This window comes from Temnothorax nylanderi, unplaced genomic scaffold (assembly GCF_030848795.1).
Source record: "Temnothorax nylanderi isolate EJ_2023f unplaced genomic scaffold, tnyl_v1.0 TNYL_tig0366_pilon, whole genome shotgun sequence".
In the NCBI taxonomy this organism is placed as follows: domain Eukaryota; kingdom Metazoa; phylum Arthropoda; class Insecta; order Hymenoptera; family Formicidae; genus Temnothorax; species Temnothorax nylanderi.
In genome coordinates this window covers 6062-150240 of record NW_027249428.1, presented here as the reverse complement: position 1 = coordinate 150240, position 144179 = coordinate 6062, and the positions used below count along the sequence as shown (strand labels likewise).

General features: G+C 36.0%; 7 protein-coding genes and 3 long non-coding RNA genes across 13 annotated transcripts; 4 read left to right on the top strand and 6 right to left on the bottom strand.

The window, feature by feature from the left end:
• Nucleotides 1–5783: 5783 nt before the first annotated feature.
• Nucleotides 5784–6851, bottom strand: LOC139781827 (uncharacterized). Its single transcript, XM_071720720.1, has 2 exons — nucleotides 6728–6851; nucleotides 5784–6549 (listed from the first exon to the last, which is right to left on the bottom strand). The coding sequence occupies exons 1-2, from the start codon at nucleotides 6849–6851 to the stop codon at nucleotides 6053–6055; spliced, it is 621 nt and encodes a 206-aa protein (XP_071576821.1). The 3' UTR covers nucleotides 5784–6052.
• A 10952-nt stretch (nucleotides 6852–17803) lies between these two features.
• Nucleotides 17804–18373, bottom strand: LOC139781820 (leukotriene A-4 hydrolase-like). The gene has a single exon (XM_071720718.1). It carries the CDS (start codon nucleotides 18371–18373, stop codon nucleotides 17804–17806), a length of 570 nt encoding a protein of 189 aa, XP_071576819.1.
• Nucleotides 18374–27826: 9453 nt separating this feature from the next.
• Nucleotides 27827–28345, bottom strand: LOC139781828 (leukotriene A-4 hydrolase-like). The gene has a single exon (XM_071720721.1). The coding sequence runs from the start codon at nucleotides 28343–28345 to the stop codon at nucleotides 27827–27829; it is 519 nt and encodes a 172-aa protein (XP_071576822.1).
• Nucleotides 28346–31907: 3562 nt separating this feature from the next.
• Nucleotides 31908–42992, bottom strand: LOC139781826 (uncharacterized). Its single transcript, XR_011720694.1, has 3 exons — nucleotides 42678–42992; nucleotides 33016–33182; nucleotides 31908–32828 (listed from the first exon to the last, which is right to left on the bottom strand). It is a non-coding gene; the product is annotated as an uncharacterized lncRNA (long non-coding RNA).
• Nucleotides 42993–43957: 965 nt separating this feature from the next.
• On the bottom strand, nucleotides 43958–45134 carry LOC139781823 (uncharacterized). Its single transcript, XR_011720691.1, has 2 exons — nucleotides 44832–45134; nucleotides 43958–44757 (listed from the first exon to the last, which is right to left on the bottom strand). It is a non-coding gene; the product is annotated as an uncharacterized lncRNA (long non-coding RNA).
• Nucleotides 45135–61151: 16017 nt separating this feature from the next.
• Nucleotides 61152–63243, top strand: LOC139781831 (TNF receptor-associated factor 6). The gene is made up of 6 exons (XM_071720725.1): nucleotides 61152–61309; nucleotides 61470–61529; nucleotides 61959–62089; nucleotides 62162–62367; nucleotides 62441–62558; nucleotides 62637–63243. The coding sequence occupies exons 2-6, from the start codon at nucleotides 61473–61475 to the stop codon at nucleotides 63196–63198; spliced, it is 1074 nt and encodes a 357-aa protein (XP_071576826.1). The 5' UTR covers nucleotides 61152–61309; nucleotides 61470–61472; the 3' UTR covers nucleotides 63199–63243.
• A 297-nt stretch (nucleotides 63244–63540) lies between these two features.
• LOC139781829 (uncharacterized) lies at nucleotides 63541–86778 on the top strand. 3 transcript variants are annotated; one of them, XM_071720724.1, is made up of 15 exons: nucleotides 63541–64974; nucleotides 79991–80160; nucleotides 81175–81459; nucleotides 81549–81773; nucleotides 81861–82334; nucleotides 83074–83256; nucleotides 83390–83590; nucleotides 83890–84084; nucleotides 84160–84293; nucleotides 84386–84758; nucleotides 84872–85093; nucleotides 85181–85249; nucleotides 85332–85438; nucleotides 85508–85661; nucleotides 86149–86778. In XM_071720724.1, the coding sequence occupies exons 1-15, from the start codon at nucleotides 64968–64970 to the stop codon at nucleotides 86320–86322; spliced, it is 2973 nt and encodes a 990-aa protein (XP_071576825.1). In that variant the 5' UTR covers nucleotides 63541–64967; the 3' UTR covers nucleotides 86323–86778. The 3 variants fall into 3 exon arrangements, with proteins under 3 accessions (XP_071576825.1, XP_071576824.1, XP_071576823.1); XM_071720723.1 differs by lacking the exon at nucleotides 63541–64974 and adding an exon at nucleotides 76423–76850 and having other exon boundaries at nucleotides 83390–83557; XM_071720722.1 differs by lacking the exon at nucleotides 63541–64974 and adding an exon at nucleotides 76423–76850.
• On the top strand, nucleotides 64858–73094 carry LOC139781833 (polyprenal reductase-like). 2 transcript variants are annotated; one of them, XM_071720728.1, is made up of 6 exons: nucleotides 64858–64999; nucleotides 71428–71800; nucleotides 71963–72111; nucleotides 72213–72401; nucleotides 72502–72797; nucleotides 72888–73094. In XM_071720728.1, exons 2-6 carry the CDS (start codon nucleotides 71619–71621, stop codon nucleotides 72978–72980), a joined length of 909 nt encoding a protein of 302 aa, XP_071576829.1. In that variant the 5' UTR covers nucleotides 64858–64999; nucleotides 71428–71618; the 3' UTR covers nucleotides 72981–73094. The 2 variants fall into 2 exon arrangements, with proteins under 2 accessions (XP_071576829.1, XP_071576830.1); XM_071720729.1 differs by lacking the exon at nucleotides 64858–64999 and adding an exon at nucleotides 69059–70419.
• Nucleotides 73127–75907, bottom strand: Ostgamma (oligosaccharide transferase gamma subunit). The gene is made up of 8 exons (XM_071720726.1): nucleotides 75488–75907; nucleotides 75209–75387; nucleotides 74918–75035; nucleotides 74707–74847; nucleotides 74439–74579; nucleotides 74221–74371; nucleotides 73528–73693; nucleotides 73127–73354 (listed from the first exon to the last, which is right to left on the bottom strand). Exons 1-8 carry the CDS (start codon nucleotides 75563–75565, stop codon nucleotides 73339–73341), a joined length of 990 nt encoding a protein of 329 aa, XP_071576827.1. The 5' UTR covers nucleotides 75566–75907; the 3' UTR covers nucleotides 73127–73338.
• Nucleotides 86779–141192: 54414 nt separating the features above from the next.
• Nucleotides 141193–143177, top strand: LOC139781822 (uncharacterized). The gene is made up of 2 exons (XR_011720690.1): nucleotides 141193–142685; nucleotides 142990–143177. It is a non-coding gene; the product is annotated as an uncharacterized lncRNA (long non-coding RNA).
• Nucleotides 143178–144179: the final 1002 nt, after the last annotated feature.

Sequence of the window (144179 nt, the reverse complement as noted above, 5' to 3'; positions counted from 1 at the left end):
TCATACATATGTCACATAATAATATAATAAAATATACAAAGATACAAATACATACATTACATAATATCATTACAGACCCAACCATTCACGCAATATAAAAATGTAAACAAGTGCAAAACATACATATGCACAATAATACATACAATTACATATCATACATGTTACATAATAATAAAATATACAAAGGTACAAATACACACATACATTACATAATAATACATACATATATAATATATATACATACATACATAATAATACATATCATACATAATACATAATCATACATACATAATATATACATACGTACATACTTAATACTACATATCATACATGTTACATAATAATATAATAAAATATGCAAAGGTACATACAAATAATACACACACACATCACAGGATAAATTGTTCTTTGTAATTATTACATTAACTTTTGTATTTTTTTCTTTTTTACTTGATGTCTATAATTACTTAGCAGCTGTTTTCTTTTACCTTTTCCAAGTTTATACGCTTTACGCTCTTTTCTGATTTTTTTAATGTTCTCAACATGAAGTAAGTCATCACTAAAATCGTCATTTGCACTATGTATTAAATTGTTCTTTTGCTTGCACCACCATGTTAAAATATTTACAGCAATCACACGTACTATTGTTTTAAAAATGTTGTTATGATGTTCCATGCACTCATGCCAGTCTACGTTAATGTTCCAATTTTCAAAATGTTCTAACAGTATTTTGAGAATGTTTCGCCGATGGGATCGCGTCTCTAAAAATTTATTTATCCTACATACTATTTGCCTCGCAACAATTGGAAATTCACTATTTCTTAAACTCTCATGACATTCTTCGCAATCGTTAAATTTTTTTGTTATGGCAACAATAATTTCACTTAAATGTTCCGAGAAATATGCTAAACTAGATTCTTCGCAAACAACTATATCACTAAACATTTCATGCGGTTCGTCATCACCACTGTTGTTGTGAACAACATCACACACCTCAGCATTTACAAGATCTCCCTTTAAACACTTTTCTAAGGAAAACATGAAAGAGCCTTCCGCGGTTTCACAATTACCGTGAATTTGACACTGATTTCATGTTGCTTAGTAGTAAAGTTATGAATGAATCTTGAAATTGTCGAGGTGTTGGATTAATATTACGAACCGCATGACTTCTAATCTGTCCAAAAAAATTTTTAATCGGATCTTGATTACAATACCGCGTTTTTAGAATGTTAAAACCGAACACTGAATGTACTATTTTCCAAATTTTTTCGAACCCGTCGATAGTGAACGACCAATTTTTCAAAGATGGCACTGACATACTTTCGTGTGTTACCTTATGTACGTAGCTCATTTTCCGAAGTCGATTTTTTGCGTCCGTCCAGAATGCGTGATGGGCACTGTCTTCTGTCACTGGGGAACGTAGATCATTCTCACTCACTTCACTACCGTTCACTGAATCGAACAGATCATTAAAAAAAAGCACTGTTTCTGCTGTGGTAATTCCTTCTTCAGTATCTATCTTCAGCTGTGAGTCCTTCATTTCCACGATACCTGTAACAGAAAATATGAATAATACAAAACATTTTTATATTAAAGTGATGTATCTTTTCTCTGTGTAATTATTACAATACTTACATTTAGATCTTGTAAACGTCTCAATACAGCTTGCCATCGTTCCACTCAGTAATGCTCACTTGCGTGGCATGTTTTACACGCATTTTCTTAATTTTATCCTCCAGAATATGTTCTTTCGTTATTTTTTTTAATTGTGGACGTATCGTATTCAGATTCTTATCCATTATCCACGCTGTTTTAATCACATCCCACGATGTTATGCGTTTTTCTTTTTCGTCACAGTTTATCGTGAGATCCTTTGTCAAAAGGTTGTTCCTTATACCTTTAATAAGGTGCGGAGGATCGAATAACGGAACAACCTCAACGTTTCCCACTTCAAAAGTTTGAGCTGTTAATAACACCAATTAATTTTGTTAACACATCATGTATTAAGGATGTGTCTGCTATACTATTACAAAAAATATTGTATAATAATTTACCTTGCTTTCTTTTTTCAAAGTTTCGTTTCATATCCGTCCGTAACAATAATTCCTTAATAGCGGCTACGTTGGGTGAACCTTGGTCACAGACGGTGGCAACGATGGCAAAGCCTGCTTTTGTAATTTTATGAATATGCTCTTTTATGCATCTCATTAGTTGCGCTGTGTTCGTAGCTTTCGCGCAAAAGTTGTAAGAAACAGGCATCTTCCAGCCTGTGTGTAATCCACGTAGCATAAACACTAAAACGTGGTCCGCAACTTTACTTGTGCGATTGTTGCCCCAATCCTCAAGGCCACATATGATATCCCTTCGGCTATCATAGGTGACACTGGATTGTATGGATACCTCGTCCCACATTAGGATGCACACTTTGTCCTTAGCAGACATTTCAAGAGAAATATTCTCCAAATGTCGCAGGATGAAAGGGTTTAATCCAGCGGTCAGAGGTATCTTTTCAAGCGCCAATTGCAAAGTTTGTCTCGATGGGATTTGCGGAAAAACATCCCGCAAACGCGAATAAGCACGCTTTCCCATCGTCTTATATAAAGTTAAGGCTAAAGCTTTCTGCTTTGCCTCATATCGATGTCCCTAAAAATGTCAAAAAATGCAAATGACATTGATATCTAAAAAAAATATCAAGAAAGTAACATGACATAGCAGTGCGGTGGTACAATTTAGACTGATGAACCTGACAATTATAAACAGACTGGTGCCGTAAACAATAAAAGGCAAGAACATAGAGAGGGAAGCAGCGGAGAGGAGAGACCAGCTATATTTCTTTTATGATATGTTCGTAGAGAACGTTAAGATTCTCCGTGTCCTTTTGCAAATTGATGGTGTCGTCAAATTTTTAATAAAAAACATCTCCGCTATTTCTCTCTTTCTGGTCTGTCCTTCCTTATGTAATATTTCAGGTTTCCCCAGTCAAAATCATGCCCATAGGATATTCGGTGTTCACTCACTACAGAAAGATTGCTAGCGTGTTTTCTAATATCGCTCTGGTGTTCCCTGAGACGCGTACACAGATGCCTTTTAAATTAACTGCAGGGATTGTAGGGCCACATATATAGGGCAGACTAAAAGGCATCTGTGTACGCGTCTCAGGGAACACCAGAGCGATATTAGAAAACACGCTAGCAATCTTTCTGTAGTGAGTGAACACCGAATATCCTATGGGCATGATTTTGACTGGGGAAAACCTGAAATATTACATAAGGAAGGACAGACCAGAAAGAGAGAAATAGCGGAGATGTTTTTTATTAAAAAATTTGACGACACCATCAATTTGCAAAAGGACACGGAGAATCTTAACGTTCTCTACGAAAACAAACTGACATAGTGTACAAAATTAACTGCAGGGATTGTAGCTCTTCCGATCTGGCCACATATATAGGGCAGACTAAAAGGCATCTGTGTACGCGTCTCAGGGAACACCAGAGCGATATTAGAAAACACGCTAGCAATCTTTCTGTAGTGAGTGAACACCGAATATCCTATGGGCATGATTTTGACTGGGGAAAACCTGAAATATTACATAAGGAAGGACAGACCAGAAAGAGAGAAATAGCGGAGATGTTTTTTATTAAAAAATTTGACGACACCATCAATTTGCAAAAGGACACGGAGAATCTTAACGTTCTCTACGAACATATCATAAAAGAAATATAGCTGGTCTCTCCTCTCCGCTGCTTCCCTCTCTATGTTCTTGCCTTTTATTGTTTACGGCACCAGTCTGTTTATAATTGTCAGGTTCATCAGTCTAAATTGTACCACCGCACTGCTATGTCATGTTACAAACATTTCACGAAATATACCGTTTAACAAATTTGTTATTACTTAGATTCCGACGCACAAATATGTAAGTTTCTGTTTCGTATAATATTGATATAATTTTCACTTAATTGCAAATTAATTTTGTGTCGTTTAGCTTTTAGATTCGGTGTAGTTAGGGCATTATGCTTGACTAATCAACATTTGTGAGTTTTGTATACACGCTTGAAAAGGACCGGATCCTCGGTCGAAACGTAGCGTTTTTCGATTAATAAATTTGGCCAGTTGGGTCGATTACAACATCTTTAGTAATTTTTAATTATCTACTGGCGACTCAAACTTCTTGTTCTGTTTATATATAAATACATAACTATATTTATTACTACTTGTTAAAATATAATTAATGTAAATAGAAATAACTTTTCTACCACATGCAACATATAAGCAACATAGGAACATGCATCTTTATGTAAAGCAAACCCTTTTTATAACTGTAAAACTATTTCAAGAAACGAAATTATATACACGAAACAAATTAAGACGACAACTAGATAACATGTCATGTAAAAGAATAAAAAATGGTACAGACAAATACGAGCAATAATAACATTTCATCACATAAACAATATAATGATAAAAATACAAGGAGTCCAGCTTCCAGTAGAACATCCTTAAATTTAAAAATAAAAGTATAAATGAGGATAGTATAAAGTACATAAATGAGAAATACCATCGCCACTCAGATGTAGTTTCTTAAAAAAAAAAAAGAAAAAAAAATGTTTCTTCACTCACTTCGTTTCGTAAATTTAATATTTTAATATTGTTCGTCATGTGGACTCTCTGCATTTCTTCTCCTGTATTATTGTGTCCTTCGCCGTATGATGTATCCTTCAATGGCTCCAATGATGGCAGCGTTGGAAGAAATGCTGCATCGAAAACTCCATTTTCCTATGAATGCTGTAGTATTATGTACACATAGTAACATATATGTGCCTAAACACTTGAATTATTAAAACTCTCTCACATTGTCGCAATATCCGTCATAAGGAAAAAACCTCGTCATAAGAATCGGCTGCCTATATGAATCGATTATTAAAAGCATTATACAAAAACGTCCGATTAGCTATAACAAAACCATACGAACGAACATCATAAAAGTAACGTTCAATAATTAATAATGTTTTTCTTGTGTTCCGCTACGAAGATGTCTTATAATGGCTGCGTTCAGCAGAAAAAGCTGCTTTGCAACTGTTGTACAAATCGTGAATCTTAATCTTGGTTGAATCTAAGAGCATATACCAATCAGATTCACAAATTTTACAACAGTTGCAAAGTAGCTTTCTCTGCTGAACGCAGTCAATGACATCTCTAATATATGACATATACATATATGCAAAATATATATCTACCACATATATCTACCTACAACATATACAGGACAGTGAAAATATTTTAGGACGATGTAATATGTCGTAAACAACACATTTCTGAAAAAAATTTCTTTTAACAGTTGTATGTACAGTTTCAATCCAGTGGATATACTCCAAAGAGAGCAGATACGCTACAATAATATTATTAAATAAATCTCTTGAATCTATACAACTTTTATAACAAATACATTTTCCAAAAATGTATTTTTTACGAGTTAATTCTATCATTCTGAAACATTTTCACAACCCTGTACAATAACTGTTCAAATAAAACATTTCTATAACATATAACATGCATAATCTACAAAATCTTGATACATTACTTTGTAAATTATATAATACAAAAATTGCTTAATAAATTATATAACACAAAAATATAATTAACATTGAATATGTAAGAATACACTTCTTACAATATGTTGTATTACTTCCTGATTTCTGAAATATTTATAACACATGTACAATGTATCATTAATATATAGATATATAATAAATAATAAAAAATAATAAAAAATTAATCTGCTATAATACTTGCTATGAATTTATTGCGTAGTGGACAATTCAATATAGGTACAGCGAATAAGGTACTTACAGAAAACACTTGAGTATCTCCGTTATATTGTAATGTTCATGAAAAAAATTACAAAAAAAAATTAAAATTTCTAAAAGGGAAAACGTAATGAGAAAATCGTTCTTTTCCAAATCATTATTTTAACTTTTCCAGTGTTTTTATTATTCATCTTAACTATTCATCTTGTATGCGAGATATTTAGTACATACAAAATAAAAATATTAAACTACAAACATACCTGTGGTGCGTGACGGAAGTTCTGAAATATCATCTCCATGAAAGTCTTCTGGATTCCGGATATCTCCGTAGTAATGCTGTCCCAAGTGTTGATGCTTCCTGCATGACGTTTCTTCTCTCTATTTTTGCGGATGACCAAATTTCTTTTATACAGCATTTTGCGATAACGTTGTACTTTCTGACGAAGATGACGAACATTTACTGTATTGACGTTTATCTTGACTGGCTGTACCTCTCTTGATGTCTGTGGCTCAAAATCAGATTCGCTTGTAACATTATGTGAAGTATGCAATGCAGCGATAGTGTCAATAGCAGCAGAACAGGTGCTAGCTACTGCACTATCAACCGCAATATTTGCATGTGATAAGTGCAATGTTGGCATTGCGTTGTCTTTAAGACGCCGCTTCTGCCCATAAGACACAATCATATCTTCACAAAAATGTAAGCCACAAATTCTTAATTTGGCCTTTACTTCCTGTGGTGCATCTGTAACATAATAACATATTACTTTTATATTAACAATTTTGATAAAGAATAAAAGAATTATATATCCTATTTACATTTATATATATTACTTCTCATTTAATTTACGCGACAAATGTGTTTTTATATTAATTTAATATACAAATAGTATTTAAAAGTTATCAGCTTCTTTGAAACTTACCGATCATGTTGTTTAAACCAACTGCCTTCAACCAAGCTTGCGTTTTGAGATCTTGTGCAGGCAGCCTATGACTCGGAACCTTTGCAGAGGATGTGCATCCTGGCACACAGCATCTCCTCACCATTTTTCCTGAAAATTTTGACTAGTCTTAAACTAAGTATTTAACATTTATAAATATTATACATGCAAGATATGTCATTGTATATAAAAATACTTTTTATTTTATATATATGTGTGTGTGTGTGTGTGTGTTTAAATAGTGTCACTAAGAATTCTGTTTAAAAATATTAATAGTATTAAGCTACTCTATCTATAGATTAGTATATTTCTTCTACGAGGTTAGTTTTGTTATATGTATACTACACTGCTACTATTACTACTACTGCTAATAATAATAGAAATGTAATAAAATATAGTATATTATCCTTAATACCTGCTTGCTCGTTGTTGCTTGCTGTTGCTCTAACACTCCAAGTCGCTCTGGTCGCTCACTATCGTTATTGCTGCTTTTGCTGCGTTTTGCAGGTTACTTCAATTCGCGCGTATCCCCACTCTTCATCACGTGACCGATTTTAGTTCGCTTATTTCCGGGTACAAGGGCAGACGGCGCCACGGTATATCTGTCCCCCTGTTCAAGGTGGGAGTTTGTACCCCCTGAGTTGTATCCAACAAATTATCAAAAATTGCTTCGAAGACCCCTGCTATATGATACCAGAGGTATCACTTCAGATAATCTGCAGCAAAGAATTATCGCAGTCAGGCCTCTCACAGGCTCGCCTCTTATACTAGCGCGTGATGTTTTTTTATTACGAGAAAGTACTCGCGCATGGTAGCCGCGTCGCGGCAGTGCGGGTTACTAACGCTCGCGGTTATATGTTTATAAAAGACGTCTAATGGACGTCCATATTATATCTATCCATATAACATCCAGCATGGACGTCCACTGGACATCTTAAATAGACTTCTAGTGTACAGTCATAAAAACTCCATGTAATGTCCACAAAAATTCCAAGAAACATCCATATGAGCTCCAAAAAGTGTCCATCGAAGAGCTCCATTATATGTTTATAAAAGACGTCTAATGGACGTCCATATTATATCCATCAATTAATAGAGGCAAATTAGACCAAAAAAGTGCGTTATCTCGGAACCGGTTAAAACTACTCGGATTTGAACGTTTTTTTTTAAATGTAGGTAATTAAAAACACTACAATGTTTATGGGTTAAAAATTGACGCTTTTTTTATAATTAAAATAAACCTAAAAATTTATTAAATAAACAATTAGCGTAAATTTTTAACCCATAAACATTGTAGTGTTTTTAATTACTGTCATATACCGACCGTAGTCGAGATCGGGAGCTAACGATAGGTGGCGTGATGTACGTGACCGGTAGGGAGAGTTAGGGAGCGTGCGTGAAAGCAGCGACTGCGAGTTTTAGACATGTACACGGTCTGTAGTATCTGAGCGGCACTGAGATATAGAATAAACTAATGATACCGAACAAGGCATCATTTACTTGGCTACCCAATACACCACAATTGGCGACGAGGTTAATGTGGAAAAGATATCCAACGAGGATAGTAAGAAAGGACATTTTCCGACAAGAAGATTCTGACGAGCACGAGAAATCGGGAAGACTCTAGAAAATGGCGATGGCTCAAGGCGGGACAATGGCAATGGTCGGAGGCATAGAGGAATTCCAGCCAGGGAGAGATGCATCCTGGACACAATATATCGAACGATTGGAATTTTATTTCATCGCAAACGGAATAATCGACCAGGTTAAGAAACGAGCTATCCTTCTCAGTGCATGCGGCAAGGCAACATACGCTCTCATACGCTCAGTAGTTATGCCGAAAGCACCGGGTGAGTTACCGTATGAGGAAATTATACAAAAAGTAGGGGAACATTTTACTCCCAAACCATCCGAAATTATTCAAAGATTTAAATTCAATAAAAGAAGTCAAATTGCTTCAGAATCTGTCGCGGAATATGTTGCAGATTTACGTAAACTATCAGAACACTGTAATTTCGGGACCACGTTAGACAGTATGCTGCGAGACAGGGTAGTCTGTGGCATAGCGGATGAAGAAGTGCAACGACGGCTATTAGCGGAGACAGACTTAACATTCCAGAAAGCACTGGACATCGCAATTGCAGCCGAGACAGCCAGAAGAAACGCACTGGACTTAAGATCACTGCCCACATCCGGAAATACGCACAAGATTGGGAAGAACGATAGAAATAAGAACACGAAATATGAAAAACCGGTAAAATGGTCGGTAGCGAAAAAGTCTTGTTTTAGATGCGGTGAAACACATGCATATAGCGAATGCCGATTCGTAAACGTTGAATGTCGGTACTGTAAAAAGAAAGGTCATATCGAACGCGTTTGCTTTGCAAAAAAGAAATTGTTAACGAATAGTAGTTTAAATACAAAAAAGTCAAGTGAGGGTAATACACACGCAGTATCAGACGCTCCGCAAAATGCGATTGAATATAGTTTAAATACGGTTAGAGAAACAACATACGAAAAAACATTTACGTTAGAATTAAAGATAAATAAAAAACCACTTTTGTTTGAAGTAGATTCAGGGGCTACGTGTACTATTATAAGCAAGGAAACTTTTAATAAGCTATGGCCGACGCATAAACCGAAAATGTTGAAAGAAGATATTACATTGCGTACATGGACATGTCAGCAATTAGAAGTAAGGGGAATGTTTATAGCGCAAGTAGAATATAAGAAACGTATACACAAATTACCGTTAATTATTATAAAAGGAAAAGGAACTAATTTACTAGGTAGGAATTGGTTTAACGCGTTAGGGATATCACTGTCAGGAATACAGCAGATTCAAGCGAAACAAGAAATATATGAAGCGGTATTTGCGGAGGAGCTAGGTACTTATACGGGAGCGCCAGTTAGTATAGAAGTAGATCCAAAGGTAAAACCTATATTTTTGAAAAGCAGACCCATACCATATGCACTCCGAGATAAAGTAGATGAAGAACTACGTAGGTTAGAAGCAGCAGGTGTTCTCGAACCGGTCGAACATTCAGAATGGGCCACACCAATCGTAGTAGTTGTAAAGAAAGACGGAAGTATACGTTTATGTGGAGATTATCGAGCTACGATAAATAAAGCTATCAAGAAGAATCCATATCCATTACCCACAACAGAGGAATTATTGGCACAACACGCAGGAGCGAAGCGATTTACAAAATTGGATTTATTCGAGGCGTATTTACAATTACCCGTTGATGAAGCAACATCGAGGTTACTTACAATAAACACTCCAAGAGGATTAAGGCGAGTTTTAAGAGTACCTTATGGGATCACCTCAGCACCAGGTATTTTTCAACAAGAAATGGATACGGTTCTGGAAGGACTGGAAGGAGTAGAGAAGTTTTTAGACGACGTAATCATATCAGCGGATTCAGAACAAGAATTAGAAAAAAGAGAAAAGGCAGTACTGGAAAGGTTATACAATGCAGGATTACGACTTAAGAAGAGTAAATGTATTCGAAACACTGACGCAGTGGAATATTTAGGGTTTAGAATAGATGCAGAAGGAATACATCCAGTTGCAGGAAAGGTCGAGGCAATTACAAAGGCCCGTGCTCCTGAAAACAAGGAAGAGCTCCAAGCTTTTCTGGGATTGTTGAATTTTTATTCATGTTTTTTGCCACATAAAGCAACAGTACTTGAACCTTTACACAGACTTTTGGACGCTCGAAAGAAATGGTTTTGGACTACAACGCACGAGAAAGCATTCCGCACTGCAAAAGAAATGCTAATATCAGTTACAGCGTTAACACATTACGATCCGAAGAAACCTCTCATTTTAGCATGCGACGCATCATCATATGGATTAGGAGCCGTACTTTCACACGCGGATTTAGATGGCAAGGAAAGACCTATAGCGTTCGCATCTAGAACGTTATCCAAGGCGGAAAGAAATTATTCGCAGTTACAAAAAGAAGCATTATCGATCATTTTCGGAGTAAAAAAGTTTCATCGATATGTGTATGGCCGGGAGGTAACAATTATAACGGATCATAAGCTTTTGTTGGGCTTGCTGAGTTCAGATAAAGCAACACCACAAGTCATATCACCACAGTTATTGAGGTGGAGTCTAATCTTAGCAGCTTATTCCTACAAACTAATATACAGGCAAGGTAAAAAACACGCGAATGCAGATGGTTTGAGCAGATTACCGTTGGAAACGCCAGAATTCGATATTCCACCGCCGGGCGAGATTCAGATGTTGGAATCTATACAGGACATACCAATAAATATGAACGACATAGGGAAATGGACTCAAGCGGACCCAGTATTATCCAGAGTTCATTGTTGGCTGTTGCATGGTTTTCCAGAAGATCGACAAGAAGAGCAGTTTACACCATTTCTGTCACGTCAAACCGAATTATCAGCACACAAAAATTGCATATTATGGGGATCACGTGTTGTGATACCAGAGCGAGCCAGGAAATCTGTTCTACAAATGTTACACAATGCACACCCAGGAGTGGTTAGAATGAAGGCATTGGCTCGTAGTTACATATGGTGGCCAGGAATGGACAAAGCCATTGAGATATACGTTAGCAAATGTGACCAATGTCAATTGACCAGAAATAATATGGCACCAGTGCAAGGAACGACATGGTTATCCCCGGGAAGGCCATGGACGCGTCTGCACATAGATTTCGCTGGACCGTTGCAAGGGAAGACATTTATGCTAGTTATAGATGCATACACTAAGTGGTTGGAAATGTTTCAAATGAAGAATTGCACTTCAATGGCAGTCATCACTAAACTAAGAAATCTATTTGCGACACATGGGTTACCGCAAACCATTGTGTCAGACAACGCAACGGTATTCACTTCAAGTGAGTATCGGTCTTTTTTACAAAGAAATGGGATAACAGCAATGTATAGCGCCCCATATCATCCATCTTCAAATGGACAAATCGAAAGGTACGTGCAAACAATGAAGGCAGCTTTGAAGAAGATACCGAATGAAGAGTGGGACGTAGGACTAGCACGGTTCCTATTCACGCAACACATTACACCTAGCACAACGACAGGTGTCTCACCAGCAGAGTTACTCATGGGACGTCGATTGCGTACAGCATTAGATGGCCTACACCCTGATAATACGAAGGAAATACCAGTAACCAAAACATCCAAGATCCGAGTATTTGAAGCACAGGATCCAGTGTTTGTAAGAAATTACCTTACATCAGATAAATGGATAGCAGCATGGATAGTAAAACCCACGGGACGAGTAACATACGAAATTCGTACGGTAGATGGACAGACTTGGATCAGGCATATTGATCAAATTCGCCCCCGGAGGGAAACAGGGGAGAATGGCAGAAGAACAGAGGACGAAGGGAGTTGGGAGGAGTTTCCAAATATTACTGAACAAGCACAACCGGCAGAAGCTGCGGGAGCACAACCAGAAGACATCCCAGAACCCGAAAGAGAACCCGAAGCAGCTCCAGAACCGGAGAGGGAACCACGAAGATCGACTCGAAAAATAAGAGCACCACAACGATATGGAGACTATCAAACTTATAAATTAGAGGGGGAGGAGATGTCATATACCGACCGTAGTCGAGATCGGGAGCTAACGATAGGTGGCGTGATGTACGTGACCGGTAGGGAGAGTTAGGGAGCGTGCGTGAAAGCAGCGACTGCGAGTCTTAGACATGTACACGGTCTGTAGTATCTGAGCGGCACTGAGATATAGAATAAACTAATGATACCGAACAAGGCATCATTTACTTGGCTACCCAATACACCACAATTACCTACATTTAAAAAAAAACGTTTAAATCCGAGTAGTTTTAACCGGTTCCAAGATAAAAACCTAATTTGCCTCCACTAGTGATTCTATTTGATGGTGTATCTTGACATGGAAATATACTTCTGGCATATGTAAGCGTGCTGTTAGTTATTATTAGGGGATGTTTTCCATCGGAAGTTTGTTCCGGTTTCAGCCAATATAGTGCAGGTGATTCTGGATGTGTTCTATATTTAATTTGAATTTTATATTAATTTATTTTATGATCAACTTTTGGTAGAGTAATGGCGAATTTACTACCAAAAATATTATCATGATTTACAATAGTTTTAGTTAATTCTTTTCTGATAGCTAAGTCACTTACACTATCTATTTTAAGTTTATAATTATCTAAAACTAATTCGTTACACGTCGGCATTTTCTTCTCTATTGTTAATATTGCCTTGCCCTCAAGAACATGACGTTTAAAATCCACGGATAATTCTAAGCGAGTATGAGTCACAGCAACGTGGTCTAGTCTCGAGTGAGAATGTGGATCTCCAGGTGAGAGATCCATTTGTGATTCTATTTGATGGTGTATCTTGACATGGAAATATACTTCTGGCATATGTAAGCTTGCTGTTAGCTATTAATAGGGGATGTTTTCCATCGGAAGTTTGTTCCGGTTTCAGCCAATATAGTGCAGGTGATTCTGGATCTGTTCTATATTTAATTTGAATTTTATATTCATTTATTTTATGATCAACTTTTGGTAGAGTAATGGCGAATTTACTACCAAAAATATTATCATGATTTACAATAGTTTTAGTTAATTCTTTTCTGGTAGCTAAGTCACTTACACTATCTATTTTAAGTTTATAATTATCTAAAACTAATTCGTTACACGTCGGCATTTTCTTCTCTATTGTTAATATTGCCTTGCCCTCAAGAACATGACGTTTAAAATCCACGGATAATTCTAAGCGAGTATGAGTCACAGCAACGTGGTCTAGTCTCGAGTGAGAATGTGGATCTCCAGGTGAGAGATCCATTTGTGATTCTATTTGATGGTGTATCTTGACATGGAAATATACTTCTGGCATATGTAAGCGTGCTGTTAGCTATTATTAGGGGATGTTTTCCATCGGAAGTTTGTTCCGGTTTCAGCCAATATAGTGCAGGTGATTCTGGATCTGTTCTATATTTAATTTGAATTTTATATTCATTTATTTTATGATCAACTTTTGCTAGAGTAATGGCGAATTTACTACCAAAAATATTATCATGATTTACAATAGTTTTAGTTAATTCTTTTCTGGTAGCTAAGTCACTTACACTATCTATTTTAAGTTTATAATTATCTAAAACTAATTCGTTACACGTCGGCATTTTCTTCTCTATTGTTAATATTGCCTTGCCCTCAAGAACATGACGTTTAAAATCCACGGATAATTCTAAGCGAGTATGAGTCACAGCAACGTGGTCTAGTCTCGAGTGAGAATGTGGATCTCCAAATGAGAGAACCATTTGTGATTCTATTTGATGGTGTATCTTGACATGGAAATATATTTCTGGCATATGTAAGCTTGCTGTTAGCTATTAATAGGGGATGTTTTCCATCGGAAATTTGTTCCGGTTTCAGCCAATATAGTGCAGGTGATTCTGGATCTGTTCTATATTTAATTTGAATTTTATATTCATTTATTTTATGATCAACTTTTGGTAGAGTAATGGCGAATTTCCTACCAAAAATATTATCATGATTAACAATAGTTTTAGTTAATTCTTTTCTGGTAGCTAAGTCTCTTACACTATCTATTTTAAGTTTATAATTATCTAAAACTAATTCGTTACACGTCGGCATTTTCTTCTCTATTGTTAATATTGCCTTGCCCTCAAGAACATGACGTTTAAAATCCACGGATAATTCTAAGCGAGTATGAGTCACAGCAACGTGGTCTAGTCTCGAGTGAGAATGTGGATCTCCAGGTGAGAGATCCATTTGTGATTCTATTTGATGGTGTATCTTGACATGGAAATATACTTCTGGCATATGTAAGCTTGCTGTCAGCTATTAATAGGGGATGTTTTCCATCGGAAGTTTGTTCCGGTTTCAGCCAATATAGTGCAGGTGATTCTGGATCTGTTCTATATTTAATTTGAATTTTATATTCATTTATTTTATGATCAACTTTTGGTAGAGTAATGGCGAATTTACTACCAAAAATATTATCATGATTTACAATAGTTTTAGTTAATTCTTTTCTGGTAGCTAAGTCACTTACACTATCTATTTTAAGTTTATAATTATCTAAAACTAATTCGTTACACGTCGGCATTTTCTTCTCTATTGTTAATATTGCCTTGCCCTCAAGAACATGACGTTTAAAATCCACGGATAATTCTAAGCGAGTATGAGTCACAGCAACGTGGTCTAGTCTCGAGTGAGAATGTGGATCTCCAGGTGAGAGATCCATTTGTGATTCTATTTGATGGTGTATCTTGACATGGAAATATACTTCTGGCATATGTAAGCTTGCTGTCAGCTATTAATAGGGGATGTTTTCCATCGGAAGTTTGTTCCGGTTTCAGCCAATATATTGCAGGTGATTCTGGATCTGTTCTATATTTAATTTAAATTTTATATTCATTTATTTTATGATCAACGTTTGGTAGAGTAATGGCGAATTTACTACCAAAAATATTATCATGATTAACAATAGTTTTAGTTAATTCTTTTCTGGTAGCTAAGTCTCTTACACTATCTATTTTAAGTTTATAATTATCTAAAACTAATTCGTTACACGTCGGCATTTTCTTCTCTATTGTTAATATTGCCTTGCCCTCAAGAACATGACGTTTAAAATCCACGGATAATTCTAAGCGAGTATGAGTCACAGCAACGTGGTCTAGTCTCGAGTGAGAATGTGGATCTCCAGGTGAGAGATCCATTTGTGATTCTATTTGATGGTGTATCTTGACATGGAAATATACTTCTGGCATATGTAAGCTTGCTGTCAGCTATTAATAGGGGATGTTTTCCATCGGAAGTTTGTTCCGGTTTCAGCCAATATAGTGCAGGTGATTCTGGATCTGTTCTATATTTAATTTGAATTTTATATTCATTTATTTTATGATCAACTTTTGGTAGAGTAATGGCGAATTTACTACCAAAAATATTATCATGATTTACAATAGTTTTAGTTAATTCTTTTCTGGTAGCTAAGTCACTTACACTATCTATTTTAAGTTTATAATTATCTAAAACTAATTCGTTACACGTCGGCATTTTCTTCTCTATTGTTAATATTGCCTTGCCCTCAAGAACATGACGTTTAAAATCCACGGATAATTCTAAGCGAGTATGAGTCACAGCAACGTGGTCTAGTCTCGAGTGAGAATGTGGATCTCCAGGTGAGAGATCCATTTGTGATTCTATTTGATGGTGTATCTTGACATGGAAATATACTTCTGGCATATGTAAGCTTGCTGTTAGCTATTAATAGGGGATGTTTTCCATCGGAAGTTTGTTCCGGTTTCAGCCAATATAGTACAGGTGATTCTGGATCTGTTCTATATTTAATTTGAATTTTGTATTCATTTATTTTATGATCAACTTTTGGTAGAGTAATGGCGAATTTCCTACCAAAAATATTATCATGATTACAATAGTTTTAGTTAATTCTTTTCTGGTAGCTAAGTCACTTACACTATCTATTTTAAGTTTATAATTATCTAAAACTAATTCGTTACACGTCGGCATTTTCTTCTCTATTGTTAATATTGCCTTGCCCTCAAGAACATGACGTTTAAAATCCACGGATAATTCTAAGCGAGTATGAGTCACAGCAACGTGGTCTAGTCTCGAGTGAGAATGTGGATCTCCAGGTGAGAGATCCATTTGTGATTCTATTTGATGGTGTATCTTGACATGGAAATATACTTCTGGCATATGTAAGCTTGCTGTCAGCTATTAATAGGGGATGTTTTCCATCGGAAGTTTGTTCCGGTTTCAGCCAATATAGTGCAGGTGATTCTGGATCTGTTCTATATTTAATTTGAATTTTATATTCATTTATTTTATGATCAACTTTTGGTAGAGTAATGGCGAATTTACTACCAAAAATATTATCATGATTTACAATAGTTTTAGTTAATTCTTTTCTGGTAGCTAAGTCACTTACACTATCTATTTTAAGTTTATAATTATCTAAAACTAATTCGTTACACGTCGGCATTTTCTTCTCTATTGTTAATATTGCCTTGCCCTCAAGAACATGACGTTTAAAATCCACGGATAATTCTAAGCGAGTATGAGTCACAGCAACGTGGTCTAGTCTCGAGTGAGAATGTGGATCTCCAGGTGAGAGATCCATTTGTGATTCTATTTGATGGTGTATCTTGACATGGAAATATACTTCTGGCATATGTAAGCTTGCTGTCAGCTATTAATAGGGGATGTTTTCCATCGGAAGTTTGTTCCGGTTTCAGCCAATATAGTGCAGGTGATTCTGGATCTGTTCTATATTTAATTTAATTTTATATTCATTTATTTTATGATCAACGTTTGGTAGAGTAATGGCGAATTTACTACCAAAAATATTATCATGATTAACAATAGTTTTAGTTAATTCTTTTCTGGTAGCTAAGTCTCTTACACTATCTATTTTAAGTTTATAATTATCTAAAACTAATTCGTTACACGTCGGCATTTTCTTCTCTATTGTTAATATTGCCTTGCCCTCAAGAACATGACGTTTAAAATCCACGGATAATTCTAAGCGAGTATGAGTCACAGCAACGTGGTCTAGTCTCGAGTGAGAATGTGGATCTCCAGGTGAGAGATCCATTTGTGATTCTATTTGATGGTGTATCTTGACATGGAAATATACTTCTGGCATATGTAAGCTTGCTGTCAGCTATTAATAGGGGATGTTTTCCATCGGAAGTTTGTTCCGGTTTCAGCCAATATAGTGCAGGTGATTCTGGATCTGTTCTATATTTAATTTGAATTTTATATTCATTTATTTTATGATCAACTTTTGGTAGAGTAATGGCGAATTTACTACCAAAAATATTATCATGATTACAATAGTTTTAGTTAATTCTTTTCTGGTAGCTAAGTCATCTTACACTATCTATTTTAAGTTTATAATTATCTAAAACTAATTCGTTACACGTCGGCATTTTCTTCTCTATTGTTAATATTGCCTTGCCCTCAAGAACATGACGTTTAAAATCCACGGATAATTCTAAGCGAGTATGAGTCACAGCAACGTGGTCTAGTCTCGAGTGAGAATGTGGATCTCCAGGTGAGAGAATCCATTTGTGATTCTATTTGATGGTGTATCTTGACATGGAAATATACTTCTGGCATATGTAAGCTTGCTGTCAGCTATTAATAGGGGATGTTTTCCATCGGAAGTTTGTTCCGGTTTCAGCCAATATAGTGCAGGTGATTCTGGATCTGTTCTATATTTAATTTGAATTTTATATTCATTTATTTTATGATCAACTTTTGGTAGAGTAATGGCGAATTTACTACCAAAAATATTATCATGATTTACAATAGTTTTAGTTAATTCTTTTCTGGTAGCTAAGTCACTTACACTATCTATTTTAAGTTTATAATTATCTAAAACTAATTCGTTACACGTCGGCATTTTCTTCTCTATTGTTAATATTGCCTTGCCCTCAAGAACATGACGTTTAAAATCCACGGATAATTCTAAGCGAGTATGAGTCACAGCAACGTGGTCTAGTCTCGAGTGAGAATGTGGATCTCCAGGTGAGAGATCCATTTGTGATTCTATTTGATGGTGTATCTTGACATGGAAATATACTTCTGGCATATGTAAGCTTGCTGTCAGCTATTAATAGGGGATGTTTTCCATCGGAAGTTTGTTCCGGTTTCAGCCAATATAGTGCAGGTGATTCTGGATCTGTTCTATATTTAATTTGAATTTTATATTCATTTATTTTATGATCAACTTTTGGTAGAGTAATGGCGAATTTACTACCAAAAATATTATCATGATTTAACAATAGTTTTAGTTAATTCTTTTCTGGTAGCTAAGTCTCTTACACTATCTATTTTAAGTTTATAATTATCTAAAACTAATTCGTTACACGTCGGCATTTTCTTCTCTATTGTTAATATTGCCTTGCCTCAAGAACATGACGTTTAAAATCCACGGATAATTCTAAGCGAGTATGAGTCACAGCAACGTGGTCTAGTCTCGAGTGAGAATGTGGATCTCCAGGTGAGAGATCCATTTGTGATTCTATTTGATGGTGTATCTTGACATGGAAATATACTTCTGGCATATGTAAGCTTGCTGTCAGCTATTAATAGGGGATGTTTTCCATCGGAAGTTTGTTCCGGTTTCAGCCAATATAGTGCAGGTGATTCTGGATCTGTTCTATATTTAATTTGAATTTTATATTCATTTATTTTATGATCAACTTTTGGTAGAGTAATGGCGAATTTACTACCAAAAATATTATCATGATTTACAATAGTTTTAGTTAATTCTTTTCTGGTAGCTAAGTCTCTTACACTATCTATTTTAAGTTTATAATTATCTAAAACTAATTCGTTACACGTCGGCATTTTCTTCTCTATTGTTAATATTGCCTTGCCCTCAAGAACATGACGTTTAAAATCCACGGATAATTCTAAGCGAGTATGAGTCACAGCAACGTGGTCTAGTCTCGAGTGAGAATGTGGATCTCCAGGTGAGAGATCCATTTGTGATTCTATTTGATGGTGTATCTTGACATGGAAATATACTTCTGGCATATGTAAGCTTGCTGTCAGCTATTAATAGGGGATGTTTTCCATCGGAAGTTTGTTCCGGTTTCAGCCAATATAGTGCAGGTGATTCTGGATCTGTTCTATATTTAATTTGAATTTTATATTCATTTATTTTATGATCAACTTTTGGTAGAGTAATGGCGAATTTCCTACCAAAAATATTATCATGATTAACAATAGTTTTAGTTAATTCTTTTCTGGTAGCTAAGTCTCTTACACTATCTATTTTAAGTTTATAATTATCTAAAACTAATTCGTTACACGTCGGCATTTTCTTCTCTATTGTTAATATTGCCTTGCCCTCAAGAACATGACGTTTAAAATCCACGGATAATTCTAAGCGAGTATGAGTCACAGCAACGTGGTCTAGTCTCGAGTGAGAATGTGGATCTCCAGGTGAGAGATCCATTTGTGATTCTATTTGATGGTGTATCTTGACATGGAAATATACTTCTGGCATATGTAAGCTTGCTGTCAGCTATTAATAGGGGATGTTTTCCATCGGAAGTTTGTTCCGGTTTCAGCCAATATAGTGCAGGTGATTCTGGATCTGTTCTATATTTAATTTGAATTTTATATTCATTTATTTTATGATCAACGTTTGGTAGAGTAATGGCGAATTTACTACCAAAAATATTATCATGATTACAATAGTTTTAGTTAATTCTTTTCTGGTAGCTAAGTCTCTTACACTATCTATTTTAAGTTTATAATTATCTAAAACTAATTCGTTACACGTCGGCATTTTCTTCTCTATTGTTAATATTGCCTTGCCCTCAAGAACATGACGTTTAAAATCCACGGATAATTCTAAGCGAGTATGAGTCACAGCAACGTGGTCTAGTCTCGAGTGAGAATGTGGATCTCCAGGTGAGAGATCCATTTGTGATTCTATTTGATGGTGTATCTTGACATGGAAATATACTTCTGGCATATGTAAGCTTGCTGTCAGCTATTAATAGGGGATGTTTTCCATCGGAAGTTTGTTCCGGTTTCAGCCAATATAGTGCAGGTGATTCTGGATCTGTTCTATATTTAATTTGAATTTTATATTCATTTATTTTATGATCAACTTTTGGTAGAGTAATGGCGAATTTACTACCAAAAATATTATCATGATTTACAATAGTTTTAGTTAATTCTTTTCTGGTAGCTAAGTCTCTTACACTATCTATTTTAAGTTTATAATTATCTAAAACTAATTCGTTACACGTCGGCATTTTCTTCTCTATTGTTAATATTGCCTTGCCCTCAAGAACATGACGTTTAAAATCCACGGATAATTCTAAGCGAGTATGAGTCACAGCAACGTGGTCTAGTCTCGAGTGAGAATGTGGATCTCCAGGTGAGAGATCCATTTGTGATTCTATTTGATGGTGTATCTTGACATGGAAATATACTTCTGGCATATGTAAGCTTGCTGTCAGCTATTAATAGGGGATGTTTTCCATCGGAAGTTTGTTCCGGTTTCAGCCAATATAGTGCAGGTGATTCTGGATCTGTTCTATATTTAATTTGAATTTTATATTCATTTATTTTATGATCAACTTTTGGTAGAGTAATGGCGAATTTACTACCAAAAATATTATCATGATTACAATAGTTTTAGTTAATTCTTTTCTGGTAGCTAAGTCTCTTACACTATCTATTTTAAGTTTATAATTATCTAAAACTAATTCGTTACACGTCGGCATTTTCTTCTCTATTGTTAATATTGCCTTGCCCTCAAGAACATGACGTTTAAAATCCACGGATAATTCTAAGCGAGTATGAGTCACAGCAACGTGGTCTAGTCTCGAGTGAGAATGTGGATCTCCAGGTGAGAGATCCATTTGTGATTCTATTTGATGGTGTATCTTGACATGGAAATATACTTCTGGCATATGTAAGCTTGCTGTCAGCTATTAATAGGGGATGTTTTCCATCGGAAGTTTGTTCCGGTTTCAGCCAATATAGTGCAGGTGATTCTGGATCTGTTCTATATTTAATTTGAATTTTATATTCATTTATTTTATGATCAACTTTTGGTAGAGTAATGGCGAATTTACTACCAAAAATATTATCATGATTTACAATAGTTTTAGTTAATTCTTTTCTGGTAGCTAAGTCTCTTACACTATCTATTTTAAGTTTATAATTATCTAAAACTAATTCGTTACACGTCGGCATTTTCTTCTCTATTGTTAATATTGCCTTGCCCTCAAGAACATGACGTTTAAAATCCACGGATAATTCTAAGCGAGTATGAGTCACAGCAACGTGGTCTAGTCTCGAGTGAGAATGTGGATCTCCAGGTGAGAGATCCATTTGTGATTCTATTTGATGGTGTATCTTGACATGGAAATATACTTCTGGCATATGTAAGCTTGCTGTCAGCTATTAATAGGGGATGTTTTCCATCGGAAGTTTGTTCCGGTTTCAGCCAATATAGTGCAGGTGATTCTGGATCTGTTCTATATTTAATTTGAATTTTATATTCATTTATTTTATGATCAACTTTTGGTAGAGTAATGGCGAATTTACTACCAAAAATATTATCATGATTACAATAGTTTTAGTTAATTCTTTTCTGGTAGCTAAGTCTCTTACACTATCTATTTTAAGTTTATAATTATCTAAAACTAATTCGTTACACGTCGGCATTTTCTTCTCTATTGTTAATATTGCCTTGCCCTCAAGAACATGACGTTTAAAATCCACGGATAATTCTAAGCGAGTATGAGTCACAGCAACGTGGTCTAGTCTCGAGTGAGAATGTGGATCTCCAGGTGAGAGATCCATTTGTGATTCTATTTGATGGTGTATCTTGACATGGAAATATACTTCTGGCATATGTAAGCTTGCTGTCAGCTATTAATAGGGGATGTTTTCCATCGGAAGTTTGTTCCGGTTTCAGCCAATATAGTGCAGGTGATTCTGGATCTGTTCTATATTTAATTTGAATTTTATATTCATTTATTTTATGATCAACTTTTGGTAGAGTAATGGCGAATTTACTACCAAAAATATTATCATGATTTACAATAGTTTTAGTTAATTCTTTTCTGGTAGCTAAGTCTCTTACACTATCTATTTTAAGTTTATAATTATCTAAAACTAATTCGTTACACGTCGGCATTTTCTTCTCTATTGTTAATATTGCCTTGCCCTCAAGAACATGACGTTTAAAATCCACGGATAATTCTAAGCGAGTATGAGTCACAGCAACGTGGTCTAGTCTCGAGTGAGAATGTGGATCTCCAGGTGAGAGATCCATTTGTGATTCTATTTGATGGTGTATCTTGACATGGAAATATACTTCTGGCATATGTAAGCTTGCTGTAGCTATTAATAGGGGATGTTTTCCATCGGAAGTTTGTTCCGGTTTCAGCCAATATAGTGCAGGTGATTCTGGATCTGTTCTATATTTAATTTGAATTTTATATTCATTTATTTTATGATCAACTTTTGGTAGAGTAATGGCGAATTTACTACCAAAAATATTATCATGATTTACAATAGTTTTAGTTAATTCTTTTCTGGTAGCTAAGTCATCTTACACTATCTATTTTAAGTTTATAATTATCTAAAACTAATTCGTTACACGTCGGCATTTTCTTCTCTATTGTTAATATTGCCTTGCCCTCAAGAACATGACGTTTAAAATCCACGGATAATTCTAAGCGAGTATGAGTCACAGCAACGTGGTCTAGTCTCGAGTGAGAATGTGGATCTCCAGGTGAGAGATCCATTTGTGATTCTATTTGATGGTGTATCTTGACATGGAAATATACTTCTGGCATATGTAAGCTTGCTGTCAGCTATTAATAGGGGATGTTTTCCATCGGAAGTTTGTTCCGGTTTCAGCCAATATAGTGCAGGTGATTCTGGATCTGTTCTATATTTAATTTGAATTTTATATTCATTTATTTTATGATCAACTTTTGGTAGAGTAATGGCGAATTTACTACCAAAAATATTATCATGATTTACAATAGTTTTAGTTAATTCTTTTCTGGTAGCTAAGTCTCTTACACTATCTATTTTAAGTTTATAATTATCTAAAACTAATTCGTTACACGTCGGCATTTTCTTCTCTATTGTTAATATTGCCTTGCCCTCAAGAACATGACGTTTAAAATCCACGGATAATTCTAAGCGAGTATGAGTCACAGCAACGTGGTCTAGTCTCGAGTGAGAATGTGGATCTCCAGGTGAGAGATCCATTTGTGATTCTATTTGATGGTGTATCTTGACATGGAAATATACTTCTGGCATATGTAAGCTTGCTGTCAGCTATTAATAGGGGATGTTTTCCATCGGAAGTTTGTTCCGGTTTCAGCCAATATAGTGCAGGTGATTCTGGATCTGTTCTATATTTAATTTGAATTTTATATTCATTTATTTTATGATCAACTTTTGGTAGAGTAATGGCGAATTTACTACCAAAAATATTATCATGATTTACAATAGTTTTAGTTAATTCTTTTCTGGTAGCTAAGTCTCTTACACTATCTATTTTAAGTTTATAATTATCTAAAACTAATTCGTTACACGTCGGCATTTTCTTCTCTATTGTTAATATTGCCTTGCCCTCAAGAACATGACGTTTAAAATCCACGGATAATTCTAAGCGAGTATGAGTCACAGCAACGTGGTCTAGTCTCGAGTGAGAATGTGGATCTCCAGGTGAGAGATCCATTTGTGATTCTATTTGATGGTGTATCTTGACATGGAAATATACTTCTGGCATATGTAAGCTTGCTGTCAGCTATTAATAGGGGATGTTTTCCATCGGAAGTTTGTTCCGGTTTCAGCCAATATAGTGCAGGTGATTCTGGATCTGTTCTATATTTAATTTGAATTTTATATTCATTTATTTTATGATCAACTTTTGGTAGAGTAATGGCGAATTTACTACCAAAAATATTATCATGATTACAATAGTTTTAGTTAATTCTTTTCTGGTAGCTAAGTCACTTACACTATCTATTTTAAGTTTATAATTATCTAAAACTAATTCGTTACACGTCGGCATTTTCTTCTCTATTGTTAATATTGCCTTGCCCTCAAGAACATGACGTTTAAAATCCACGGATAATTCTAAGCGAGTATGAGTCACAGCAACGTGGTCTAGTCTCGAGTGAGAATGTGGATCTCCAGGTGAGAGAATCCATTTGTGATTCTATTTGATGGTGTATCTTGACATGGAAATATACTTCTGGCATATGTAAGCTTGCTGTAGCTATTAATAGGGGATGTTTTCCATCGGAAGTTTGTTCCGGTTTCAGCCAATATAGTGCAGGTGATTCTGGATCTGTTCTATATTTAATTTGAATTTTATATTCATTTATTTTATGATCAACTTTTGGTAGAGTAATGGCGAATTTACTACCAAAAATATTATCATGATTACAATAGTTTTAGTTAATTCTTTTCTGGTAGCTAAGTCTCTTACACTATCTATTTTAAGTTTATAATTATCTAAAACTAATTCGTTACACGTCGGCATTTTCTTCTCTATTGTTAATATTGCCTTGCCCTCAAGAACATGACGTTTAAAATCCACGGATAATTCTAAGCGAGTATGAGTCACAGCAACGTGGTCTAGTCTCGAGTGAGAATGTGGATCTCCAGGTGAGAGATCCATTTGTGATTCTATTTGATGGTGTATCTTGACATGGAAATATACTTCTGGCATATGTAAGCTTGCTGTCAGCTATTAATAGGGGATGTTTTCCATCGGAAGTTTGTTCCGGTTTCAGCCAATATAGTGCAGGTGATTCTGGATCTGTTCTATATTTAATTTGAATTTTATATTCATTTATTTTATGATCAACTTTTGGTAGAGTAATGGCGAATTTACTACCAAAAATATTATCATGATTAACAATAGTTTTAGTTAATTCTTTTCTGGTAGCTAAGTCTCTTACACTATCTATTTTAAGTTTATAATTATCTAAAACTAATTCGTTACACGTCGGCATTTTCTTCTCTATTGTTAATATTGCCTTGCCCTCAAGAACATGACGTTTAAAATCCACGGATAATTCTAAGCGAGTATGAGTCACAGCAACGTGGTCTAGTCTCGAGTGAGAATGTGGATCTCCAGGTGAGAGATCCATTTGTGATTCTATTTGATGGTGTATCTTGACATGGAAATATACTTCTGGCATATGTAAGCTTGCTGTCAGCTATTAATAGGGGATGTTTTCCATCGGAAGTTTGTTCCGGTTTCAGCCAATATAGTGCAGGTGATTCTGGATCTGTTCTATATTTAATTTGAATTTTATATTCATTTATTTTATGATCAACTTTTGGTAGAGTAATGGCGAATTTACTACCAAAAATATTATCATGATTTACAATAGTTTTAGTTAATTCTTTTCTGGTAGCTAAGTCTCTTACACTATCTATTTTAAGTTTATAATTATCTAAAACTAATTCGTTACACGTCGGCATTTTCTTCTCTATTGTTAATATTGCCTTGCCCTCAAGAACATGACGTTTAAAATCCACGGATAATTCTAAGCGAGTATGAGTCACAGCAACGTGGTCTAGTCTCGAGTGAGAATGTGGATCTCCAGGTGAGAGATCCATTTGTGATTCTATTTGATGGTGTATCTTGACATGGAAATATACTTCTGGCATATGTAAGCTTGCTGTCAGCTATTAATAGGGGATGTTTTCCATCGGAAGTTTGTTCCGGTTTCAGCCAATATATTGCAGGTGATTCTGGATCTGTTCTATATTTAATTTGAATTTTATATTCATTTATTTTATGATCAACGTTTCGGTAGAGTAATGGCGAATTTACTACCAAAAATATTATCATGATTAACAATAGTTTTAGTTAATTCTTTTCTGGTAGCTAAGTCTCTTACACTATCTATTTTAAGTTTATAATTATCTAAAACTAATTCGTTACACGTCGGCATTTTCTTCTCTATTGTTAATATTGCCTTGCCCTCAAGAACATGACGTTTAAAATCCACGGATAATTCTAAGCGAGTATGAGTCACAGCAACGTGGTCTAGTCTCGAGTGAGAATGTGGATCTCCAGGTGAATGAACCATTTGTGATTCTATTTGATGGTGTATCTTGACATGGAAATATACTTCTGGCATATGTAAGCTTGCTGTTAGCTATTAATAGGGGACGTTTTCCATCGGAAGTTTGTTCCGGTTTCAGCCAATATAGTACAGGTGATTCTGGATCTGTTCTATATTTAATTTGAATTTTATATTCATTTATTTTATGATCAACTTTTGGTAGAGTAATGGCGAATTTACTACCAAAAATATTATCATGATTTACAATAGATTTAGTTAATTCTTTTCTGGTAGCTAAGTCACTTACACTATCTATTTTAAGTTTATAATTATCTAAAACTAATTCGTTACACGTCGGCATTTTCTTCTCTATTGTTAATATTGCCTTGCCCTCAAGAACATGACGTTTAAAATCCACGGATAATTCTAAGCGAGTATGAGTCACAGCAACGTGGTCTAGTCTCGAGTGAGAATGTGGATCTCCAGGTGAGAGAACCATTTGTGATTCTATTTGATGGTGTATCTTGACATGGAAATATACTTCTGGCATATGTAAGCTTGCTGTTAGCTATTAATAGGGGATGTTTTCCATCGGAAGTTTGTTCCGGTTTCAGCCAATATAGTGCAGGTGATTCTGGATCTGTTCTATATTTAATTTGAATTTTATATTCATTTATTTTATGATCAACTTTTGGTAGAGTAATGGCGAATTTACTACCAAAAATATTATCATGATTTACAATAGTTTTAGTTAATTCTTTTCTGGTAGCTAAGTCTCTTACACTATCTATTTTAAGTTTATAATTATCTAAAACTAATTCGTTACACGTCGGCATTTTCTTCTCTATTGTTAATATTGCCTTGCCCTCAAGAACATGACGTTTAAAATCCACGGATAATTCTAAGCGAGTATGAGTCACAGCAACGTGGTCTAGTCTCGAGTGAGAATGTGGATCTCCAGGTGAGAGATCCATTTGTGATTCTATTTGATGGTGTATCTTGACATGGAAATATACTTCTGGCATATGTAAGCTTGCTGTCAGCTATTAATAGGGGATGTTTTCCATCGGAAGTTTGTTCCGGTTTCAGCCAATATATTGCAGGTGATTCTGGATCTGTTCTATATTTAATTTAAATTTTATATTCATTTATTTTATGATCAACGTTTGGTAGAGTAATGGCGAATTTACTACCAAAAATATTATCATGATTAACAATAGTTTTAGTTAATTCTTTTCTGGTAGCTAAGTCTCTTACACTATCTATTTTAAGTTTATAATTATCTAAAACTAATTCGTTACACGTCGGCATTTTCTTCTCTATTGTTAATATTGCCTTGCCCTCAAGAACATGACGTTTAAAATCCACGGATAATTCTAAGCGAGTATGAGTCACAGCAACGTGGTCTAGTCTCGAGTGAGAATGTGGATCTCCAGGTGAGAGATCCATTTGTGATTCTATTTGATGGTGTATCTTGACATGGAAATATACTTCTGGCATATGTAAGCTTGCTGTTCAGCTATTAATAGGGGATGTTTTCCATCGGAAGTTTGTTCCGGTTTCAGCCAATATAGTGCAGGTGATTCTGGATCTGTTCTATATTTAATTTGAATTTTATATTCATTTATTTTATGATCAACTTTTGGTAGAGTAATGGCGAATTTACTACCAAAAATATTATCATGATTTACAATAGTTTTAGTTAATTCTTTTCTGGTAGCTAAGTCTCTTACACTATCTATTTTAAGTTTATAATTATCTAAAACTAATTCGTTACACGTCGGCATTTTCTTCTCTATTGTTAATATTGCCTTGCCCTCAAGAACATGACGTTTAAAATCCACGGATAATTCTAAGCGAGTATGAGTCACAGCAACGTGGTCTAGTCTCGAGTGAGAATGTGGATCTCCAGGTGAGAGATCCATTTGTGATTCTATTTGATGGTGTATCTTGACATGGAAATATACTTCTGGCATATGTAAGCTTGCTGTCAGCTATTAATAGGGGATGTTTTCCATCGGAAGTTTGTTCCGGTTTCAGCCAATATATTGCAGGTGATTCTGGATCTGTTCTATATTTAATTTAAATTTTATATTCATTTATTTTATGATCAACGTTCGGTAGAGTAATGGCGAATTTACTACCAAAAATATTATCATGATTAACAATAGTTTTAGTTAATTCTTTTCTGGTAGCTAAGTCTCTTACACTATCTATTTTAAGTTTATAATTATCTAAAACTAATTCGTTACACGTCGGCATTTTCTTCTCTATTGTTAATATTGCCTTGCCCTCAAGAACATGACGTTTAAAATCCACGGATAATTCTAAGCGAGTATGAGTCACAGTAACGTGGTCTAGTCTCGAGTGAGAATGTGGATCTCCAGGTGAGAGAACCATTTGTGATTCTATTTGATGGTGTATCTTGACATGGAAATATATTTCTGGCATATGTAAGCTTGCTGTTAGCTATTAATAGGGGATGTTTTCCATCGGAAGTTTGTTCCGGTTTCAGCCAATATAGTACAGGTGATTCTGGATCTGTTCTATATTTAATTTGAATTTTGTATTCATTTATTTTATGATCAACTTTTGGTAGAGTAATGGCGAATTTACTACCAAAAATATTATCATGATTTACAATAGTTTTAGTTAATTCTTTTCTGGTAGCTAAGTCACTTACACTATCTATTTTAAGTTTATAATTATCTAAAACTAATTCGTTACACGTCGGCATTTTCTTCTCTATTGTTAATATTGCCTTGCCCTCAAGAACATGACGTTTAAAATCCACGGATAATTCTAAGCGAGTATGAGTCACAGCAACATGGTCTAGTCTCGAGTGAGAATGTGGATCTCCAGGTGAGAGAACCATTTGTGATTCTATTTGATGGTGTATCTTGACATGGAAATATATTTCTGGCATATGTAAGCTTGCTGTTAGCTATTAATAGGGGATGTTTTCCATCGGAAGTTTGTTCCGGTTTCAGCCAATATAGTGCAGGTGATTCTGGATCTGTTCTATATTTAATTTGAATTTTATATTCATTTATTTTATGATCAACTTTTGGTAGAGTAATGGCGAATTTCCTACCAAAAATATTATCATGATTAACAATAGTTTTAGTTAATTCTTTTCTGGTAGCTAAGTCTCTTACACTATCTATTTTAAGTTTATAATTATCTAAAACTAATTCGTTACACGTCGGCATTTTCTTCTCTATTGTTAATATTGCCTTGCCTTCAAGAACATGACGTTTAAAATCCACGGATAATTCTAAGCGAGTATGAGTCACAGCAACGTGGTCTAGTCTCGAGTGAGAATGTGGATCTCCAGGTGAGAGATCCATTTGTGATTCTATTTGATGGTGTATCTTGACATGGAAATATACTTCTGGCATATGTAAGCTTGCTGTCAGCTATTAATAGGGGATGTTTTCCATCGGAAGTTTGTTCCGGTTTCAGCCAATATATTGCAGGTGATTCTGGATCTGTTCTATATTTAATTTAAATTTTATATTCATTTATTTTATGATCAACGTTTGGTAGAGTAATGGCGAATTTACTACCAAAAATATTATCATGATTAACAATAGTTTTAGTTAATTCTTTTCTGGTAGCTAAGTCTCTTACACTATCTATTTTAAGTTTATAATTATCTAAAACTAATTCGTTACACGTCGGCATTTTCTTCTCTATTGTTAATATTGCCTTGCCCTCAAGAACATGACGTTTAAAATCCACGGATAATTCTAAGCGAGTATGAGTCACAGCAACGTGGTCTAGTCTCGAGTGAGAATGTGGATCTCCAGGTGAGAGAACCATTTGTGATTCTATTTGATGGTGTATCTTGACATGGAAATATACTTCTGGCATATGTAAGCTTGCTGTTAGCTATTAATAGGGGATATTTTCCATCGGAAGTTTGTTCCGGTTTCAGCCAATATAGTACAGGTGATTCTGGATCTGTTCTATATTTAATTTGAATTTTATATTCATTTATTTTATGATCAACTTTTGGTAGAGTAATGGCGAATTTACTACCAAAAATATTATCATGATTTACAATAGTTTTAGTTAATTCTTTTCTGGTAGCTAAGTCTCTTACACTATCTATTTTAAGTTTATAATTATCTAAAACTAATTCGTTACACGTCGGCATTTTCTTCTCTATTGTTAATATTGCCTTGCCCTCAAGAACATGACGTTTAAAATCCACGGATAATTCTAAGCGAGTATGAGTCACAGCAACGTGGTCTAGTCTCGAGTGAGAATGTGGATCTCCAGGTGAGAGATCCATTTGTGATTCTATTTGATGGTGTATCTTGACATGGAAATATACTTCTGGCATATGTAAGCTTGCTGTCAGCTATTAATAGGGGATGTTTTCCATCGGAAGTTTGTTCCGGTTTCAGCCAATATATTGCAGGTGATTCTGGATCTGTTCTATATTTAATTTAAATTTTATATTCATTTATTTTATGATCAACGTTCGGTAGAGTAATGGCGAATTTACTACCAAAAATATTATCATGATTAACAATAGTTTTAGTTAATTCTTTTCTGGTAGCTAAGTCTCTTACACTATCTATTTTAAGTTTATAATTATCTAAAACTAATTCGTTACACGTCGGCATTTTCTTCTCTATTGTTAATATTGCCTTGCCCTCAAGAACATGACGTTTAAAATCCACGGATAATTCTAAGCGAGTATGAGTCACAGCAACGTGGTCTAGTCTCGAGTGAGAATGTGGATCTCCAAGTGAGAGAACCATTTGTGATTCTATTTGATGGTGTATCTTGACATGGAAATATACTTCTGGCATATGTAAGCTTGCTGTTAGCTATTAATAGGGGATGTTTTCCATCGGAAGTTTGTTCCGGTTTCAGCCAATATAGTACAGGTGATTCTGGATCTGTTCTATATTTAATTTGAATTTTGTATTCATTTATTTTATGATCAACTTTTGGTAGAGTAATGGCGAATTTACTACCAAAAATATTATCATGATTTACAATAGTTTTAGTTAATTCTTTTCTGGTAGCTAAGTCACTTACACTATCTATTTTAAGTTTATAATTATCTAAAACTAATTCGTTACACGTCGGCATTTTCTTCTCTATTGTTAATATTGCCTTGCCCTCAAGAACATGACGTTTAAAATCCACGGATAATTCTAAGCGAGTATGAGTCACAGCAACATGGTCTAGTCTCGAGTGAGAATGTGGATCTCCAGGTGAGAGAACCATTTGTGATTCTATTTGATGGTGTATCTTGACATGGAAATATATTTCTGGCATATGTAAGCTTGCTGTTAGCTATTAATAGGGGATGTTTTCCATCGGAAGTTTGTTCCGGTTTCAGCCAATATAGTGCAGGTGATTCTGGATCTGTTCTATATTTAATTTGAATTTTATATTCATTTATTTTATGATCAACTTTTGGTAGAGTAATGGCGAATTTCCTACCAAAAATATTATCATGATTAACAATAGTTTTAGTTAATTCTTTTCTGGTAGCTAAGTCTCTTACACTATCTATTTTAAGTTTATAATTATCTAAAACTAATTCGTTACACGTCGGCATTTTTTTTTTTTCGTTAATGTTGCCTTGCCTTCAAGAACATGACGTTTAAAATCCACGGATAATTCTAAGCGAGTATGAGTCACAGCAACGTGGTCTAGTCTCGAGTGAGAATGTGGATCTCCAGGTGAGAGATCCATTTGTGATTCTATTTGATGGTGTATCTTGACATGGAAATATACTTCTGGCATATGTAAGCTTGCTGTCAGCTATTAATAGGGGATGTTTTCCATCTGAAGTTTGTTCCGGTTTCAGCCAATATAGTGCAGGTGATTCTGGATCTGTTCTATATTTAATTTGAATTTTATATTCATTTATTTTATGATCAACGTTTGGTAGAGTAATGGCGAATTTACTACCAAAAATATTATCATGATTTACAATAGTTTTAGTTAATTCTTTTCTGGTAGCTAAGTCTCTTACACTACCTATTTTAAGTTTATAATTATCTAAAACTAATTCGTTACACGTCGGCATTTTCTTCTCTATTGTTAATATTGCCTTGCCCTCAAGAACAATGACGTTTAAAATCCACGGATAATTCTAAGCGAGTATGAGTCACAGCAACGTGGTCTGGTCTCGAATGGAAATGTGGATCTCCAGGTGAGAGATCCATTTTAAAATTGGTGTGAACCTTTATAAATGCGTGTCGAATAGAACTAAACAGTATCGCTCGCTCTCTTCCCTCTTCTACTGGTCTATCTCCTACTGTCCTACTTTACTGCAATTAATGTGCACCGGCAACTCATACTTGACGGACACTGTCGTGGTTCGGAAATCTTGAATCAATAGTCTGCCGCAAACGCGAGACGGAGATCTTGGCCGAGCATCGATTTGATGCCGCGCACGAATTTTTAAGTTGATTAAATTGTCCTCTGAAAAGCGACAGGAGCAAATATAAAAATAAGAAAAAGAAGAAGAGGAGGAAGAGATCCATTATTTTAAGAGAAACAGCTATATTGAGTCAATTGTTTGTGAAGTACGTATATCTTTCCTCTATGGCCATCTCACTCAAATTTACCCTATATAGTTTAAACAAATAAAACATTTTAATGCATTTACCTTTCATGTCGCTGATTAACTCGCAATAAATCTGCTGAGCGCCGCGCGCCGTCCAGTTAACTCATTGATATTAATTTTTATCATGCAGTGAGACGCCGCAACGCAGTAAGAAAGTGCATTCCCCGACAAATCTCCGCATCCGCATGTATCAATTCTCGCTCGAACACCTGGAGAGTGTTTAGTATTTTTAATAAAAGTAAACTTTACGCACTTAATGTGATTAGCAATAGCTAATAATAATATAATTTTTAAACATATATATCAGATCCATGTCGCCAACCTCTTGATTGGTATGAAATTGTTGGAAATAATATTGTAAAAATATAAAACAATAAGAGCTTCAAAATCGAATTACAAATAACAACAAAAATAATTTATTTACATATTTACAAGCTTGTAAACTAAAGAAATTGATGATTAAGTTTGATTAAAGATAATTATACGGAATAAATAATATAAAACTAAATTTAAAATATTTTATACGAAATGGAAGGTAAGCACGAAACCTGTTCAATCCTGTTTCATCCAGTTAGGCCCAGTTTCACAAGTGTCGGTTAACTTTTAATCTTAGATTAACTCACTCTTCGTCTCTTTCTAAGGGGGACGTTAGAAGGAGACGAAGAGTGAGTTAATCTAAGATTAAAAGTTAACCGACACTTGTGAAACTGGACCTTAGGTGTCACATTCTGTCAAAGTTAAGTTTATTTGTCCGTTTTTGGGTCAAAGCATTTAAGTTATTAACCCGGGATTTGAACCAGGTTGCGTGATTAATCCAGTCTAAAGAGATATCGAATTTTGTATGTTTTAAACCGAGGGTCAGATTTGTTTATTAAGTTAAAATTTGGAAAATCTACTTGTATTAAATCCAAAAGGATTAATTTATATGGAATTAAGGTTTGAGTTCTATTGTCTTGAATTTCACTTTCTAATTTCTTTAATTTGAATAAGAATGGAAAAGGACCTTGATTTAATTGTATAGCTTGTTTAATCTGACATTAATATATCTGGCTATATATGACTTCATATATAGTTGTATATAATGCTATATCTAGTTATATGTAGGGTGCACTACTCATATATCATTATATCTGGCTTCACATACATTTATATACGATTAGATATGGTGCTATATCTGGTTGTATATAGCGCCAAATTAGTCACATTAATATATCTGGCTATATATGACTGCATATATAGTTGTATATAATGCTATATCTAGTTACATGTAGGGTGCACTACTCATATATCATTTTATCTGGCTTCACATACATTTATATACGATTAGATATGGTGCTATATCTGGTTGTACATAGGACAAGATTAGTCGCATTAATATATCCGGCTATATATGACTGCATATATAGTTGTATATAATACTATATCTAGTTATATGTCGGGTGCAGTACTCACATATCATCATATCTGGCTTCACATACATTTATATACGATTAGATATGGTGCTATATCTAGTTGTATATAGCGCCAGATTAGTCACATTAATATATCTGGCTATATATGACTGCATATATAGTTGTATATAATACTATATCTAATTATATGTAGAGTGCACTACTCACATATCATTATATCTGGCTTCACATAAAATTATATACATTTATATACAAGTAGATATGGTGCTATATCTGGTTGTATGTGGGACCACTGATTGCACATGTGGCCATGTATAATTAGATATGACCCCATATAAAAACATATATAATTATATATAATTATATATATACCAGATATAATTATATATGATTATATCTAATCATTTTTTCCCGGGTTTCTATTTGATTTTAACAATTTTTTACGTAGGACTACTCATTTCCGACTTATATTGCGAGGAAATATTTGTTCTCATAATTTCCGAAAGTCAAAATTTCATTTAAACCGTAATATTTCCAGAAATATTAGTTGCGCGGTATAACATAAATAATGCATTTTGTAGGTAATTTAATTCTCTTTCACTTTTATTGTATGCATTTTTTACTTTCGGACAGCCAGAACTGAGATATTTTGAAAAAACACTCGAAGAAACAGCTCTTTCCTCATTTGGCCGATGCTTCAAAAAAATCTATCTCGGGAACTAATGGTCGTACGAAGTTCTACAAAAAACCAAATTGCGAGGAATTTTATCAGCTACATTTTCGCTCTGAATGTTCTTTCCCGTGAAACTAATAATTTCCGAGTTATTCGCAAAAAACTCATTTTTGTACTCTTTTTTTCAAGATGGCGCAGCCGGCTCACGCTCTATGTATGGGGACTTTTAGTATGTTTAAAAGAACACTAAAATGAACCTGTATACCAATTTCCAGCTTGCCGGCAATTTTTTCATTCAAACGCCCAAAATGAATCTAATTTGACTGGGCTAAAGGACAAGAGCCAATAACCGAACAACAGGATTCTAAATAATATAGTTTAATATTCCGTAAAAATAACTGGGACGTTTCGTGCTTTACAAAGACTTTTTCAATCAATCAAATAAATCCCTCTAATTAACTGTAATACATCATAATAATCCCGTTACATAAAAAATCCGTCAAGAGATGAAATAAATTAAAAGGAAGTTTAACATCATAAGATTAACATTCATTAATAATTATAGCATTTTTATTATGGAATTTATCCTCTCTATTGATTTAAATCATAGCGGTCGTTTTTTTTTACTTTCTTAATATTAATAATTATAGTATACAAATTACATGGAGTTATTAAGAAGCCACATCAAGTTGAAAGCCCAAAAAACCTTCCCCCGAATATTACTGTAAAGAATTTATTGCGAAAAAACCCTGACTGAGATAATATTTTTTCGCAATAAATTCTTTACAGTAATATTCGGGGAAAGGGGGGATGTTAGATACGATTTGTATCAGCATCAAAAACTAAATCGATTTGCGATTTATTTAAGTGAATTTACTGTTCTAACGAAAAACTGTGTTTCAAGACCGACAATTCGTTGGCGCGCAGTTTAGTTGGAAATAGTATTAGAAATTCACACGGAAATTATTTGCTACTTAGATCCTAACTCGGACTTGATGGCGTTCTTATATTATAATTAATTTAATGTCAAATATACAGTCTTAATAACTAATTTTTGAAGGAAATTTATAGTTTTCAAAGGAAGAAAATTCTCGAAATTATCGATGATTATACGTGTTATAAAGTGAAGAAAAAGTTTCTTGAAATTTGTATAAAACACGTCCAGCATGCAGATGAACATTGGTTTGACCAGAACAACGAGTGTTATCCACATAGAATCCAAATGTTAGACTTTATGTTAAGAGTTAAAATATATGCAATTGCAAAAAAAATAACACTGGAGGAAGAGAAGGAATAAATACAGCATCTAGAAGATCAAAAGAAATTAAGACAAAATGTCAAAAACTGAGAAATATAAAACATATGTAAAATCGTCTATTATGGCCCAACTTATTATGACTCAAAGTTTTCCACTTAAATTAATTTTTACATTTTAAGCATAAAGTCGACCGTCGTAATAAGTAATGTTAAAATGCATTCTGCGCTCGCCGCAGTGACTACTGTCAAAATGCCATGCATTCTGCGCTCGCCGCAGTAAAATGCATTCTGCGCTTAGCGCTGTTTATAATGTGCAAATAAAATATACGCTCGCTCATCTATCTGCATTAGTGTCATCTTGTGCACTGTGTTCATACAAGAATTCGTGCAAATGGAGTAAATTGCTACCTATATGTGCACATGGGTATCTTACCGTTTAGAGTACAAAATATCTATAATCTAATGGGTAGATATGATTGCAACCCGTCTGTAATACAGCAGCGTGTTTATAATCCAGTAAGTAAATTAATAGCAAATTGTTGCCAATTTGGCATTAAACTCACTTACAAAGAACTTTGCCCATTTTTATAAAGGTTTTAGGCCCCTCGCGTCTAGTAACGAGACTTAAAATGAAAGATTATTGTTAGAGGATCGAAATATTTCTGTATAAACATAATCCTTTATTGTAAGTTAATACCGTTCAGAGATACACTCTTTGAAAGATTAGAAAAATGTACAAAATGGCTTTGTTTCATTCGATTTTTCGACGTCCTAATAGGCATCTCCTTGTGATGACGGATAATAAACTATTTTAATATATCAATTGAAGTACTTTATACAAATAAATTTGTTACTACTGATCCAGCTAATTGCAAGTTTCTGGATGTGAGTCATGGATATTCAAAATAATTGATTGTAGCCATTACCTACCACTATCACCACGGAGAAATGTCCTGGATGCCGAGAAATTGAATGAAAGAATGCTATAAAGTATATATTTTTAATGTTTCAGAGAGTGTATCTCTAACCATCAATGTCGACTTAGAGGATTATGTCTGTAGAATATTCTGATCCTCTAACAATAATTTTTTATTTTAGCAAAGTCTCGTTGTTAGACGCGAGGGTTCTAAAATAGACAGGGTTCTTTGGGGCAAATCCAATTATCAATAAAGTAAAATGTGATATAAAATAATGTAAAATCTCATAAAGTGAGAGAATGTAAATGTAATGTTTTATTATAAAATAACAATAAATATTTTAAAATTGAAAAATCTTCCTATACTTATCTTCCCGATAAATCATGTAATGGTCATCACCTGCGATGATGTTTAAAACTTTCAAAGAACTTTGTTCCCAATTGCAAATAACACTTAATATAATACTAAACAGCAACTTACTTTAAAATAATGTTTAACGCATTACATTTGTTTTGCTTTTTCACTTAACTTTTGCATATACTTACAATAGATTGAGCAGTAAAAATAAAATCAATAACTCAATAACATAAATGTTTTGTCGTTTATAGATCTTCACAAGTTCGAATTCCATTTCAACGATGACAAAATCTTTTCCTGTTCATATTTTTTATTGTTTCTATCGTATATCGACTGATATCTTTCAGGAGATCGTATCTCAAAAACTGTCACTTTACAGGATTCGTAAATTTTTGTTTTGTTGATAAGCAACAAACAAGATAGCTTTACTGTTCAAAAGTATAGTGATTTGGAATTAAAATACAGCTTTATTGTTTAATTTGATATTATTCGTGGGAAACAAACGCAAAAACGCAATTTTTATAGATACGACGCACTTCAAAATTGTAATCAAAGGAACAAAATACGACATATTTATTTTTAAATAACATTTATTATTGTCATTTAAAAATAAATATGTCGTATCTTGTTCATTTGATTATAATTTTGAAGTGCAAATTTGTCGTATCTACAAATACGAGAAAATGCGAGAAAATTTCGACAACTATAATTCATTTTTGGTAATCTATTTCAAGATAGGATGTAGATGTGTGTGTGAAGCTAGCGTCTCATTTTGCGGAAACTCACAAATTATTGAGAGTTCTGACTTCCTTTTCAATAGTTTTAGAGTTCCTGATAGTTTAAACAAATAGTTCTGGCCATTAAAGCCAAAAAACGCGTCAGTACAAACTGAGACGCTAGGTTCACGCACCGTCTCACTTTGTCCTACACAAGTTCCACTCCTGTATCTCATCAAATTTTGCGAGATCTATAGTTCTATAACAGTTCTATAAAGAGTTCTGCCATATAAAAGCAAAAAAATTAATTATAAGATACTAAAAAAAATTACAATGTAACGAGTGTACCGAGTTGAGACGCCAGTTGAAATCTCGGAGTTCCGGTTTATGTAAAATATTTTTCGAGTAGTTCTGAGCATATTGAAGCATTTTCTAAAGAGTTCCGAGCGTTAGAATCTTTGTGTTATATTTTAAAAAATTAATATTAACCGAAAAGTACTCATGACGGAAAACGATGAGACGCTGTGCGAAATCTCGGAGTTCCGGTTCATATAAAATATTTTTCGAGTAGTTCTGAGCATATAGAAGCATTTTCTAAAGAGTTCCCGGCACTAGCAATGTTGTATAATTTTAAATAAATTAATAACGCTCGAAAGTCAGGAATTTATCGAAAATGGGTGAGACGCTGGCTGTATTTCGACAGTTCTGCGAGTTTTATTACATTTTTCGTGTAGTTCTGAACGTGTTCTAACGTTTTCTAAAGAGTTCTGGCGATAAGCGTTATTTAATCATTTTTTAAATAATTTTTATCGCCCGAGAAAGACGCATTTGCGGGTATATGGGTGAGACGCTCGATAAATTCCTGATTTTCGTTATTAATTTATTTAAAAATTATACAACAATGCCAATGCCCGGAACTCTTTAGAAATTGCTTCAATATACTTGGAACTATACGAAAAATATTTTATATAAGCCAGAACTCCGACATTTCCTACAGCGTCTCACCCATATACCCGAAAATTGTAATAGAACTCGCAGAACTGTCGAAATACGGCCAGCGTCTCACCTATTTTCGATAAATTCCTGACTTTCGAGCGTTATTAATTTATTTAAAATTATACAACATTGCTAGTGCCGGGAACTCTTTAGAAAATGCTTCTATATCCTCAGAACTACTCGAAAAATATTTTATATGAACCGGAACTCCGAGATTTCGCACAGCGTCTCATCGTTTTCCGTCATGAGTACTTTTCGGTTAATATTAATTTTTTAAAATATAACACAAAGATTCTAACGCTCGGAACTGTTTAGAAAATGCTTCAATATGCTCAGAACTACTCGAAAAATATTTTACACAAACCGGAACTCCGAGATTTCAACTGGCGTCTCAACTCGGTATACTCGTTACATTGTAATTTCTTTTTAGTACCTTATAATTAATTTTTTTGCTTTTATATGGCAGAACTCTTTATAGAACTGTTATAGAACTATAGATCTCGCAAAAAAACAGATGAGATACAGTGGTGGAACTTGTGTAGGACAAAGTGAGACGCTGCGTGAACCTAGCGTCTCAGTTTGTACTGACTCGTTTTTTGGTTTTAATGGCCAGAACTATTTGTTTAAACTATCAGGAACTCTAGAACTATTGAAAAGGAAGTCAAAACTCTCAATAATTTGTGTTTCCGCAAAATGAGACGCTAGCTTCACACACACGATGTAGACACTTAGCTTCGGGGAAGCAGAAAAACCGGAAATTGTGTAAAATCGACCTCAAATTGTGTAAGATACGACCTCCCGAAAGATATCAGTCGATATGTGAAAAATATATTTCTTGATTAAATTAATAAATTAAAATTTAAGAAATTAATAATAAAATAAAAATTAATTTTATAAACTGAAATTAAAAATATTAGATATTAATTAAAATTTAAAGAAAAATAAAAATTATAATCAATAATTTTATAAACTATAAATTAAAAATATTTTTGTAACACTCTTTGCGGTGTGTGTAGAGATGGGTATAGTATCGGTATTGTTAAATATTGATTATCAATTTAATTATGTAATTGTACGTTTCAGTTTCAGACTGCGTTTCAAGATTGAAAGTACGGCGCGTGTAGTTGACGAAGCGAAAGAATATACTTTTAAAATTCACATGAAAAATTGTTACTATATAGGTGAACAAAATTCAGCCTGACCGTATTTGGCAGTTTAATTTGATGAAAATATTAATTTTATGAAATTACCAGGGAAATTACATAAAAGTTTATTTGAAATTTTAATTGATATACAAACGTGAAACTTTCCTACACAGTATAAATAATAAATATAATTAATAGAATAAGTTTATTAAAGAAGCATCGCGAATTAAAATATTTATCCTTTATTTGTTCTTAAAAGAAATTTCTTATGTCATTTATGATTAAAAATATATAATTGATGCGTGATTATTAACACCGAGATTAATACAGAATCTATTGCGTCAAAAAGTTGCAACTATATACATAATACCATTCAAAATTTATGAATTATTTTTTAATTATGTATTCGAAGTTAAGGGTTTTTTTTAAATAACCGCAATATTAATCGGATGGCAATAAAGTTAATTAAAAATAGCGGGTATTAAAAATAAAAATGAAAGAATTTTTACTTTTGATATCCGGCCGCTATATGGCTCCGACATTTTGAATTTATCAACTGAATTTAACATCAGATTAATATTTAGCAACCTGAAAAACTCTTAAGTTTGAATAACAAAAAAATTTCATAGTTTCTTAATTATATGTATAATGGTCTATATAAGTCGCAACTTTGATGCAATAGACTCTATGTTAATCATCAATATCTTTTTAACTACAATTGACATAACAAATTTCTAAGGGCTGAAAGTCCTAACAATTAACATACTTAATTTTGATTGCAATATAACTTCTCTAACACGTCACGCGGAGTTCTCGGCTTCCCTGGCGAAAATTAAGAAGCTTTATAAAGCGTTGACAACCGTTCAATGAGGGTTTTTTGAGAGTTTATACGCTTTCAAACTTTATAAGAACGCTTACACAACGCCGTTGGATTTTGAACGTTTTCAGAACGCTTATAAAACGCTGTATATAACGTTTCATGAAAGTTCTGAAATGCTGAGGCAACGCTTTTCAGAGAACGCTCAGTAAACGCTGCGTGCAGAGAGTTTGCTGTCAGATTTTTCAAACGCTTTTCCCAACGCCGTAAAACAAGCGTTTTCAATCCGTTCAGCAAACGCTCTTCCGATGGCGAATTGTAGAGGCGCAGTGAACGATTTGTAAGGCGTTAACGCAAACGGCTTGGAGACGCCCAAGAAACGCTTTTCCCGACTCCGTAACACAAGCGTTTTCCCTCCGTTCAGCAAACGTTCTTCTAACAATGCCGCTAGGCGGCGTATCTTTCTCGCATTTAAAATACATCCAGCCGCGTATATAAGCAGACCCCCTGCGAGGCGAAAAGCAGATTTTAACATTTAACGCTCTTTACGCCGTTTCTTCTAACGACAAGAGTAAACGCCCGTTAAGCTCAATAGAGGCTGCACGCAGTTTTCAATGATGAAAGCAAACGCTTTCGACTTATCAGGGCTGCGTTCGAAAACGTCACCCGAGTGCACACGAGTATACTCCCTTCTCTTTCTATCTCAGCGAGTTAGGAGAAGGAAGTATACCCGTGTGTACACGGGTGACGTTTCCGAACGCAGCCTAAACGCTTAACAGAGGATCTCTAAATGTTTTAAAGAACTCTCAGCAAACGTCATACGTCATGTAAACGCTGTGCAAACTCTCAAAAACGCTATATACAAACGCCTTTCAAACGCTGCAGCGTTGCAATTTCCGCTCTACGAACTCTCTACTGACCGTTTCTAAACTCTCAACAAACTTCCGCAAACGATCACGTAAACATCAAACAAACGTTTATGAAACTTCTCATTTTCGTCAGGGTTAGAGATCAGTGCTCTGATTCTATAACTATTAACAACAATTCATTATCATTATATTGTCATTGCGCAGCTTTTTTATCATATATTATATCTGCACAACGATAATATAACGATAATAATGAAACTGTATATAGTTATAAGAGTTACAGAAAATAGCCTTAACGACGCGACTTATCGAGCGACTTCGTCCGAAAATGACCCGGCGCTTTATCTTAAGAACGTAGTTACTGTATTGGCCGCTACACGGTATGGCGCTGAAACCAGTAAGAAATGCTGGTCTCGTCTCAACCCGGACCTTTGACTATCTGTCTATTAATCTGTGGCATGACCACTCTCATCCTTCTCTCTGCTACAGCTATACGAATCTTAATGGATGCACCAACTTTTTACCATAGGAGATGAGTTACCGACCGCAACTGTAATGAACCGAACGATCCATAGGTGACACCAGCTTGAATCGACCGCTTCGATCGACGAGTCCGAGGTGATGTACAGGCAAGTTAAAAACTGTGAATCAAATAACGTATATCGTATGTACATACTTTTCTAATATATCCAACTGTCTTACGCATTTTTCTTTTTACATATAATTTTATTTAATAACACGATTTCTTAATTCTCCATCTATGCGCAACGTATTTACCGCATGTACTACGTTTACGCGAGCGTTACTTTTGTAGTAACTTACGATAATTCACTCGTTTACGCAGAGTAAATTATCGTAAGTTACTACAAAATTTCCTTTACGCGAAGTGTTCGCGAAATCGCTGATTAATCCCGGCGATGGTAGCGGGATGAGAAGGACGCGCGTGGAGGGTGTTAACAAATTCTTTCTTTTGTTTAATGTAACTCAGACCACAGTCTGAGCCGTCTTTAATGCGTCTAAATATATACAATCTGACCTGAGAAATGATGAGCGGTGTATGAATGATAAGTCTTTGATGCGCGAGACAATTATATGAATTGCCTCGCTCGTGGTGATTCGCCCGTGAGCCGTTGAGACACGTGGCGGTCGGCACTCGCGCACGTGTGAGCCTGAGTCGTCGTGTTGATGTACCAGAGCTGGCTGGGGTGAGCGGTCTCTTTACACTTTACAGTCTCTTGGCAGCTTCAATCACTGCGAGCGGCACGGTATGCAGTTCTACGAACAGAACTCACAGAGCACACGTCGTACGTACGATCACAACGCGGACATGTTTCTCTCTGAGGCGAGGGAGAAGCTCGCGATGAGCGCGCCCGTGCTTGCGCAAGCTGCCGCGTCGATCCGGCCTGTCGATACCCGATCGATGCTGCCATCTGATGAGATGGCGCAACGCGAGCGTAATCTCGAACGCGAAGGAATTATCGTAAGTTACTACTGAAGTAACGCTCGCGTAAACGTAGTAATATAGTACCCCTGCATAAAATGTCGGATTGAAAATAATTAAAAAGTATTGATATTTTGAATACTTCTGAATTCTGCTTTCTGATGCGAAGAAAGGGATTGAAAAGTATTGGTTCGCATAAAACTTTACCGCGCTGAATGTGAGACAGCAGTGGTTGAGGCTTTGCATTGAAAAGTATTGGATCACATTAAATTCATCCGCGTCGAATGCGACTTTTGGCATCAATGCTTCGTATTGAAAAGGATTCGGAAGTATTAGCAAATAGAGGTTCATATTCCTTTCTATGACAAAGTAGAAATAGACAAATTTTAAAATTATAATTTTTTTTATTACAATCGTTTAATTATAAATACAGCAGGTGAGAAAATGAAACTTGCTTAAAAATTAAGTAAAGCTGCTTTATAAAGCTCTACTACATGTTGTACTCTCAGGGTATTAGCTAATATATCTCACAATCAGTCTGAAGCGTCTGAAGTAATACTTAAAAAAATATTTGAAATATCACAATAAACGATGAATAGAATAAGAGTTTCTTTGGTTTATAATCTAAGTAAATTACATTGGTATGTCACGGAATTCTTTCAGACAATTCCGTGACATTGCCCAATTTCATATAAAATAATTTTTATATGAAATCAGGCAGCCTGACGATGGATATGTCACGGAATTGTCTGAAAGAATTCCGTGACATACCAATGGTCACAATCGCTTATAATGACACTACTTCGTTTAACGTTACATCACTTGGAAGAATGAAAAATGTAGATGGAAAAGAATGGAAATTATTTGATGGGACCGGTGGATTGCTGCAATTTTCAGGTTCGTACATTTGGTTAACAGCATTCTGTGCATTAAATTGCATTGCTCTTGTTCCGGATGTCTACTTTCCCAATTTGGTAAGAAGGCTTCCATTCCTTCCTGTCGTTCTTCTTCGGAAAGGCCTTCCTGATCTTCGTTAGTAGGTTCTGTTTTATCTGGAAATTTATCGTCTTCAATCTGATCTTCATTCAGGGATTGAGCAAATCTTCACATTTCTTCGGGCATTTCATTTTCGTCATCGGATTCACGTTCTTCCTCCTGAGTTTCTCCTCGAGTCTCTCTATCACCTACAAACACAATTATAATGTAAAATAATATAAATATGGGTCACTGTATTGAAAATAATGTAGCAGTAACTTGCCTCGTGGGAGAGTTTTCATATCAGCAATTTTTTTCCGGATGTAGTCAAACGTTTTTAGTGCTTCCATATCTGCTTGAATGTCATCCATACCTCTTTCGGTCATTAACCAATACCGATAGAAGTCTGAAATGTGGGACTTTGGAAGCTGGTATTGTTGCAAATTCCTTAGTGGAACGAATGAATATGTATAGAAACATATTTCAGCATTTCAGTTGTACTTAATCTCTTAATTGCACTTGTTTTCACGAGGAAATAATACACTAAATATTTCACGACGGGATTGGACAGGATAATGAATAGCACGAGCACGAAGCATGCCGATCCAGCCGATCTTGCGTTTCAGCACTGCTGCTACTGCTGCTAGGCGTGTGATGGGGGTAGCGCACACAAGGAAAGAGCCGTGTACGTGTGCGCATGTACAGTGTGCACGGCTCTTTCCTTGTGTGCGCTATCCCCACCACACGCCTGGCTGCGGTGTTGAAACAGTCAAGTATATATTTTATTTCGCCCTTACGCATTGAAAAGTATTCGAATCTCCTTTCGGAGTGGCAAAATTTTAACAAATACGAACTTACGCATTAAAAAGAATTCACTTAGCTTAAAATATTCCTCGCATTCAATCGCAATCGATAACCTTCAAACGAATGCGAATTCTCGCATTAAAAAGGATTCAATTCATTTCAAATATTCCTCTCATTCTATCGCATTCAATAGAATTCTATCGAATGCTAACCCTCTCATTAAAAAGAATTCACTTGGCTCAAAACATTCCTCGCATTCAATCGCAATAGATAACATTTAAACGAATGCGAACCCTTGCATTGAAAAAGATTCACTTCTTTTGCTAATTGTTTTTGGATTCAGAGGTATACAAGATTTTCACGTTCTATTCCCAGTATCGCACTGAAAAGTATTGACCCGTGATCCAATCCGAGATTGTTGCAAAGTAGAATTCATGACAAAATCTCGTGAATGCGAAATAATATTTTTGAATAAGACGTTTTATGCAGGGACGGGATCCGGCCGCGTGATTTATACGTTTATCTGTTATTTTATCGAAATGCGATTTTAATGGAAGATTACATATCAGGTCATACATCGCGGCCGGTGTGCCTAGCAAAATCTTGCCGCAAGTACCCTCAATTAGAGCTGTTTTAATTAAATTTTTTAAGACAACTTCGTTCATTCGTTTGCGAAGTAAATGAAGCGTCATCTGAAAGAGAGTGATCTAAAAAACTTGAAAAAAATAGGTTCCCACCTCTCAGTCTGCCGCAACCTCCTGGCAGCCAGATGCAAAAAGGTTCTTTTTTTGTTAATTATCAACGTTTATCGTGTATCGAGACAATTTTTACACAAATTGAAGCTAAATTTTTTCTCTACACGATGGAATATGATTGCCTGCGTAAAAGCTGCCGCAACTAGTGGTTGCCAGCATTTGAATGACTCGCTCTCGCCTGCGCGAGCTCTTCAATCTTACAATGTGTTACAATGGAATAATCACAGCAATTTCCTTGAATTTCTTTAATATTACAATAGTTCCTAAACAAGTTTTCAAAAATTCCTTTTATAAATAAATTCCGCCGCTCATTCGTCTTCCGACTCGTCTGAACTCGCAACATCATACTTCAAATCATCAGAATTATCATTCGCGTTTTCAGAACTTTCATTCATCGACACGCGCAATACATCTTCGACTTTCAACGGCGTTGGGTACCCAACGAACCACGTTGGTTTCAAAAAACCATCTAATAACCAACCGCAATCTTCAGCGCGTAATTTAATACAACACGGACTGTAGCATTTTGCCACATCGAATTTACAAAAATTGCGCGTGTCGATGAATGAAAGATCTGAAAACGCGAATGATAATTCTGATGATTTGGAGTATGATGTTGCGAGTTCAGACGAGTCGGAAGACGAATGAGCGGCGGAATTTATTTATAAAAGGAATTTTTGAAAACTTGTTTAGGAACTATTGTAATATTAAAGAAATTCAAGGAAATTGCTGTGATTATTCCATTGTAACACATTGTAAGATTGAAGAGCTCGCGCAGGCGAGAGCGAGTCATTCAAATGCTGGCAACCACTAGTTGCGGCAGCTTTTACGCAGGCAACCATATTCCATCGTGTAGAGGAAAAATTTAGCTTCAATTTGTGTAAAAATTGTCTCGATACACGATAAACGTTGATAATTAACAAAAAAGAACCTTTTTGCATCTGGCTGCCAGGAGGTTGCGGCAGACTGAGAGGTGGGAACCTATTTTTTTCAAGTTTTTTAGATCACTCTCTTTCAGATGACGCTTCATTTACTTCGCAAACGAATGAACGAAGTTGTCTTAAAAAATTTAATTAAAACAGCTCTAATTGAGGGTACTTGCGGCAAGATTTTGCTAGGCACACCGGCCGCGATATGTAATCTTCCATTAAAATCGCATTTCGATAAAATAACAGATAAACGTATAAATCACGCGGCCGGATCCCGTACTATATTACTACGTTTACGCGAGCGTTACTTCAGTAGTAACTTACGATAATTCCTTCGCGTAAAGGAAATTTTGTAGTAACTTACGATAATTTACTCTGCGTAAACGAGTGAATTATCGTAAGTTACTACAAAAGTAACGCTCGCGTAAACGTAGTACATGCGGTAAATACGTTGCGCATAGATGGAGAATTAAGAAATCGTGTTATTAAATAAAATTATATGTAAAAAGAAAAATGCGTAAGACAGTTGGATATATTAGAAAAGTATGTACATACGATATACGTTATTTGATTCACAGTTTTTAACTTGCCTGTACATCACCTCGGACTCGTCGATCGAAGCGGTCGATTCAAGCTGGTGTCACCTATGGATCGTTCGGTTCATTACAGTTGCGGTCGGTAACTCATCTCCTATGGTAAAAAGTTGGTGCATCCATTAAGATTCACCCGGTATATATGTATATCTCGATATATATATCGCGGTAGAATCGATATATGTCGCATCGATTTTAGTTCCGGACGTATTCTGCATAGCCCAGATGGCAGCACAACGATCCGAGAAAAATATATACTGAGTGTCCACCCCCTGGCCCAGCCCTGACCCTTACCACGATCACGAGTCCCAGGATGACCTACCACCCGAAGAAAAAGAACTTCTGGATAGTTTGAGACCAGTGCAGAGAGAAGAATGAGAGACGACACGGCCCGGTTTTAGGTGATCCGCGAACGCGATACGCCCTCTGGGAACGACGTAAAACGTGCACATGAACTACGTAGCCAATGCGCACGTTTGGGCCACGGGGTAACACATATGTGCACGATTTAGGTTGCGTTCCGTGCTAATGTCGGTAACGCAAAGTTATTGATTTTTCGTTATGTGAGCGAGCGAGAAGGTATAAGAGTGAGCGAGATGACAATAAGAGCGAGCGAGACAGTAATTGGAGTGAGCGAGATGAGAATAACACATGCAGGAGGCTCGGGGGTGGGGATCTGATCGAGGATCGAGCATCGAGTCTTTTCCTTGCGCGCCGTTGTTCTTATCTCGCTCACTCCTGTTACTGTCCTACTCGCTCTTATTGATGACTCGCTTACTTTTATACCTTCTCGCTCGCTCACGTAACAGCTGTGTTTTAAGACCGACACGCTTTAGAATTTATGCAAATTATCACATTTAACATTTTTTATATACACCGGGATACACATGTATAATTATATTATAATAAACGATTTACGACAACGAATCGAGAATAATTTTATTCAATGCAACTCGCTATAACTGTTACTCATTATTACTTATAGTACTACTGTGACACTTATATATTATACTGTTTCTAACGCGACGATGTATGTACACGCAATTTTTTTTTTTTTTTTTTTTTTAGCAGGGAGGGGAAAATGCCTGACGCACACCCGCGTCGGCCGTCCGGCGGGGTAGTGTGGGGCTTGCAACCACTAAAAACCATAATTTTTTAAGGCTATGCTATATAAACTATTTATATTTAGCTGATGTGCAATTTAAACATAGAACGCATTTTAAAAAAAATTTATCAGAAAACGCAGAAAAAATTTAAACTTAGAAGTTTTATTTCAATACTTTGTGTTGCTGTTAATGAGCATGACGTAAAGACCACAATCACAGTTGAAATAATTGCATAAATCTTCGACTAACAGGTTTCATCACGGGGAAATATACACATAAATGTAGGTTTCCTTTAATAAAAATATCAGTTGTATTTTTGACGTCTTTTTTTCTCATATTTATATTTTACGACGTTTGTTATTGCGAATGATTTATGAAAATCATTGATGTATAGTGCGTGTGTACGTTACTTTTTAGTTTTAGTAGTACTTTTAGTAGTAATACTTTTAATAGTTTAGTTATTATAGTTGTAGAATAACGTGCGCAACACTTAATATGCTTATGTTAATAGCAGCATATAATAAATCTAAATATACTTTTTTAAATCTTTATTATAATTTGCATCTTATTACGCATCATTGATAACAAGAAAATGCATGATTTTACAATTTCGTAGCATGATCACATATTACAACTTTTTATATATTCCGTGATAAGACCTGCTAGTCTACGATTTATGCAATTATTTCAATTGTGATTGCGGTCTTCTATATGAAATTGAAAAATGTATGCTTATTTTTCTCATTACTGGAAATTCATACTCGTTGCAAAGTAACATGACTTGCAAACATATATGCCTCTATTGAGACATAATGGATGCAATGTCATGATACAATGTAGAAAGTATTTCTGTCAATAATGACGGAACGATAAGATGCAATAAAACAATAATAGATTTAAAAAAGTATTGTATTTCATATTTTCTACAAAATTAATATATAAAAAGCATTATTTACATTATATTTTAAAATGATTCTGCGTTCTATGTTATTTTATTGCTTACTTTTTTACGCTTATGTATTGCAGTTTTTATTATTCTATATCTTGCTACAATCTTGTAATTATTTCTTATTTGTTTAACAAATTACTCATTTTTCTACGGGTACCCAGGGGGAAATGGTAAATCGGATCGACATCGATCAGACGTCGATGGCGTCTACAGCTTTCCCAGATCGAAATAGCAAATCAGATCGACGTCGATCAGACGTCGATAGCATTTACAACTTCGATCGATTATCTGTAGACGCCATCGACGTCTGATTGATGTCGATCAGACGTCGATAGCATTTACAACTTCAATCGATTATATATAAGTTTAAATTAAAATATAATATATTAAAAAATTAAACGGGTCTCAATTCCTATCTACCATAAATAAACGGACATGAGGATTTTACCTGCTTTTGATTACAAATAAACTCATTTATTTTTTTCGACACATAAAATTAGAAAAATTATGTATATACATGCAGGCACAAAATATAGCGTGAGTTGATACAAAATAACGCTGTATTTTGTCCATCTTGTATATAATTGTATATGTATATGTATATGAAAAATTATACATATGCTATCTATATTATTATATATTTTTTTATTATATAATTATTATATAACTATTATAATAATTATCATATAATAAGATTTTTATAATTATATAACATGTATAAATATATATAAAATATAATATGTTTTAACTTTAAATTTTGACCGTTGAAACTATAAAGAGTACATCATATATGCAAACAGATTCACGATTTTTAAAACAGTTGCAAATTAAAAGATCGAAGGGCCGCTCAGCGCTGAGCGCTCACGGACGTGGTTCCTCTTTTGTGTGTGTACTCCCTCTATCTCCGTTTCACGGAACCGCGTCCATGCGGCCTCGAACGACCAATGCGATTACATCGCCCGCGACGCACGATATCCAATGAGCGTGCTGCGACGAGTGCAAGGTTATGTTCGTTGGATATCGTGTATCGCGCGCGATTGACGTGATCGTGCTTGTCTGCCGAGGCCATCACAGTATACTGCAGCTGTGTTTCGTGTCTGGCATCACTGCTGAGAGTGCTGAGTCGTGCTATTTAATAAAGTCAGCAATCAATTATCGAAAATGAGTGAAAGTCCACCGGTAAGTTTTTCATAGTGTTATTTCTCATTTATCTGTTTTTAACTTCAAGAATTCTCGTTTTCGAAATCTACATATATATTTGGTCGATTTAGATTACCTTTTGTAAGTTTATTGTTTACTTATTTACTCAATAGCAACCTATATCGTCGTTTGATGTTATCATAATATCAATATTTGGTTATTATTGGTTATTATAATGTCAAAATGACATCAGATGATCGATAGCTTTCTACTTGTTTTGTGTTCTTAAAGAGTCTATAGACAATTATGATTACTTCATAAATAACTTATGAAATATAATTTTTATATAGTTCATAATTTGTTAATAAATATTTGTTCAGGTTTATTTAATTGGAAACGTTGTGTGCTCTCATATGCTTCACTTTATAACCTTATTATGCAGGTTAAATGTTATCGATCATCAATAATTCCACTATATATATTATATATATATATATATATATATATATATATGTAGAGAGAGAAAGAGAGAGAGAGAGAAATTATGTACAAAAAATAAAAAAAATAATATTCTTTTACATCTATCGTATGTATATCTATTTAGTACACTCCAATCAAAGTAAAATGCATACTGAGCGGTTGTAGTACCGAATGCACTCATTGTATCAACTAAATGTCTAATAGATGTTTTATAGACGTCGATATTAAGATCTAGATAGCGTCGAAATTCAGAGAGTTGAACGTCTATGTAGACGCGTCTATAGATCTCATTTAGACACGTCTAAAAGACGTCGATTCAATGTCGATCCGATGTACCAATTCTCCCTGGGATATTGCCTTTTTTTATAGCACGATTGTTATATCTCGTGCGAGAGTACAATTTTATCCTTCGTCATAAATCGCAACGCTTGCAGTCGATGATTATTGTAGCACGCATTATTTTTGTCTAGCCATTCACAGTGTTTTTCATTTGTTGCATTTATACATTTATTTGTTATCTTTTCTAGAATTTGCTTTGATGGCCAATAATGTAGCCATACACGATTGAATGTCATTAATTGCGTTTGGACCACTTTTGTAAAAAAATCTGTCGGTCGTATTAATTTCGTTACTGCAGGAGCATCTTCGTCTGCATTTGGATATTCTTGAAATTCCATGTACATCTCATTTTCAGTTGCGTTTTCCATTGGCGTTTTCATCAAGCAATGACGACAATTATCGCACTTTGTTTTTCCTACGCTTCGTCACGCTATATATCCAGCAAAAAATGCAACAGCATTTTGATTATATATATTTAGTGCCTCAACGTTTTCTGCATTTTCCAAATTATCGTATTCTGCAAGAAGTTGCAAATAGCTTGTACAGTTAAAATTTAAAATAAAGCCTTTTAAACAAGGAATTTTTGATACTTTGTCCCGCGATGTAGACCATGTTGAGCAACATTTCAGAAAGTCTGTTAATAACAATTCAACGTCAGAATTTTTGGGAGACAATGGTCGTTTTCCGCCATGTGTAACTTTTAGACTGTAGACTGTAACAGTCTAAAAGTTACACATGGCGGAAAACGACCATTGTCTCCCAAAAATTCTGACGTTGAATTGTTATTAACAGACTTTCTGAAATGTTGCTCAACATAGTCTACATCGCGGGACAAAGTATCAAAAATTCCTTGTTTAAAAGGCTTTATTTTAAATTTTAACTGTACAAGCTATTTGCAACTTCTTGCAGAATACGATAATTTGGAAAATGCAGAAAACGTTGAGGCACTAAATATATATAATCAAAATGCTGTTGCATTTTTTGCTGGATATATAGCGTGACGAAGCGTAGGAAAAACAAAGTGCGATAATTGTCGTCATTGCTTGATGAAAACGCCAATGGAAAACGCAACTGAAAATGAGATGTACATGGAATTTCAAGAATATCCAAATGCAGACGAAGATGCTCCTGCAGTAACGAAATTAATACGACCGACAGATCTTTTTACAAAAGTGGTCCAAACGCAATTAATGACATTCAATCGTGTATGGCTACATTATTGGCCATCAAAGCAAATTCTAGAAAAGATAACGAATGAATGTATAAATGCAACAAATGAAAAACACTGTGAATGGCTAGACAAAAATAATGCGTGCTACAATAATCATCGACTGCAAGCGTTGCGATTTATGACGAAGGATAAAATTGTACTCTCGCACGAGATATAACAATCGTGCTATAAAAAAAGGCAATACCCGTAGAAAAATGAGTAATTTGTTAAACAAATAAGAAATAATTACAAGATTGTAGCAAGATATAGAATAATAAAAACTGCAATACATAAGCGTAAAAAAGTAAGCAATAAAATAACATAGAACGCAGAATCATTTTAAAATATAATGTAAATAATGCTTTTTATATATTAATTTTGTAGAAAATATGAAATACAATACTTTTTTAAATCTATTATTGTTTTATTGCATCTTATCGTTCCGTCATTATTGACAGAAATACTTTCTACATTGTATCATGACATTGCATCCATTATGTCTCAATAGAGGCATATATGTTTGCAAGTCATGTTACTTTGCAACGAGTATGAATTTCCAGTAATGAGAAAAATAAGCATACATTTTTCAATTTCATATAGAAGACCGCAATCACAATTGAAATAATTGCATAAATCGTAGACTAGCAGGTCTTATCACGGAATATATAAAAAGTTGTAATATGTGATCATGCTACGAAATTGTAAAATCATGCATTTTCTTGTTATCAATGATGCGTAATAAGATGCAAATTATAATAAAGATTTAAAAAAGTATATTTAGATTTATTATATGCTGCTATTAACATAAGCATATTAAGTGTTGCGCACGTTATTCTACAACTATAATAACTAAACTATTAAAAGTATTACTACTAAAAGTACTACTAAAACTAAAAAGTAACGTACACACGCACTATACATCAATGATTTTCATAAATCATTCGCAATAACAAACGTCGTAAAATATAAATATGAGAAAAAAAGACGTCAAAAATACAACTGATATTTTTATTAAAGGAAACCTACATTTATGTGTATATTTCCCCGTGATGAAACCTGTTAGTCGAAGATTTATGCAATTATTTCAACTGTGATTGTGGTCTTTACGTCATGCTCATTAACAGCAACACAAAGTATTGAAATAAAACTTCTAAGTTTAAATTTTTTCTGCGTTTTCTGATAAATTTTTTTTAAAATGCGTTCTATGTTTAAATTGCACATCAGCTAAATATAAATAGTTTATATAGCATAGCCTTAAAAAATTATGGTTTTTAGTGGTTGCAAGCCCCACACTACCCCGCCGGACGGCCGACGCGGGTGTGCGTCAGGCATTTTCCCCTCCCTGCTAAAAAAAAAAAAAAAAAAAAATTGCGTGTACATACATCGTCGCGTTAGAAACAGTATAATATATAAGTGTCACAGTAGTACTATAAGTAATAATGAGTAACAGTTATAGCGAGTTGCATTGAATAAAATTATTCTCGATTCGTTGTCGTAAATCGTTTATTATAATATAATTATACATGTGTATCCCGGTGTATATAAAAAATGTTAAATGTGATAATTTGCATAAATTCTAAAGCGTGTCGGTCTTAAAACACAGCTGTTACGTGAGCGAGCGAGAAGGTATAAAAGTAAGCGAGTCATCAATAAGAGCGAGTAGGACAGTAACAGGAGTGAGCGAGATAAGAACAACGGCGCTCAAGGAAAAGACTCGATGCTCGATCCTCGATCAGATCCCCACCCCCGAGCCTCCTGCATGTGTTATTCTCATCTCGCTCACTCCAATTACTGTCTCGCTCGCTCTTATTGTCATCTCGCTCACTCTTATACCTTCTCGCTCGCTCACATAACGAAAAATCAATAACTTTGCGTTACCGACATTAGCACGGAACGCAACCTAAATCGTGCACATATGTGTTACCCCGTGGCCCAAACGTGCGCATTGGCTACGTAGTTCATGTGCACGTTTTACGTCGTTCCCAGAGGGCGTATCGCGTTCGCGGATCACCTAAAACCGGGCCGTGTCGTCTCTCATTCTTCTCTCTGGACCAGTGTCACCAAAGCCAGGCCATATAGAACGCATAAAAACACCTCTTGGAACCTCTGGCGCGACTGCAGATGATGACGAACAACCATTCAGAGAAAGATTCTTGAAAATTAATGTCAGGCATATCACAGATGGCCAGGGTGTAGTCGGTGGGGTGCTGTTGGTCACGCCAAACGCAGTTATGTTTTGTCCAATTATTATTATTATATTATTTTACTTATTAATACCTTAAGAGCATTTTTTTATTTTAGTTGTAATATTGAGACCAAAAATAGTATTAGCAATAACTTCTATTTGTGCTAAAGTGAAACATTTTGTTCAATGTTTTGTCATGTTACCTGCGTGCAGATCTAAACTTGGTTGTGATTCCAATTAAGAGAAATATTTGTACCTTTGATGTAGAAAACTTTATTTAGTGCAATATTGAGCAATTTGAATAAAAAAAGGTTACATACCGTAACAAACTAATTTTAACACACAAAAATATTAATATATTAAACTTAGCGATACTCTGTTAATTAAACTTAGCGAAATTCTGTTATTCCGAACTATTCCGCACTATTACGTCGTTAACGTGGCCGCCTAACTCAGCCTAACTCTGCTATCATTGGCTCTGACAGTTTCCGAAACAGCCCGTTCTCATTGGTTGACTGACTCAGCTGAATGCGCTCTTATGACTTATGACTTACGACTATGATCTAACGATACATCTCATTGTAGACCAGCCTTTATAAAAAAAGAAACAAGATGCGAGTTTTGTCCACGTGACAAAAATAAAAAGATTTAATTTGCGTGCCCACGGTGCATAATTCCTCATGATTCCAATGTAATTCTTATCAATCTTTGTTGTGCACTCAATGCACTGAACATCTGTTGGCGTCATCAATCTATATATGTAAATAATTGATTTTTTATATTTTGTATTTTATATTTTGTATTTTTCATTCTTTTTATAAGTAAATATGCATTTATAAGTCATTGAATTTGTATTTTTTAACAAAGATCCTAACTAGAAAGTTTATAAGGGCAAGATTGGTAAAAGAAAAAGAATTGAGAAGTAAGAGATTAAAGAGTTAAGGATTAGGCGCGCTGTGCATTACGATGTATAATAGATGTTATGGACGGGGATGGTATGAGTGTGCTTAAGGAATTTTGTAAACCAAGTCCACTTCCTGGCTGTAGCTGAAGTTAATAAATTATTATTTATTATAACACAAAGATCCTAACTTTTATACGTACCTATTTGTAAAACCATTAGGAAATAAAAATGTGAAAATTGTTAATTTTAGAGCCTTGTAATTTTGATGATAATATTCCAATATTTAATCGGCAAATTTTTTGTACTTTGAAATGTGCTCTTTTAAAATCTGCAAAGATTTTTGATTATCTCTATTAGAAAAAGAGATATGAATTTTTTAAGTATAATTGCAGTAAAATGACCTTTTCTCTGCACTTATGAGTGATTACAATTTTTCAACACGTGTTTATTGGTACTTATTATAATTTTAGACTAATTTTAAATAAACGTACATATTTTTCAGTTCTTTACGATCTGAAAAAAAACAGGCAATCAATATACAATAATTTTCTCAAAAGTTATAATGAAAAAAGTAACAATAAGAGTCCCCCAGACCTTTATAGTGCCCAGCGAGAAATGACCCATCGAATCGACGTCTATCGACGTCTGTAGACGTCTAATTAGACGTCGATTTGATGAGTCATTTCTCGCTGGGTACTAAAGGTCTGGGAAACTCTTGTTACTTTTTTCATTATAACTTTAGACGTCTATAGACGTCGATAGACGTCGATTCGATGAGTCATTTCTGGCTGGGTGCGTCATCTACGTATGCGAAAAATAAGTGTGTATACCTAGGGTTAATAACTATTAATAATAAAAGTCACAATAGTAGTTCTCAATTAAATAAATTCATTAATTGTCCTTTCCTTGTTTAAGTTATACCATGTTTTGAGTATCGCGGACAAAACGCTGATTGGCTGATATACCAATGGCCGCGTTCAGCAGACACAACTGTTAAGCCCCTTGCACAATAGGCGATAGCGATAGCGATAGCGACAGCGACAAGGTTGCGGACAAAGCTATACCTTTGTCGGCAACTCTGTCGCTGTCGCTATCGCTATCGCTATCGCTATCGCCTATTGTGCAAGGGGCTTTAAGTTCGTCTTATCAACACTCTGCGTTGATTGGTTGGTTCTAAAAGTAAGAGCCAATCACGTTTGACTGCTACTCAGCGGCTTGGTCTGCCCAATGGGCGCGTTCAGTAGAACAAACCGCTCAGTTCATCGAACGTGATTGGCTCTTACTTTTAGACCCAACGAATCAGTAGTGTTTTGATAAGACGACACTCAACAGTTGTGTCTGCTAGGGATCGATCATGTATCTTTTCCCCTAGGACGGAACCATGAAAAGTGAAAAGTTTATCTCTTTCTATTCAACATCAATAGAAAGAGATAGTTACATGAAACTTTTCACTTTTTATGTTTCCGCTCTAGGGAAAAAGTTACATGATCGTGATCGCTACCATGGGGGTCAATCATGAATCTTTTTCCCTAGGGTGGAAACGTGAAAAATGAAAAATCTCTCTTTCTATTAATGTTAAATAGAAAGAGAGGTAAATCTGAAGAATATGGGCCTTCTCACCGATTTCGTTGAACTTAGACTTAATCGACGCGTTTTTGCGTGAAACGAAAGAATCTGGCAGAAAAAAGTGTCGCTCGCGAAGCGAGATATTAAACGTAAAAGTTGACAGGAATCAGGTTATGATTCCTGTCATACCGACCAAGGTCGGTAAATGGCGCGTCGGTAGCGACGCTACATAAGGTCTTCCGCCGCACTTCGAGCTATTTGGATCCAAAATGGCGACCACAACGCTCAGCGTACACCATCAGCGCGAATGGCGAACTACGCACACAGTAACAACTATTGTACGACGTGCACTAATACACAGTCACTGGATCCAAAATGGCGGCCGTCGGAAGACCTGTAGCGTCGCTACCGACGCGCCATTTACCGACCTTCATACCGACAAACTGTAGTGACTACGAACATGCCCTGCAGCCATATGCGCATGCTCAGTGGCCGCATGCGCATGCAGCAGATCACGTGACAACTGTTTGGTTGGTAAGTCAGAAGTGTAACATAATTCGAAATGATATTATTTCGGCGTATAGATTAGTGACGCGCTTTAAAAGTATTTAACTGTTTAAAGCGCGTCAACTAACCTATGTAGGTTAGTGACGCGCTTTAAAAGTATTTAAGTGTTTAAAGCGCGTCAACTAACCTATGTAGGTTAATGACGCGCTTTAAAAGTATTTAACTGTTTAAAGTGCGTCACTAACCTACATAGGTTAGTGACGCGCTTTAAATAGTTAAATATAAAATATCTGCTTTAATGAAAATCACAACTTCAAAATAATACATTCAATTTTATTTATTTATTGGATTCATATTAAGATCTAACATTTCTCTATCGAAAAGGCTGTAACTGTACACACGGCTGCGTCGCATTTATCCCAATTGCTACAAAGAATTAAAAAACAATATACTTGTTTGCTATAGTTATCAATTAATATTGAAAGAATTACCTCATGATTTAAATATCGATATCTATACTCAATATTGCGCTTCCTCTCAGCTGTGTATGCATTTTTTAGCGTGAAAGCTAATACATCATGCAAAAATTCTTCCGATACCCCATTCATAAATGCAAAATTGACAATAATCATTCGGTTATGATCCGTAAAATTTTTATCCCAGAACATTTGCCGTATAAATTTCGGCCACGTATTTGCATTGCCAATGATGTCCTAAATCGCAAGCCACGGATTATTGTTTAATTGCTGGACTGAGTAGGGGAGACCGGGGCCTAACCGTCGCCGGGGTTGAACCGTCAAATCAAATATCTCGGAACCTGTATATTGTGCGAACTCGCTATTAACATTGTAAACGCTGCTTATGGTACCCATGTGACCAACGGAGTTTCGGCAGGTTACCTGCCGTGTTATGATTTTTACGAGGGCAAACGTGTTTTCAGAAGGTAAAAGTTACATTTTCTGCGCGTGGAAATTTTGTAATATCTGTAATAATATTTGCTCTCCAAATCTCGAGGTACGTGATTATAAAGAGTAATGCATGCTGAACACGAATCCAGTGTAGTTTTTTCATTATCGTTGATGTCTAATATTTCGTGGGCGATCAAACCTGAAACTTGTGTTTGGGGTTAATCCGTCAGTAAACAGTCCGGGTGCATTTCCAAGGCATTTCCGGGCATTTCCAGGCTCACTGCATATGGAATATGGATGAGACGGGAATTACAACCGTTCAGACACCGAATAGAGTCATCGGACGTCGAGGAGTGAAACAAGTCGGGCGAGTGACTTTTGCGGAAAGAGGAACCCTCGTAACTATTTTTTAATAATGTTTCGCATAAAAATTTTAAATAAATTTTTATATTTTTCTCTTAAAAAACAATTATTAAGATGTATCTTATCATTTTTCAGGATTAGATGTACGTATATGTATTGAAAATGCAGTGTGACGGTTAAACCCCGGCATTTTTGAGATTTCAATTTTTCCACCGTTGTCTCGTTTTTGCTCTATACCGGTTAAACAAAGCGACGTAGATAAAAATTTCCTATATAAATTTTATAGCTAAAGGTTTACTCTTTACAGTGGTATACCACATTTAACTAAAATTATTTATTTTCTTGTTAAAAATCGGCACCGAAAAAAAACTGACGGTTAGGCCCCTATGCCATTGTAAGAGATGTGCAGGTTGTACATAAATGACAAGATATTTATTTAAGTAAGACGCGTCGAAGTACACTATGTCGCTACGGAGCATGCGCGTGCGGCCACGGAGCAAGCGCATGTGGCCGCGGGGCATGTTCAGTGTTGTTACATGTTGTCGGTATGACAGGAATCATAACCTGATTCCTGTCAACTTTAACGTTTAATATCTCGCGTCGCGGGTCAGAGCGACGCTTTTTTCTGCCAGATTCGGTCGTTTTGAGAAAAAACGCGTCGATTAAGCCTAAATTCAACGAAATCGGTGAGGAGGCCCAAATTCTTCAGATTTACCGAAAGAGATAGTCATATAAACTTTTCACTTTCCACGTTCCACATTAATACATGATTGACCCCCTGAACGCGGCCAATATGGCTACCCACTTGTTCCACTGTTCCACCATCCTCATTGGTTAAAGCGGGGAACACATAGGCCGGTATTCATAGTCGATTCTTATACCCTGCGTTCGTTTTCTCCCAATTTCTCCCACTGGGAGCATGTACTATACTAAAAATATATAGGGTACGTTACGTATATTATAGATTTTTAATATAGTATATGTTCCCAGTGGAAGAAAACGAACGCAGGCATATTTAAGGCTGAGTTTCCACTGAGCGCGTCATGCGTCGCGTTATCACAAGTTAACCAATCAATACATCCCATTTTATTACATTACTTGTGACGGGATGTTTAGATTGGTTAACGACAGACGACGCGACGCGTGACGCGCTCAGTGGAAACTCAGCCTAATTTTGTGTGCGATGGCCTTAAAGCCCGTATCAGACTACGGATTGGGATTGAGATTGGATTGAAATTTAATCAATCAGAATAAAGAAAACTAACTTCAAGTTTAGTGAACTATGCTCTAATTGGTCAAATTTCAATCCAATCTCAATCCCAATCCGTAGTCTGATACGGGCATAAGACCGTCTTAAGTACAATCTTAAGATGTCGTGAACCAATCGCAGACCCGTATCATCTTAAGACATTACTTAAGACGGTCTTGAAATAAGATCTGACTATATATCGGCCATACTTTTGCATAACGCATAATACGTAAGCATAAAGGTCTATCCAGACAAACTTGCATAGGTGCATAACCATATGCATAAAGAAACGGATTCGTCTATTTTCTTATGCACATGCATATGGACCAATCAATTCTCTTATGCTTATGTTTATGCGCTATGCAAGTTTGTCTGGATTGACCTTAAAGGCCATCGCACAAAATGCATAGTTTAGCATAAACGTAGCATAAGACCGCTAAACCAATGAGCATCCAGTATAAAGTCGCCATATAAATTTACATAAGATGCTCATTGGTCCAGCTGTCTTATGCTATGCTTATGCAACCTATGCAATTTTGTGTACGATGGCCTTAAGAAAACTGATTGGTCTATTTCCTTATGCACATGTGTATGGACCAATTAATTTTCTTATGCTTACGCATTATGTGTTGTGCAGAAGTGTGTGCTCCCCGCTTAATCATCTTCTGCATAAGAGCATACCTCTTTTCTTTATTACTCCCATGATTACACCATGTCTGAAGCCTGAAGGGCCGATTCCAGCTAAAAATTTTCAGAGAAATACTAGAATTTACAGTAAGTTGTTAGTGAAGTTTATACAGGTTTCCATAATTTATATACACAATAAATAACACAAAATAATCTTTTGCATCGCATTTAGACATAATAATGTGTAAATATTAATTATTCAATAGACATTTGTTATCTAGTTTAATGAAAAATAATCTTACTGTAGATTATGGAAACATCCCAGAGATCAGCAGAGCCTTCTAAAATTGCCGAGGAAAGTGAAAACGTATGTATCTACAATTTTGTAAGATAGGAAATTATTTTTTCATTTATATCTGTTCATTGTCTGTACATTTATTTGACAAGTGAGAAAATAATTACTTATCTGTTGTCAAACATAACAAAACAAATTACTAAGGGCCTAAGGCCCAGTTCAACAATGGCCAGTTAGCTTAACTAGTAGTTAACTCTCACTCTCTGTCTCTTTCTAACTTTTGAGGTTAGAAAGAGACAGAGAGTGAGAGTTAACTACTAGTTAAGCTAACTGGCCATTGTTGAACTGGGCCTAACTGTCAAGAAAATAATTACTTATCTGTTGTCAAACATAACAAAACAAATGACTAACTGTCACAATCTTGTGTTGATATCCGCTTTAACTTTTATACTAATGTGTACCATTCATTTGTAAATCTATTTACAATTTCGTTGCACACAGTGTGACGAGAGCATCAAGGGCTATGTAGAGCCTAGATTCGAGTGTCCTATTTGTCTAACATGGCTGCGTGATCCAGTTTTAACATCCTGTGGCCATAAGTTTTGTTCTCAGTGCATTTATACTTGGCTTAAGTAAGTTGTATCTCATTTAATCAAGATTTTTCATGGTTGTGTATAAGTTAACTGGTTAGTGTGAATTATCAGGAAAGAAGGTGCTTGCTGTCCAGTTGATAGTCAACCTTTGAAGTCTGAAAATCTTTTCCCAGATCTTTACACTACTAGAGAGATATCTCAGAAACGTACAAGCTGTATTTATCAACAATTTGGTTGTCAAGTAAAATTATCTCCTGTGGATATGGAAATACATATTACTCAATGCACCTATAAACAAGATCTTTCAGAGCCTCAAGGTATACTTTATATAATCAAAAATATAATTTGGTTCTAATTTTTCTTCAATATATTCTTATAATTGTCTGACAGTACAAAATAGCACTAATGCAATGTCTGTGGAGTCAAAGTTATGGGATCCACCTCTAAAAAATGGGATACAAGTTGGAGATAAGGAAGAACCTTCTCCCGATTGGCAACAATTACTCAAGTAATTTAAGTATGATTTTATAGATACTATGTTTATATTTACTGAAATACATGTAGACGTTATAAACTTTCTTTCTAGAAATCTATATGAAAGGATAGTAGTTTTGGAACAGGAAAATCGGGAGCTCTCTATAACAGTGTCTAATCAGAAAAACCAGCTCGCAGCTATGTGCCTACGAAATTGTAATGGAGTTTACATATGGAGATTGAAATCCTTCCAAGAAAAACTCGAGGCTATGACCAACGACCCTCTAAAAATGTTTTATAGTCCAGGTTTTTATACAAGTCCTAACGGATATAAGATCTGTGCTAGGATTAATATATCATCCAAGGACCCCGATTATCTGTCCTTTGTTTTACATATTATGAAATCAGAAAATGATGATGCTTTGGACTGGCCATTTAATGGCACAATGTTCTTTGCATTAGTACATCCACAAGATTCGGAGAAAAATATATGTGAAATAACGTCGTCAAAACCAGATCTTGAAGCATTCCGAAAACCCACGTGCGAATTGAATAAACGTAGCTTTGGCTATACAGAATTTATACGTTTACGCGATGTAATCAATTTTCTGCAGAATGATACTTTAATTTTTAGAGTAGAAGTTCACCCAATATGTTTAAGGTACATAGTGTAAATAATCTATTTATGTACTTTGTTTAAATATATTGTTACATTTTAATATTTTTATAGCAATTATATATAAATATAACACCAAATGTAGCTTATGAACGAAAACGGCATGACATTATATATGCAAAACACGTAGTAATTTTTGCATCAAGCTTTATAAGTGTATTATTTGCCAAACTTGAAGAAACCAAAAAATTAATAAAATAGAAGTTTATAAAATATTTTAACATCGTATCTAATGTTTGTAAAAAAGTTAATTTTTTATTAACTTTTGATAGAACTTTTGTTGGAATCCTTAAAATTTGAAGCAAATTTTGTTATTATTAGTAAGTTAGAAATACACTTGATTTTTTAATATCAATTATATTTCTTCATTAATAAATTATTTTTTATTATATTTCACCTTATACATATATAATTTATGTTTTATATACGTATATAATTTTTTTTATATATAAAATATATACATATAAAATTGTATATTGTTTTATTTTATATACGTAAATAAGCAATTCATCTTATTTAGACTCAACGATGAATTTTGAAGACCTATAAACATAAATTTGAAAAAGTATGTAAACAAAACTTTACTGTGGGAGCTTTTCAGCAAGCGACCCAAGACACAAGTCGACACAAGTGTCATTTTGTCTTTGTTACTCATTGCCAAAAAAGAAAGATAGAACGACGTTTGTATCGCTTGTATCGTCGACTTGTATCGTTTGCTATAGGAAGCTTCCATTGTAATTAAAATTTTTAATCTTTCATTGTACAGATATGTGAATGCTGTAAGTCTGCTGTAAGAAGCTAAAGAAATTTTATATATAAAATTTCACAGTAGCTTCTTACAGCAGACTGCTGCAATAGTACAGTAAGTACTCGTTCAATCACAGATATTATGCACTTCTGTGCATAATTTGGACTGTTTTCTTGCGCACTTCTTCGGGACGAATCTGAGCTGTCAGATTGTGTTACCAGGGAAGTGTCAACATTTGTAAGATTTGAGACACAAAGGCAGTATTGTGCATTGCTAAAAACAAAGATTTAAAGTATAAAACAGTTGTCTTAAATGTAAATGTATACAATAAAAATATACAATATACATTACAAACTTAGTAAAAATTTAACTACTCATACTACGCGTTAAACCTAAAAAAATATAAGATTCTTAATAAAGTCCATTCCGTTTCATGCATGATACGCATAATGCATAATTTATCCTTGTTTAATATTCAGAAAACAAGGATAAATAATGCATTATGCTCATCATGCGTGAAACGGAATGCATTCATAGGCCGGTATTCATAGTCGATTCTTATATTTAAGACCATCTTAAGATGTCGTGAACCAATCACAGACCCGTTTGAAATAAGAATCGACTGTGAATAATACCGGCCATAGTTAAATTTGCTGATCTTTGATCGATGGAGCGGGGCCTAAATATCGAAGATGTTGGATACACGTCCCTCTCTGTCTGTTGTACACGGAAAAAGGTTTGCGAACGTAGCACGAAGATACGACGTGCTACGTTCGCAACGCGAAAGCCGGTGCGATGCACGGAAAAATCCCGTGCTTAGTACGAGGAAAGACGTTGCTGCGCGGCAGCGTTTTTTGACATGGGCGCATGACGGAAGAGAGTGGGGGACACGGCCCAGCGTAGTGGCAGGGCGCAGCGCGTTTCATGGTCCGCCTTGCATGATCTCATACGGTGAAAACCTTTTTCCGTGTATATAACTACCAGTCTGAAGTAGTCTGAACTTGCTGCTAGCAGTCCATATGTTATGTATGTACATACTATATAGTCAAAGGTATGTACTTATATACTGCCTTTATACTGTGCCTTTCTCATTATGATATTCACATACTTATATTATACAATTTTAATAAAGTCTACTTACTGTTATTAAGAGTAATAAATGTAAAACTTTATATAATTCGGCAAAACACAAAACGAAGGAGGACGAAGCATGCTGACTTTTCGATAAGACGGCAGCGCGTAATGACTTTATTATTCATTTTGGTAATTATACAGTTTAGGGGCCTCACCTCAAATCTCGATGAAATTATGCTCAATCGACGCGTTTTTGTACGAAACGAAAGAATCTGGCAGAAAAAAGTGTCGCTCTGCCCCGCGACGCGAGATATTAAACGTTAAAGTTGACAGGAATCAGGTTATGATTCCTGTCATACCGACGCCATGTAGCAACACTGAACATGCCCTGCGGCCACATACGCATGCTCAGTTGCCGCACGCGCATGCAAAACTGCGCCAATTTTAAATATGATGACTGGTCAATCATGCGGAATAATCAAGCGTCTTAATTCAAGCAGTTAGGTATCACGCTGGGAGTTTGTTTAGTTTTATAAACTATTATACACATGTGTATAAACAGTACATAAATAGGCGGGGGAGGGCTCCACCTTAAGTGTTTAAACAGTTAAATACTTTTAAAGCGCGTCACTAACCTACATAGGTTAGTTGACGCGCTTTAAAAGTATTTAACTGTTTAACCCCCCTCCCCATGCATGTACTTTATAATTTCGCTTTACAACTTAGCATGTACTTTAAGTTGTAAAGCGAGTTCCACGCTTTCAACCACGGGGGGTGCGGGGGGAGCCGAAGGCCCCCCCTCGCACCGCCTCGTCTGTGTGTGTGTGTGTGTGTGTGTGTGTGTGTCCACGCGAAACGAGGTGCCACATGGGTTCATGACGCGCTTTACAAACTCGTTTAAGTACATGCGTGGGCGAAGGGATTTTGCTCCCCTGCACCCCCCCTTTCCATGCATGTACTTTATAATTTCGCTTTACAACTTAGCATGTACTTTAAGTTGTAAAGCGCATCATGAACCCATGTGGCACCTCGTTTCGCGTGGACACACACACAGACGAGGCGGTGCGAGGGGGGGCCTTCGGCCCCCCCGCACCCCCCGTGGTTGAAAGCGTGGTACTCGCTTTACAACTTAAAGTACATGCTAAGTTGTAAAGCGAAATTATAAAGTACATGCATGGGGAGGGGGGTGCAGGGGAGCAAAATTTCCCCGCCCACGCATGTACTGGGCACACACACACACACACACACGTGTGTATGCCCTGCTTTATAGAAGTTGTGATTTTCGTTAAAGCAGGGCACACACACACGTGTGTATGCCCTGCTTTATAGAAGTTGTGATTTCCGTTAAAGCAGGGCACACACACACGTGTGTATGCCCTGCTTTATAGAAATTGTGATTTTCGTTAAAGCAGGGCACACACACGTGTGTATATGCCCTGCTTTATAGAAGTTGTGATTTTTACATAGAAGTAGCCTGCGGCGGAACCCCTTCCCCCGCATAATAAAACTAAACAAACTCCCAGCGTGATACCTAACTGCTTGAATCAAGACGCTTGGTTATTCCGCACGATTGACCAGTCAATAGTCATCATATTTAAAATTGGCGCACTTTTGCATGCGCGTGCGGCCACTGAGCATGCGCGTGCGGTCACTGAGCATGCGCATATGGCCGCAGAGCACGTTCAGTGTTGCTACATGGCGTCGGTATGACAGGAATTATAACCTGATTCCTGTCAACTTTAACGTTTAATATCTCGCGTCGCGGGGCAGAGCGACACTTTTTTCTGCCAGATTCTTTCGTTTCGTACAAAAACGCGTCGATTGAGCATAATTTCATCGAGATTTGAGGTGAGGCCCCTAAACTGTATAATTACCCATTTTGGTAAAAGATATATACTTATATCTTTTTAAAACAGTCGCTCGTGCTAAAATAGTCAAAACTTGCTACAGCAAACACATAGATGAAAAGTACGTGTTTCTTTATATTTATTTCGATCAAGTATATTCTCAACTTTTACATCCTATTTATCAATATAATTATTATCCCACATATATTTGATTACGAAAATATTACTGATAATCGTATCGATAACCGTTCGTTGCCAGCAGAAACTTATACTTGTGCGTTTTATATACATATATTTACACTATACATATACAGGGTGTCCCAAAACTCGCGGATACGGAGTACAGGACGCGATTCTTTATGCTAAAAAAAAACAACTTTTTCCTTTAGCAAAATTGCGTCTGACAAGTAGTTTTTGTAGCAGAATAGGTTAAAGTTAACGAATAAGCGCTCTTGTTTATATGGCTGCGTTTCGATATTCACTGCCAGTACTGAAAATCTATAGTTTACGTCACGTATACTATAGATTTTCAATTTTCAGTACTGGCAGTGAATTAAGGACGTTCTCCGGAAAATCGATTTTCTCTAGATTTTTTTGAAACTGTGAATATACGTTAATTTAGGTGTGCTTTATGCGATGGTATAAATTTCAATACCTCTTGCGGTATTAAAAATCGAGATACTGAGTTTCAAAGTTTCAACTTTTAACATGTAATTCCTATTCCGAGCTATTGTAAAAGAGACATTATAATGAATTGTGAAAAAAGTTTTCTCTAAATGTTTTTGAAAAATTAGTATATGATGCTCCGTAAAAATAGAAATAATATGCAATTAAGTGTAAATACCCTTGCGGTACTCGTTTTCGAGAAATACTTGTATAAAGTACGCGATTTGATGAATTTTTCGCTCGGTTCAGAGTGACAGAAGAGGAGAGGCGTCAGTTACTTAGCAACGCCGCATAAGTTCTCACGCGTGAAGTTAACTTCTTATTTTTTAGATGTTATTATATGTAATATTTTGTATATAAATATCTTTTTAAGCACGAATACAAGTTGAGCACAACTGGAACCGCAGAACGACCTTAAGTGAATATCGAAACTCAGCCTATATGTGGCGCTCAGGGGCGGCGCACGCTCCTCATAGCGTTTTTCACTGGCAGAACTGGTGCGCACTCAGTGCACATTAAAGCCGTTGTACACTGATTTAATCTCTAATATTTAAAGTAAAATGCAAATATTTCGACTGATAAAATACCCAGTACATATTTTGCCAAATAGTGCAATAAAGAATATTGACGATTTCATGATTTAACCCGTTTATATTAAACATACACTTTACGTTGGTTTGTGTACGACGGCTTTAATGTGCACTGAATGCGCACCAGCTCTGCCAGTGAAAAACGCTATCAGTCGCTCGTACCTAGTCCTTGACCTTTTTCTGTATTGTATTGCTTAAGCTTAAAATATAATAAAATTTAACAAAACAAAACAAAAATAATTTGTCAGAAAAACAAAAACTTGTCAGACGCATGAATTTTGCTAAAGGAAAAAGTTGTTTCTTTTAGCATAAAGAATCACGTCCAGTACTCCGTATCCGCACGTTTTGGAACGTCCTGTATACTAGAATAATGAAGGAATCGATTGTTGTAAAAAAACCAAAATTAAAAAAAAATTGATTGCATTCTGTGAATGACGTATTCAATTTTACAAAATTACAAATGTAAAAATTAATATTATTTCGATTCCTTTCATCATTATATACGTAAACAAGTATCAAGATAAAGTCATCGAAAAGTGAATATCTTTACGAGATATTTCATATTTTATATTAAAAATATTATGACAAAATTTAAAATATTTCAGGAAATTCTTAACGAAAAAGAGTTTTAATTATTATAGTGTTTTGAAAACGTCTCGCTATAAGAATATGCGATAAAAAATAGGGAGTCCTATTTCAAAAATTTAAGGTGACTGTCCTGACTTTGGCAACGCCACCCTAGGTCACACTGATAAGATTAGTAAACAGATCTTTTTAAACCCTACAACTTTTGTATATAACAATTTTTCAGAAAACTCTATCCTTTCAAGATATCGTCGTGCCGGTTTTTATATACACTTCATTACTTTTTATATACACACTGTATATGTATGTGTGTGTGTGTGTGTGTGTGTGTTATCGTGTGCGTGTGCGTGTGTGTGTGCGTGTGCGTGTGGCTGTGTGTGTAATATATGTATGTATATATAGGATGTGCCATTTTAAAATGCCCCAGGTAAATATCTCGAAAAATATGGAAGATAGGGGAGACCGGGGCTAAAAGGTCAGTTTTTTTTCGGTGCCGATTTTTAACAAGAAAATAAATAATTTTAGTTAAATGTGGTATACCACTGTAAAGAGTGAACCTTTAGCTACAAAATTTATATAGGAAATTTTTATCTACGTCGCTTTGTTTAACCGGTATAGAGCAAAAACGACAACGGTGGAAAATTGAAATCTCAAAAATGCCGGGGTTTAAGCGTCCCCCCCCCCCCCCCCCGGGGCTAATCAGTCACACTGCATTTTCAATACATATACGTACATCTAATCCGGAAAAATGATAGGATACATTTTAATAATTGTTTTTTAAGAGAAAAATATAAAAATTTATTTAAAATTTTTATGCGAAACATTAAAAAATAATTGTTTTACCTAGACCTATTCCATAAAACAATTTAGGCACGTGAATACAGAGGTTAACCAAATCGTAAACTCCCCAACGGCACGTCATATTGTCAACGCGGGCAACCACGGGGAACACGCGTGACGGCGTTCCGGTGCCATAGGATCAGCGCGGACCCTCGAGCAACCTAACCAAGCCGCGTTTCTCGCGGGGGAGCGATAAATAGCGACAGGGGGGTTAGAAAAGCTCGCGGTGGAGCGCGACCATTTTACCGACTCGACGGCGTCCTCGCGCCGATTCCTCGACGCGCCGACGACGACGACGACGACGACGGCCACGACCACCACGACGACGACGATGACGACGACGACGACGACGACGACGATGACCACCACGACGACGACGACGACGACGACGACGACGATGACCACCACCGACACCACCACCACTACAACGCCGGCGACAATGACGCCGAGACGATGCGGCGAACGCTGGACGATGCGGTCGCACGCGCGACTGTCACTGACACAACGACCAACAACGACGATCTACCGCGCGCGCGGCATGTCAACTCTCGCGCGGAAATCGCGGCATCTCAGAGCCGTGCCGTGCCTCGCCGTACCTCGCCGACGTGCCGTGAGCGCGAGCGATCTCAAAAACAACTGTCCGCCATCTTTTCGGTCGGCCAAAACACCCGTTTTGCGACGACACGTGCGTACTATTTCCCTCCTATACAAACTGACGCACGTGCAAGGGAAGACAGAATCACGCTCAAGGGAAACCTAACCTGAAATCGGCGAATTCGCCGTGAGCTGAAGTCGTGCGCCCGTCGCGCCACAGTGACTGACCAGCCCCGGGTGCTTACTGACTGATTAGCCCCAAACACAAGTTTCAGGTTTGATCGCCCACGAAATATTAGACATCAACGATAATGAAAAAACTACACTGGATTCGTGTTCAGCATGCATTACTCTTTATAATCACGTACCTCGAGATTTGGAGAGCAAATATTATTGCAGATATTACAAAATTTCCACGCGCAGAAAATTTCACTTTCACCTTCCGAAAACACGTTTGCCCTCGTAAAAATCATAACACGGCCGAAACTCCGTTGGTCACATGGGTACCATAAGCAGCGTTTACAATGTTAAAGGCCTGGACACACGAATCGACGGAAGACGTAAGACGTAAATCGTAAGGAAATCCACCAATCAGAGTCAACTATTCCCCTCTTCAAGAGGGATGAAGAGGGGAATAGTCGACTCTGATTGGTGGATTTCCTTACGATTTACGTCTTACGTCTTCCGACGATTCGTGTGTGAAGGCCTTAATAGCGAGTTCGCACAATATACAGGTTCCGAGATATTTGATTTGACGCTTCAACCCCGTTGACCTTTTAGCCCCGGTCTCCCCTATGGAAAAACGTTTTAACAAAAGTTGTAGGATATCAAGGGCAAGACAAATAAGTAATGGTAATTGGTAAAACCAATTTTCGAAAAAAATCGATTTTTTCAGGTCACATAAAGGTCATCCCCATTTTTTAAAATAGAATTATATGATTTTTTTTACATAATATGATTCTTTTAATTATTCTACATATAATATCAAAAAATGAATAGTTTACGAGATATTTCATATTTTATTTTGGCACATTTTGACATGAAATATAAAATATCTCGTAAACTATTCATTTTTTGATAACTGTACCCTTAATACTTTTATGTACAGAATAATATCATGAATTAATTGGTGTAAAGAAAACACATTGTTGCTTTGCAAAAAAGACATGTAGTTGCATATTGGAAATTGCATAATTTTTTTGCAAAGCAACAATGTGTTTTTTTACACTTTTTAATTCATCTTAATTATTATTCTGTACATAAACATATTTTCATTGTTGCAGTGACCTGAATTGTGGAACACTAAAAGTGGAACACTGAGTCTAGCTATAAAGTGTATGAAAGGCTTTCTAAAGAGAAACATCACAGAGATTCTCTTTCTAAGCACAAGCTGCACAATTCGAGTAGACTCGTCTCATACATACAGTCATTCCGCATACGTGCAGTCTCTTAACGTTGAAGCATAAACGAAGAAATGGATATAAATATTATGCGCACCATTTTCATCTTTAACTCAGTAAACGCCATATTAATGGGATTATCGGGCAATTTCCTGGAACCTTATTTACCTGTATTGGTAAAACGTGCCTACCTCTATGGCAAATTTAGTGTAAGGACGCCTCACATAATAGCAACAAAGCTCGAAGTGCCAAAAAGGTAAATTAAAAAGTAACATGTATATTTTTTCACAAACATTAGATAATTGACTGTAATTTAATAATAATTTATATTGTTGAAGATATCAAGCTTAAAATATCAAACTGTGTGTGTATTCTTTCAACTAATAATTCATTTTTAATTACTTTAAAAATTTTTTAGGTGGTTTAGACATTTTTATATTTTTTGTGCACCACTACTAACTATTACTCTTTGCTTAGTTGTTTACAAATATCTTTATAATGCGAATGTACCTGAAATTGTGTTTACATTGTTAGACACATTATTAGGAACCTCAAGAAAACCATTAAGTATGTCTTTTTTAAAATATTTTTTGAATATATTTACTGAATATATTTATTAATTCTATAATTATTAACATAAAGGTATAGTTAGATAATTATTTTTTTAGTATCAGCAGAAGATGCAATTCTGGCTTTTGTGATATATAATATACATTGTTGGAAAAGGTTGTACGAGACATGTTATGTTAGTATATTTAGTGATCAGAAAATCCATGTATCCGTTTATTTAGTCGGATATATACATTACATTGGACTAATACTGTGTATAATAGGCGAATCTGAAGGATTTGTCAAAGGTACATCTTAAATAATTTGCAATTATTAAGTTTATTACTTTCTCTTATATTAATATATATGTATATAATATGAGTGTATGTATGTCATGTTTTTTCGTAGGTTCGCATGCGAGTGTGAATCTGCACAAAGTGACAATTGTGAAACTAGTTTGTGCACTTATATGTTTATGGTCGTCATATATGCAATTAAAAATTAATTTTATTCTTGCAAATTTACGTAAAAATACGTATGGCGATGTTGTATCCCTTGGGTATAAAATACCGTCTGATGGCCTATTTAAGCATATAGCAGGTCCATTGCAATTACAAGAGACACTTATATATTTAATGTTGTCTGTAATCCTTTGGCAAGCCTCTACATATCATTACGTTACTCTTTGGGTTATATTAAATCAGGTAAGAAATAGAAATCAACAAGAAGCATTATATTTTTTTGAGAAAAAGAGAGAGGAAAAGTGAAGTATATATATAAATAATTCTTTTTAGGTGGAAAGTGCATCTTTGTCTCATCAGTGGTACCGTAAAACATTTAAAAATTATCCAAAAGAGAGAAAGATCATAATTCCTTATATATGGTAAAACTCTCCTATTAAAAAATTTATATGTAATTTATTGAAAACAATATTTAATAATTTTTATATTTATAATATACATATAAAATAATATGCATACTGAATAAATAGGTTTAATGAATCTTTGTCCTTATATATTAGTTTAAATACATATTTCCGTATACTACTTTTGTTTTATTGTATAATAGTATTAAACATGGATTTATTTGTATTACATACAGTGTAATGAATATGATACAACATTTATAACAATATAACTCTTTACTCTTCATTTGTAAAAAAAAATCCTAGTTTTATATCGAACTGCCAAATATTTTTTACTCAAATGAAGAACTCATGAAGATGTTTTTTCTACACCTATTTAATTACTTGAACAGTAAACTGAAACAGACAAAATTATTCTTCCCTGGGATACAAATATAATGACAATTCTTATAAACATTCAAGTATGAAGCATGATGATATTGAAATTTTTTTAATTTTTCAAATATTATCATGCTTCAAAATATTAAATTCATTTATAATAATACATTAAAGATAAAAGATTTACAAACCTATATGGATAGCCTTGAGCTTTGTTTCTAAATATTGATAGAAGAAGACTAAAGAAAATTGCGACTAATCCCGCACCTATCACAGCTAGTATTTTGCGCTTCTTAATGTCTCCTTTACGAGCTGCAGCTTCAGTCATTAAAATCATTCCTAATACCACTGCTCCATCTTTTTATATGTAATTAAGGTCTATATCGCAAAATGTAAGAAACCCAGTTTGCCTGTATCTTTAAATATGGGGCATTCCATGCCAAATCGACCTGGGTTTGACCCTCGACCTCTCGGATTTAGTCGATAATTTTTTATGTTATTATTCCAACTCTCACATGCACTCAGAATTTTTTTTATAAAATTGATTTATTTATAATTTTTTAAACCGACATATCGATAGCCACAATTTAAAAATCTGAAAAAATTCTCAAAAATCCTGTGTCAGATATCACAATTTTTAAGCCTTGACACAAAGTGGGGCAGCGTTCGCTTCTAATTTTTTCGAGCTTTTCTCGAGTTTTTTTCGAAAAAAATATCGAAAAAAATTAGAAGCAGACCTCAGTCCACTGTAAGCTGTTGCTCGAACATTTTTATATACAACACAGTATTTTGGTCGCGGCTCAAACCCAAGTCGATTTGGCATGAAATGTCCCATATATAGACTGTTTTTCATAAAGTAATTTCTGAATATACCAAAAGGATACTCATGACCATAACGATATAGGTTTCCACTATAAACTGTCCTTGAGAAGATCCATGAATATAAGCTACATTGCCATTTGGTGATTTATGAAAAAAAGGTGGTCCTCTGATATGATTCCACATTTGTCCAGAAGTCATATTTATGGCGAAGAACTGGAAACGAGCAAATTAGAAATATTTATTACAATGAAAAAAAAGAATCGAGAAAAAATATACTTACCAAAGCGCAGAATCCCCACAGATTTTTGTTGTAAATAAAGTCTAAGTTGTTACGTCTGAGATACAGGCCACCTCCTACTATAACTATGAGCATACCTAATCCTACTGTACCAGAATAATTTGGCGGTCTAAATACTCTGATCTGTAATCGACAATAAAATCACAGTATTGCACAAATGTGGTCAAATAACAGACATGTTATTTCACAGATATCAGCGTCACTTTAATATAACAAATGTGACATGAGGCAATGACTGTAACAGCATTACCTGAATATCTGTGCGTTCACCAATCCATTTCGCTATTGCTTCCGCACCAAATCCTACTCGTTGGATATCCATAGTATCGGCAGCTTTTGGTTTACCTTTGGGTGGAAAATGCATATATACTGGCGCAGTATTCAACTTCATCTATGATAAAAAAAGATTTTCGTATTAATTATGCATCTTCTCACATCTTCTCCTTGTATTTTCTACTTACCAACCGAAAAACGTCGGATCCTTCGTCAAAATCGATAGAGGCGAAGAACAACTTGTTAGAGTACAACGGGGAATATCGGAAGGAATTAGCCACTATTGTAAATTCGTCGTTGGCATGCCTAAAATTACAATATAATTATTAAACACGTCCATTTCCTCAACGGCGACTTGTCAAGAGACACGGTAGTGTCTCACGCCAAGTACACGCGGAGCGAGATCGACCGTGACTCTTTTACGCGACGCGACGGGTTGCGAGTACTCGAGATTTTGAGATCAAGTATAAACAGCTCACCTGCAAATCTGACATTGCCTTTGAGGCGCCATGGCGGTAAACATAACTATAACAGAATAATTCCTCGGAGGAGCTTTAATGTACTGTTTAAATTTCGAACCATTGAATTTCAGTACCGATTTCTTCATAGCCATCTCAGTCAGTTGCTGCACGCGCTCTGCCAAAGAGGTGCCTTGATTCTGCGAGAAAAGAATAACATTTCAGAGAGCCATTCTGGAAGCATATTGTGACTTAGCCGAAGTGGAGTAATAAATATAGAGATATTCGAAGAGCGCTCACGTTTTTCGTTCTGTATTGACAGACGACATAGCTTAGAACGGAAAGAAGGATCAGTGCGACGTGGAGCTTGTATCTCATCGTGAACCAGAGATTTGATACGCTGCGCGGAGACTCAACGGGACCGGGCACCTTACCGGCGACACATTAGCGGCCACTGGTGATTGTAATCGAGCGAGGGCCACGATAAACCCTGTTGGTCCGCCGGGTATGTACACGTGGCACTCGTCGCGCACGTACTCCGCGAATACGCGGGCAAGCTCAATCGAGGTTGGGACTCGGCGAGACACCAACAACGAATCAAACACGAGGAATCAGGAGAGTCAGGAGCTGTCACTGAAAATATATGATACTGAAAGTTGGAACCTGGAACCTGGAACGAGCGCTAGGCCTGCCTGTGCGATATGAGAAAGAGCATGTCAAGGGGTCCGTTCCGTTTCACGCATATGCGCGCATTTATCTATAGCATACGCAACGTTTACTATAGAAAATGCGCGCATATGCGTGAAACGGAACGGACCCAAGGTGTCTGGAGCAACGCGCTGTCCTTGTTTTTGGCTTGTTTGGTCTTCTTAATTGTTCTCATTTGTTCTTGATCGGCCTGTACTTCATCCCCACTCCATCCTCCCCACTCTTGACTACGCTGTGGGCTAGACAAGGAGAAGAGAGGAACTTGGGATTTGGGATTTCTCTCTCATATCGCTCGCCTACCGTGGATTTCTATCTCGTTCCAGTTTGTATACATATAATAGGAGCTGTCCGTCTGCCGCATTTACAACACGCGTTTTCGCTCGCAAACGTCGCACGGAGCTGATTATCGACGGACGGCCGACGCGGAGGGAGTGAGGGAGCGCATGTATCGAGTGCACATTCTCGTGGCTCCGCGCTCATTGGCGCTTCGGTGGCGAATCGTCGCCGCGCTCGGGGTCAGGTAACCGCCGTTTCAAATTGAAATAACCGATCCGGCTATCCGGCGAAGAGTCGGGCTGAGTCGGGCGGACTGGCGACTGGCAGACACTGGCAGAGTCGAGTGAGGGATCGTTGGTGGAAAGACGCAGTGTGTTTGGCGCGATCGAACGTGGTCCGCGTGGTTTTGTCTTCGCGCAAGCGGGAGGCGCACGCGAACGGAACGACGACAACGGGAACACCTGTGCAACGGTCGTTCGACAGCGGCTCCTGATCGCGCCGATCGCGCATATTCCGCACCGGCGAACATCGCCCGGCAACGATTCTGTCGCGGCGAATCCGTCGGATCTCGTTCGTTGATTCCTGAATACGGCAGGCAACTTCTACGTGCGTGAGCGCGCGCGACACGACGAAATGTCCTTCTCCAAGGCGAGGATACAGCGGTTCAACGAACTTGGAAGTGAGTTATTGTTTGTGTAGCGAGCACATATACCTGTTGCACGTCCAACCAATTCTCTGCTTCGTTGCCGATTTGTTTCCGCACCTCGGTGATCTCCTCGTTCGTCTCTAGAGTCTTTACGTGCCTGTTGCCGAGTGGTTTTGATGTATCTCCCGATTTTCGATTGCATCAGTACACACGACACGTCTTTCAATTTTTTTCACGTATACGTTGCACACTTATCGATTATGTGTGTAACTATAATTATATATACAGCCTGTGTTGTACTTATTAAGTAGGCCTATTCTTTTTAGCTGAAAACGCTTGCACGGTTCATCTTTCCTCTCTTTCTTTTCACGTTGGAGAGAAAAAGAGAAATGATGAACTGTGCAAGAAGACCTATTGTTGTAGCTTGTGAAATTTTGGAGTGGAGAAAAAGCTTTTGTCATAATGAAATTGAGCCAATACCTGCGTTAATTACATAAATAAGGACAAACTTCCGCAACGAATTTCTGTAAAACGAGCTGAAGATTCAGTGGGATTTTGGATTTGTCCTAATATGTTTATTGTTATTCCGCACAATTGCACGAGTGTGCTGTGTAGCTACGTAATGGCGGGAAAATCTTAACGCTCCGTATGAAACGTGGAGCTGGTGGAGCTTTAACCGTCTCTCGCGCGCGCGCGCACGCCAACACACACAAATGCGTCTCGTATCTCGTATCTCATATACTTTCTACTGTGCTCTCGATAGTGTCAGCTTTTTCATTATAAATAAGCTTGTTCATTGTGTATCTTTTCGTTATAAAATGGTTATTCTACAGGAATTCATATTACTTTATTATAATTTTTTTATGATACTTTACATATTTATAATTTAAATCGGAAAATGGAAATAAATGATGAATAAAATCAATATAACTGCAAAGTGCTCATTTTTATAAAATATTCGTATCTTGTTTTCTCGTACCTTTTACCGTGCATTTTGTATTTCCGCAAATAAAATATATTTCAAATAATCGCAAGTGATAAATTCTTCCTCGTCGCGTATATAAAACACACGCAACAATAATATTTATACATATAATAAATAATTATTCTATTTAATTTCTTTTAATAATGTGAACAGATTTAAACAATTCCTTTATTATACGTGATAGATGAATAAATAAGTTAAATAAATATATTTATTTTCTATACATAATTTTAAATGCATTACAAACTTTTATACTTTTTTCAATTTTATTTTACCCAATTGAGACACAGTCCTCCGTATTTTATATTTGAAATTAGGAAGATAGGATATTTGCATTTAGTATTTTAGTACGCAAAAACTATATAAGCGTTTGTTTGTAATTATAATTGTAATTGTAATTATAATTAACTCTCAGCCCCTGCCCTTGTTTTCGACCAACGTAACTCTTGTCTACGGGTCGTTCGTGTCCTGAGCTTATTAAATAACTTCAAAAATGTTTAAAAAAACTGAAAAAATGTATAGAGTATCTTTGAACCTTATAGAATACGAAACAATACTTTAGAACAATAAAAAAATTTTAAATAACTATTTAAACAAATAAACTTGCTTATTTATAGAAAATATTATAAAAGAACAGTGAAAGTATGATAAAAGTTTGTATTTTTATATTTTATGATTAATAACAATCCCGGCATACACATAAACGATGTTCCTCACATATGGGTCTTAATTGTCTTATACATTTAATTTTAACACTTATATAACTTCTTTTGATGTTATTTTTCTTAAAAAGCCACAAAAACAATTTTTGCGCAAAAATAACAAGTTTTGAGACACTGCGTTTGGCACACGTAGCCCCTGTGCATGGGTCATTCGTGTCCGTTCGAGATTTGTAATCTCCAGTACTCGTGGCTGTACTAGCGGGATCTAATGAAGTTTTTCCCTGAAGTAACTCTTCACTTGAAGTTTTTTTTCAGCTACTACAAATGGCGTCACCTCTGTTGAGTTTCAAGATATTACAGGTAATCGATTTTGGCCTGACACAAATGACCCATGGATAGGGCTGATGGTTAATACAATTAATGAAGTGTAAGACCAACAATAAGATACCAGAATTAAAAAAGAAATGTAAAATTCAACCCTAGAATAGTATTTCGTGCACAACACAAATATTAGGAACGGATATTCGCGTTCCTGTCTTTCATCTCATACTTTTCTCAATTACATATATTTTTATCAGTGACTAATCACTAAATCACTTTATTATGGATGCTCCTCGAGGTTTTTTGATGTACGATGATTGTCAAGACTACGCGATCACCAATCCGTTTTTATCCTTTAGTAACATCTGTTTTCTGACCGTAGTTATTATTCTTGCCACACTTACATTTGCTCCTTGTAGATCCCTTATCCCATTGTGTACGTAGCTGTTCAAGTAAAAGGTAGGCGTAATATTTTATTCGTTATTCCCTATATCTTATCTTTGCTGCGTCTGCCCTTTAAATTTCTCATATATTGATCCTGCCCCCTCTCCCTCTCGCCCCTATAGAAGAAAGAGCGCGGTAGACAATAAAAGACGTTTTATCGCGTATATGAACGCGATGGGGAACGTTGCTGGCTACACCTGGTTATTCTACGACCCCAGAGAGATGTGTCCCTTGCATTCAGAACAGCTGTCTTTCCCATTTGCGCCTGCTTCTCCCCATGCACGATACGTTGCTCCAAAAGGAAGTCTCATTTAGTCGCACCGTCTTACCTCTCCTTTGTCGTTGCGACGCAATGCGCGGGTCCCATCGATATATTGCGCAATATTTAAGAACAGGCTGTATTTAGATCTTCGTACTCTATAATAGAACAAAAGTGAATTAACAAGAATTCGTTTAATCTACTAATCTTCATTAGAAGAATATTAGTACAGCTTCGGGATTTATTTATTTAGTTTCAGGATTCATCTATTTTAATTCTTGTCTCATAATTTTTCGATAGATTCATAATTTTTTCGTAATTAGGGATTTGAAAAATTACGATTATTATACGTGGCATATTTCCTTCTAAATCGCTAAAATGTGATTTGATAGCAAAATTACGTCGATATATTAATACTGACAATTGCGATAGAAAAAAGAAACGCGATCTAGATATTTTGCATGTTATTTTAATTTACTGACGTATGCACGTGATTTCACAGGTGACGCACCTCCACCAGGCGCTTATGATCCGAAATTTGACAGTAAGGTGAAAGGACCCGTTATTGAGAAGTCCGATAGGTTTTTAGATAATAAAAGTACAAGCAGCGCGGAATGCAGTGCCTCTACCGCATCAATAAAAAGCAATGCGACGACTCCCCTTTTTCGAATGGTAAGAATACTAAGAATGGTCGCAAATTCTGTCGCCGATTGCGTCAATTGCAATATTTGAGAAATATTTGAAAAAAGATTTGATAAAAAAGAAAGATTTGTTTATTATTATTACGGAATAATGAAGTGTAGAAGTGGCTTTATATCAATCTGTGAACGCACAGCGTTCTTTTCGATATGATCATGCGTGTTACATTTGTTTTTTGACTAAATAAAGTGGCAATACAGATTTAAGGACGTTCTCCGGTCCTTATACTAGAGAAAATCGATTTTCTTTAGATTTTCTTGAAACTGTGAATATACGTTAATTTAGGTGTGCTTTATGCGTGGTATAAATTTTAGTACCTCTTCCGGTATAAAAAATAAAGATACTGAGCCTCAAAGTTTCAACTTTTACTAATGAAAAGGTTTTCCAGGCCAAACGGTAAGAGATACGAGGTTGGTCAAAAGGACCAAAGTTGCTCCTCTCGTCGAGTTCTATAAGGAAAAAATGCCAAAATTAAAAAAAAATTAAATTAAATTTTTTTTTGGTAAAAATTGAAACTTTGAGGCTCAGTATCTTGATTTTTTATACCGGAAGAGGTACTGAAATTTATACCACGCATAAAGCACACCTAAATTAACGTATATTCACAGTTTCAAGAAAATCTAAAGAAAATCGATTTTCTCTAGTATAAGGACCGGAGAACGTCCTTAAATGGAAATATAAAAATATGTGCTAGATTTTTTAAAAAGTACACTATTTAACAAATAACTACCTTTTTTTAGCATAAGAATGAGAATAATTATTTTCCATAGTTTTTTTGGACATCAAATACAAACCTGTTTACCAAATTGCTCTATTACGTCACAATTTTGAGAAATTTGCAGTTAAAGTTGTAAAACTACTGGGAAATGATTATTCTCATTCTTGTGCATTTTTTGTGTTGAACAGTGTTATTGTTACCGTCAAAAAATATTATTAATAAAATCGAATATATCATTAAATTATGCAAGATATTATATTTTTACGCAGCCTCAACCACCATTGAAACGATTGGTCACGAAATCGACGGGGTTGACTTATCCCAAATTAAAAACTGCGCAATTAATCAAAGTTCAAAGCATGAAATACGAATCCAATCAGCAACTTGCGGATCTTCAAGTAGAATGTTCGAACAAGGATAAGACTATACAGGAACATGAGAAGCACATCGAGGATATGAAAGATGAGATACAGAAATTGGAAGCCGAATTGGAGGAGCTGCGTAAGAAACAAAATGAAATAGAAACGCAACATATGAAAGATATAGAAACAATGGTTAATATAATATTTCTTAATAGAAATTTTATTTATTATCGGCCAGTGTCATTAATACATTATGTCTTTAAAATATTTTTAATTTGCAGGCTAAGTTGCAGCAGGATGTAATAAATAACCATGATGATAAACATCAGGCAGAATTGCAGGTACTTCGCTCTCAATTATTAGAAATGACCAAGGAAAAAGAGCGAGAGATTTCAACGCGGAAAGTAATAGAAACGGAACTCAGAAGTCGTGCGGCTGAACTATCGAAAAGAATAACAACACTAGAAGCTGAGTTGTCTGCAAAGAAAGAAGAGAACAGAACAAAGGTAAATTAAATTATTTCATCTTAGACGTGTGAAGTAAATTGCTGTATTAACAAAGTTACATTCTCTTATGTTTCGTTTGTTTAACAGATTGAAGCTCTTGAAACGCGCATTGGAGAATTGTTAAACAAATTGGAAAAAACGAAACAGGATCACGATATGGAAATAGGATTATTACAAAAAGAAAAATGTCAACTCGATGTCTGTGTCACGAATTTAACTCAAGAACAATCTGATCTTGAATCTAAATTGGAAATGAGGCAGAACAAAATTGCGGAACTTGAAGCTCAATTATCTGCTCTGCAGTGCGAATTACATGAACTTAAAACGCAATACGGAAAGCTTGCCAACGATTACCTTAAACTTTCTGATTTTGCTAACAAACACGAGGAAGAAATTAAACATATAAAAAATGACTTTCAAAAAGAAAAAGAAAAGTTCTTAATGGAAAATGAAATTTATAAGACACGCGCATCAAAAATGGAAACAAAAGCAAATGAAATGGAAGAAAAAAATTATTCCCTTACGGAAGAATTGAAGAATCTTCAAAGATATCATAAAGATGTGCGTGCCCCATGTCATCCCATATTTTTTATTTTATTTACAATTATGTATATACTTTATGTATATATTTATCATGCATAATTACATGAAAATACAGAAAATAATTATATGTACATACAGATGTATATAGGACATTTAGAGGAAATTATGACAAAGTTAAAGGATTTTGTATAGAACAACTTTTGTTAAGTAATCCATGTCCAGCCACATGTCTTTAAGGCGTTAAGTATTTTTTGTCTGGTCAGCGCGTTTGCCGAACTTGTGCCTTGATTTGTTATGTGGGAATATCAAATATATGTCAAAAATTTGGCATACACGATCAAGTGGCTCGACATTCGAAATAAAGTTCGTTAAAGAGATTAATGAACGCACACACATGTGACATAATCTACAGTATTCTTTCGAAAAGATGTGTCGATCATTGCGTCACAGTAATGTTTTGCAGGTTGCAATTTTTAACTTTTATTGTAATAAAACAAGAAATAAACAAAATTAAAAAATATACGATTTTTTATTCTACTTAATTTTACAAAAATTAAGTAGGCATTTAACAAAGTTAAAAACTGACACCTTTAAGCGCTTTAAGGACACGGGTTACTTAACAGAAATTGTCCAATTTAACCAGACTTACTATTTTTTTTTAATTTGTCAACTTTCTAAGAATATCCTTTATGTATGTATGTGTACTAAATGAACGATATCTTAAATAATTTTTTATTTTTTCCTGTTCATGCTTTAGGTGACTCAACGTTTACAAGAAGCTCAAAATGAATTAGAAGTTTCAAATGAAAGGCATACCATTATGATAGAAAAATATAAAAGGGACTTGAATGATATGACAAATATGCACACGAAAAACACATTAAAACTGGAGAAAGTATTAGAAGATGCTGCAGATGAATATTTAAAAGAATTGGAAAATGTACGGTGATACATATATTTTTTTGTTTTAATTATAACAGCCATATTTTTATAATTCATTTTTCTGACAATAATTCATATATATATATATATATATATATATATATATATATATATATATAAATTTTATACAGGTTACCAAGGCGAAAGATAAAGAAATAGAAGAATTAAAACAAGCTTGCGCTAAGAAAATTGAAGAGGAAACCGAGCGGATAATGAAGAATGCCCAGAAAATAATCGAAAAAGCGGAGGCTGATAAACAAGATGTAGTAGTAGCATGTCGCACCGAGAGCAAGGAACAGGTGAAAAAAACGATTGTTGAATGTGATGCGAAAGTAAGCAGGTTACACATGCGTAGATTGCCAAACATCACTGACTAATTATTCGTTTTCTGTAAAATTTTGTGTGAACGTACGGACACTACATCTTCCCTGGGTTCCGTAAATGCGCGCATATGCGCTTTACGGAACCCAGGGCTTATACAGATTGTTATAAAATGTAATTCATTTTGTAGATGTTTCTCTGTCAATGCTGTCTTTTATCTTTCCCTATATGTGTTCTTTGTGATGTTTGAGAATTTTTGTTGCAATGGAACAATGTATTCACAGATATTAAAATGGGACCTTTTTCTTAGGTCAGCGCCATGGTCGAAGAGGCGCGAAATACCGTGGAAGAGGAGATGCGACTTGCTAACGACAGATATAAAACATGTTTGCTTCGCATGGAAGTAGAGCGTGCTGCATTAGACGAAAAACTTTCGCAAAGAGATGCTGAAATCACCAAACTTTCCATGACACTCGAGGAACTTAGATCATCTGTGGAAACACAGGTAACTATCGTGATGTTAATGTTAATAACATTATTCATAATATAATCTTATCATGTCATAAATTGTGACTTTTAGGCAAGTTTTAGTCAAAGTTTGCAACATGAGCTGGATAAAGCAGAAAGCGAATTGGCGGACAAAAAACAAGAATTGAGAGCTTTAAAAGATCATATTAGAACAGAAGCGGCCGAAATGGTTGCTAGAAAGAGAAGGTTGTTATCAGCAAATTTTATTTCCGTAAAGCTTGAACTTTACCTACTTTATACCTTATTGAGCGACTATTTTAATTATCTTAAATATTTAGATTTGAGCTAATTATGGCTGAAAATCAAGCATCCGTTGCTGCACTTGCTAATCGATTGGCTCAAAGCAACGCTGAAGTGGAAAGATTACAGTATGAAGTCAAATGTAGTGAAAATTGCATACGCGAACACAAGGAACTGCTTAGTGCGATGCGTACCAACTCACAATTGGTGCACGAACAAGTTCACTCTTTCATGAGAGAGTTAGATACTCACAGAGATCTAGTAGATCAGCATCAGTCTGGTAATTTGTCTCAATTTGATTCGATAAAATCTCTCTTTGAGGCAAAAATCGAAAATCTAAAAGAGAAAGCCGCAAAGGAAATTTCAAGACTTGAGGATGACACTAGACTGAAATCTATATTAAATAATGAGGTAATGTTATGCATGTCATTGCAGTTGTTTTTAGATTACACTTTGTAATTTATGAAAATGAGATTTTTCTAAAAATTGATTGTTTAATTTGGTTTATTGTGTTTCAATCGTAGTTGAAAACACAACTTGATGAAATGTCTAAAAGTATCAGTGAGGCACAAGGTGCAATACTCATATTGGAAGAACAAAATGACGCTAGAGAAATCGACATTTCACGGATGGAGTTAGCAAATAGCAAACTTTTGGAGGAATTAAAGAGTCGTGACAAAGCGTTAGAAGAAAGTAAGCGATTACTTCAAGATCAAGCAATGCAGCATAAAATTATTCTAGACGAAGTAAGTTTGAATATAATATTAAAATAAATTGTGAGTGAATTATTGACAAATTTGTGCATAATTAACATATATGCGAAACATTTATAGACAACTTGTCGAATAGAAGAGCTTTCTGAAAAAGCTAAGCAATGCGAGAAAATAGAAAAAACTGCAAAGGTAATATTTTTTTTTGTTACTAGAATTTATTATAACGTAAAATTGTAAAGAAATATCGAAGAGTAAAAATGTCTTGTTACAGGAAACCGCTTTATTATTAGAGCAAGAACGATTCAAATGGAAATCTTTGGAAAATGAACTTAGACAGCAGCTCAAAAAGGAAATAACAGAACGTGAAGAAGTTGAACAGTGAGTGTAATATAGTATTAAAATTCTTTTTATTACAAATTTGAAAAATAATGGTTTTTTATTTTGTAGAAAGGCCACCAAATATGCAGCATTGAATGAGGAACTTAAGAACACTAACGCGGAAATTATTGAACAATACGCTGACGTAATCGGGCATCAGAATCCTAAGCAAAAGATCAAACATGTTATTCGTCTAAAAGACAAGAACCTCGAGTTGGAACAGGTGTGTGGCATCGTCCCGCTTTTTGTAATTTTTGTGATATCCTTTTTGGCTTTTTGCTTTCTTTCTATACTATATCATTAAACATTTTTAATAGAATTATCATGATATTGTTAAAAGTATACAAAAATATCTGTACATAATTTTATAATTTGACCTTTCATAGGCCTGATAAGTAATGCGATTGTTGTACAATTGTAACAAAATTCTGGTTCATGTATATTCTTATCATGTAAATAATGTTGGCGCTCCGTTTCGGAGAATATGCCAAGAACTTCACAAAAAGGAAACTCAACTGTATATTATTTTCTGAATTATGTTTTATTGAATGGATTTTATAGAAATAAATATTTTTATCCTTAAGCAAATCTAAATTGCGTTTTTATTTATCCAATAGAGCTCATGATCAATGTTTTTTATAACTATAAATAAGTATTATGACATTATTTTTTTTTCTTTGTATCTTTGATTGAAAATGATTTTTTTTTAGGAATTGCAAACCAAGATCAGATTAGTGGAACAACAACAAAAGACCATAGAAAAGTTAAAAGCAGAAGAGAAGAGATCTCATTGGAAAGGCAAGGAAAATATAGGAATGGTACATTCGACCCCTATTTCGTCTCCGCATAAAACATTGACACCATTAAGAGATCGAAACGATTAATCTCAAGCAATAGTTCAATAGCTTATTTTCTTAAATTATTAATCTAGATTGTGCAGACATTCGAATCGACTCGTGCTCAAATAATTTCCTACAGAACTAGAAAAACGATTGCCGCGATTGGTTATTAACTTTACCTGTATTGTTAAAAAAGAGAATAAAACTTGAAGAGAAGAAAGATGTATATTTTTTATAAAAGTTACAAAATTATTATTGTTAATACTGTTAATTTTACCATTATATATTTCAATCATAAATGAAGCAGATACTGTCGACAGCACGTTATAAAAAATATTCGTAATGTATTTTACATTTTATGTAATTTGTATATGATACCATGACATTATATTATATTTTATGCGCGGTTATTGTGTACGAACGGATTATTATTAGTATATAAAAATTTGGTACAATATACATACCTTTTTATAGTTTCAATAAATGTCCTATCCAAAATTACTTTTGACGTGTGATAATGTATTTTATTTTCAGACTCTAGTACAATTCTTTTTCATTACAGTTTTCTGAAGAAACGAGTTTCTCCTGTATATTACAAGAGCGAACGTCTTGGATTTAATTATTCAAACAAGATATAAAATCGATTTCTTTTTCAGTAAAACAATCTAAATACTTTAGCCATCGAACATTGGCCCCCTGAAATAGTATTAGCATCAGGCCCTGAAAAGTCACCATCCGTCTCCTGGATAGACGGTCATCCGTAATGGAGTGAAGGTAGTGAGAGAAAGATGGAAAGAAGTAAGAGACAGAAAAATATAGGGAAACAATGTTTTATCTCGAATTTCTATGATATACTAATGTCAAGATAACTAAATATCTAAATTAAATTTATTATTGTTTATACCTGAGTAAAATTGCAGTAGCTCGACAGGTATTACGTGACCTTTATCGAGATACGTTTTATGTTTGTATAGATGTATACTTAATGTTTTTAGCTTGTTATTTAGTTGAATTTCAAGATGCTTGAAATGCAAGATGTGTATGAAGTTCAGGGTCCCGTATTATTTCAAGTATTCTCGTAGTATTTCAAAATGCTTGAAATAATACGAGACCCTGAACTCTCTACACTATACACGTTTGAACATGCGATGTATATTTTCAAATTTATGAGTGATATATTTTGTTACTTTATTTACTGTGATACATATGTATAATCTTTTACATCGCAGAGTTTTAACGCCCTCGCTGACTAAGATTCAAAGATTTATGCATTAAAAAAAATGTCGGTAAAGACGTCACTATAGGATCCCCTTAAAATATACTTTTCGTAAATTCTTATAGCGTTTTCGACTGGGCCGGGTTTGCTCGCTCCGAGAGCGATTATCGACGTCACTTCAGCAAATCAAGCAATAACATTGGTCGATTTACCGAAGTGACGTCATTAATCGCTCTCGGAGCGAGCAAACCCGGCCCAGTCGAAAACGCTATTACAAAAAGTGTATCTTAAGGATGTTCTAGAGGTACCGTCCCAACCAAAAATATGCAGGAAATATTAAAAACACCGATATATTAATTCTCCAGGGATCCAAAGACAAAAAAATGTATCCCTATAAATAGTTACGGCACATCTAATAGAGTGTAAAAGATGTAGATTTAGTAACTGATAAATAACTGTTACTACTATTTTTTTAAGTCTCGAAAAAAACATTTTTGTAAATTGTTTCAAATTTTATTGCTATATTTTTGTTTGTTGATGATCTACTTGTGTGTAAAATATTATTATATTGGTAGCATTTTTTAATATGTTCACACTTTTCTCTGTAAAACCCTTTGTAAAACGGATATTCAAAAATAACTTTTTATCTAAATTGTGAATCGATTTGAAATTTAGCCCCGAACTTTGAAAGAGAATACAGAATATGATATTAAATTTTCATCAACTTCGTAGCATTTTAACTAACTATCCAGAACACTCTTAAGGGAATCTTACAGTGAAATCTTTATTGACATTTTTTTGAATGTATAAATTATAAATCTTCTTTGAATTGGCTTTATGGAAATTGCAAAACTCTTTTACAAAATTCTTTTACAGATACCTATTCACTACATAGTATCTCCTACAACTCCTTCAAATTTCATCAAAATCAATGGAGAGCAGTGCGTTAGTGTCTCCTTGTTAATGTGCTTTTCACAAGTCAACAAAAAAAAAACCAGAATAATATAAGTATAATACAGAGTAATAAGTACAATCAAATAAGAACTTTTGACTCTCACTGATATAATTTTATATCATAATAATTTTAATAAATACCATATATAGAAATTAGGTACCTATATTTTCTGAGCGCGTAGAACTAAAACTGTGTAAACGGAGATATTATTTACCGCATAAAAAAAACCGCGTGTAAAAAGTACCGCGTAGATCGAAGGATGAGTATATATTTGACGTGCATGTTTGTACAGCCCGTTAATTACAATATTTCACGCAGTGATGTTGTTCGAAAGAGATTACGACGGATCCCGTTAGAGTTATCACCAACTTACCCACGTGATTGGACTTTATTATGCCCGACCATGCGCCCGAAGTCGCCGCGGTGTGTGTTCGTATTATACATTCTGTCCGTGGCAGCTCTCGACACCCGTAATCACTATAGATACTGCTCTTTGAACTCCTTTAGCTTCTCTCTCTAAGGTCAATAGCTACATGAATTTTAAACATCGCCGACAACATCCATCTAATTAGTTTCCACCTTATCAACGTCTCGTCTATTTATCGCTAACAACGGCCACCCGACCGCTCACTAAAAACCGGCGGCGCGGCGTTTCCGTGTCGGGGTGTGACTGTGAGACCTAAATAGCCCCGGTTCCTGTGACAAAACCCGGCGGATGTAATTTGCGGGGTGGGAACGGAAACTTCGGGATACGGAATCGCCGTATCGCGACCGTAATTCGGATTTTATGCTTCGCATGATCCTGTCGTGTCGGATTAGTCGCGCCCCGACGTGGTCGACACATCAAGATGAATTTAGATGAATATGATATCACGATCTTTATTCTCAAATGCAACAATAAGCATACCTATAATGACTCATTAACCCTTTAATGCTTTAGTCTACTGTATAACTGACTTTTATGAATTCGGATATTGCAGTAATCTAAACGAGATTGCAAAGCGGATCGGATTAATGCTGATAGCGTATATCGATTGCATGTAAAAGGAACTGCTTCCTCCGTTCAGCGTTATAATTAATAAAATTAATTGAGTGAGGAGAATTAAAATCATTAAGAGAGTTTTTAAACACACAAACTCTGCAGATTCATTTATAATAAATTGTAAAAATTATTAATTGAAAAAAATTGTGCGTGAATAAGAAAAATTTTTATATTTGTTCTTCTTTGGTAATCGCGAAAATGTTTATCGATTGATCTTTGTTGTAATTTCTTGAGGTTCTAAGAAGTGCTCGAATTTATTGTTTATTACTATTTATATATATTTTTATTATTAAAATTATTAATGGTAAATGTCTAGATTAACGGTGACACCTCACCGATTTCAATGATATATTGTCAAGGATATGGCTCTGACGAAGTTGCAAAACGTTTTAGCCGTCGTTTGTTGTTTATTACAAAGTTATTAACAAAATATTTTAAGAAATATAATAGTTTGTGTCAGTGCTAAGGAAAGTAATTTGCTGATATGTGTATTGTCATTGACACAAACTGTTATATTTGTTAGTTACATCTATATCTATACTATTATATAAAATTCTTACGGGTGGTGTGTGTTTGAACGTTATTAACTTGAAAACTATTGGACCGAATTTTTACCACAAGTATATGAAATAGGGGTAGAATTTTCCGGGGAGTGCTATAGAGTGTGTAGTTTTTCGTTACCGATTTTCTGGAAACCGATTTTTTTAATTTTTTAAATTTTTATGGGTAAAAAAATTTTTTAAATCAGTTTCCAGATAATAGATAACGAAAAATTATACACTCTATAGCACTCCCCGGAAAATTCTACCCCTATTTTATATGGTTTTAATACAAATTCGGTCCAATAGTTTTTAAGTTAAAAACGTTCCAACATACACCACCCGTAAGAATTAGAAAAATTAAACAAAAACGTTATTAACTTAAAAACTATTGGACCAAATTTATATCAGAACCATATAAAATAGGGGTAGAATTTTCCGGCGAGTGCTATAGAGTGTATAGTTTTTCGTTATCTATTTTCTGGAAACCGATTTTTTTTTATTTTTTTAATTCTTACGGGTGGTGTATGTTTGTACGTTTTTAACTTAAAAACTATTGGACCGAATTTGTATTAGAACCATATAAAATAGGAGTAGAATTTTCCGGGGAATGCTATAGAGTGTATAGTTTTTTGTTATCGATTTTTTTTGGAACCGGTATCCGAAATTTTTCCAATTTTTCGGGAAATAATTGACCGAATCTTAAAGAATTGTATATAAAACAGGGGTAGAATTTCCCGGGGAGTGCTATAAAGTGTATAATTTTTCGTTACCGATCTTTTTGGAAACCGATATTAGGAATTTTTCCAATTATTCGGGAATTAATTGACCGAATCTTAAAGAATTATATACAAAGTAGGGGTAAAATTTTTTTGGGGATTGTCATAATGTGTATAATTTTTCGTTTTTACTGATCTTTTTGGAAACCGGTTACGAAATTTTTCAAATTTCTCGGGAAATAATTGACCGAATCTCAAAGAATTGTATATGAAGTAGGGCTAGAATTTTCTGGGGATTGCCATGATATAAAGTGCCATGTACTATTTTTTGTTACCGATCTTTTTGGAAACTGGTTCCGAATGACCGATATACTTTTGGTAAAAATTCGGTCCACTAACGAATGAGTAGTTCGTGGACAGACGGACAGACAGACAGACAAACAGTCGGGTTTTATATAATAGTATGATTAGAAATAGATCGATATCTAAAAATTTGCGGAAGTTAGAGCAACCACAAACATTTCTACAAAAAGTACAAATTTTCTTAAAAAAGAACCGCTTTAACGAACATCGCCAAATTCAATCTCAACTTCATTTACATAATACTCGAAATAAATAGGTGTGTATGTATGTTTGCTTTTATATTTCGAAAAGTTTTGGATCGATTTTGAAAAAACTTATACCAATATGTTCCTTGAAATCTTAAGAGTCTATTTGCGCGTCTTTTTACACATGTCCTCCGGGGCGAAGCCCGGGTAACCAGCTAGTTTGTTAATAACTTTGTAATAATAAACAACGAGCGACGGCTAAAACCTTTCGTAAGTTAGTCAGAGTCATGTCCTTGATAATATATGTGTCAAGGCCATTGAAATTGAAACTATAGGTGAAGTTACCCTTAACCTATATAGATAGTAGACACTTTTACCTTAATAATTGTAATAATATTAATAATAATAGTACTATTATTACAACTATTTATTTGCTATTTACTAATGAAATAAAATTGAGAAATCAAAATTTTTTAAAAACTAAGATAAATAAAAATACATTACATTTAATTTTTTATTGTGTCTTATTTTTAAAATAAAAAGAAGAAATAAAAGCACTTAAAAAATATAATGAATAAAATCTGGATGATCGTACGAGGGATGTTTAAGACAGTTCGCGAAAACACCCTTAGAGAGCACTAGCATCCACATTTTGTAAGCGTACGAAATAGCCCAATAAGCTTGTTCTTAGGGGCTGTTCTTTCTTTCAATTAAAAAAAAGCGTACAAAATGTTGCACATTGCAACTCAAATTTAACGACGTAGCATGCTTTAATTCGCGCTCGATCACTTTTGCATTATACTAATATAATACATGTATATTTTAAGTTTAGGAATTCGTGATTTATACAAATATTATGAAATGCCTAATCGTACACGGAGAGAATTTTATATTAAATTTTACTATGCTGCCGCACCAACTGCGGACCATCAAGACGCCACAAGTTTAAATGCTATGAACATAGCATTCAATGCTATAGTTATAGCATTGAATGCTATAGTTATAGCATTAAATGCTATAGTTATAGCATTGAATGCTATAGTTATAGCATTGAATGCTATAATTATAGCATTGAATACTATGTTCATAGCATTTAAACTTGTGGCGTCTTGATGGTCCGCAGTTGGTGCGGCAGCATAGTAAAATTTAATATAAAATTCTCTCCGTGTATGGGCGGTCGCTTAATATATTGATATATCGTTCGTACTATTTAAACACGTTATATAAAAATTTTTAAAATCGGTTGCGAAAAATCTGTAGATACGAGACACTTTGCTAAACTCCCTGAGACATTCTGTTCATGTAATTCGGATGAAATCGTCGATCAGAGAATTTTTGGCTCGCCGAAAATTCTTCGGCGGCGCGCACTGTTCGTAGGTCGTTTCTCGATCTGCGATCCTGGCGCAGAAATCGATCGTGACCGTCAAGACGTGATCCCGCTTTCGCAATCAACTCTATTCTGCGCGGCTCGCCCCCGGAAGGAGAGCTCTACCTGTTCCGTGTCGTTTGGCAATGACACACACCCCTGGCAAACGGCGAAAGGGGTAAAAGAGAAAGAGAAAGAGAAAGAGAGAGAGAGAGAGAGAGAGAGAGAGAGAGAGAGAGAGAGAGAGAGAGAGAGAGAGAGAGAGAGAGAGAGAGAGAGAGAGAGAGAGAGAGAGAGAGAGAGAGAGAGAGAGAGAGAGAGAGAGGGGAGCGGCGAGCAGCGGTTGGCTGCCGCTGCAAGGATCTCGCTGCAGAAAAATTACCGGTTATTACTGTCGCGGTACGGCGTATGCACGGCATAACGCAACGCCGTAGGTCCTTCGAAGGGGAGAAGGGTCGGGGGATTGACGTGCTCGCGCGAGCCACCGCGCGCCGACCGGAAGGGATACGAGCGTGAGAGAGCTTTCCCCGGGGCCACGATAATTACCCCCAATGGTCAGCGGGAAAGCGGGTCCCACCGTCTTTGGCTTTGGCTTTGGACGTTGTATACAAGGTCTCCGCATTCTCCCGGCTCTCGCATTAAGCCGCGCGGATTAACGGATACCCTCCCCCCCTTCCGGCCATGAAACCCGCGTTACATTTCCACCCTCCGCCCTATAGCGCGCCCGAATACGCGTCCACACGCGTGATTTCCTTGACAGATCTGATTTGCGCGCGAAAAACGCCGTCTTTCATCGGTTTCAATCGAATTCCATCCTTCTGTGTGCGCATAACAGCTCTCGATTAGCGTTGCCTATATAGGGGGAGATGATCTGATGCGCCACTCGTGTAGGTATCGATAGGAATAATTAAACGCGAGAACGAACGAAGTATCTCTTTCGTATTCTTGTGATATACAATATATATGATAACAGATATCGCCCGCGGAAACGATTTATATGAGAGAGATATTTGCACATGGATATTACAAATCCAGTGATTCATTCTTGGTGATAGTCAGTTTTGTATAAACAAGTCTTTATAAAAAAATGGCATACATATACATATATTACAAAATACACAGGTTGATAAATATCTAATATCAATATAGTATTAACACAAGTAAAAAAACGTGTTATCCATTAATATTGACAAACGGCGCACACAGTGATAATTTCCAATGATTTGAAAAACCAAGATTCATGTAAAATAAAAAAAATTTAACCCCAAGATTTTAATTTACTATATAAATAAACTTGCGTTCGGGTATTATAATTATAAATATTGATTACTGTGCGGTATATAGACACTATATAGACAATTGTTGTGAGTAAATTGCTAACTTTAACTTGAATTGAAAACACTAACTATTAGCGATTATCGGTGCTTCTTTAAATAAGTTTGCTGAATCGTATGCATCGCAGTAGACGATGATCCAGCGATGGCGGACGTGTTCCGCGACAGCGCGTTGTCGCTCGTGCACGCGGAAAAGACATCGTATGCGTGCAGGAACTCGGGGCAAATCCTATCCTGTACCTACTAAGTATTAGCCGCGTCTTGCGAATGCAAAGAGACCCGGGCGTAATCCCACACGTGTGACGCTGTAATTAAATATTTGTGCTAGGCGGAGAGGAGCGGCGTTTATCCTACATAAGTTTGCGCGACGTCTAATTAAAGAGGCAATTAACTTAATCGCACTGTGTTCGTTCGTTACGAGCGCGTCTCGTCTCTGATTCGCGATATTTTTCCCGCGCTGTTCGGAAAGCTGTGAAATAATTTCGTATGAGATCGCATTGCACATTATATTCAATGCAACAAACACGCTTAATCTGTGGTTTCCCGCATATATTGTTAAATATCTGTGATAAAAATGACGTCGATCCCATCCAAGAATGAAAAGTGATTTAATAGAATCTAATAGAGCAGCTAACAGATTCTAATATAATTTAAAGAAATTGATTTATCAGGAAGTTTCTCCTTATTACGTTTATAATTATTGTTATTAATAGATTGATTACTTAATAAATTAAAATTTTAAAGATCACCCATTTAATGGAAAGAGAGAGAAAGATTATTTATTTAAATTATATAAAATGTTAAAGTTATTAATGCTTTTTTCGTCATCCTATAAAATTTATTGTCCTCAATTATATTTTCTTCGGTTTCTGTCTCCAAATTGAAAAAGGATTTATCTCACTGTTACTAATTACCAGTTATTATCAACGATTCAGCAGATAATTATCATGTTTATTTAAAAACTGTCGAGATAACACGAAAATAGCAATATTGCGACTAAATGCAATATCACAAACCTCATGACATTTAAGTATCTGTTTACACAAATATATCGGCAGCGATAACGATATAGTTTGCTGTAACATCAATTGCATTACTGTTATGTATGTAGAGCTAGACTCGTTAAGTGACTTTTTGGCTGCAATCCAATAAATTTTTACATACAGTATTTATCACGAGTGTCTCGCAAACTAGTATCCAATGCCGGAATGGTGGACGATGAATACGGTCGGAGAATACTCGTTTCATAACAGACAATTAGAGCGCAGGGTATATATTCACTCAAGAGATTAACAATAAAACACGGACAATATTCCGTAAACTCGTATTTTATGGAATATGCGCTTTTCTCCAGTAGCTCTCAATTTTTCACATATATGTATGTATACAATATATTGGAGTTTTGCATGTAAAATGTCGATTTTACAACAACGAGGGAAATTTATAACATCGGGAAAATTAGCTGTACGTTTTTCTATCGGGTTAAAAAATCAACGATATTCAATATCAATAATTCTTTTGTATTGTCATATATATATGCATACGTCTAGCGTCGATATTGATCATTATTTTCGTCGTATTAACAAGTTTCGTATTAATATAATTATTTATTAAATTATTAAATTAAATTATTGTTAAATGATCAAATTTTCTAGATTATTTCTAGATTATTTTTCTGAAATACGCGTTAAGAACTTTACCCAAAATAGATATATGCAACTTTAGCATAACAACATGTTATGTAGTAATTAATTATGGATGTATACGAAACAGATGCAAATAAAACGAATGAATAAATATATATTTCTGTATACAGAAAAATTTTGGACAAAGTTCAACCTGTCAGAATTCGACGCAACTTTTACGCGCGACAAACTATTGTAATGCAGGTGAAGGGTGCGCAACGATGACGCAATACAAAAGCGAAGGCAGATCGTACGACGGGATACGGAAAGAAAATCAAAGCGTATTAAGGAGGCGTGGAAGGCAACATAATAGGTTTCGCGAGAGAGAGAAAGAGAGAGGGAGACACTCGTAGAAATCGAGCGACGGCTTCGTGACTGCGCGACTCGGATCGTGACTCATTCGTGACCGGGATTGGGATCTGACCTCGTCGTGGTCGTCGTACACGGTCTAACCATTACGTTAAATCCTGGACGGTAGCCGAAAAGAGACGATAAAGAAAAAGAAAAGATCAGCCAACGCGCCACTTAGCCGGCCGAAATTACCGCGGGAGATCCCCCTTCACTGTTCGGCCATCTCTTTTTCGCTCAACGATTTTTATGCTGTAACATCGAAAATTACCCTCCCCCCCCTCTCTCTCTCTCTCTCTCTCTCTCTCTCTTGCTTCTTGGATATAGACAGCTAAAGTATATTTGTAGAGTAAAGTGGCTGTACACGATCGGCACGCTCTCGCCCGATTATGCTACTTTGCCGAGAGAGCCTAAATTTTCTTAACAATTTTCGCATACGACACGCGACATCGCAAACGGGAAATGGGAGCGACTGCGCTACTAATTGGGGCAGCACGCAAAGTCAGATCGCGATCGGGTTTTTCCTTTTTTTTTTGCCATTACTATCGAGGATAGATATACGGAAATTATATGCCACGAGAAAATATCGGATCGTTGCAAATAAAGGATATGCAGAAAGAAGCTGATACATTTCTTCCTTTCTATTTCTTTCTTTTTTTTCAAGTCTTCAAACTTGAAGAAAATCCGCAGATTCTGCTCCAGAAATCTCGATATTAATTGTAACGACAAAGTATAACGAAAAATCGACTTCGAAAAATCTGCTATTACGGTCCAAGATTCTCGGATATACGAATACATTGTTCAACGTTAATTCGCTTTGAGAAGTTTACTTTTTATGACAATCGGTAAGCACAATGACAATTAACAAAATGTTAATCCACATAAAATTACAAGTTACATAATTATATCTAACCGACGATATTCAAGCCAATTATATTATTTCTACTGAAGGAGAAATCAAATGTAGGTCAACTTTTTTCTTTCCGTGTTCGGCCTTCAGATGTATTTTATATACGTTATATAAATATATAAGGAAACAAGTAATAAAGTTTAATTACAAGTCCGAGGTATAAAACTATTGTATTAACTGGGTCACCATTCACAAGCTCGCGAATTTGCGGAAAGGCGATGAAGAAAAATCGCGTGCAAAAATCCGATTGGAAGGGTGTAGTAATACGTCACTCAGATCCGTGGCTCCGATCCAAAATAGACCGTACAACAGGCGTGTAACATTAATTTGCAAGTAGATTAAATGCATTTTCGTGCCGACGACGGACGTATGAAGCCACTCGTGCCTGCTTTCACGTATTTCCGGAGCCGAGCCATTATTAATCGGACGATATTACGAGCGTACATCGGCCGTTCCCGTATTCCAGATTTAATATTTCATCCCGTGGATCTTTAAACCGCCCCAATTGGAAAGCGGTGTATCGTTCTCCGCGCGATATGGAGGGTACGGGATGTATAATTTTCTCGAATCTATCTTTGTAATTCGGGTTATAATCCACGGTCGTGACCCGCGCACGTTCGCATGATTAAGTAGTTAATTCGCCGCCACCTCGCGGAATCGAGTCGGTGCGGATGTAATTTTTTAAGTTCGCGGGACATGTAAATCTCCCGTGAATCCTAACGAGAATACGAGATCTCATGATGCAAATAATGTTGGCAGGAAATCAATAGGATTTCTTTAGATTCATCCCTGTAGCAATCAGATACGGAAAGAGATGTGTGAGTCTGAATATAATAAACACATTTACAATTCAATTTTAATAAATTAAAATAAATGAGTGGTAAGTTCTTTTTATTTAAATTAGTGTATCGCCTAAGGTAATATTTAATTCCAAATATTTTTGAAGAATTTTTGAATATTTGGAAAGAAGAATGTAATTTACAAATTATAATTGAATGTGTTTCGATCATTTGCGAAAATATATGTGTGATTGTTATAAATTGCTACATTTTAATATAGGAATGTAAAAGATGAAAATAGTGAAAATTTTTGTTTTTATCGGAACAATGCGGCGATAAAAATTAATTTTAAAAGTCGCGATGATTACATATTATTGGAACAAAAATGGATTTATCTAATATCTAAGCGGGTACGTTCTTTTGAAATAAAAACATAAAGTAGGGGAGACCGGGGCTAAACCGCCAACGGGGTTGAACCGCCAAATCAAATATCTCGGAACCTGTATATTGTACGAACTCGCTATTAACATTGTAAACGCTGCTTATGGTACCAATGTGACCAACGGAGTTTCGGCAGGTTACCTGCCGTGTTATGATTTTTACGGAGGCAAACGTGTTTTCGTGGTGAAAAGTGAAATTTTCTGCGCGTGGAAATTTTGTAATACACGGAAAAAAAGACTTGGTTGAGATAAGAGAAAAAATGGTCGCCTCGACCAAGTCTTGGCTGAACACGAATCCAGTGTATATATCTAATATTTCATGAGCGATCAAACCTGAAACTGATTTATCCCGGGGGGGGGGGGGGTGGCGGTTCAACCCCGGCATTTTTTAGATTTCAATTTTTCCACCGTTGTCGTTTTTGCTTTATACCGGTTAAACAAAGCAACATAGATAAAAATTTCCTATATAAATTTTGTAGCTAAAGGTTCACTCTTTACAATGGTATACCACATTTAACTAAAATTATTTATTTTGTTGTTAAAAATCGGCACCGAAAAAAAACTGGCGGTTTAGCCCCGGTCTCCCCTAAATTTTAAAGATAAATAATAACGTTAAATAACTAAATAATAAAAAAGTGTGCAAATTAGAAACTTGCACATTGCTTTCTCATCATTACAGATCGCTACCATTGCTCCTATTTTATTTCGCTCATAAAGTTCCTCTATGAGGAAACTTGTATTTTATTCGATGCATAATTATTAGTATTTAGTAGTTTGGCTTCCTCATAGAGGAAGCTTTATGAGCGAAATAAAATAGGAGCAATGGTAGCGATCTGTAATGATGAGGAAGCAATGTGCAAGTTTCTAATTTGCACACTTTTTTAAATTTTAAATTTAATCTTTTTATGAATTGATAGAGGGTTAGCTTATAGTAGCACAAGTGGGGTTTTACAATCGACGCAATGTCAAATCGATGTTGACTTTGGGAGTTCAGACTACATGGTCCAATATGGACTTCGCATATGGACCTTTAATCGCATATAAAGCTGGGTCTAATCAACCAAATCTTAAAGAGTTATATATAAAATAGGGATAGAAAGGACTGAAGAATATAATAGAATTATAAATAGCCTGATATCTCAAAATTGGCGAAAGTTAGAGCAACCACGGACATTTCTCAAAAAATTCAAAATTTTATAAAGAAAGAACCCTTTTACCGATCCTCGCCAAATTCAATATATCTTCCTTAAATGATATTCTATCCATCAAATAACTTACACATTTTTTAAGCAGAAATCGGTAACCCTTTCACCGATTCTCGCAAAATTCAAAACAACCTTTTTTTAATGATACTCTATATAAAATTACATGTACATCTTATACACTTTTTAAGCAGAAATCGGTAATCCCTTCACCGATCCTCGCCAAATTCAGAACAACCTTCCTTTAATGATACTCTATATAAGATTACATGTATAACTTATACACTTTTTAGGCAAAAATCGGTAACCCCTTCACCGATCCTTGCCAAATTCAACACCAACCTACCTTTAATAATACTCTATCCATAAAAAAAATTAAGCTCGATATCTCAAAATTTGCGGAAATTAGAGTAATTATGTAGATTTTTTTAGATAGAAATCGGTAACCCCTTTATTATTAGCAATTTTTCTAATTCTATTATAATCTTCAGTTTTTTCTACCCATATTTCATATATAATTCTTTCAGATTTGGTAAATCAGTTCTTGAGTTATAGAAATTTCGGTAAATTTGGCAAATACATACACACATACACACATACGGACATTTTTAAAAATTGCGATTTTCCAACATTTTAGAACATTCTGAACACATTGGCATCGAAAACTAAGAAAACAATTTTTTCTTCGGTCTTTTCTACCCCTATTTCATATATAATTCTTTAAAATTTGATTGATTAGACCTAGCTTTATATGCGATTAAAGGTCCATATACGAGGTTTATGAAAACAAAGCTAATTCCTCTATGAGGAAGCAAAATCATCATACTGCTAAATATTCAAAGATATATATTGACATTCAGCACAACAATTAAAAGTCATTGTTCAATATCATATATTCTATACTTAACAATATATGCAAATAAAATCGGTTTTATACGTTGTAATCATCGTAGTTAAATTGGTCATGGGCGACGAAAGATTTGAGATATCGATTTGCTATATATTCTCAAAGAGTGAGAAAGAGAGAGAGAAAAGGGGAAAGCAGAAGGATACTTCGGTTAGAAAGAGATTAATTATCGCTTTTCCGATGCTAAATCTTAAATCGCGTTTAATTCAATCGCTATATTTACATCCACCGAATCGGTAGCGCTAGTTGACACCGTTTACAAATTGACGGGCAAGATTTAATTGATCCGTTAGTAATTTAGTTATCCGCGTCTCGCGGAAGGAAGTTCTCCGGCGTTAAGGGGCTAAAGTCGTCTCGAAACTTTCGTATCGACTCAGTGCGGTCTCAGCGTAGCGCGGATCTCCTTTACGAATTAACGTTTAAGCCTGCGTAAAATGCAAATAACCGTGTTCCAGGACGCCGCCGCGCCGTTGCTGCCGCTTCTTCACGGAGGACTACTCTGCTCTCGCAGGCAACGGCGATGCTTGTTATACCTATCACGTTTTTGGAATTTGGTTGCACAGAGCGGCAGAGGACGGCGCGATACCGGCGCTCAAGAGACTTTAGTAAACATCTCGCAAGACGTGATTTTCAAGGTTCGTTAAATCTGCCATATAGATAAAGAGAAACTCGACGGTGGGTGGTGACGAGAAACGAGCGGCCGTAGCCACGGTCCAGAAAGAAGGATAGCGGTATAAGAGGGAGGGACCGGGAGACAAAGAGGATGACACATTTCGCGAGAGGGAACAAGAGGAGACAAGAGAAGAAGAGAAGAAGAGCGAGAGGGAGAGACAAAGGTAGAAATGGAGAGTCAGAGAGAAATAGACGGAATGAGTTCATCTCCGCTAATGCAGCGAGCTAAGTTAACTCGCACATCCTTCTTAACGCGAGTAACCTCGCGATTATACGAGCCGCGGCGTGTGTAACAACGAGGAGAGGACACGCGGGTACGAGCGGTCGTTTCTACGGACTACGTAGGCATAAGCACGTTGAAGGCGGCCGTTGTAGATGCGGAATGTGTGTTTCACAAATTCGAGACGCGAGATAAATTACTTACACGCTTATTTGTACGTTTAAAATGTTTCGGGACCGGCTCTCGGGCTTCGTTTTATCAGTTCTTTTGAAAATAATTATTTTTAAATGAGAGTTTATCATTTTTAACGAGGGTTTATTATCTTTAATATACGTGTTTCTTCCTAAAACATCATAGATTTTTGATACAAATTTGTAATTAGCAGTAACATCCATAAATCGCGATAAAAGAAAAGAAGATGCAAATCATAGGCCAGCCCTGTAATACGAAAGTTAATATACATATATGTTTATTAATTTCAGCTACAGCCAGAAAGTAGACTTAGTTTACATAAAATACTTAAACACTCATACCATCCATACACCACTAACCTATTTTATCATTCACACATTGCACATCTCCACGGCCTAACCACCTATTCTACTCTCTAACCTTTTTTTCCTCTCTTCTTTTTTTTTCGCTAGCTCTTCCCTATAAACTTTCTTCAATACCTTTACTTTGGTAATGTCCAACTCTTCATTCCAGAGAGTCTCTCCAATCTTTCTTTATTATTTTTACCTAACTCAATATACCAATTCCTTGTCCAACTACACTCCTCAACATAATGGTTCATGTTATCCCTACCTTTACAAAAAATGCAAACCCAATTCTCACTATTTAACCAATACCTATTCCCTCTGCCTTCAAATTACCACATCTCAAACTTTCTCCAATATCCTGCTTATCCAAATTTTTCTTCCTTAAATATCTGGAACCGTCCATATCCTTATTCAGATCTTTATATTTGTTATTGTATCTGAATTCTATAATCCTGTTCTCCTCCAATTGCCTTTGCACATCCTCATCCGTCATCCCTTTTCCTCATTTCCTTACCTAAACTCTCCTCTTTCCTCAAGAGGCTTCCACAACCACTAAATTACATTCATTCCTATTATAATATTTTTCCCTTTCTCTTCCATATCTATCATTCCAATCAATACAAAAGTTAATATAAAAGTTCAATGACGCTTTAAAAGGCATCAATCAATAAAAATTTAAGTTTAAATGGCATCAATCAGTAAGAATTCAAACATAATTATCACTATAATAAGATTAGATATGACTTCAGCGCAAATTCATAAAATATTAGAAAAATAATATAACTCATTTTTTCGGTTTGAGTTTTTTCATAATTTATCGGATTTTTTATTGTTTACTACGAAGGCGACTAATAGAAAAAAATGTTGATATAGCGCACCGAATTATTAACATAAATTATTAATATAAATTATAGAGTCATTTATATTTATCGAGATCGAGTTGACCTCATTACAGAAGTTATAATGGTCGATTTTTCAGCTTTGTCATAGAGACGTTTTGTTTCTTTTGTATTACAGAAGTCGTCTGATCGTAGCGCATTTGGCGTCTTCGTGTATTTATTTTTGTAAATCAATTCTTCATTTGCGTCTGCGCTTTGGTCTCGTGCCAACTTACGCTCACGCCCTCACGCGTACGTAGAACGTAAGGAATTAACAAACAGAAGCGATATTTACATCGCGGTAGAAGCTTTAACGTTAAAAGCATTATTTTCTCCGGATAAATTCAAGCGAGCAGGAAATCGTACACATATACGTGTATACGTTTGTCGTGTGTGTGTGTGTGTGTGTGTGTGTGTGTGGTGTGTGTGTGTGTGTGTGTGTGTGTGTGTGTGTGTGTGTGTGTGTGTGGTGTGTGTGTGTGTGTGTGTGTGTGTGTGTGTGTGTGTGTGTGTGTGTGTGTGTGTGTGTGTGTGTGTGTGTGTGTGTGTGTGTGTGTGTGTGTGTGTGTCACCCGTACCTCTGAAATTTGTCAAATCTAGGAATTGGCTCCCAACATTGTGGACCTCGATCGCGAGCGTCGTAAATGCGCGTTTTCAATGCGTGTTCCTCGCGATTATGCGAGACATAACGCATGTAGTATGTACCGATCGGTAAATACATTGGGAATACAAATGATCACTCCCGGCCAAATAAGATTGCCGAAACAAGCGAGTAAATATCCGTCTGCACAGGAATACGCAATATTGCGCAACTGTCTATGATCGACAGCGATTCGATGCATCAGCTACTCTGCTACTGTATGTAAGAGTAAACGGTATAAAGGGCATTAATGTCGCAGCATTTTAAAATTAATCGCGCAGCAATTTTTCATTACATTATATTATCATTCTTGTACTAGATCGTGCGTGGTGACGAAATTATTTAGCCATAGATGCAAATTGCAAGAGCGAAATTCGTAAATATATTAAACAAATTAACAGTAACTTATGAAATAAAATTTCTCATTCTCGCAGAATTAAAATTGAATATGCTTCTTTGATTTTAAGCAATTTGTATAAAAAATACAATGTCTGTGTCAGTTAAATTCAAAACTTGATAGCTACTATATCAGTATTGTTTCATAATTTCAAAAACAGATTTTTATTTAAAATTAACCCTTAAATGCCACCCGGGGTCCAGCGGACCCCAGACCCTTTAGAATGATATATTTTCAAATGTTCCCGCCAAAAATAGAGCTCATATTTATTTATTTTTTATTTTTTATTTTTTTGATTTTGGAGTGGCGATCTTAATTTTTTATACTATTTTAAAATTGAAATTTTAACAATATAAGCATTTTATTCTCTTTTCTAAGCCTTGAACAACATTGAAAATAATTTTCATAACTAAATATAAAAAAATCAATAAGTAAGGAGACATTTTTCATGCAGGGGTCTTTTAGACCCCATGTGTCATTTACGAGATTCTTGAGAGGTGTGGCATTTAAGGGTTAAATTAAATTAAATGTTTGCTTAAAATTGATTAAAAAATGTAATTTTGTCATATATCTGTGGCCTTGAAAAGCTTAATTCGCAGGAATTCTGCAAATCTTAAAAAAATCAATAATTAAGATCTTTATTTAAAACCTTTGGAAAAAAGAGATTGTCTGTAAATATTTATCTATTACATATAATATATTTTATTGTGTATTATTTCTTTATATTTTTTGTCGAGTATTATCTTCTTATCCAAGAATAAAAAATAGTATCTAAAAAAATAGTATATAGATAGATATATAGCGCCTTTCCGTAATTTATCGGAAATTCTTTTTGGAATGTGTATAATTTCAATTTGATTATATCAGAGATTAAATTCATGTGGAGTATTCATTGTCGCTGTCCCGGTGTGAATAACCTTCAGGAGATGTGGGCCGCTAGAGGCACGTGCAAATACAGATGGATCTTTATGCTCATCTATACGAGATCACATCCATACATATACCGATGCATCAACGAAGGTGAATAACGTAATACGATGGTCCACGCTCGTGCGTTCCCCATTACGTCATCGAAATATATTTCGGACGATACTGGAATATTGAGGTTCCTATTCCGAGCTTCTTGCAGTAAAAAAGGGAAATCTATGCAAGAAGCGTCGACAATAAAATCGCGATCGTAAAAAATGTTCAGACACGTTCTGATTTTCATGTCTCAATCACGAGCCTTTCCTCTCATAAACGCGTTTTTCAAATTAAATTCAATTTCATGTAATAATGACATTTTGAGCGTAAATATACATATCAATTTCCTTAATACTACAATTTTAGAGTAATCATAATGATTGAAACTATTATTGTCTACATTGTATATTATTTTTCTTCATACCTCGGTCGAAAGTACGTACTTTCGTCCCTAATAGCAGGGACGAAAGTTTAACATTTACTCCCTGTGAGAAGTACACGCGCGCCCTCTATAACCTTAAACCTTAACGCCCTTTAACCTTAAAAATAGTCATCAATATTGTTCTGTCGTCAGTTAATTTAATATTAAAATATTATTAAAGTCAATTCAATAATCTAGCAAAAATTAACAATATGTCATCTGATGAATCCGTAGACGAGGAAGAAGTTATACGAAATTTCGATGCAGAAGCGCGATTGATAATAAATACAGATACGTTGCCAAAGAAGTCTGTTGATCGATACAATCTTGTTTACAACACGTATAAAAAGTGGCAGATAGAACACAAAACTTCACTGTCAAACTGTGAAGAAAATAATTTGATTGTGTATTTTAAGGACCTATCTAAAAAATTAAAGCCGTCAACTTTATGGAGTGTTTGGTCAATTTTGAAAAGCACATTAAATAAATACATTTTTGATAGAATGGAATTAATTTATTTTTACAAAATATGACAAGACTTGACTCTTCGAATGTATTTGATGCCTGCCCCCACGACCAGCAGCACTCGCTTCGCTCGTGCCGCAAATGTCGGGGGCAGGCATCAAAAACATGCTTATTAACATTTAAAGTTAAAAAAAGTAAAATTAATAACGTACTTTCGACCGGCTATGAAGAAAAATCGTATACACTACGCGGGCCAAAAGTTGAAATCTCGGTCCTGCTCGTCATGATGCCCTCGGCTTCGCCTCGGGGCATCATGACGCGCAGGGCCGAAAATTCAACTTTCGGCCCTTGTAGTGTAATATACTATTTAGAATCATAAAGAAGATCAGCTACTTATTCTTAATTTAATGAATCCATTATATTTTTGATATTATATTGTACCAATATTAAGATCTAAATATTAAAAAATTTTTAATACTAAAGATATTTTTTTCTTTTTTAAATCTGTTTAACATTGATAGTACAAGATATAATACAAGATTCAGTCGTTGTAAGATGGCATTGTATTTATTGAAATTTGTATATTTAGTAAGATTAAATAAATGAGATACACGATACCATCTAAAATCTAAAGCTAAATAAAAGATTACTATATCAAGAGACACGGTGGTGTTTCGCATCAAGTTATTGAAACTATAATTTTCTTTAAAGAAGCATATTGTATATTTAACAAAATATATATGATTAAAATAGAGAAATAAAACTTCTTCTTATTTTTTATATCTACGCGTTAACAAAAATATACTATAAATACAAAATGTCATGTCACTAGCGTTAGATTTAATGAACTTCATAGCAAAACACAGAGCTTTCGATTATAATACAAAACTTTTTATTGCGAAAAAAGCTCTCACACGCTGCAATAAAAGACTTTAATATCAGAAGTCAGAACCGTCATTGCACTACATCTCTGTTTGTTTTTGAATTTAATGAGTTTTGCTACTGTGTGTACTTATATATACTTTGTACTATTTTTGAACATGTTCCGAGACTCTTTGAACTCGAAAGGGGAGAAAGACGGTGATACTTCACGTGGCGGGGTAATGCGCTTCGAAAAGGTGGAGATACGCTTTTGGATGCTGGCCATTTCCTAATTGCGTAATCTTTCTGGCGTCCAGTTTGGCAAAGCGTCTAACGGCTCTAATAGCTCTAATAGATGATCTGCTCCTGCGTTTGCGACCAGGATCCTGCGACTATCCCATTTGCTTGCGTATTTATATTCACGTATACTAAATCATTTCAGTGATTAGCGCGTGAACAATGAATATGTGATTAAACGAGTATTCTCAACAGAGTAATACATTGTCACGTTTACAATATTGTTTTCAGACGTTTAGACAGCAAATTTTAATCTTGCTAAAGATTAAAATTTGCTGTTTTATCTTATCAGCAATTGTCATAATTGTTATCAGCAAGTCAATAAATTATATTTAAATATGCGTATTTATATTTATAGATATATTAAAATGTTAACAAATTTATATTATTTTTATTTACAATAAAAATTTATTTTCTTAATCCAATATTAAATAAAAATTGGTTGTTAAACACAATTTGGAATGTAATATATATTTTATATATATGATAATAATAATAATAATATAACTTTTTATAAAGACCAAATTTTTTCACTTTTTAATGAAATTAGAGAGTTACTTTAAATTGGCTGCGACAACAAGAAAATACAAATTTTTATGTTATTATGGGAGAAATTGTTTAGCAATTTTTCAACAGTTTTAAAATCCAAAGATTCTGCTTGAATGTAGTTATGGGATGAAAGATGTGAAATGTAAGGATGTATAGAACATCAGGGTGTAGCAGCATGATGTTTTAAACTCCATATGATCGCAAAACTGGTTTTTTCGTCAACTTTGCGAGATCGATTTGGAACTGCAATGACGCTTGGAGCAAAAGTATCGCCGAGGAAAATTTCATCACGAAAAGAACGGTTTTGCTGAAGTATCTAAAAATTTAGCTAGATACAGATCTTAAAAAAATAATTTTGTTGGACCATCAAAATAATTATGTAGAACACTCAAACTGATTGCTAAAATGTCAAAATTTTTTACAGCATTATCATACTTCAACGACCTACTATAATTATTTTGATGGTGCAACAAAATTATTTTCAGATCCATATCTAGCTAAATTTTTAGATACTTCAGTAAAACCGTTCTGTCGGTGCATACGAGATTTAGAAGCAAAGTCTTTAGACTTCAAGACGCCTTTTTAACAGTTGCTTTGCAATTTTTTGCGAAGTTACATAAACTTACTTCGTCATTTTTACCACTATGTGGTCCTTTAATTTTGTTAAAGAGTATGCTGTAAGAATGTAGATTCTACTCTTTTTTTATGTTAGCCCTTCTTCGCTCTATTCTTCTCGAAATTCATGAGAAGCCGTTTGTCGCGAATCGCGCGCAGCTTCTCTCTATATATTTATTTCCCCTTATTATACAGAAGGTCGATCTCTTTTCATACGCGAGGTATAACGCGAGGGGCAAAGGAACTACTCGCATAGTCCAATTTCCTGATAGAACAAACCGGTAGCGGTTCCGATCTACGCGTGAGCAGAATTTGACCGAGTTCGGAGAGAGACTTTGACGATACTCGAGATTCTCGAGAACGCTCGAGCGCGCACCGCGAGAAGCGGTAAACAACCGTCCGAATTAATTCCGACGCTTTTAAACGTCTCTCATATAAATCGGATAAAAGCAATTACGCCGGCGAAACTGCGAAATATCTCGTATCTCCACGAAGATTTGCCCGCGTAGCCTGTGCGAGCTGTCTGGTACAGTATTGCTCACGAATAACGGTCGATTTCAATATTTTGCACACGAACTTTAGCGACAGCAAAGCAATTCCTCAAGAAAATCTCAAAATTTCAATACAATTATCTGTATTAAAATTATCATGGGGAAACAATTTATTTCGATCTATCGCAACGGACTTGATTCTGTATTTTCTCACGCGTGTAATAATTAATAAAATTTATACTTGTTATTACCTATAATTATATAATTTCTATGAAATGCTACTTGTTATGACATTTTTATCATTACTGCCTTTCAACAATGTAGTAAATGACTATAACATACAAGATATATTTTTCAAACATTTATGAGACGTTATATGACTTCTTTCTTTTTTTAAGATAAGTAGGTGATATTAAAAGGCCAAAATTATTGCGATACAGAATTCGACTACATTTTCGAAATAAATAGCTGTGAAGATACCAGCAACGGTCGTAATCTTCGCGATACGTTATAGCGCATCCCTCCTCGCCTGGCATTGTTGGACCGCACTGTACACGGCTCAATTTCGCGAGGTATCTTACCAGCGCCAGAGTCCGATGCAATTTACAGCCCGAATTTGAATAATTCGATCGAAGTCGCCGGGACCACCCCCGCCGCCGCGCCGCGCCACGCCGACGCGAGTAAAATCCTCCCGCTAATTTATCGTTTATCATCTCCGCGGCGCGTCGTTAAAGCCGCCGTAGCACGTACTTAGCAATAAATGTACTTGACACTCGCGACTCGCAAAGCCTCGCGGTAGGACGTCCCGGGGGACGATTTTGCTCCCTGGTTTACGACAACTCTCGCGGATGAGTGGCCGACCGAAGAGTCGGTTACTCGATATGGCGCTATTAGCGCTAAACTTTGCGCGAATCCATCCGTATCATTAGCGAGAATTGGAGACGCGAGATTGGCGGCCGTTTTAGACCCCGAATACGTCGGACATGGTCGCGGCGTCCGCATTACATATATACGTATCCGACAGGCACATTTTAGAGACGGCTTCAGCGGACGGGCAGCGATCGAATCTCGTCAACGTCGTCTACGGAAAAGATAAGATGTATCTCGGGCGCTTTGGAGCCGCGCCAAAACTAGATCGGCTTTAGCAGGAGATCTGCGCGGAGGCAGCGGGGCGGGGGGGGGGGGAAGGGGACCTCCTTCGATTTCTATTAAACGCCCTGCAGACCTCTTCGCGCAACCTGCATGCAGGATGTTGGGGTCAAAGGTACGCCAACCAGGTTGCACCGTGCAGAGCCGTCGTCTCTCTCTCTCTCTCTCTTGAGGGGGTAGCTCCCCGAACCGGCTCGCAAGAATGACGAGCGTCGTCGTTGAGACTGGTCATGGTCGTTGAATAGTTGCTGAAAAGGAGCTTGCTGCGAGACGGGGTGAGGAGGAGGGTGAGGCCTCAGATGTGTAACTCCCGAACGTGCAGCCGGGGGGAGGGAGGGGGTGAGAGGGTCACGGGAGCGGACGAGTCGCGGGTCACGCGTGTCCGGAATCTCGTAGACAATCTTTACATTTATTTCCTCGGCGCGGGTCATTACCCGTGGGACTTACCGGTCGATCTCTCCCGAGGATCGCTCAGTACGTGTTAGCGATTTACGACGACGGCACCAGAATGATACGAGTCTAGGGCGCGTCCCAAAAATAAGTGAAGTACGATTTCGCCGCGGCAACGATTTGCTGAATGCGAGGAACGCGACGCCAACTTAGCGACGACGATGCGACAAACCGTTCTGGTGAAACCGAGACGCTAGAACAAGCCTTGGTTACGTAATATGCAATGTATGCGCATAAGATGTAGATCGCGAAGATGAGTTTGAAGCTCTCGAAGGACCTTATTTCGTATAAATTTGAAAAGCGCGAAATACGTCATATCGAGGTGGCGCGATGGTTTCTGCAGCAGCTATGTTAAAATGAAATTGGAATAATAAAATAAATTTTTCTACAATCCCTTAATATTTATATTGGCGAATTTGGAAATTTTATTTTTATTAGATGTGAAATCGAGGAAGTTTCTGTCGATCTTATATCTGATTTTAACCCTTGGACTCCTATGCGTTACTATAGCGGCTTCACTAACCGATTCTTTGGAATGCCACTATAATGGTCCCTTTCTAAATAATCTTTTAGAACGAAATGTCACTACAGTGGCTCTCTTCTATACCTCGATATTTTGTCGTTGCCAAACAGGAATGTCGTCAATTGTTTTGATTTGATCATTGAAAGAAGTCCGACAGCATTGTTACACGCAATCGCCAAGAATTCAGAACATTTCACTGTAGTTCACTGTTCGCAGTTAAAACATACTGCCATTTCTGAGAGTAACGAAATATTTTTAAACATTAGACGTTCATTTCATCGACTACAATTGGCAAATAATCATCGTGACGATTCGACCATTGGTTTTGGTCCGATTGATCGTCAATCGGACCAAAACCAATGGTCGAATCGTCACGATGATTATTTGCCATGGTCGAATCGTCACGATGATTATTTGCCAATTGTAGTCGATGAAATGAACGTCTAATATTTATTATATCGTTGGCGAATTACGAATGTACTTTCGGTCGAAATATTTTTGATTAAAATAATTATTTTTTCTTCACGCAACGTTATCAAGTATGAATTATTACTTTTAAATTGGTATAAACACATTATTATTTGTAATGTCGTTTTTTAAAACTGTGTTTTACACCAATCGCGCTACTAATATTATTTAGCCGCATTCCGCGGCCAAACTATACATAGCCATATAACTCCGCGTTCAGTCAAAGGGTTAACACGTTCGTCTATCTAGTGAATTTTATATACCTTACGCTAGAATTTTAATTATTATATGATAAAACATTGTATAACATGATTTTAAACAAGATTATATCTTCATGTGTGTGTGTTAAATTACGCATTTTTACTTTACGTTGTTATCTAATTACTTATATAATTACAATAAATGGAATTTATTTTTTACAAACGTTATAAAAAATTTTGATAACATTGGTTGTCAGTAATTATCAGGTCACCACTGACAAGTCAGACGCCGATCACGGATGATCATTATAGCAGTCAACGTGTAAAGTAATCTTTTTGCATCCGGCGTTATATATATTGGTATGTACTTCACTGGGGACGTCACGAGACTCCACGTGGGACCGGTGGACTCGTAACGTAATTGGCAGGTCTCGGTTTCGATCCTTCATCCCACATACGAATTTTACATTCATAATTTGTATAAGTTAAGAGGAAGAGACAGAGATCTCTCTGGCTCTCCTATAGTTAGGGGGATAAAATATCTATTATTGCGAATGTTCATAAAGAAGAAGCCGAATCGAATGTTTAGTAGAGGCCAAGATGCATTTGAAGAATTGTGGCACTAATGCTGATTGATTGATGTACCTCGCTAATTTTTGAGAAATCGAGTAGGCGAGTCGAGTCTTAGAGCACCGGATTGACAAAAGTAGGGCCATAAACTTCTCGCAACGGAGTAATATGCGTAAGTGGACGCACATCGCGCAATAGCTTTTCCATGTTTTATTGTGCATTCAGCGGTGTTCTACGATGCGGAAAAATATCCCATCGGTAAACGCATCTGGATGCGCGCCAAGCGCGCGTGTGCACGTGTGCAATATCATTCTGGATCGATTTCCTGGCATCCAGTTGCCGTTCGGTCCGAATTATTTTACGGACAGATTGCCGTTGTCTGTTGATACGTGGCCGACGTATGATGCACGATTATAGGCGGCAGCGAGGACGACGACGACAACGCAACGATATTATAAGAAAATGTTTCACTTTATGAGCGACATATCAAATAATACGCTGATACGCGCAGCAAACTCGCGCGATTTTAGCGGGTAATGTGTGAGCAAACGTCTACGGCGCGCCGTTTTGCCGGGATAAGCAGTCTGGAGAGGCTCGGCTTTTCACATTTCTTCGGGCTGGATGGCGAATTTTTAACGACGTCCCTGGGCCGATTAGCAATAACGTTTGGCCGATAATAACGAGGACGCCGCGCGTCTCGAGGACGCTGCGAAGGAAGCGAGCGTTACGTCGCTATTACGTCTCGTCGTAGAAACGACACGATAATATCTGTCAACCGTCCGGGGCGATGTGACGTTCACGGAACCTATTCGACGCCGGGATATAAACGGTGGATAAAACCCACGACGCAAGGCTTTCCTCCCCCCCCCCCCCTCTCACCCTCGGAACCGATTCTCAGAAGAGACCGGCTCGAGGGGGGACCGTCGGGTAATTTAGCTCGGCGATTAGTCAGCCCCCGCGTTACCACCCTCTGTCTTCTTCTCGCGCCATGTTACGTATAGCGTGCGTGTGTATACGTGGGTGTCCGGGAACTCCCTCTCTTCTTTCGTGAGTCACTGACGGAAATTACGATCGATCGAACATGAGCGAACTGGGCGAGCGGGCGAGCGAGCGAAGGAGAGTTACGTCGTACGGTCGTTCCGTCGGACGGGGAAGGAGGGTAACCCTCCTCCTCGTCAGTTCTATCGTAAACGCGTTTAGGACCCACGATGACAGTGGATGACGGAACGTCTCCGGTCGGAATTTATTCTCACCGCGTGTCCCAACGTTGCTGATCTCGTTAGATCGCTGTGGGACGATCGCGCGTCGATGGTCGCCGTATATACGTGAACAGGGACGAAAATTTCTCTCGAAAACATCCCCGGTTTCGAGAATCTCGTTGCGAGAGCTGATGCGGGCTCGAGAGCGTTTTCGCTCGAAAGTTGCATTTGGGACGAAACATTTGGGTCACTAAACGGGAAAGTTTCAGTACTTTATTCAACCCTGGCTGATTACCGAAAGGCGGGAAGACTATTTGTGCACTTAGCGCACAAATAACTGTATCAAAAATTCTATTATCCCGTAGGAGAAGAGTCGTTACATAGAAATAGCTGTTTCAAACTGTCGTCAGTTAGAAAACAATTTAATTTGGGAAATATGACTTTTTGAAAAAAAATATTTAGCCTCTTGTTAGAGGTTAGTCTCATAATTATGAGCAAATTTTTATATCGTTGATGTTAACATTTTCATTTCCAAATTATTTAATAGCTACAAAAAAATACTTATTTTGTGCATGTTACATGACAAATAAGCGATTCATAAAAACATTTTAACATTTTGAAAACGTACAACTTTTCTTCGTATTATTTTTTATTGCAACTGTGTATAATAATTTATATTGCAAAGTTATTATACATTATAAAAATCTGTTTTTTTTCTATCTTTATTAAAGCTATTTAAAATATATTAAGGAAGTTGTAATTCTACAAGCTCTTATGGTATTTATGATAACTTTTAACGTAAGTCTCCTTTTCAAACCGTAAAGACGCCAAATGAAAGACAACACACGATGATACTTTACATTACCGAAAAGTTTTTAAACTGCAGTTTTAGTCATTTATATAAAACTATAAAAAATTAATATACGTATATATATATATTCACAAATATAAAAATATAAACCGCAGTAATATTTTATTTCATAATTTATAATACGTAGCCGTATGACTACACAAGGAACGAAAGAGTTAATTGATATTGGGTATTAATTGTGATAGCTGAGGCAATTTGACAAGGATTATTTTACAAGTAATTTTAATTTTATAGAATTTCTAAACAAAATTTTAAAGACGTACTATTAATAATATTAATTAATTAATATTAATTATTTCTTACTTTAATAATAACAGGTTAATAAAATTAATTTATTAGCACAAATTTTATGTGTAAATGTATGTTAATGCTTTTCTGCAAATATCGTACGTGATGTAGGAAAATAACAAGTGTTTTTTTCTTTTCATTTTAGAACGTCACACATTACATGATTGTGTCGACTACGGTGCAGAATCGTAAACGTATTTGATGGTACGTTCGATGACAGTCAATGACTGAAACTACTCCGTCGTAATTTATTCTCACCACGCGTATCGCGGCCACTGATCTCGTTAGGTTTCCAAGCCGGTCATCTCGATAGTCTGTCGTAACGACGTGCGCGGAGATAAAATACGTACCGAAATCTCGGTGGTTCTCTAAGAATTTACCGAGACCCAATGAAAGCTGAGCGGCCAAAAAAAAAGAAAGACAGCGAGAGAGAGAGAGAGAGAGGGAAAAAGAGAGAGAGAAAGCACAGAATTGCGACCGATCGAAGGTGGATGAATCCAATCGGCGACGAGCAGGAGTCCGGGCAAAGTTTCCTGAAGGAATCCTCATTTCGTTCTTATCGTATAAACTCGCGTCGAAAGCTTCGTTGACAAGTGGGCGATGGAAGGTCTCGATCAGAATTTATTCTCGCCACGTGTCCCGCTACATTACCTTCGTCTTCTTAAACCCCTCATGATGACCGTGTCAAAAATCTCCCCCCTGTTTTGCACTTCATCTCCTCATTTTTTCTTTAGTGTTTGTAAAATTCTCTGAAATTTTTCTGATTTGAAGTTACTTTTCTAATTATTCTTAGTTTAACTAATTAGTTTAACTTTAGTTTAACAATTAGTTTAACTAACTAAGCTATTCTAATGAAGGAAAGATAACTTTTCTGCTAACACATGACTAATAAGTAAAATTATATTCTCCAACGCGTATCAAGACTATTAAAAAAATATCTATGGAATAATATTCCATTTTTATAACTTTTTAGCACCTCTGTAATTAGCTATTAAACAAAAATTTATTAGAGATTAAAGATTAAAAGAACATAAACTTGTTCTTAATATTATTCATTCTTAAATATTTAAATAATATCCAAGAAAATCGTCAGATCTTTATTCGTCTATAAGTCGCAAATGGTTGTCCACGTTTTTATTTAAGATACGCTCGCAACGAAATATTCCACAGATAAAAGAATATAAAAAGAAACATCTAAGAGCATTCAAATATATGTATACGGAATTAAAAGCCCTTATATTGTCATTAGTATTCTGAAACGGTGTCTCATTCCGTTACATGAGTGAACATGCACACGTTGACGCTGTAGAAAGAATTATTTAACATTTCTCGACTCGTCAACGCTGAGGAAATTCGGCAATGAATTTTTATCGGTGACTCATGCAGTGAGAATAATCACCGGCGCGAATGACATTCGCGCGGAGAGGAGCGAGCTTCTTCGGGGGAGGTCTTCGCAGTTCGCGTTTCTCGTGCGCGGCGCGTCAGCCTCGTTTGAATCTTGTCTTCGCCGGAACGATGATAAAGCGAGGGGGCGGTTACTGAATATTTACGCGAGTACGCCCTACGCGACTTCGCGATCGATAATTTCGCCGTGCGGTCGACGATTACTTGCTTAACTGCTCGCCCTCAACTGGACGCCGCGAGATAGTTTTCCGCATGCGTTTTACTTCCCCTTTCTCGTCCCCTTCTCGTTCTTGTTCTCGTGTCGACAACGTGTAACGTCCAAGCGGCATGATACTCTCCTACGTCCGTTAATTCCGTAATAATTAACTAATATCTCCCCGTTGTCCGATACACGTGAATTAATGCCGCGAGTTAGTTAATAGTCTTCGGCAACTTCCCGTACAATAGGAGGAGGTTCTATTACACCGACAGAAGCAACTTTGCGCCATAATGAATAAAGATCGTGGTATCATGTAATACTCAAGAAGGCAATTAGTCAGTTCCGATATTCGCCAAGGTTCCCCTTGCGTGCCATTTAATTTTCTCAATATCTCACGGTTATAAAATATTTCTAATCGCAACTGTTATAGCAATATCGGTCGGCAGTAATAAATTTGATAACGACCGGTTATTAGTAATAAAGTTACCCCCGCTGGGGATACGATTTCGCTAATCTCATTTTGCAGTTTAGCGTTAGCAGAATTACAGCTCCTTTACACTGACAATGCATCGCTAAGGGCCAGCGCACGAACATTGCCGTAGCGTCTTACGCCTTACGTGAGAATCTTGCGTTACGCGACACGCAAGCCAATCTTACGGCAACGCACGAAGAAAAGTGTAATGTAACGTACGTAACATAAGACTAATTACGTTACGTTCTTCTTTGTGCGTTGCCGTAAGATTGGCTTGCGTGTCGCGTAACGCAATATTCTCACGTAAGGCGTAAGACGCTACGGCAATGTTCGTGCGCTAGCCCTAACGAAGCCCGAGGGCGTTTCAGCCTCGCGTTCGGCTATACGCAACCGGCATCGGCGCGCGGCCCTCTCGCCGCCGACGCGCCCGCCGCCTTTTGGCGTTAATTATCCACTCACGATCGCACCAGAAGGGAGAACGAGAGAGTCTTCGTAATCTCTAAAATCAATATCGGGTCAAGTATCATACATAACAACGACCTCAGTTCACTGACTAACGAGATTTATCTCGGCGAAGATTTCCCGCTCGCTCTCTATCTCCTCGCGCGACTTCTCCGCGCTCGATTCGCATTGCCAAACTAAACATCACGTCCCTCTCTCAATTCACTCGGGCTCTCTGCTCCTCTCGCCCTCTCACCGAATGCTGCCTCTCGCGCGCGCGTTCCCGATGACGGGAGTAATTACATTTTTATGTTGTTCCGACATGAGGCGGTACGTGACTGCAGCGGGATCAATTTGTCCCGGTGGCCCCGATGCCCGTGTTCGCAATGGCAAATGTTATTTGTTCGGGATAACGTCTCGGCCCGGCCGGACGGCGAGACGAAGAACGAGGAACACACAGACAACGAAATGCGATTCTGCAATTGCGAACGTGTGCGAGACTACAGGGGCCCCCTCACGCCTGCGTTATTCCGTCGGTTTTCGACGTAATTATCGCTCACGGACGACGCGACTTTCATTCGGGACGGTCAAACCTCGGGAATGACCCGAGAAATAGTTTCTTTCTTCGAAAGTCAATATTCGATCTAAGCAAACTATACTTTTGATGATTAAAAGTAATATACACAAATAGCTTTATTTTTACGCTTCTCTCGAATTTAATAACATTTTTTCGAAAATGATAAACGTAACTTAAAAACAATGTTTTACACGTAATGACTTGCTTACTAATTCTGTACTCTGATGTACAACGTCTTTTAAAATTTCACGAATTTTAAGCTTTAGAAGACTTTTGAAGAATTATGGATAGGATTCGTATTTATACTCACGTTTTCACGATATATATATTGCGTACTTATTTTTGTTAATACCCTCTATATTTTACAAGCAATTTACTTCGCTGAAATTTCGCGACTCGTGATCTACCTAAGGAATCGCAAATCCTTTGAGAAAAGAGGTACGGAGAAAGGAAAGGGAATGTAGGGAAAAAGAGAAAGAGAGAGAGAGAGAGAGAGAGAGAGAGAGAGAGAGAGAGAGAGAGAGAGAGAGAGAGAGAGAGAGAGAGAGAGAGAGAGAGAGAGAGAGAGAGAGAGAGAGAGAGAGAGAGAGAGAGAGAGAGAGAGAGAGAGAGAGAGAGAGAGAGAGAGAGAGAGAGAGAGAGAGAGAGAGACCTTTTAAAGTAGGCGACGTGGAACGCGTTTCGCAAAGTTCGACGATGCGGATTTGCGTCAAAATTATTAGATTCAAGTGCGCGAGAGCATCATCAGCTGGGCTTTCGCAATAAACGCCCGATTGGGCGCGATTGCTTATTTCGCGGCGGTTAGATCCCCGGTTGATCGTGTAAAGTATACCCTGATTAATCGATCGCCGCCGTCGTAATCCCGACCGGCTTGTAAGTGGATCGTTTGTAATCCCAAGAGAGTCGAGTGCATCAACGGAATGATTTAGTGCACGAGTATTCCGACGCGATCGGCAACTTAGGTCCGTATTTATGGCTGTTACCTCGTATAGCCGTTACCTCAAAAAGCGTAGGTGAGAATAAAGTTTCATCTTGAAACGTAGACAGTTCGCATTTTGATTAAAGGTCAACTGAGAATGTACTCGGTTGATTGTAAAAAACAACTCCATTATTCCCTATGAATTATCTAATGTCGTTAAAGTATTGTACGACTATTGTGGAATATTATAAATATTCCACGCAATATTATAAATTATAATACGCGATAAGATAGTTGTTAAATCTCATATTATTAGACATTCTTGTTACTCTTTCAAGTAATATAAAATCAAGTTATTGTAAAATAAAGATGAAGAGAACATGACAATTTAGACATTTAGAGAATAAAATTGACTTATTTATTATTAGTATAAATATATAATTTGATATAATTCGATTAGTATAAATAATAATATAATCGATCATTAGAGTGTTCCTTTATTGAATTAATTAATTAAAACATCTAATTAAATAAATTAGTTGAATTATCTATCTGACAGTAAAATATATTTTGTCTACATTTTAGTAATATTTGTGCGAGTATATACCAAAAAAATATTATTTTTTTACGATATTTAATTCTGGCAATAAATGGAAACCAAATGCAGACTTTAATTTCATTGAAAAATTATTTAAGAAAGGAAAACTAAAATAATCCAACTAACTTAATAATTTTTCCCTATTATGTTCTAGATATAATTTATTTTTAATTCACATGTATATAGGTACACAAAGGACATAAATATGTTCTTGCAGACTATTTCGTCTTTATCATTCGTATAAAGTACCTACAATAAAAAATTATATATTCTAAAAATGCATATATTTTGTTTGTCACAAATTTATTTTACTTTTTCTCTTATTTTATTTTACTTTTACTTCTTTATTTTACTTTTTCCTTCCTTTAATTATTTTTCGCTAATTATCAGAACAATAAAAAATTCTTTAGAAAATAAAATTATTAATATATTATATCTTCTTGTGTTCTTAATCGTGAATTTCATAAAAATTCTTTTTACGTTTGAAAATTGGTAAATAAAGTGTTCAATATAAATTGATTATCATACTATATTTTTTCAAAATCTGCAAATATAAATATTTATATTAATGTAGTGCTAGCCCATTTATTCTAATAGGTCTCTATGAAATACACATGTATACATATTTATTCACCTTATGGTTTTATCTATACCTCTTAAGGACGTTCTCCGGTCCTTATACTAGAGAAAATCGATTTTCTTTAGATTTTCTTGAAACTGTGAATATACGTTAATTTAGGTGTGCTTTATGCGTGGTATAAATTTCAGTACCTCTTGCGGTATAAAAAATAAAGATACTGAGCCTCAAAGTTTCAATTTTTACCAAAAAAAATTTTTTAATTTAATTTTTTTTTAATTTTGGCATTTTTTCCTTATAGAACTCGACGAGAGGAGCAACTTTGGTCCTTTTGACCAACCTCGTATCTCTTACCGTTTGGCCTGGAAAACCTTTTCATTAGTAAAAGTTGAAACTTTGAGGCTCAGTATCTTTATTTTTTATACCGGAAGAGGTACTGAAATTTATACCACGCATAAAGCACACCTAAATTAACGTATATTCACAGTTTCAAAAAAATCTAAAAAAAATCGATTTTCTCTAGTATAAGGACCGGAGAACGTCCTTAAGCCTCCTCTTCCTTTCGGACTGTTTGTTACATTTATAATACAACACTCTGCACTCGTAAAAACACGGCTAATTAGGATCGTGCGCATCAATATGATAATCACACTTTGCACAGCACTCAGTATTAATTGCACGTAATGTGATTGATTGCGAATTAACTATCGTCGTACATTGCGAAGAATAAGAAAATAAATGAAGTGAAATTTTATAATTTGGTCGGCATTCATGAATTTTGCTAATTAGCACAACGAAATCTCAAACAGTGAAGAGTTTTGACAAATCGTAAACAATGTATAAAAGCCGAATTTGCTACTAAACACATCGTAATAAAATGATAATGTTTAATTCCTGTCTCTTTATCATTATGGGAAATAATGACATCGCGCGAGTTATACTTTGATAAATAGCCAACATAACATAGTTACAAACGTTAATCGCGGGATTTAATGAATCGTGCGAGCAAACAGTGGTTAATTGTTCGTAGGAAATCGCGTTTCGAAAAGTAATAACGACACATGGAGCGATTCGCATCACTACTTGCCGACTTGAATCACGCCGCACAGTAACAACGTATGACGCGCGGCAATCTTGCATACACGATAGCGCGCGGCATACTATATACTACTAAAACAAACATCAAGGCCGTAACCTCGTTACCACGAAATGTTGAACATATTACGAAATATGTAATTGTATTCCAAATATTTTGTTCCTTGTATTTCAAATTAATTATCAATACATAATCGATGTAACACGTCTCTTTATTACTAAAATAATTCGATTCGGTGATCCGCGTATTATTTTACGTTATCAATTTCAATAGTAGGCAAATTACAATAAAAGCCACAGTTTAAAGTGTGATAATCCATATTTTAACCATAATCGACATAATAAATTCTTTTTAGGGGCTGAAAATTCTAATAACGTATTTAATTTTAATTGCAATAAATCTTCTCCAACATATTTTGTTATAGTTACACTATGACAAAATATATGAAAATATATTAAAATATATTAAAATAGCTCTATTTTGTAACTTTAATCGCAATTTCTTCAAATTGTGACACGACAGAGTAATTTGACAAACGAGATCGTCAGCGCCCAAAAAACTATGGGAAACGATTACCCATCTTCTTGTACACGAAAAATTCATTTTTTGTTGAATAGTTTTGTAATCGTTTATTAATTATCATGAGGTATGATAACGTTTAATACGTTTTATTATTTGCTGCAACCGCGATTTCGTGTAATGATGACAATTCAGAACAATTCGTTGCGGTACCTGCTCACTTGAGTCGAGTCGCGCGAATGACATGATGTGCCAGCGGCCTTGCGTATGCCGTATAGTGCGCCGTACGTAACTAAACAAACACCAAGGCCATGCAGTAGCCAGTCTCACCCCGTATGCAATATTTAATGTAGAGGAAAGTCCCCTATTATGAGATAGGATCCTAATATGAGATGGCGGAGTTTTTTCATGGTGGGATCAACAGATGGGGCCTATATAGGGCCTTTTAGCTTAACACATCTCATATTAGGATCCTGTCTCATAATAGGGGACTTTCCTCTATTATAAAATAAACGTACGTTAAATATTCCATTCCATGTATTTAAAATTAATTTCAATAAATTGTTATTACAATATATTGCGTTTCGTTTTATAGCGTCATTTAAGATAATGATTAATTCCGTTTGATTAAGCAAGCGTTCTGGAATTGAAATATTATTATTTTTCTAAAATGCTAATTTGCACGAGAATTTACTTCATAAATATGTAGTATCTACTAATAGCAGGTTTTAATTGCTACATGCAAATTATTTAATTATTTCTTTCTTTTACTGCCAATTTGAATAATTGATTAAGTGCTTCGTTTACAAAGAATTATTAAACTTATTACTTGGGTAAAAAAATTTGTATTTATTTTAATTTGAAAATTATTTATGCAAATTAATTTATTATCATTATCTAAAAAAGATTGAAATAAATTTTAATAAATCAAGAATTATTATGATGTTAATAAGTCGACAAGATCAAATTATATCGCCGCTAAATATGTCACATTCTAATTTTACTTCTTTCTCTTAACTTATTAAAATCACACAATTTCAATGTTTTTTAGAAATAAAAATTAAAAAAATAAAATAATTTCTGTAAATAATTTTCCAATAAAAATAAAAATAAACTTTATTCCTTAAATAAATATTAAATTTAACGTATTTACATATCGCTGACAGTTTCATATTAAAAAGATATTTCTATATTTTTGGGAAAGATTAATTTAAAATAAGCACATATCGCTATCTTATTAAATCAATATGCAAAACAATAAAATTATCTAGCATTATTTTTAGATTGCAAAGATAGTAATAATAAAAAGGTATTTTATTATACTTAATTTTAGCAATTTAAAAATGATTCTCTTAGATTGGGTTTTTCACACATATATAATCGATCTCTCTTTAAATTATTTTCTTATTTTGAAAAAAAGTTGCAAAATTTAAAAACTATATACATAGATAATATCTACATATTTTCCCAAGAATCGATTGCAAAAAATAAAATTTAAACTATCTAAGATAAGATCATCTGAATTCCTCAAATGAAATGTGATTACAAATATGATGTAACAAATAAAAAAATTGATTTATTAAACTGTATCGTGTTTCAAGGTTGGTTTGAGCTGAGCTTTTCAGTAAATACAGACCTGAAAGACCCTATGGGAATTATCGGCGATCTGTTGATCCACTTTGGCGACGATTTAAATTCTCTCCCAATTAGGAAAACATGGGTACGTTGCACGGCGACGTTCATTAATAAGCGCGACGTTAAAAGAAAGCGCGACTGCTGATGAAGACAAACGACGCGGCGTCGTTAATTACTCTCGACTACCGGGCACCGGTAATTAGAATTAATACTTCTCGCATAGAATTAATAAAACGCGCCCAGCCGCGCGCCGGTAAAACATATTTGGACCTCGGTATACGAGCGTTATATTACGAGGTCCCTCTCGTATCTCCGTCTAATTGACCTCAATGCGTCCGACTTTATCCAACATAAATAATTACAGAGTAATATATGATTTTAATATCCGTCATTTGTGTACAGAATATCCTCGGAATTGACAGAGAATGAATACATAGACCAAATTTTCACCCGTAAATACAGTGTTGAACGGAATAGTAAATTTATATTTTTATTTAAAAAATTTTTCTTTTGTAATACGTATGTCATAATATCCCTTATCTATTGCTCTTTTATTCATAGGGTTTACTGTTCCTTTTCCCACATCATTTGGAGCTTAAAATATAATAATCTAAAAGCGTTTAAATATTGACAATAACAATTGCCTAACATCGGCGGGATCTAATTGCATATCGCTAAACAAAAAAAATGTTGCTGAATTAAATTTCCACGGGAAACTATTAACTGCTATATTTTCGATAATATGAGGCAATATGACTGAATGATATTCAGCGCGAAATAAAATATCCAGGGCGAATCAGAACTTGCGGTGAGAGATGTGCTCGCCACTGTGCTGGTATTTACCAACTGAATCTGGAACACGCGGCAATTAATAGCCATGTTTGTATCTACGAAAAAAAGTTACCGAGACCTATTGACCAACTCTCGGCATTAATTCAGTTACGTTGGATAACTCTACTACTAGTCAATTTTTGCTCGAATTATTGGTTGCAATTATGTAACTGAATATTTGTAACTAAATGAAAAATTGTGCAAAACATAAATAAGAAGATAAAAATTTAACAAAGTGGAATCTTTAAATGCATAATTGTTTATGTTATGTTATGTTAAATTATAAGATAATTATAAAATTATAAATAATGATAAAATTTATTAAAAGTTTTTATATTTCTAGTAAAACATTGTCTAATAAAACAATATCTTACTCAACAGCATTTTGCATTAAAAAGTAAAAATTGAAAAGTGAAAAAATAAGATTTCGTATTTTGTATATACTTAAAAATTGGCTTTTTTCATGAATAGAAACTATAGAATAACGCTATAAAAGATTGCACTACGTTGACTAACGTAAACAACTTGTAAAACAAATTATTTTTTAAACAAAGGCAGGCAATGAATTACCATCTATTCACTTTGTTTGTACATTATATACTTTTGTCATGTGTATGTATTTTAAATAATCTTTGTATTACACATTTTCCTTCCTGTTGACGCCGTATATATTTGATACGAACTAAATTACTCTAATTAGCAACACGATGTACTTAATATGTCTAATAACAATTTATATTTAATTTAAGATTATATAAAACAAAACATTAAAATTAAAATAAAAAAGATAAGGAGGAAAGAATGTCATAAAAATTATAAATGTAACAATAATTATAACATAGAATATAATTAAAATAATGATTTGAAACGGGAACATGCACAAGTGCGATTTATGCACAAAACACATGAACATGTCTGCACGATTTAAAATGAATAAGAGATTGCTTATGCACATAGGCAGATAGAGATTTAACTAATTCTGAAATTATTTCTCTTACAAGTCGAATTGCATAGTCATTAATAAGTTATTAACATAATTTTAATTTAATTAGCAAATAAGGATACCTATTATGTGATAAAATTATGTCTTAAAACGGTAATCTAGAGACAAGAAAAGTAAAATAGGAAAAGAAGAATAAATTAAATAAGAACAAAAAAAGAGCAGACTATTGAAATTAAATAGGGATTGAATTCATAAGAGATTGAATTCATACTCGAAAAGGAAATTATACCGAGCATATACACGATACATTTCGAATTTCCCGATCGCCAGTTTGTTAGTGGAATCGGCCGACGCAATTGCATCACTCTGATGATAATTTTGCTCTCGTTTTTATCACTCACAATAAATTCCGTGGGATTGGCGTGTATAGAGGGTAGAGTGTGCCGAGGCTCCCACGAGACCTTCTCGGCGGTGCGATCACGCGTGGCGTAACGAGCAATTTTATCGCTGTGAGAGGGATTATGAGGCCGACGTCTTCTCGCGAAGATTAGGCGGTGGGCAGAGGCAGGGCAAGATAGGACAGAGAATAGGGCAAACTAGAGAGATCAGAGAGACGCCACACGGTGGCGTTTTCCGCGGGGGTGGCGGCGGCGGCTGCGCGATATAACTCGCGCGGCGGATAGAAGCGCGTTTACGGGCCCCGTGAAGCGACGCGACGCCCCGAGTTATCCACGAAAGTCAAGTTAGCGCGACGGCGACGGGCCCCTCCGCCTGTAGCTTGTTATCTTATTGTATTGTTAGCGCGGCACGATGCGCCGTCTTGGAGCAGGTTTCTTCTCTCCCCTTCTCTCCCACACTCCCTCTCATCCCACCCCTTCGCCGCTGCTCCTTTGTACGGACTCTCGTCCTGCTTCGTCATCGGTATTTCTCTCCCCCTCTATCTTTCCTTCATCTTCTTGCACTCGTGCGCTCGACCCTCTTCTCTCGCGCTCTTTTCACCGCGCGCTTGGCGAAGGCGAACCGCCGAACTCGCCTGTAAATCGTCCACAAGAGGCGACCATCGTGAAGCCCCCTCCCTCCTCGTCGAAATATTGTGGAATTTTATCAGCGCGCTGTTTCGTTGCTACCGCGACGAGCGCGCGTCGCTACAAAGGCGTGGTATTTCTCTAAGGCAGCATATCAGGATATGATTTACATAATCGTATCATTCGCTTAAGTTTATACCGCGCAATGTTACGAATGTATTATTTATTAATCAATTACGCCTTTGCGTGCTACATTGAAATAAGTGAAATATGTTGACAATAAAGGACAAGTTAGAAAGAATGAATAAGTTAGAATTCATTTTTTTTTTAATACCATTGTGGCTGTCGAGAAAAGTAGGTACTTTGCATCAGAAATCATCAATATACAGGGTGTCCAATTTTTAAGTTTACAGTGCTATATATATTTCGTAAACCGATGATTTTATTGAAAAATGTTTCAGACAAAAGTTGCATGGTTTGGAGGGGGACATGGAGGGGGTAGACGTCATTGTTTTCAAGAAATTTTAAAGGCGACTAATTTCTTAAATAAAACTTGATTTTTTCCTTGAGATAAAAGTTGTAGATCTTGTCGAGACGTTTTTAGAACACTATAATAAAGCGCTCTTTTGTTAAGAATTTCCTGATGAGATATTTTAAATTTTGTCAATATTTTTAATGTAAAATATAAACTATCTCGTAAAGCATTCATGTTTCGATGACTTTACTTTCATACTTTTATACGTAGAATAATAAAAGAAATCGATTGTTGTAAAAGAAAGTTATTTTTAAAAATTCGATTGCATTTTGTAGACGCATTTAATTTTGCAAAATTGCAAATGTAAAATTTATTATTAAATGCCACACCTCTCAAGAATCTCGTAAATGACACATGGGGTCTAAAAGACCCCAGCATGAAAAATGTCTCCTTACTTATTGATTTTTTGATATTTAGTTATGAAAATTATTTTCAATGTTGTTCAAGGCTTAGAAAAAAGAATAAAATGCTTATATTGTTAAAATTTCAATTTCAACATAGTATAAAAAATTAAGATCGCCAACAGTTAAAATGTTGGCTCCAAAATCAAAAAAATAAAAAATAATAAATAAATAAATATGAGCTCCATATTTGGCGGGAACATTTGAAAATATATCATTCTAAAGGGTCTGGGGTCCGCTGGACCCCGGGTGGCATTTAAGGGTTAATATTATTATCGATTCCTTTCATTATTCTACGTATAAAAGTATGAAAGTAAAGTCATCGAAACATGAATACTTTACGAGATATTTCATATTTTTTATTAAAAATATTATGGCAACATTTAAAATATCTCAGAAAATTCTTAACAAAAGAGAGCTTTGTTATAGTGTTTTGGAAACGTCTCGACGAGATCTACAACTTTTATCTTAAGGAAAAAACCAAGTTCCATTTGAGAAATTAGTCACCTTTAAAATTTCTTGAAAACGATGACATCTACGACATGACTCACATCTGGATCATGTGTCCCTCTCCAAACCATGCAACTTTTGTCTGAGAAATTTTTCAATAAAATCATCGGTTCGCGAAATATAGCACTGTAAACTTAAAAATTGGACACCTTCCATATCTAAATAAGAAAATGATGTACAATTTTCTAAAACAGATCTCCTAAAGGACTATGATTGTTCATTGAATGCTGATTATAACTCGAAAAAGTCCTACATGTGGTGTATCAAATAATCCATTGAAGAAAAGACAACACAAAGTTGAACGATAATACCGGTTATTCTTCCACAGCCTTGTGAGATAACGCCGCGTGATCCCCGAAAAATCCGCGATCGTTTCGAGGAAAAGAAAGAAAGATAGAATGGACACCGTTCGGATTAGCGCGCGAAACTGGTTACGGGCCAGAGACGATGACCTCCGCCGACTCGCACACGCTTTCTCGTCTCGATAATTTGATATTTTCTCCGTGGAGTGGAGTCCGTGCCTGTGTAACTTGGCGATGCGTGTGCCCGCAACACTGGAGCGCGGTGTCAATGGTGTTCCCGGACCGTTCCGTCGCAAACGAGAAGGAAAGAGACAGGAGAAGAAAGGAAAAGAATGTGTGTGCCCACGTACACACATATATATATGCGTGTATGTGTGTGTATATAAGAGAGAGAGAAAGAGAGAGGGAATGTGCGTGCGTGTGTACGTACGGGCTGCAGGCGAGAGAGATGGACACGCATAGTGCTGGCAGAACGAGAGGAGGCGAACCGTCTTCATTATGCTAATGCCGTGCAACTACAGCTGACCGTGGCCAAAAATAGATGTAGATATCGTGGGATGCTGAGTCGAACCCCGAGGGGGTTTTTACACTCTCCATTTTCTCTCTTTCTAGCTCTCGTCCGTCTCCTCTCTATTTCGCTTGATGCGTTACGCTTGTTCCACGATTCGGGCTACATCCCGGCGGAATGAAACGGCGCCGAGGGTGTAGATCGAATCGCTATTTCCCTGTTCGTACTTTACATCGTCGAAAAATCTCTCTCCTGTTTTATTTCTCTCTCTCTCTCTCTCTCTCTCTCTCTCTCTCTCTCTCTCTCTCTCTCTCTCTCTCTCTCTCTCTCTCTCTCTCTCTCTCTTTCTCTTCCCTTCTCACCACAATCTCTTCTCCTTTTTCGTACATAGAAAATGTGCTCATTACCCGACTATTCTCCCGAACATTTCCGTAGAATATTTTATCCTCGTAACAGGCTAGATGCTGGTTACGTTTGCCTCAAGAGAGTCTCGACGAATATCGACACGTTGAACGCGTCGTTCAGAAATTATCATCTTTTTATAAGATAACAAGCGCACTGCGCAACTAAATTCATCGATATTCTGTCGGAAACTGCATAAACACGTTCTTATAGGTCCGCATGTTTATTTGTCACATATATTTGTAAAAAATAACAATGTATAATATTTATTTTAAAAAATATATATAAATAAACAGTAAACATCAAGTTGGATATAAATAAATGCTCCAATGCATCCTGCAATACGATGCACCTGCATATAAACAATAAAACATCTAGGTAATAAAACATCTACTGCGTCTTTGGCAAAAAATTAAATTTAAATAGATTCTTTAACATCTTTTGTATAACATCTTTTTTTTCTCGCAATCGCGCAACTGTGCTGCTATCCATACGACTGTACCGTGTGTTTAGTCTGCGGGTTCCAGGGCGAAGTCGTTATCTCGAGTAGCGTATACGCATCGGCATGTAATGAGTTACTAATACGTATCACAATGTGCGTTGCAGCGCGTCGCATGCATAATGCAAAATCCTATTTACATGAAACGGAAAATACGTTGGTTGGTTGGAAAACATTGATATTAGAACGCTCTTTCAGCCAACGAAGGAAAAATCGGATAGTTCTCCGTAATATCTGTTCGCACGGAGATATCATACATTTGTTACGTCGAATTTCTCCTGTTCGTATTACGCTGAGAGTTCTCGTTTCGTCACATTTCGTCGTATTTTCGCAATTCCGCTACGGTAACGTCGATACGCTTGAAGATAATCGAATTGTATGTCTTAATTAGTTTGGCGCTCGAATACCGCGACTTAATTAAGTGAAAGTAGAAATGCGTGATAGTCAACGTATCCTCGCAGATACGGTCGTCGTGCTTCCTCGAAGCGGTTGGAAACGGGTCAGCCAAGTGTAATCCTGACACGTGGCATCACAATAGAGCGTACGTTTTAAAATCGCTGCCCCTGCTTAACTTTTCAGCGTAAACAACGGCGTCCCACGTGACACGTGACGACACGCGACGTCACATAATAAATCGCAAATATAGCGCAGTGTCTATTTAAAATAAATATTGCTATTGCAAATACACTATTGACAAATCGATGTATTCTATGTAGCACATAAAATGCCCTGATTCATATCAACTGAGCGAATAAATAAGTGAATTATACCGCTTGAGGGAAAGAAGTTATCTCTATGGTCATCTTAAGCATTGATACATTCTACTCACGATCTATTGCCTCCTTCCCTTCCCGCTTGGGTGTAACAAGCTAATATTGAATAACAGATCTATCGACGATAATATCATTAGGCGTTCGATGATGGCAACACGTAATATAATAAATACTTCTATAACATTGACTTCTATAACGTCATGAACGTTTGTATCTCCGGCAACTATGCTCGAAACGGAGTAACGGAACGCGCAGGATAAGAAAGGTGGCAGCCGGCTGGCTGCTGAGAAGAAACGGAAAGAAAGAAGCGTAACGCAGCGAGTCAGCAGTTTTTGTTAAAAATTTATTCGGTTCAGCTTCATGAAAAATATCACCTCGAACCCCTCGTCTCTCGTCGTTTTGTGTCACACCTCGGCGGTTGCCTCGGCTCTTCCATTTTCTTCCCTTTTTTCTCGTCCCCTCCCTCCCCTCTCTTTCTATCTTCTGTCTCATGTTTCGATCCACCCTCCTCGAAATCTATCTTTACTCCCTATATCTGGTCTTTTTTGCTTTTATGCGCTCATATACGTGTCTTTGGCTCGCGCAGCGCGCGCGAACCCACTATTAATTCATTTTTCAGCGTTACGATGCCATCCGGCGCTTGGTACGCCAAAACAATTTCGCATTTGCGATTATGCATCGCGGGTGATATCACAATTAATTGGCGGTGCGGGAAAAGCGCGCGCCGATGCGTATCCAATAGCGCGATATATGTATATTGAATTATGCCGCGCGAAAAACGTCGGGTATAAATCATAAATTGACAAATCAGTTTACGAGTTTTTAGTCATCTGTGATCTTAATCCAGTCTAATCTATTTCTAATCCGATGACAATAAGTAAAATCAAATAAGCTGAAATACATGTTGAGATTTATTTAAATCTTTTAAAAATATTTATATAATTAAAAATTCAAGAAGAAATTATAACTTTTACTCTCTGTAATAATTTCGTTCTAGTTAAATTAAATTTTATTTTAAATAATGATAAATTAGAAAAAATAATTTCATTGTAACAAAGATTGAGATATTATATCATTCAAAAGATTATTGAGTAATTATATCATTCTTTTTATTTTTATCACATATGTAAATTTTTATCCTACATTGTATATTATATCTCTATCCTCTCTCTATATACAGGGTGTCCCGGGTTTTACCCGACAAACTACAGGAGCATATTCTACATGTAAAAATAAGAAAAAAAATGTTATATAAAGTTTGGCTAGAAATATTTTATTACACAATTATAAACAAATATTGAAACAAAACATGAAATAAGTAAAAATGGTCCTTCACTCAGAAAAAAGTGTAGCATCAGATAGTACAATTGTGAAGATCTCTTCTACAAATAATAGTACAAATAGGGACAGGGATAAATTGTAGTAAATGAGTCTAAAAAATTATTCTCAGATTGTCTGAAATCAATTGACAAACTGCTTAAGACTGTAAAATATTACAATATTAATAAAACCTAAAAAATGTTGTAATTTTAAATAATTTTGTTGCATTTTATTGCATTTGTTGTGCAAATATAGTAGCGGTTGACTTAAAAAATCTAACAAATTTAATATAACTTTGCACAACAAATTGTAGTAAGTACTTTATAGGCATGTATGTAAATTATAATAACAACCTATAGCAATATTTAACTCAACTTTGTAGAGCATTTTATTACAACTTATAGAACAAAATTTTACAAAGAAATTATAATATTAAACTATTGTAACAAAATAAAATATCGATTGCTTGCTAATTGTAGAGAATATTTTTACAATTTGTACTATGGAATGTGTGAGGAAATATAATAAAATACATATTTTTGATGAATAAAATATATTTAGATATAAATGCTTACGCAAAAGTTTTGCAAATTACAAACTTTGATAACCTTATGTATATAAATAAAAAAATCATTTGTATAAATACAAAATATAAAATAAACATACAAAATTGCGTTGGAATGTTGGAATCAATTCTTCTAGTCCCCATTCTTTTAATGTGTTTATTACAAAAGAATCCATTGTGGACAATCACAATAAAGTATCACAATAGTCACTAGGTAATCAGTACCTGTACACAGTCTGCGCACATAACCACGCACAACGAGCTGAACTTGAGTATATATATCCGTGGAGAGGCTTTGACAAAGGAGAGAGCACGTTGCTTGAAATCTGCATAAATCTTCACATGATATCTGATAAGATACGGAGACAAACCTGAAAATGGCGGACGCTCAGAGTGCCGTGTGTTATGACCGGATGTAATTGTCCTTCACAACAAATACAGTAGAGTGCAAATCACAATTTGAAAGGCACTTGCTGACTAAAACTCGGTTTAAAGCCAGAAAACCATTGAGTAGGCGAAAAAGCGCGAGTACATAATGGTCACGGTGACTGACTGTGACGCGCGAGCCTTGCGAAGCGCCGCGGATTTTCTTGACGACTATTCTGCAGATAGGCGGTAGCGACGCCATGTTATGACAAATTTACGACAAATTGTAGAAAACATATCAACAATTATTGTAAAGTAGCTTATTTTTTGTATTTAAAGTAAAGTGAACAAATTGTATTCACAGTGACTATAAAATATATGATAAAATAAACAAAACATTACTACAAATTAATGTTAGCTGTTTTAAATATTAAGAAATTATTTTATAGAGCACTACAATAACGCAATAAATTTTATCTGAATTTTATAGCACAATTTCATAACCAGTGTATAACTAGTTACTTTTAATGTACTATAATTATCCAAAACGCTGCACAAAAATGTTTTATTTTTTGTTAATAAAATTTATTCGCGCGTTTGTTTCACAGAATCACAGTTTTTGTGTTTGCATGTGACAAAATAAATTTGCTACAAAATTGTAGTTAATCGGTGTATTTCATATTTTCTATTACATTACAATTTAAAGTTACTTATCTGACAAAATATGGTCTACAATATTGTGTTAACTTTTTCCGAGAGATTTTTCTCAGTGTTTGACCTCCGAGATCGTCATATTTATCGCCTCTTGATTTTTACTTGGGGAACTTTAAAAAATGAGGTTTATATTACAGAAGTGACTTCGCGTGAAGATTAATGCAACGAATTAATAACTTAATTACTCATCAGATGCAACAAAATTCTCAGGAAATTTGTACTGTAATAAGTTCCGTATTACATCGATGTCAAGGTGGTATTGTCACGCAAGGACGACATTTTGAAATGCGTTACTAATTGTAAGTCGTTTCATTCATGTTCTGTACATAGGAAAATCCGTTGTTATCTACATTTTATGTTTTATTTCAATATTTGTTATCAATATGATTACTTCTGTACTGAAAACCTTATTTTTTAAAGTTTCTCATAAATAAAAATCAAGAAACATTAAATCTGGTAATCTGGTGATCTCGGAGATCAGAAGACCAGTTTCCTATTTCATGTTCCATTTCAATATTGGTTTATAACTTTAATTGTAATAAAGCATTTCTAGCCAAACTTCATATAACATTTTTTTCTTATTTTCACTCGTAGAATATGCTCCCGCAGTTTGTCGAGTAAAATCCGGGATACCCTGTATATTAGAAATGTTAAAATTGGATTACATAAAATTTGCGGATAATCAGAAATGTAATAAAAACTTCATAAAGTACAATACAATATTGTATAATAAGCTCAATAAAATTTTATGGTCTTTTTGATGCCAAATGAGATATTTACTTTAAATGCCTGTAGATTTTTAAGGACCAAAGAACAATTATCTCGACTGAAATATTAATAAAAAAAAGAATTTTGTCGCCGATAAAACGGAAGGTGAATTTTCGTGCAGGCGCGTACTTCCGCTCCGGTAGCTAGGTATATGGGTTTTGAAAATGTAAAGTGCATTTATCTCAACGTAAAAGAGGTAGACGCAGCCTGGCTTATCGTAGCCAGCGACGCAGGAATGGCGCTCTTCCCGCTTCCGTTGAGGTATCGAAACTCACTCAAGAAAGAGTTTCGAACCGGAGATACTCACCGCGCGTAACGCGAAAGCAAATCGACGTTCCTGCGATTAGAATGATGAGCCGAGATTAGAAATCTTACCAATAGCCTGAGGAGCATTATGCACCTCATTTCCATCTTTTTGCGAAACATATATATATGTCATAGTCAAAGCCCGAAACGCAGGCATTCCTAGGATTGACTAAGTCAATCCTCAGGAACGACCAAGCGTCTTGGTCAAAGCCCGAAATAAGTTTTGCGTTTCGGCTTTTGACAAGTCAATCCTAGGAATAACTAATACGGCTAGTCAAAGTTAGAAACTAAAGAAAAATCACTTCGGACTTTGACCAGTCAATCCTAGGTGTGGCTTAATTCGGACTGTGTGACTGTTAACAAATAAAATCAAGATTTTTTTTACTACATTAAGTTCTTATTGTTAACATAATGTAGCTTTTTATTTACTTTTTTACTCTTGTACATAGTTTTTTTCTCCTTAAGTTTAAAAATGTAGCTTTTGTAAAATATTGGTTTAAAGCGCTTTAAACAGTTAAATACTTTTAAAGCGCGTCACTAACCTACATAGGTTAGATGACGCGCTTTAAACAGTTAAACACATCACTTATTGTTAGCTTTCAATGATGAATATATCTTATATAATATATCAAAGTACATACGTGGGCGGGAGGGCTTTGCTCCCCTGCACCCCCCCCCCCATGCATGTACTTTATAATTTCGCTTTACAACTTAGCATGTAGTTTAAGTTGTAAAGCGAGGTCCACGCTGCCTACCGGCGGAGGTGGGTGCGGGGGGCGAAGGCCCCCCCTTGCACCCCCCCCCCCGCGCGCGCGTGTGTGTGTGTGTGTGTGTGCATAACATCTACAATTTAATATAGTCAGGATAGTCAGGATAAATTAATAGATTTTATTAGTTTATCCTGACTATATTAAATTATAGATGTTATGCACACACACACACACACACACACACACACACACACACACACACACACACACACACACACACACACACCACACACACACACACACACACACACACACACACACACACACACACACACACACACCACACACACACACCACACACACACACACACCACACACACACACACACACACACACACACACACACACACACACACACACACACACATACACACACATACACACACATACACACACACGCGCGCGCGCGCGCGCGGGAGGTGCAAGGGGGGGCCTTCGGCCCCCCCTCACGTATGTACTTTGATATATTATATAAGATATGTTCATCATTGAAAGCTAACAATAAGTGATGTATTTAACTGTTTAAAGCGCGTCATCTAACCTATGTAGGTTAGTGACGCGCTTTAAAAGTATTTAACTGTTTGAAGCGTTTTAAATCAATATTTTACCAAAGCTACATTTTTAAACTTAAGGAGAAAAAAGCTATGTACAAGAGTAAAAAAGTAAATAAAAAGCTACATTATGTTAACAATAAGAACTTAATTTAGTAAAAAAAAATCTTGATTTTATTTGTTAACAGTCACACAGTCTGAATTAAGCCACACCTAGAATTGACTGGTCAAAGTCCGAAGTGATTTTTCTTTAGTTTCTAACTTTGACCAGCCGTATTAGTTATTCCTAGGATTGACTAGTCAAAGTCCGAAGTGATTTTTCTTTAGTTTCTAACTTTGACTAGCCGTATTAGTTATTCCTAGGATTGACTAGTCAAAAGCCGAAACGCAAAACTTATTTCGGGCTTTGACCAAGACGCTTGGTCGTTCCTGAGGATTGACTAGTCAATCCTAGGAATGCCTGCGTTTCGGGCTTTGACTATGACATATATATATATATATATATATATATATCTCTTTCTCTCTCTAATTATTAAATGTTTCATTCACCGATTAGAAATGGTGACGCCACTTAACACTAATTAATATATTATCACATTAACAATTGTTATATTTTTTAATATTCAGTATTTGTCTTGGTAATTAACATGCCAAACAATTTTCTAAATAAGTAAGAGGCTTCTCAATAAACTATAAGGTTTCGCTATTGAAGTTATAATAGGGGAAGGTGCTGTACCTTGGGTACAGCTGTACGTTGGAACACTCTGTCATAATCGAATAGTGTTCGCATCTGGCAATAGTTTATAGTACTAATTGTTGAGTTATTTGATAATCCCTTTAAATCTGTAGTTTTGTGTCGTTGCAATTATTTACACGTAAGTTATATCGACTTTTGTATTTTATGACGCGTATTTGTACTGTGATTTTTGTAATTTTTTATAATAATGATAGTTATCAGCCAAGCTAGTAAGAATGTGTCAAATATGTAGAATAATGTAGTAAATTATTTATAACTTTATTTATAATCTATAAGCTGTTAACTAATTTTTTATTAGAAATTGATTTCTATGTACCTTGGAACATGACGGTTGATATACCTTGGAACGCTATTTTAAAAGTATATTAGCTGATTGTTATCTTTATATAACTTTTAATTATTTGTTTAACTACAATTTTTTCCATTTTTATTGACAGCTAAAGTAATTAGAAGCTATTTGTTTGTATTATAGCTACCAAGCTACGTAGTAAACGTGAAAAAGGCCAAGGCCGGATTCTGAAGCTCTGATATCTGCTGTAAATGCAGTTTTAGAAACTGAAACGACGAAAGTATCTCACTGAGAGAAGCAACAAAAATATATAATGTAAAATTTTATTGTCCGTTAAAAGATGCTTAAATATTTAATTAGAATTAAGCGTTAATATTATTTTATTTTATTTTTATTTTTGCCTTTTTGTTTTATTTTATTAATAAATATTTTATTAATAAGAATATTTTATTAGAGAGAAAAATAAAAGCAGTTAAGAAAAACACGCAAGATTACTTAAAATAAAAGTTGTTTTTATTTATGACGATAATGATTTATCTGATCGTTAGATTTGATTGTCACTTTCAGTTTAATAATTGACCAAGATGTAACTAAATTTAATAAAAACAATGGTAATAAATAAAATAAAATTTAATAAAATATATTTCTTTGAAAAAATTTACTTTTTTTTTAAATTAAAATTTTTTATAGGTGTTCCAAGGTACAAAAAGAAGTGTTCCAAGGTACACCAAGCTGCTGTACCTTGAAATAAAATTTCCAATTATAAAAAATTGCAATATTCTCTTACCAGATAGTAATAAAAATTTGGGTTTTTTTAAATACTAAAATATATATATATATATATATATATATATATATATATATACATATATATACTTTAATAATATATTTTTTTCAAAATTTTTAAATTAAAACTGTAGCTCAGAAAAATCAAAAACTTAAAAGTGTTCCGAGGTACAGCACCTTCCCCTACGTTAACTCAGATATATGTTAATTACAAAAAATCAATTTCAAATTAGTCGTAAGAGCTGTTGTTAAAATTGATGTCATGATTATTTCATACAGCATATTCCGAAGTATGTATTGTATGAAAATGATAATGAGACGAGATATATTACATGTCACCCAAGTTAGAGGGCAGATGTAAAAGTCAATATGCGCGCACGCGAGAGAAAGAGAGTTTGCATGTAAAAGGACCGCGGGTTATCCATTAGAATCAGGTAGCACTGTCTGCGCTTTCACTGCGGTTTAGATCGACAAGACGAAACGGCGACGCCATCAGGATCTGGAACGTGGACGGAGTGCAGTCGAGCCGATCTCTGTTGTGACATCGCGGCTAAGATAGCCGTGAACATGGCGAGCAAGGTCCGCGCGCACGTACGACAGATACTAGACCAATGTGTGGCGGAGAGGTATCAGCCCGAACGATACGCCCCGTGGCCCTCTGGCTTAGTATCGGTCATCGGATCCCAAGGATCTCTCACCGGTTTATACGAGTAACGAGATACAGGATACTACAGATGCACATTAGGATGTTTGTTGCATGGGCTGCCGTTTAACGTCTCTATTTCTCCTTCAATTCTTCCCTTTTTATATAATTACTTTAGCGACGAGCGAAAAGAGAGAACGTGAAATTTTCTATGCTGATTCGATAATGTTTCAGAGTTCTGTAGATTGCTTTACCGATCAAATCTAAATATAGTTTATTTTTTCTCTCTATATACACTAACGATATACCTATGATTTAGAAAGAGAAAATATTAGGTCCATTCAGTCTCAGAATCGAGTTCTCAGGAGTCTCAGAAATCGTTGATTATCACTTTCCTCTGATATTGACACAATTTTGATTTTCTTTATCTTTTGTGCAGTTTAGCTTTTTCACAAATTGTTTTTTTTTATTGATGTAATGATTATATATGATAATTACATCTCTTCTCTCTCTCTCTCTCTCTCTCTCTCTCTCTCTCTCTTTGTAAATTGAAAATTGAGTTTACGCATATATAAATATGTACATTTGTTAATACGATTTCCAAGAATTAAAATTTTGAGCTTCAACAAATAAATGTCATTGGATATTTATTGTTTTTTTGTTATTTTCCTTAATTTTTTATGATATATAATAACTACTACGATGAAAGGATATGTATCATAAATAATAAAAGAAATATAATAAAAACAAAAACTTATTTAAATCAGTTTATTTTTTCCAAATTATTGTTTAAATTAATTGAGCATGTTTAATATATGTAATTACTAATTAGCAAGAACATTCTAATTGGGTATTTATTTTATAACTATTTTATGCGTCTGATATAAAAATTGTTGTAATAGTTCTTTGTTTCACGCTCTTTATATATATATATATATATATATATATATATATATATATATGTTCTCATTTAAATAAAAACACCTTTATAAAATGATGGAAACATTGGAAACAAAGGAAATAACAATCAACTCTTGCTTTCTTACTCATTTATCAAAATCGATTGATAAAAGATTAAAACTCATTGTTATTAGATTGACTATTGATTATGAAAGATTAACCATTGATGTTACAAACAAGAAGATAAGATTCCGAAAATCTACTAAACTATATAAGACATTAGAAACTCGTATCTCTGTTCCGCGAAACTTGTTTGTATAATCTTCTTACGATCATGATCGCTTGCTGCATTAACCTTTAGAGGCCGGGAAAAGGACTTGAAGACTTTTTTTTTTTTTACTATTTTTCCCTTATTCAACACACAAATTTTGCCTGAAAACATCAAATAACTTGTGTTTTTTGGGTGGTCGATATTTCGACCACCCCCGGCCTCTAAAGGTTAAGGGGTTACACCACTTTAAAAATTTCAAAAAATCTAAAAATTTTTTTTCCGTTTAAACGATAGTATATAGTCTTAAAAATAAAGTCCTTTTTGTCGGAATGTAAAATTCGAAGTATTTACGACTGTACAGCCGATTAAAGGGAAGCGCGCCGGCTGTATATGCTTGCTATGTAAAACTTTAAACGCGTTTTTCTCGAAATGACATTTTTCAAATCGGCGTGCAGCATAACTTCTACAATTTTCATCCGATTCACTTAAAATTTTGACAGGCTTTTCTTATCTAAATTATCTAAAGAAATGTGTAGGGGTTTTGCGATATATTAAAAATAGTCTTTGCTACGGATATATTTATACTAAATTTTTAGGTAAAAAATGACACTCTTTTTTCAAATGTTCACCATTTTCACAAAAAACCATATTTTTTAAAACCCCTACATATTTCTTTAGTAAATACTGTGTAGAAATTAAAAATTTTTGGTTTTTTGTTTTAAGTCCAACTGCTTTGCAGTTATCCTACACGCCGATTTGGCATTCCTGAAAAACAAGCCTCAATGGATTAGCCCCAGCGACGCCATCTTGTTTGAAAAATAAAATTAAAAATATTTTTTATGTACTCAAATAGATGTAGAATCAATACCTTTTTATAGATTTTTTATTTACTTTACCATTGTCTAAAAAAAAATCTCAAATAGCTGCTTTTTTTAGGCTTCAATGTGGTGTAACCCCTTAATCGAAAATTGCTTGTTTTCGATTCGCTGCATTTCGAAGATGCTTGTTTCGCTCCGCATGAGATTAATAGTCAAACAATCAACAATTCGGAATCTCTCTCTCTCTCTCATTCTGTATTTATTCATTGAATATTTATCTATAACTAGTTTTTGTATATAGTTTTTAATATAAAGTAATTTTCTACTGATTTAGTGACGCAATTATGCTCTATATTAAACCTAAAGTTTAACTTTGATTTATATAGAAAGTTCAGTTTCCTCGACCCTTACTTCGTTGTAGATTCTCTGCACTCTCGCAAACATTGCATTTAATAAATATGTTTTTACAAATTAGGAGTTGAATTTGTGTGCACGGGCACGAACGTACATTTGAAATTATTTGTTAAGATGAGATTGTTGCACACACACAAGTTAGCTTAGTATTTCCATAGAAAACTTTGCCGACACTCGACGTGTTAATACTTAAGCAGCTCTATGAATTTTCATGAGTTGAAAATATTCATGATGTCATTTATTTTATAATAATATGTGCAGTTTGCAGTAGGAGTATAATGTATATTTAAAGAAATTCTAGCGAATAAATTAAATGAAAAAAAAAAAAGCAAAACTAGTCAACTCTGCTAAAAGAGATATTCTCTGTATTTAAATTTACAACTCTGAAGGTCAGTTTGTAATGGACACGCAAATTAGTACTTAAGCGTTCTAGAGTCAAACATTAAAATGCAATTAATATTTAAAATATAATAATCTTTCTCATTTTACAGAATTGAATAATTTGAATTAAATTGACAATGATACACGTTTCGTGTAATAAGATATTAATTTCCACATTTATCCCTCAAAATCCAAAATTTTGTTTTTTTTCTATTTTTCGGTATTTTGAAAGCGAAGAAAGGTATTCGATGTTCTACTTTTCTAGAGAAAATTATTCTACATTGCGACATTTTAATTATTAAGTCAGTCAAGCCTTAGAGATTTTCTGGCGAATTTAGGCGTGCGCTGAATCGGAAAGTTTGGGAAGCACTGTGTTAAACTATACGTGAATACACATAAGCCGGGATTACGAGCGGATAGAGGTCTAAACAGTGCCAATGTGCGTATTACGCTTTATCCCTCTCTCTTTCCCCTCGTCGAACGCAATTCGTACGAAAAACAGTCGTAGGAAATCGCGAGCGCGAGATACTCGATCGAATTTCGGGATCAATACAGAGTGACCGGAATCCGATCGAGTGTCGCGCACCGAGATCGAGATCGGATCGAATCCCGTTATTTAATTCCCCGCTCTCGGTCGTCCTCGCGACGCGCTCGGGCGTCGCGACGACGTCAGCGAGCGCCGCGCGTCCGCGTCCGCGTGAAAAATACGCGGCCCGGTGGTCCTACGTTCCGTCGTACTCGAGAATCTTTCCCGCCGCGCTGCACCGTGCCGCGCGCTAAAGGCATTGGCGTTGATATAAAGAATTTTCCTCGGATCTCGCTCGATTCCCTCCCTCACGCGTGCATTCTCCATCTCCCTCTGCCTTTCGCATTCGCCCTCTGCCTTTATCACTCTTATTCTCTCTTTCTTTCTCTCTTTTACGCACTCCGCCTCGCGCGCGCGGTGAAACAAGATTACTCCGACATGCAGAACGCGTGCGGCAGGTTCTCCTTCACCATGTTGGTACCGGCGGAAGGAAGGAGATCGCGCGAGAGGTCAGACTGAGAGAGACGCCGCGAGAGCGGCGGCGTGAGGAAAAGGGAAGGGGTGACTGACTAAACCCCTCCACCCGCGAGCGGCGTGATAGTCAGCAGGCGATGCGCGACCAAATCCAACCTAACCCCATTGCCGGTTCTCCAGCGAAGCGAGCGAGCGAGCGAACGTACGTACGTACAGACAGGCTGGGTCGCCAGGCGGCGAGAACGGGACGACCGACGAAGACGGAGTTACGGTCATATGGGGAACGATACGGCGAAGAAGGAGGGGGGAAAGGGGAAAACGCGAGCATGCGCGCCGAAGTGGTTTATCGAGCCGTAGAGAGGGGCGGTCGGCGGCCTCCTCGTCGTCGCCGTTGCCGCCACCACCGCCGCGACGTCGACGACGATGGTGGCGGCGGTGGCGGCGGCAGCGGCGGCGACAGCGGTGGCGGCGACGGCGGCAATGGTGGTGGTGGCGACGTGGCATCGCGCGAGCGAGCGAGATGACAGAAATCGCTAAGTCGGCGGGAGAGAGAAACCGCGGGAGAGAGAGAGAGAGAGAGAGAGAGAGAGAGAGAGAGGGAAATATGCCGCGTAGCGGGAGGATAGAAAAGGAAAGATGTATCTGATAGGCGCGAGCGAGTCGGACAGAGTTACGGAAGAGAAGGAGAGCGGTGATGCGCGATAGCCGCGGGGAGGACGGGGAAGGGAAAAGCGGAGTTATCTGGTAGACGCGAGCGAGATGACAGGAGATTCCGGGGTGGAGAGAAAAGGAGGGGATAGCGCGATAGAGGAAAAGAGAGGAGGTATAGCGGGTGGATGGAGAGAGGAACGCGATGGAAGATATCCAGCCGATCCAGCGGGCGCGAGGGAGAGAGAGACCCGCCGAGCGCGGCGGAGAATACTGGAATGTGGTGGGATGACGAGAGAGAGAGAAGGAGCGAGGCGCGGACGAGACGGGCCGCGCGATATCGAGTGCGGAGTGCGGAGTGCGGGAGCGAGACGGACCGTGGAGCTGCTGGCGCGAACGGCGCGGCGTGGGACGAGGGGCGCGGGGCGCGGGCAGGCGGCAAGGGGGAGGAAAGGGGAATACGCGCGACGGAGCGATGGAGGGGTTCGCTGGAATCGGAGAAGGGGGAGAGAGGGGCGCTGCCGTCGGGCAGTTGCTGTCGCGCCAGGCCCCCGCTAGCGGCTAGCAAGCAAGCAGTAAGCAGTCGCAATCCCGTCGCCTAACCAGCATCGCTCGCCTTACCTCTTCACCCTCTCTCAAAAAATTGCATCGAGGCTTCCGTCAGCTGCATTGTAATATCCACCCGTTTCCGTTCAAGCGCCGGTTAGTACCAACGACAACGTCGTGTCCGCCGTCGCCCCCGACGTACGTCGCCATTGCCGTAGCCACCGCCACCACCGCCACCGCCGCCGCTGCTGCCGCCGCCGCCGCCGCCGCCGCCGCCGCCGCCGCCGCCGCCGCCGCCGCAGTCGCTGCCGCCGCCGTCGTTGCTGCTACTACTATTGCCGTCGTCGTTATCATCGCGACACGTAGTACGTCGCCGTCGTCGTCTTCGTCATCCACGTCGTCGTCGCCGTCGCCGTCGCCGTCGCCGTTGCCGTGTTGCCGCAACGTTCGTCCAGGTCGCGCGTGCTTCGTAGTCAGTAGCACTGACGTTTGACATTTCCAGATCGTCAGAAACATCATCGGAAACACATCGCGCGTGCGGACTAGAGAAAGCGGAGAGAAGGAAGAGGCGAAAGAGCAAAAGAGACGGTGCGAGAAGCGCGGAAGGAAAGAGCAAGTGAGAGAAAGCGGCAGCGCGCGCGGATTCGAGCTAAAAAAACCGGAGCTCGTGTGATCGGGGAAAGCTGATTATGAGTTGGAACATTGGTGCAGTGGTGGGTCAGCAAAACGCACACGAGCCGGCTAGCGCGTGAGCGAGCGAGCGAGAGAGAGAGAGAGAGAGAGAGAGAGAGAGAGAGAGAGAGAGAGAGAGAGAGAGAGAGAGAGAGAGAGAGAGAGAGAGAGAGAGAGAGAGAGAGAGAGAGAGAGAGAGAGAGAGAGAGAGAGAGAGAGAGAGAGAGAGAGAGAGAGAGAGCGGTCGTTTTTTTTCCATTCGCGATACACTCGCACGGATACCGTACGACCGTCGTCCGTGCGCGAATCATCGTCTCCGCGAGATACCACATCGGGATATTACAGTAAAGTGAGAGCCGGGGATACTTTTTCGAAGCAGTGGTGTTCGACATTGGATCGCAGAAATCGCGGGATATATTAGTCGTAAGTGTTCGGCGGAAGTTTCATCTGGTGTTTTGGTGACACGCAGGAGTCTACAGCCGATTTCGAGAAAAAGCGCAACGAGATAACGAGGGAAAGAGAAAGAGAGAGAAGAGAGAGAGAAAGAGAATAATCTGCAGTCGACGATCGCGAGCATCCTCGCGTCAAGGTGACCGACATCACGGCAAGATCGCGTCTGAATCCTTCGCGTGTTCCGGAGCAAGGTAATGCATACAAAAGTTCCCTATCTGTGGTTTACCTACCAGGCACACCTGTCATGTGCGTATTGGTATCTTTACGCTGATACGTGTGTGTGTATGTGTATGTATGTGTGTGTGCATGTGTGCGCGCGTGTTGCGTGTGTGCGAGACAAACGGTGTGGGTGTGACGCGCCTGTAGATACGGCTCGTAAATACGCGAGTAGAACGATCCGCGGGCTGATCGAGTAAGGTCTCGCGACGGGTGACGTTTTCCGCGTGGGCGCCGTATATATATATATATATATATATATATATACACTATGTGCGGTATTACGCTTTTACGTGATTTAGTATGCGTACATATGTAATATATGTACGCGTCGCGCGCGTAGGATGACGTCACGCGGCTCGAGAACGGCGCGTCTCTACGCCGCGGCAGTGTTTTCCCAAAAAATTCGTCAAGAGTCGCGCCTCGCCGGCGTTATCGCGACAAGTTAAAATTAGGTGCGTGATAATCGCGGCGATATCTGTTTGCTGAAGTTTTGCAAGAGTCTCCGATACGATAAACGTCGATGTCACGCGTGCACCGTTAATGAGAGTACGAGTCTTAAAATGCAAGTTATCGTGTCACTTTATGGCTATTCGATCGAGGGGAGAGGGAGCTCTACGGTATCGCGAGAGTACTTCTTATCGGTTTCTTAACACGCGCTAAAATTGGTCGAAGAGTTGTTAGGCGACGGGGAAACAGTTCCGAAGTTATTCCGTGTGTATTACGGTGTCATGCCGGCGGTATTACGTGCAGTTTTTAATCGCGATAATCTGCATCCGGAGAGTAATTTAACTTACTCTCCGATTTTCATATATATAAATTTATATTCCGCATGAAGTTGAACTCCGAATTAAAATCTAAAAGTC

Excerpts from the sequence above, each read along its gene's own strand:
- LOC139781833 (XM_071720728.1), top strand. The coding sequence starts at position 71,619 with ATGGATATAAATATTATGCGCACCATTTTCATCTTTAACTCAGTAAAC. Across the intron at positions 72,112-72,212 it reads AACCTCAAGAAAACCATTAA|TATCAGCAGAAGATGCAATT; the intron begins GTATGTCTTTTT and ends TTATTTTTTTAG. Across the intron at positions 72,402-72,501 it reads ATCTGAAGGATTTGTCAAAG|GTTCGCATGCGAGTGTGAAT; the intron begins GTACATCTTAAA and ends GTTTTTTCGTAG.
- LOC139781831 (XM_071720725.1), top strand. The coding sequence starts at position 61,473 with ATGGAAACATCCCAGAGATCAGCAGAGCCTTCTAAAATTGCCGAGGAA. Across the intron at positions 62,090-62,161 it reads TGCATTTATACTTGGCTTAA|GAAAGAAGGTGCTTGCTGTC; the intron begins GTAAGTTGTATC and ends GTGAATTATCAG. Across the intron at positions 62,559-62,636 it reads GATTGGCAACAATTACTCAA|AAATCTATATGAAAGGATAG; the intron begins GTAATTTAAGTA and ends CTTTCTTTCTAG.
- LOC139781820 (XM_071720718.1), bottom strand. The coding sequence starts at position 18,373 with ATGCCAGAAGTATATTTCCATGTCAAGATACACCATCAAATAGAATCA.
- LOC139781827 (XM_071720720.1), bottom strand. The coding sequence starts at position 6,851 with ATGGTGAGGAGATGCTGTGTGCCAGGATGCACATCCTCTGCAAAGGTT. Across the intron at positions 6,550-6,727 it reads TGGTTTAAACAACATGATCG|ATGCACCACAGGAAGTAAAG; the intron begins GTAAGTTTCAAA and ends ATTATGTTACAG.
- LOC139781829 (XM_071720722.1), top strand. The coding sequence starts at position 76,805 with ATGTCCTTCTCCAAGGCGAGGATACAGCGGTTCAACGAACTTGGAA. Across the intron at positions 80,161-81,174 it reads CGACTCCCCTTTTTCGAATG|CCTCAACCACCATTGAAACG; the intron begins GTAAGAATACTA and ends ATTTTTACGCAG. Across the intron at positions 84,759-84,871 it reads AATCTATATTAAATAATGAG|TTGAAAACACAACTTGATGA; the intron begins GTAATGTTATGC and ends TTTCAATCGTAG.
- LOC139781828 (XM_071720721.1), bottom strand. The coding sequence starts at position 28,345 with ATGCCAGAAGTATATTTCCATGTCAAGATACACCATCAAATAGAATCA.
- Ostgamma (XM_071720726.1), bottom strand. The coding sequence starts at position 75,565 with ATGAGATACAAGCTCCACGTCGCACTGATCCTTCTTTCCGTTCTAAGC. Across the intron at positions 74,848-74,917 it reads GATCCGACGTTTTTCGGTTG|ATGAAGTTGAATACTGCGCC; the intron begins GTAAGTAGAAAA and ends TTTTTATCATAG. Across the intron at positions 74,580-74,706 it reads GTGAACGCACAGATATTCAG|ATCAGAGTATTTAGACCGCC; the intron begins GTAATGCTGTTA and ends TGTCGATTACAG.